We start from the raw sequence: 144,179 nt of genomic DNA, 5'->3' as shown, positions 1-144,179 counted from the left end.
ATCCCCACTCCATATTTCTACAGCGTCAGACATCACAAAGCAGTGCTTCACAGTGTACATGAGACTCAAATACCCTGCACAGACTATCTATGGACTTCCCCTCTGCATCAGAACTGTGCTAGTTTCCCTGCATTTAAGGTCTTTCAGATCTGTGGAGGGGCAGGATTTGATAATGGATAATGTGTATTATTATTATTATTATTATTACATTCCTTTAGCACCTAACAATATAGAAACTCCCTCTATACCTTATCTCTGGGTAATCTCATCTGCAAACACAAATTCAACTAGCATGTCTATGCTGGCAAATCATAGATCTGCCTCTGCTCCAGACCTGTCTTCTATCCAAACTGAAACCTCAGCCTGTCTCTCTGCCATCTCCTCATGGATGTTAGCTGTCAGTTCAAGCTTGACATGGCTAAAACAAAGTTCTTAATCTTCCCCCACAAGCCCTCCTCACTACCTCGGTTCTCAATCACTGTGGACCAAACCACCATTCTGCCTATCACCGAGGCCCGTAACTTGGGCAGCATCTTCGACTTAGGCCTCTCTCTAGGTCCTTACATCCAGGCTATGTCTAAATCTTACTAATTCTTTCTACAGAACATCTCTAAGATATGGCCTTTCCCACATAGCTGAAACTCTTGTCCCAGGTCTCATCATTTCATATCTTGATTTCTGTAACATCCTTCTTGCTGGCCTTAACAAATTCAGTCCTGCCTCACCATATCCATTTAGTGTTGCTGCAAAGATCATTCTCCTAACCCATCATTTTCACCATGTCACCCCTTTCTTTGCATCCCTCCACTGACTCCTGCTTCTCTATCACATCAAATATAAGCTACTTGTCTCTTTCTTTCAAGGCCTTACACAATGTATTCCTGCTGTACTTAACATCTTTTTCATTATTTCTCTGGTGATGCTTGCTTCTGATCAGCCCAAAATGCCAGCTTCTATGTCCCACTCATGAAATTTACAAACAAGAACCTTCATGCTGCCCCTCACGCTTGGGAGGAGCTCCCTGTAAACACCCGCAAAGCGTCTTCATTATCCATCTGCAAAATCCTCCTCAAAATACTCCTTTGCCATGATGCCTACGAAAACAAAACAAAATGAAACACTGTGATGCTCTATACCTCGGGGGAACACCCCCATGTTCATCCTTGTAAAATGATTGTGTGGTATCCAATGCAAAGTTTGTCATGTCTGGTGTCTTCAGAAGGCTCATGAAGCACTGAGCATTGTTGTTATAGGGATGTTATAGTAATTGTTACAATTATGTTATAGGTTATAATTTCATATATATAGTTACGAGGCTGAAAATGTATCCTCATGGCTTAAAATGAGCCCAGGCAAAAACTCTCCAAGAACAGAGAGGCAGTTCACACCGCATCCGGGCAGGTCTGAAACACACCCAGCCCAGTCTCACAGGAACAAAGGATGCTGGCCTGGGCAGCAACAAAATAATCTGTTTGAGTGAGTCACCCCCCTTCCTTTGGTCAGTATGGGCCTGCGATGAGGTAATGCTCACCTGACTGTGAAGGGCAGGGGAGGGCAAAGCCAAGAGGGAAGAAAGGAAGATAAAAGAGAGAGACATTTGCCATGCTCTCTCTCTTCCACCTCCATCTACAGACACCACCACACCAAGCGACTGAAGTGCTGATTAAAGGGGAGAGCCTGGCTGAAGAGCAACCGGCCAGCCTGTGGTGAGAAGCATCTCAGTTTGTAAGGACATTGAAAGTGTTAAGATCAGCTTAGAATGCGTTTTGCTTTTATTTCATTTGATCAAATCTGACTTGTTATGCTTTGACTTATAATCACTTAAAATCTATATTTATAGTTAATAAATCTGTTTGTTTATTCTACCTGAAGCAGTGCATTTGGTTGGAAGCGTGTCAGAGACTCCCCTTGGGATAACAAGCCTGGTACATATCAATTTCTTTGTTAAATTGATGAACTCATATAGGCTTGCAGCATCCAGCCGGCATAACTGGACACTGCAAGATGGAGGTTCCTAGGGTTGTGTCTGAGACTGGAGATATTGGCTAGTGTCATTTGGTTGCACAATCCAAGGAGCGGCTTACATGCCAGAGGTTGTGCGTGAACAGCCCAGGAGTGGAAGTTCTCACAGCAGAGCAGGGTAAGGCTGGCTCTCAGAGTCAAGGATTGGAGTGACCTAGCAGATCACCGGTCCAGATAACACCAGATGGGAATGTCACAAACACCTTGGCAAGTTAGGCTGCTATTGTGCTGAGACCACTCCTACCATGCTGACTAATATGATCTCATTGTTTCCTTGTACGCCCCCATCTGTCTGTCTGTATCCTTCTGTTGTCCCTTGTCTCATGGATGGATTATAAACTCCAGGGTTCTACAAAGAGAGCAAAGCTCCCCTCTACTTTCATAATCATAGACCCTTTCTTAAAGAGAACACATCCAGGTGTTGGCCTTCAGAAGAGCATTGCCTGGAGTCTCCATAATTCTTAGGAAGCAACACTTTCAGGCTAGAGAATAGAGCACGCCTAAAGCTAGTCCTGATCTCCAGTGGGAGAAAATTCCATAGCCAAGGCCCTCCACTGATTAGATATCCCTGCCTTCGTCCTGTAAATCTGATCATGGGGGACTGTCAGCCTAAGCATCCTTGCCAACTGCAGAAGTTTCATTGGATAAGCAAAGAGATAGCTGGGTTCTAGGCCAGTTAGAGCTTTAACGATAAGGACCAGGACCTTGAATTGCATCTTGAATTTAAGTGGTAGCCAGCATGGAGTGTGGAACATTGTGTAATCTGCTGTTCTTGGTCTATCCTGCCTAAAAGATGGCCTGCCACATGTTGAACAAGCGCCCGGTAGCCTTCAGCCGCAGTGTGAAGTACACATTTTGTTAATTCTTATTCCTTTAAACTAAAGTATTCATTTCTATTTATATATTATAGACCTGCCCTCTTCATAATCTGTTCCATTACAATTTTCCACCTTCAAGGTTTGTGAACACAAGATTCTAAAGGTGAATTTCCATAAAGACTTGGATTGACTTTTTATTTAATGATGTACCTGACATGTTGGATGGGTGAGGAAGTCTGCTTTTGGTAACTTCATTCTTGATAAATGTCTTAGTGTTGTTCTTACAATCATAGTCATTAGAGATGGAAAGACTATAATGTCACCTTGTTCATCTCTCTGCAGGAGTGTATTTTCTAGTGCTACAGTCAATCTAGTTTTAAAGGTTCCAGCAGATGAGGCTTCCTTCTCTTCCATCAGGAGACTATTGCATAATCTAGTGGATCTTGGGAAGTTTTCCTGATATTTCGCCTGGGACTGTATTGCTCAGTATTTGGATCTCAGTATATACAATACTATAAAGGTTTTAGCTGTAAAGAGTGGTTTGTAAGCTAGCCCCATGGTCATCATCAAGTGAACCTTCTTCCCATCAAAAAGAATTGGACATACCATACAACTATACATTACAATATAACCTGTGGAGAAAGTTTTAAGAACACTATGGCTGAGATACAGCCTCAAGACAGCTGAGGTTATGTGAGTGGCTGTGTTCCTTGTCATAAGCATCATCTTTGGATTGACAGCATGACAGCTGTGAAAGAGCAAACCAGAGTAGCTTGAGAGAACATTTTACACTACTCAGTTTATGCAAAATATTGGTGTAACATATGATGTTTTGGAGTAACTATCTGAGTAATCGCCTAAACTCTACAAATGTGGTGATATTCCTACATTGCCTGAGGCTCACAGAGCCATCTGTTTATGAAATATGAATCTGAGTGACTGTTTCATACACCAGAATTTCATGTTGTCTTAGTACAAGCTGCCTTAAAAAAGAGAAAATTGAAAGAAATATCTCTGAATTAATGAAGGCAAAAAAAAAAAAAAAATTAGATATGGCCAGGAACTTTATAAAGAAGCTTTGCTCATAAACACATGAATAATCATTTTGTAGCTATGATCATAATCATAATTAATAATACTTTATATTATATACCATTTTTCATCTGAAGATCTCCAAGTACTTTTCAAACATTAAGGACCAATCTTGTACCCCCTAAAATCAATGGGAGCTCTCTAGGGCTTTAGATGTGGCTCTGTGATGGGGTGTACAAACCCCACACTGGGCGACAAGGGGTTAACGAATTACTGTGGGCCCAGAAAGCCCTGCCCCATCACACCTGCAGCAAATGCTCTATCTGGTGGAGGTATTAAAAGACAAGGAAACGGCTCATTTTGGGGCAGACCTGGAAGACAGCAGACCTGCAGCAAATGCTCTATCTGGTGGAGGAATTAAAAGACAAGGAAACGGCTCATTTTGGGGCAGACCTGGAAGACAGCAGACCTGTGGCACCAGCAGCACAGAACAAAGGGAAGGCTGAAATCTCTAAGATAATTGCCCCCAAAGGCCCTCCCTAAGGGAAGAGAGGCCCCAACTCTGTAACAGTCAGAGAGGGAAGCATTCCCCTCTCCCCCGCATATGGACATTAGTAATCCTTTTTTTATTTTCTTGGTTTGGACTAACCCAATAGGGGAAAATCTTGGCCTGAGCTGGCCGGGGGGAGATAGGCAGTGGCCTGGGGAGGGCAGCCGTATGCAGCCTTAGTTGCCAGATCACTGATAGCCCCAAAAGGCCTTGGGTCAGATCCCAGTGGAGTGGGAGGGCCTGGGCTCCCCTACTAGTCATGGGTTGTAGCTCTGACCACTAGGCCATGCTTCCTGACCAGTGAGGACTGTTAAAGGCCCTAAGTGCCTGAGGGTGACCAACAATTTATTACAGTTAATGCATTTCTTGGTGAATGTTGCATCCCAATTGTTGTTATAAAGCAGAAGTCTGAAGAAAAAGTGACTTTCACCCAAAGTGCCCTGTCTGCATACTGTCCTGTTACTATGAAATAGAATGTATACATAGGATTGTAAAGCATTGGATCCATCCCAGCACCTTTGTAAGCACCACTTTTGCCATACAGAGATATTGCCTGATAGAGTAGAATCTTATTCCAAGAGGCACAAAGAGAAAGCATTTTGAAAATTTAATTGCAGCAATAACTGAGATAAGGACTGGAAACTATTTTTTTCTTTTGTTCACAGAAAAAAAAGTACTTTAAGTTGCAGATTGTTTTGTGTCTTAAAACTTCATAAGAAAAGGACTCCCTTTGTGTTTTTCCCTCATATTATTAAAAGCTCCCATGTAATTTGAAGAGCACTTGATATCACCTGAATAGTTAACAATAATGACAGAGATAGGAAGGGGAGCCTTTATAAATAGATATTAAGGAAAAGTAATTTGTAAGCATGATAGACACGGGCATGAGACCACTGACTGACAATTACTGTATGCCTGAAGTCCTAAAGTTATTTCATAGGCATAATAGGCCTTTAAAGTACCATGAGTGACATCCTTGCCGCATTGTAGCCAGTGGGAGTTGTGCCATTTGACTTCCTCAGTGGATCCAGGATTTCACACCATTTAATTAGAAATAAACCCAAGCCAAGTCTGAACACCCTTTTCAACTCTGAATTCAAGAATTGAATTTTGCAGCTCATCTCTGTTTGTAATTGACCCAAGACACTGGCCATCACCTAGAACCATGGTTCTCAAACTTATTTGATCGTGCCTCCTTTCTTTGTGTCTATAGTAGTTTACATACCCTCCCCCCGCCACACAAGTACATATACCAATTAAAAAAAAAATCAACAGGCAACTTTCACTAACTATTAAAAACAGTAAGACTGATTCAAACGGCGCCAATGATCCATTATAATAAGAGCAAAAGCAAAGCTGCGACTATGGTTGATGCTTACAATTAAATGTGCACACTGCATCATAGCAAACAGATTAATGTACAGATGTCAATGACTTTGTATAATGCTATGGAAGCTTAACAGAAATCCGCCAAACTGTACAGCCCCATCTAGAGTCAAATGCACTGTGCCATCTGAGGACCTGATATGTCTGGAGGAATCAGATTTGCTAGTTATTCATTGCTGTGGGTAAGTTGTTCCCTCCCCCCCCAAAGCATCTCACACCCACCCCAGAATACATTCCGTGCCCCGCCCTCCAAGGGGGGCCCGCTCCCTAGTTTGAGAACCTCTGACCTAGAGAACTATATCTGTATGTGGACTAATCCTGGAGAAAACTTTGGGAGAAAAGAAAAATACATACAACAGTGTATTTTGTAAAAAGAAGAACAGGAGTACTTACAGACTAACACGGCTGTTACTCTGAAACAGTGTATGTTGTGTGTTTGTCTTGCTATTGTAAGTAGTTGTATATGAGTAGATGCTCTCAGCCTGGCTCCCTCACAGATAAATGGGGGGAGGGCACTGTTTGTGTTTGGGGTATTTTTGCTTGGTCTTGAAGTAAAGCGTTTGAGGTACTGCAGTCTATTGCCACAGACATCACTGCTGATGTCCCAAATTAAACTGTATGGCTTTGCTACAGAATCAAGTAGGAAGCTGCATGATCTTGTTCAGAAATAAGTATGTTTTGTACTATCACTGTAGTATATAGCAGGGGTTCCCAAAGTTTTGTCCCTCAGGCCCATTACACATCTGTCAGGGAGAGGGACCCACTGGGGCTTGCACAGCCTCTTGCCTCACTTGGGACCAGGGCCAGCAAGAGGGTGAAGGGGCCAGGCAGGTGCCACAGCCAGCCCCCGCCAACACTCTCTGCCTCAGCAGCCCACTGAGTGACTTGAGCTGGTCACCTGGCAGCCCTGCCCCAGTCAACCACTCAGCACCCTGGTGCACCCCACAGGCACCCCCTGCCGGGGAATGGGAGAAGGGCTTGGGGGCTGCCAGTGCCGGGAAAAGGCAGGTGTTTGGGCCGGTCCCAATCATGGCATTGTAGACTCCAGGCAGAAATAGAGCAGCATGATACTCCAGGGGGCCCAACAGCCATAGATAGCGGAGTGTGGTGGCTCAGAGTGGGAATGGCTGTAGGGTTACCATATTTCAAGTTCCCAAATAGAGGAAAATTGGGGGGGAGGGGTACAGCTGTGGAGTTTTTGAGGTGTGTGTGTGTGTGTACTGGGAGAGGGTATTTGGGCAGGTGTTGGAGGGGGATATTTGGGAGGTGCTGGAGGGGGTACCTGTGGCCCCACACTCGAGGTGGGGGCAGTGTTGCGCTCCCTATCACGGTGGTAGGGCAGCTGGCACAGGCCTGGGATGCAGTGCCTGCCCATCAGTCAGTGCCTCCCTGTGGGCCTCTCCCCATCCCGGAGCCCTATCACCCCTCCCGGTCAGGCTCTGAGGCCTCACGGCAGGACAGGCAGCCCAGCAGCCTGGCCAAGAAGTGCTTGGCGACTCTGCTTACGGCCATGAACCCTCCAGCTTCCCTCGGAGCTGCCACTCTCTGGGCTGGCCCCATCTCCTCACTTACCACCCAGCGTCTCTGCTTCACCTTCTGCTGCTCTGGCCCTGGGGAGAGGCCATCACTGGCTGCTACTCTGTCAACATATGCAGTTTTGGGGGGGGGGGCAACACCCCCATCCTAAGTCCCCTCAACTCTGCTTATGATGGACCACACAGGACTGTGTCATGGCCTACCTGTGGGCTGTGGCCCATGGTTTGAGAACCCCTGGTATATAGTAATACTCTGCACAGAAATTTCCTACCTCCAAGGCCACAGCTCATGAAGGAGAGATTCCCCCATCCATGATTCTATAACAGTGTACTGCTCTCTATAACTTCAGTTTATACGGTAGTATTTTTAGACTAGGCATTAAGGCCATCCTTACTGCTCTCTTCTCAGCTCTAACATTATGCTGCTCTCTCTTACATGTGAGGATCTTTCATTGACCTGAGTGGAACTTACACTCAAATAGAAAGCAGAGTAGTGGAGTTACAATATACTGGGTAGAACTGAGAAAAATGTTGCCTTTTGGGGACTAGCCTACCTCCCATCTCCATGACTGCTGCTGCCCGGGCCAGCTTTAGGCCGATTCCACCAATTCCCTGGAATTGGGCCCCGCTCCCCTGGCCGGAGCGCCGGCCCGAGCCCTGCAAGCCCCATGGCCCCGCTCCCCCGGCCGGAGTGCCGGCCCTCCCCGGTCAGAGCGCCCGCCAGAGCCCAGCAACCCCGTGGCCCCGCAACCCCGGCCGGAGCACGGCAATCTGAAGTGCCGCTGCCGCTGAAGACTAGGAGCGCCGCCTGGTGAGTACAAGCCCCACGAATCAGGCTCCGCACTTGCTAAAGCCAGCCCTGGCTGCTGCTGTTTTCTTGACAGTAAAACCAGTGTGGGCCCACTATGTGAGTGGAGGTTGGATTTGGGTGCTATTACAGGGAGGGCCTGCCCCTTTCCCCCTTGCACTGAGACATGGCCAGTACCATGTTGGATCTCTGCACCGAAGTACAAAGGATGAGTGGAAATAGATCAGTGACAACCAGGCAAGAGTGATGCCAGAGGAGTGGCCACTGCCTGAAACCTGTCTGATCTCTCTAGGTTTTTATACCATGTTTATCATCATGAGATCTCAGCATCTGAATCCTCCAGTCTTTCATGAAGGAGAATTGAGGCCTCAGAGGGATACTTGAGCTGTGTGCTGGGTCCCTGGATTTGATCCTTAAGGGAGAGTATTGAAAAATAAAGATTTAGTCTGGGGAATAAATATTGCCAAAAGACTTTTAATATGAGTAGTTGCTAGAAGCTAGGAAAACTTGTTACACTGAGGCCTTCACAGGAGGGTAAATGGACTGGGCAGTGGTGTGAATTTTTTTCAAATGTATAATGAAATGTCATTGAGTTAACTAGTCACAGCCCTCAATCACTAAAAAGAGAAACTTTCACCTAAACATCATCTATCGCTTTTTAACAGCTGTTACGTTATGTTCCAAATTCTCTCTGTATTCTATTAGAATTTCAGTGATGAAAGCACACAACAGAACTTTATTATGTACTGTACAGCCTGCAAATTTTTTTTTGCAACACAACAGAAATGTAAATGAGGCTTTTAATGAAGGCATATAACTGTATCCTGAATGAGAGTAAGGTCCATTTTACCTGTATCAAGAAGCAATGTCACGCCACAAAATGCGTGTGTTACCATGAGATAACACAGGCCTTGTGGGAATTAGGAAACACTTAGCTTTGTCCTGCGCCTTCAACAAACCAGGAGGGATTATCTCATAATAAAGTAGCCCAGAATGTCTTATTCCTCTGACAAAATGGAAGTCAAAAATAAACAACTGCTTAATTATTATAAAAGATCACATACCCTCCCACTGAAAAGGATGCCAGTAACTGACAATGTCTTTGTAAAGTATCTGAAATATCTATTTGTCCGTATATAATTCACCTATACATATACAGTATAGTAATGAATATTAACATATACATTGCTTTCATATATGTGTGTGCATACAGACTTAAGGTTATAAATATAAATATTTCAACAAAGATTTCTATTTAATTGAACTTCTGAATTGCTTTTAACATATGGCACCATTGGACTTTAAAAACACTGTAAATGTTAATGCTGCAAGATTTAAAAAAAATAGCTTTTAGCTATGTTTTATTCAAAATGTTATATTTCTGCCTCCGAAGCTTTTAAAAGTATTTTGTTTTCCAAACAGTTTTGCATACTTGGGTTTAACAGTGGGATAATACAAATTATAGTGCAAAAGGCAAATGTTATTTTCTAGGCTGTTATACTGAGGCAGATTTCATCCACAATATAATCCCTTATGTCCAAATACTTTAGTTTCCTAGTATACATTTTCTTAGTTATTATGGACTCATACCTGCAATGCGCAGACCACTCTGGCTCCAATCCAGTGAAGCATGTAAGCACATCATTGACTTCAAAGGGACTAGTCACATGCTTAAAGTTAAGCACGTGTGTCTGTGCTTTGCTGGACTGGAGCCAGAGTGCTCAGCACCTTGCAGGATTGAGTCCTCAGTGGCAAAAGCCTCTTCACAGGTAAAAATAGCCGAGCATACTTTTGCCATTGACCCTGCCCTGAAGAACTTGCAATCCAACGAGAGAACCTGTTTTAGGGGGAAGGGAAGCAAAACTCAGGTGGTTGAGCAGTGAAGTCAGGTACATGTCCGTTCCATTATTTTTGTTGTTAATGGGCTGTATCCTTTGGCCCTCAGTTTTGGCTTCCATAGAAGTTTGCCATAGAAAAAAACTGATTAAAAAACAGAGTGAAGACATCAGGATTTGACCCATTGTTGTTTGTTTTAGTATTTATGTCGTTTAATATTTGTAGCATGTTCCTTGAGATTGCTTAGAGAAGATTCTAAGGGAAAATGATGATGGCTTTTCTCTTGATTAGAGTTGAGCAAACTATTCATAGCAAACAATTTATTCCTTGAAGATACACCCTTGTGCTGTCTGTAAGTCATGAAGGAAAAGATTTGTATTTTTATAAGCTTGGACTCCAAAGTGCAGTTCGCTGCCTGGATGTGCAGGATGGATCCATTTGTAGAATCTAGCCCTTGTTTATCATTCAGGTTTATTTGGCATATAGCTAATGCAGGCATATTTCAGTCTATGCTTTGCTCATGAACTATTCACCCGGACTGTTGCTTTGAATATTTGTCATTTGTAATTTGTTAATGTGAGATTGGCTCTCTCAGTCACATGGTGTTGTTTTTGCTCCCTAACTGCATGATTCTCAAACCCACAAGGAGGTTTCAAGATGACCATGTCACACAAATATTCTTGTGAATTGCATGAGAATTTGCCCAGGTATTTACAAAACTTTCTCTTTGCCTGAATATATTTGCAAACAAAATTCTGTTCATTCAAATGACCCCTGAAACAAATAAGTGTTTTTATTTCAATGTTAGAGAATTATTTTTTGCAGTATTTTGCCCAGCTCTACTCCTGAATATTCCAATTGTTGATGGAGGGATAGTGCCATTAAAAAAAGAAAAAGGGAGTGACCCAGAACAACGTATAGGAAATCCTTCTCTCAAGGACGCTATAGTGGTGAGGGCAGTAGCCTAGGACTTGGGAAACTTGGGTTCAGATTCCTGCTCTACCACAGACTTCCTTTGTGATTCCTTGTAAGTCATTTAGGGTATGTCTATACTTACGCGCTGGTTCGGCAGCAGGCAATTGAACTTCTGGGTTCGATTTATCGTGTCTTGTCTGGACGCGATAAATCGAACCCAGAAGTGCTCCCCGTCGACTCCGGTAATCCTGCTCGGCGAGAGGAGTACGCGGAGTCGACGGGGGAGCCTGCCTGCCGTGTCTGGACCGCGGTAAATTCGAACTAAGGTACGTCAACTTCAGCTACGTTATTCACGTAGCTGAAGTTGCGTACCTTAGTTCGAATTGGGGGGTTAGTGTAGACCAGGCCTTAGTCTCTCTGTGCTTCAGTCACCCATCTAGTAAGGAAAATTCCATATTCAGTGCCTGATACCACAAAGTCTTCAAGTCTGTAAAAAAGATGCAATGAACATACCTTTTGTGTCCACTTAAAATAATTGTATTACTAGTAACTAGAATTATTGAACAGTAATTATACTAGTATTTTAATAATAGTAGCCAATGATAATTATTATTACATACTTTTTACTTAACCATCTGGAAGTGTATATGCCTAAACCGAATAATCTTATTCTTCAGACCTTTGTCCTTCTGTAGTCCAACTTTTTCCTGGTGTTTGCTTCTCCTTTACATAATACATATTATTGTATGATATCTAGCTCTTTAAGGCCTAGGCTTTGTCTATCTATTTGTCCTGCAAAGTGCTTAGCACACTTTTGGGTGCTTTAATAATAGCAATAAACGTAATAATAATATTAATGATCAGGATCCATATTCTGATGTCTTTTACAGCAGTATACATTTGAACCCACTCCATTGACCTCAGCAGAGTTCAATTAGTAAGTTCTTTGAGACAAGAATGATGCCAGTCTCTATGGCTGTGGTCCTGCAGTTCCTTGGGTGCAGGGTTCCATCTGACCAGTCCTCAATGCAGGATCAGGACATATGTTTGTACAGTGCCTAGTACAATAGGATCAAATCTCACTCGGGGCACATAAGCAATACTATAAGATAAACAATAAGTAATAATAGTAATTAGTGTCAATGAGAACAAAATCGGGCTCCAGGGATGATTATGATATTGTTGCTAGATATTAGGTATAACCTCTGAACATAAATGGTCTCTCACTGAGGCTTGATCCTGTTCCCATTGAAGACAATGGGGGCCAAATGGTCTGCTGGTGTAAACTGGCACAGATCCACTGTGATTTATTGAGCTGCTCTGGTTTACAACAGCAGAGAATATGGGCCTGGGAATTTTGCCCAATGGGAGCAGAATCAGCTTCCATATGTATTTTCTCTTAAAATGTATAATGAAACAAAATGCAGGAGAGGGAAATACTTGCATGAATGTGGGGATTGCACAGTGATTCCTATTTACAATAAGTGCTGCATCTAAACGAATCTCTGCAATTAATTTTTTCTTGGGGGAAGGGAGGTTTTTCTGAACTCCTACATGCTTGTTAAAAGCTTAAAACAGCATAATTAGGTTGTGCAAGGATCTTGCTGAGGCTGATTAGGGAGGAAAATATGCTGTGACCACTCCTATCCAGAAACAAAAGGCCAAATCCTGAAGTTCAGCCTTACCATGGCTTGATCCTGCTCCCACTTAAGTTAATGTCAGAAATACCATTGATTTCAGTGGGAGCAGAAGCAGGTCTTCAGTCATTACTCAGCCAAAATTCCCAGTGAAGTCAATGGGAGCTTCAGTGCTGTAGTGCTCAGCACCTGTCAGGATTTGGACCAAAGTGAGTTTTTTCTTTAGTAAGGACTGAGGTCCACAGCCACAAAGATATTTCCATAGATTTTAAAATGACATTAGAAGCCTAAATACCTTTCAGGATCTGGCCTCAGTGAAAACTGATTAAGGATTTCAAAATTTGGCTCAGTGCTTTTTAAATGTATTACACTGCAGAGCCTATGTTGACAATGTGATATGTGCTGAGAAACTGTACCAAGGATTACCTTGAGCGATTAATCTAATCTAAGGGGTTTGATACATTTTTAGCAACTAAAAAACTTTTGCACTCTTGTCCTTCTCAAAGCTGGTGTGGCAAATCTTACCAGAAAATGCTTTGTAAAGTTCTCTGATGAGGTAGTCTCATGTACTTCACTACGAGTGTGTTGAGCTCCCCGAGAGGTCGATTTCTACCCACCGATTCAGGCGGGTAGTGTAGACCTAGCCTTAGGCTAGCTTTTTAAAAAAAAATGGTGTCAAAATAATGTCCAGAATGAGCTAAAACTTTGTTTTCAGATGTACCAGACTGTACAATAACAGCTCAGGTTGCTGTAATGTAGGAGCCAGATTTTGATCTTGGTTATAGCAATACTCCATTTACTTTAGTGATAGTCTAGATTTACACTAGCGTACACATGATCACAGTTTGGCCATAGATCTGTTGCTTGAGGTGATGCACTTATGCATGAATATTAAAGGAAAAATCATGAAGAAAATGGGAATATACGTATGTACCTCACCGGCATACTGTGAAGATTAACTGATGTTAAGCACTTCGAAGATGAAGAGTGCTATATAAATGCTAAGTATTATTAAGTGTTTACATAAATAAATATTAAGCATGCTGTTTTCATCCTTCCCTCTGCATGAAAGTGATGCATTTTTTAGAGTATGACCATGCAAAAAATATGTAAGACAACTTTAGTTTTCTCTTATTAATGACATTATTTTATATTGTTATGTGATTTGGAGCTTTTTACCTCTAGGTCACAGTTCAAATCTATCTGAGGTTAGTAGTGAGCAAAAGTCGTTACCATCTGATAGCTGGTATATATCCACTTCCTATAGGAAAATTGTTCACATTGCAAAACCACTAACAGTTTGGTTCATCGTGGAAGTCTCTGCAGAGATGCCAATGACTGAATGGGCACGGGGACTGACTTCCAGTCTCAGCCCTAGAAGTACTCACTCAAAACAGAGCTGAGGCATTTTGGTGGTGAGGTGTGGAGAAACTTGTACTTTTTCTACCCCTGCTATACACGTGTTCAGTGAATAAAGGACATAAGTCTAAGATTGTCAAGTTCAGCACTTTTGTGAGCACTAAAGTACAAATTTTTAGTGCTCACAAAAGTGGGCCTGATTCTTCATAGTCTTGTGTAGTCATTCACATATATACAAAATAGGTGCAAACTTCTAACATTCCAAGCTTGGGGTCTTTTACATTCATTTTGCACAGCTGTAAATGGCTACACAAACCAGTGAGGAATCTAGAGCAAGTGTTAGTAAAGGCGATCCATAGCTCTCAGCCCCTTGGTCCTCTGCTGTATCATCCCCTGGAGACCAGAGGCATAATGGGATGGGATGGAGGAGGGCAACCATCTCTCACAGCCCTTCTGTGAAGGCAGTGCTGGATGTGAACAACAAGGCAAGTTGCATTGGATCTTGGTCTCATTGCACTCCCCTGGGGCTAAAAGCAGCACTGAAATAGTATATACTGTATTCTTCACTGAAAATACCAGTTTAGTACTTTTGAAACAACACAGATGCAGCTGTCTTGTTAAGATAGCTCTTCACATGCAGGCATCTTATTGACTTTAATGGGAGTTCTGCTTACCCAAAGGGCTTGCAGGATCAGGCCTATAATAAGTATCTGGTAGCAAAAATACTTAGGAAGACTGTTTCAATTCCAGCAGTGTATTTGTCTGCAATGTTGTAAGCTCTCTAGAGGAGACCTTTTGATTCTTTCCTCTTTTAAATTCTTCATTCAGGCTCTTATACTCAAGGTTACTAGCTCAGTCGTTATTACAGGAAGTCAGATAGCCTTTCCCTACTCACTGATAACCTTAGTGAAGTCTGTACCAATTTTAGTTTAGACTTCAGTTTGCTGTAAGATACAGACAGTACAATTCATAGCAGTAACCCGTTCGTTGCCTGCTTTTTCTACATACATTCCTTGCAGGGGATCAAATTTACTTCAGGCCATGTCTAGCACTAGCACTTAGTCTAACACTAACAAGGTTATGTCTACAATAGCACTTAGTGAGAAAAAAAAACACTCCCCCGAGTGTTTTGCCAGCATAAGCACTTGTGTGCACAGTGCTATGTCGGCAGGAGATGCTTTCCCGCAGACATAGCTGCAGCCACTCATTGAGCTGGTTTTATTATGTTGATGGGAGAGCCCTCTCCTGTCGGAATAACGTGGCTACACGAGTGATCTTACAGTGGTACAGCTATATTGGTACAGCTATGTCGTGGCAAGCTTGTAAATGTAGACATGGCCTTAGCTTGTGGGGCTACTTCATTCATTTGAATAGTTCAATGCAGTTGAAGAGTTACAAAGCCCATGAATGTGTTTGCCAAATCTTTCCTTCCAACTTCTTACTCTGTCCTGTCATTTCTTCAACCGCCTTTAAGATTATCCTGCCAACCTGATACAGTCAGGGACAAAAAGGGGAATTTTTTTCTTTCTTTTAAATAAATTTTAGTGGAAAAAATAACAACTTTCCAACAAATCAACAGAAGCCTGTGGAATGACTCAGCGGAAAAAAAATACAATTAAATCAGCAAAGTATCTTCAGTAAAAATAATGTTTATAACAAGAAATCAAAATGAGCTAACAAATATTTTTAACCTCTCCAGAAAACAGAAAATGTCCCATGCTGGGGTTTAACTTAGTCCTAAATGACCTTGCCCCAGAGCTTAATCTTCCTAAAAGCATTCTCCATATTCTATCTTTCAAACGGGCAGTCTTATATATACCTTCCCCTGAGCACCTGTGCAAGGTGAAAGGACGGTGTTGCTGGAATTAACCCTTTGCTCACTGAGGACTCACTATGCACCTTGTCACAGAACCTTACACTGGCTTAACCAAAACAACTGAAATTAACCTACAGGCTAAAAGCTGCTGCAATTTGGGCCTGAATAGCTGAAGTTAGTTCAGAGAAATATACTGTACTTTTATCTTCCTTTTGTGCTGCAGTGGGATATACCATAAGAAAAAGAAATTCCCCCTGAGGAGAGCAGCTGTACACTGACATCTGCTTCAATCAAAGGGCACGTCTAGACTGGCACAGTTCAACACCAGCAGTTACAGCGCCGCTCAGAGAGCGCTGAAGGGAAACTGCTGTTGTGTGTTCACACTGTCAGCTGCCTGCACCTCTTCCTCTTCTGCCGCTAAGACTTGTGGGAAGATGGAGGGGATTGAGGGGCATCCTGGGTCCTGTCCCAGTGCCCCGTGATGCATTGCTTTGCATCCCAGCAATCCCCGTGCTTCCGTCTGCATTTGGCGCCATCTTTCAATGGTTTGTATATTGCGCGCCATGCCACATTCCTTTGGGCTGAATGGATCCCGAACTGATGACCAATATTCTGCTTGCTCTGACCAACACATCACTAGTGGCAGTGGAGTTATTCCTTAAACTACAAAGGCAAGAGGAGTGCGACATTGATCTCACCAGCGTAGTAGCTACAACACAAGATTGCTTGTGGTATTCATGGAGGTGCTGACCACAGTGGAACACCACTTTTGGGCTCAGGAAACAAGCACTGAGTGATGGGATCACATCGTCATGCACGTCTGGGATGACAAGCAGTGGCTGCAGAACTTTTGGATGAGGAAAGCCACATTCATGGGACTGTGTGATGAGCTCGCCCCAGCCCTGCAGTGCAAGGACATGAGAATGAGAGCTGCCCTGTCATTGGAGAAGCATGTGGCTATTGCCCTGTGGAAGCTGGCTACTCCAGACTGTTACCAGTTCGGAGTGGGAAAGTCGACCGTTGGACTCGTGTTGATGGAAGTGGGCCATTAATTGTGTCCTGCTCTGAAAGACCATGACTTTTGGCAATGTGCGTGACATTGTGGATGGCTTTGCACAAATGGGCTTCCCTAACTGCGGAGGGGTGACAGATGGCATGCATATTCCAATTCTGGCACCAGACCACATAGCCACCGAGTACATTAATCACAAGGGGGATTTCGCAATGGTTCTCCAGGTGCTTGTGTATCATCGTGGGCATTTCACAGACATTAACGCAAGCTGGATCGGAAAGGTGCATGACACACGTATCTTTCAGAACACTGGCCTGTTCAGGAAGCTGCAAGCAGAGACTTTCTTCCTGGACCAGAAGATCACTGTAAGGGAAGTCAAAATGCCCATTGTGTCCTGGGAGACCCCGCCTACCTCTTAATGCCATGGCTTATGAAGCCATACATGGGGCAACTTGACAGCAGCAAGGAGCGGTTTAACAACAAGCTGAGCAAGGGCAGAATGACTGTTGGGTGTGCTTTTGGCCGTTTAAAAGCCCGCTGGCAGTGCCTCTATGGGAAGATGGACCTGGCCAATGACAATATTCCTATGCTTACAGCTGCGTGCTGTACACTCAATAATATTTGTGAAGGGAAGGGTGAAAGCTTCACTCAGGGCTGGACTGCAGAGGCTCAGCGCCTGGAGGCTGAGTTTGAACAGCTGGAGACCAGGGCTATTAGAGGGGCACAGAACGGGCCATAAGGATCAGGGATGCCTTGAGGCAGCAATTTGAAGCTGAAAGCCACTAATATTTGTTGCTGTGCTCGGGATTGCAGTGCTTGTAATGCTAGGAGGTGATTGGTGCACATGATGCAATAAGGGGGTTTAACATAATTGTATGTTGCTTTGCAGTGCTCTTTGTGCTTTCAATAGACTAAAGATTGCTTTCAAACCAACACAATTCTTTTATTAAAAAACAACAACTGGAGAAGTCAAACAAACAAACAAAAAACATCAGCAAGGACGGGTGTGGGGAGAGGAAGGTACCAGGAGTCCCGGGATGGCTAAAGATTTGTGTATGTCCAGGGATCATATCCAACCTTCTCCTTTGGAGTACAAGCGGATTGTACTGTACTTCAACAAGGCCAAACTGAAGAGGGATAGGTGAGTGCAGTGGGTAGTGGAAGTCCACAGTGCTGGACTGTGAGGGGAGAGGAGTGGAATGCTGTGGGTATAGACTGGAGCCAGGAGGTTGATAACAGTGTGTTGGCAGTGTCTGGGAGGCGCATGGGAAAGAGTTTTGCGACAGCAGCTGCAAGGGAGGGCGGGCGCGGAGCTGCTTGGTTTGAAGAGCTAGTATTGCCTAGCTCTAGAGCACGTCTGCTTGGGGCTCCATAACCTTTAAGAGCTGCTCCGTGGCTTCATTCTGGCATGCCTCATTCTCCTTTCGGTCCCTCTTCTCGCTGTCCCACTACTCCTTCAATTCCTGTTTCTCAGTAGCGGAGTGCATCATAACATCACACAGAAAGTCCTCCTTAGTTCTTCTTGGATGCTTTCTAATTCTGCACAGCCGTTCAGCCGCCGATAACAAAGAGGGAGGCTGGGCTCCCAAGGTCATCTCTGTGAAGTTTAAGCAACATTTTACAGAAGCAGTATTGTCTGCAACACAGACAACACGATTCAGTGCTTTAAAACACAGCCATTACTCACACACCTGTCACTAACTGGCTGACCCCAGGCAAGCACACATGAACCACAAGACCCCACAAACACAGGGGCAGGGTAAATCACTGTTCCTGGACCCTGCTGTATACTGGGCATGTGGCTCTTGTGGAGAGCCAGCACTGTAGGGGAGCCTCATAATTATTCCTGTCCCCACACTTTCCTTGTGGCATCATTATGGAAGATATTTCACTGCTGAGGATGAGCAGGGATTCAAGGGAGGGTCTTTTCCAAGCCTGCAGCTTCTGCCCTGGCCCCTATGTGGCTCGCCTGTGTGCAGCAATGGTCCCCCCACCAAACCCCCATGACAGCACAGTGGCACGGGGAAGTTACCATTAATGGGCCAAGAAACAAAGCAACTCTGCTGAAGAACCTGTGACAGTGGATTGCCCAGTATCACCACAAGAGTTTCCTGGAGATCTGAGGGAGATTCCTGTGAAGTGAGGGAGTCAATATCAATAGCCTGTTCTGCCACTCAGACTAGGCATGCGGTGGGAGACAAGCCTGCTTTCTGCAACCCTCCTGCCCCCAACAACTCGCTTCAGCAATTCCCAAAATCAGATTCACTTACCAGGGGCCTCCTCTTCTGTTTGCGTTTCATCACGATCCGACTGCTGTGACTGGCTAGCCTCCTCCAGGGTAGAAAAGAGCTTCTGGCTGCATGCATCTCTGGCCTCTGAGACATTCTCTGCCTCTGGGTCCCCCTCCTCACCCAAGAGTTCCTCCTCATGGCTCGGTCCACTCTCGACTGGCACGCGAGCCACTGAAGTATCCAAAGTGGTCTTCGCAGTGGAGGTGGGGGGTCGCAGCTGAGTATTGCGTTCAGCTCTTTGTAGAACCGGCAGCTCGTGGGCGCAGCACCGGAGCGGCAGTTTGCCTCTCGCGCCCTGTGGTAGGCATTCTGCAGCTCCTTCACTTTGACCCTGTACTGCAGTGTGTCCCGGTCATGACCCCTTTCTGTTATGTATCGTGAAATCTGTCCGTAGGTATCATAATTCCTACGGCTGGAGCACAGCTGGGACTGGACAGCCTCCTCTCCCCAGATGCAGATGAGGACCAGCAGCTTGGCATTGCTCCAAGCGGGGGATCGCCTTGTGCGTGGAGCTGGCATAGCCACCTGGAAAGATGCGCTGAGACCACTGCACACATCACCGAGCAAACAGGAAGGGGACTTTCAAATTTCTAAACGAATTTACAGGGTGGGTATGACGGTTGGTCACCTGAGGGCAGGGCAGTAGAGTTCAAACCAATGACCAGAGAGGTGAGAACAGGCATTGTCGGACAGCTCCCGGAGGCCAATCAAAGCACAGTAATCACCACGGTGTCTACACTGGCACCGCAGCGCTGTAGCCCCAGCGCAGAAAACTGTACGCCTCTCGTTGGGGTGGTTTTTTTTAAAGTGCTGCAACTGCGCCGTTTCTGTGCACTAAGTGGCTTGGCAGTGTCTTGAGTTAGTGTGTGAAGCTTCTCTGCAGAAGCCACACCAACAGACGCTGATGAGGGGATGTGCCGAATCAGTGCATCCTCTCCCTAGCTACCTTGGACAGTCCCCCTTTCTTGTCAGCACCCGCACTTTTCCCACAATCTTGTCCCACATCAGGTATTAAACTTATACCATTTCAGTATCAAATTGTTGCTTGCAGCTCAGCCACCACAATGAATATTCTTAAATAAAAGAGACAACAACCAAAAACCACAACAAACAATGCCCCCAAACAAACACAAACAGCAACAACACATCACTGATGCATAAACATCTCAAAACTTTACACTCTCTATATTAAACATACAATGTATTTCCATTAATTTCTGATATGTACCATAATGTTTTATAAAGTTGATCATGCTTCCAGAATAAACAGTTCCTCTTCAGCAATGTCAGTGCATGAAAGTGATACTGAACTTTACATACTGCAGAAATATAATCAATGTAAATTCAAGTTATATTATGTACTTTGAAATAGTACAAGTTATATTAGGTACAAGAAAGAATTGTAAAAATGAAACTTTCAAGACGCAGGTAACAAACCACTGCTGAAAGCCACAGCAGCCCAAACACAGACAGCAACAAAGAAAACCAGGTGCCAAAATGCATGCTATTACCACTGCCCCAGTTTCACTATGGCTCCACCACAGCCCTCTGGCGCCTTGTCGGTTTCCTTTTTGAAATGCTTTAGAAGTGGGGAGAAGGAGGATATGGTTGTGAAGAGAGGGAGCAGATGGAAAGGAGGACCAGATATCAAAGTACAGACTGGGAAATGTCAATTGAAACTGGTTATTTTTAGCTATGAATTACATAAAGGCCAACAGGGGAATCCTCCTGTGCTGTAGAAGTGCATAGTGGTTCCTACATCATTGTTCCTCCTGGTTTGGCATAAGTGGTATAGCCAGGGAGAGAGAGAGATCCCTTGTGATCTCCAGCTACTGTATCAGCTTCTTGGAGCCATTGGCAACCAGCATAATTTAGAGGAGCCTTTGGGGTCACTCCTGAAAGGTGCAGCACAAAACCTAGCCCTATTTCTGTAAATGGGTATAATGATATTTACCACCTTTGTAAAGCCCTGTGAGAGCTGCTAATGAAAAAAAAGCTATATAAGCATTTATATAATAAAGTATTGTTATTAAATACATTTGTTTACACTCCTTTTAGGGATCCAGATTGACCACTGAAAAATTGTATAGGATAGTAAAGAAGAATAACAATGTTCCTTCGTGCTGTGAGAATGGCCAGTAATCTGGGAAATTTGGAGAAACACGTTAGCTACACTTTGGTAAAGGAGACATTGGGACAAATTCTGGCCTCTGTTACACACATGCAAACTTATGCTCCAAACTTGATCACTCTTTCCTCAAACAATGCACTGTTCCTATTAAAAAGAAAAAAAAGTAAAGGTTATTTGGGGCACAAAACAACTCCCTTTGACATGTTTTAGTTTAGTCTTTTCCTTTTGACCATTTCACCTTGACCACATTTCCTAATTGTTGCCATGTCAGAATCATAACCTTCGTTGTAGCCAATAGTATACTTCTAAAGTCTACATAAATTCAGAGCTATAATCATAATTGGGACTCTGATGAAATTAAATAACCAATTGAGCCCTGTCTCTGTGGTTTATGATGGCCCCAGAGAACCCCCTAATGGTATTGCGTCTTATTATGTACAGTGGGAGATACATTATTCCTTGCATTTCTGCCAGCTGTGACACAGTTCAAATTTAATTTTCCACAATAAGGGTGAAATTGTGGCCTGACTGAAGTCAATGGTTTTGACTTTGATTCCAGTGGGACTAGGATTTCACCCTATATTTTGGTCACATTTAAATGATCATATTTTCTGTGCAATTTTAGTGTCTGCCACTATTACATCATTGTGAATTAAATTTGAAAATTGTGGAAGAGATTTCATTCAGGTTAGCATTTGAAATTTGCCACTGGGACTGTTTAACTTGTAGATCACTATTAAAATAATGGACTATCAACCCTTCTGTCACTGAAGGTAAAACTGATCCTTTAATGAAAACTAGAATGTGCCTAGCTACTCCAAATATCTGCAAGAAGCAGTCCCTATGCAGAGACTGGACACAATTGCAGTCCCATTGCTCCTGACTGCAGAGATTGCTTCTGTCTAGTGCACCTCCAAGTGGGAAGGGGAAGAGTAGAGCCCACGGCTCTGCCTAAGCACCAGCCAGCTGGCTTTAGGTACACAAAAGAATGTCCTGGACTCCACAAGAGGCACAACAGTGAATCCACTTTGCCTGCATGCCTAGAAGCTAAAGCAGAATCACTCCTGGAGCTCCCCCTTGGATAGATGGGCCATTGCCTACAAGGCACAACTGAGCCTGTAGTTTCTTCATGGAACAGGGTATTGTGGTATCTGTTAACAAATACAAGATCCATGGGTCCTATGCATGCATATCATAGTAAGTGTTGTACCTCATTCAGTGCACCAAATGCCCCAACAACAATTATGTGGGTGAAACCAGATAATCACTATACTCTTGAATGAACTCACTCAGAAAAATAATAAAAGAGAAAAATACCCTATCAGTGTGGGAAAACTCTGCTGGAGACTAAAAACCATGGTCTTAAAAGAGACACTGGTTTTATGGCTCAGTGCAACAATTTGTAACACACCCTACTGCCTGCTCACCCTTAATTGCCCTCTTTATTTTAAATGGTCTTCTACAGCATGTGTGAACCCCTTATGCTTAACAATATGTCCCACCTTATATTTAGCTTGGACACTCTGGTTACCTTCTCCAGACCTGAGAAAGAGCTCTGGGAAGCTCAAAAGCTTGTTATTTCCACAGAAATAACAGAAGTTGGGTCCAATAAAAGATATTACCTCATCAGCCTTGTCTCTCCCATATCCTGGGACCAACAGGACTACAATAACATTGCAAACAACAAATACATGTGTGACATTTCTGGCAAAAATGCAGAAGGAACAAAAATGTAAAAAAAAAAAAAAATAACTTCATGGTTGTAGCCTAGTACTCTGCATCTCCTCTACTGGCCTCCAAGATTAGTTAGAGATAGAGTGGATAGGGATTTAAAGGACCCGAAATCCAGCCACTATTCTCGCTGTATGCTGATCCCCAAGTCCCGCCCAGCTACAGCAGAGCAGCTGAGCTAGTAGCCACTGCGCTTCTGAGATCTGGCTATCCTCTGGGACTCTTACAGAGCACAAGGTGGGACTTAATACTGCATGAAGCAGCAATAACTTTCTACATATTTTACTGCAGATCTTTGATGGTTCTGGGAGGGAGGGAGGAGCATACAGCTTGGTACAGTTCCTCCCTCCATCCTGGCCCTGCCCTTTTTTTGCACAACCCATTGCCCACGGGGGGGCATCACTGTAATAATTTTCCTGTTCCACATAGCCCATCAGTTGCTTTCTCTGTGATATCGTGCCTCTCTATACCACTCGGCATGGGGTAGCAGAGGTGTCTGTATTAATTAATAACAAAATATATTTGAGCTACTAAAACAACAGGTAACAAGCATGGATGAGACAAATGCAAAATAGCACTTTCAATTACACAAATTGTAAGGCAGTATTATACATTTTTCTGGCGAAGACTCTTATGTATTATTAGCCGGCTCATGCTCAAATGCTATTACAGGAAGTCAGACAGCCTATCCTGACTCACTGGTGACATTGAATACATTTATACACATTTTAGTTTTCTGCTGTGTGGCCACAAATCCATGAACAAATCCATACTGCGATGGGCCTGATCTTGCAGTCAGCAGGAGTTTTGCCTAAGTAAGGGCCCTAAGCAGATATCTGGGTTTATCTCCACAAGGTTCTAATTTGGAATAAAACAATGCATTTTGACATGAACTGAGTAACCAAAATGGGTTAATAACCCAAGCAGGCCACAAACTTATTTTGGCATAGTGGTTAGATCACAGTTGTTTGCCCTGTGTTAGATTCTTTTGTTTTTAGAGACACAGGACCCACCCAGCAGATTCCAGGGCATTTGAGAATGACAGTTATGTGAGTAGCTAGCAGGTGGTAAGCATGCATCCAATACTTCCTGTATCATCTACCTACAAGTGAGAAGTACCAAAGAGGTACCTACCTGTGAACCCACTAATTGCATCACAGTGCATGGGGACTGCTTCGTGGGGAAACCTAGAAGGGCACTCACATACATAGTCTATCGGCACATTTCAGAAGTACAAACTTTGCTCATCAGGAGGCTGCTTTGGAGGAAGAACAGTATTTAGAGATTTTATTTATTTATTAAAATTCAGGTTTAAAATCTAGTGAAACGTAACAGCATACTGGGTAAGGTTTTTTGTATTTTTTTTTTTTAATTTTGTTTCCTGGAAGGGAAGGTTGTTTTTTTTCCTTTTAGTTTAGAATGTTCATTTTTAGAATTTGCGGAGGGAGGAAGACTGGATCCACAAGGTTTGGTTTTGTATCAAGAACTGATGTTATGTAGAAGCTGATAATTTCTCAAAGAACAAAATAAAATGTTTCTAACTTCAACAACATGAAATTCATTGTCACTTTCAGGTTCAAAATCCACACAATTGGCCTCTGTCCAGCAATGTGCGCTGCATGGCAGCATCTGTGCCTACGCAATGTCTCAGTGACTTCTGTTTAGGTGCCTAAATTAGACTGGCATATTTGGGCTCATAAATAAATAGCCTAATTTGCAGAGATGCTGATCCAGGATTTCCCAGTCTCCATAAAGTCTGGGTGTGCAAGCTACATAAACTCCATAAGAAATAGGGAAATCTGCCTGCTCTTCAATGCTAATAATGAGTATTGGTAAAAATTAAGGTAAAAATGTCTGTGCAAGCTTAACTTTAGGCATGCTATCATGCCCAAAGAACCAGGACCTTAAATATGCACTGCAAACATCCTACGCCGCAAGTCTTGCCTGGGGAAACATTAATGAGTCTGCAGTAAAAGGGTGTTCATCTGGATCCCTTAAATCCAAAATTCTTTCTTTCCACATGTGTTTATGTCCCCCGGAAATCTCCCTCCTTACCTAGCCACGTTAGTGTGGACTCCTAACAGCGGTGAAGCCCATCCAAGAGTGCAGATTCCCGCTTAGTTGTGCCCCCTACAGAAGGGGGTACCCGAACCTCGGTTTATCCACATCAGTGTCTGTACCCCGGGCATAAATCGCTTCCCCAACCCCTATTTACCCGACCTCAATCGTGCCCTAGGGCATAGTTTACCCTCTTAATAGTTACTGCCTCTCCCCCCCCCGTTATCCGAACTCCTGATTATCCGAACCAGCGATTACCCGTGCGGGCCCTGAGTCACTCCCAACTCCGCTTATCCGACCCCCAGGGCCTTGCCAGCTCCCCCAGCACCCGAACCTCGGCTCTGCCCCCGGGTGTGAACGGCCCCCTTCGGATCGGGGGAGAGGAGAGAGAGAATTAATCCCTCCGCTCCCAACCCCGAACTCCCCCCGCTGGCCCGGGAGCGCAAGGCCCGTCCGCCGAAGCGCTGCCACGGCTCGGCCCAGGCGGGACCCCGAGCGGCCGCCCCGGGCAGGGGCCCTGCAAAGACTGAGGGAGCGCGGCCCCCGCCCTGCCATCAGCACTGCTCTGCGCCCGCCCACCCGGCGCTGCTGAGGCGCCCCTGTTTGCTGCGCCCGCCTGCGCTGGAAGCAGCCGCTGGCTTCTCTCCCCGCAAAAGCAGCGGCGGCCGGATCGAGCGAGCCGGTGCCTTGGGCCGGGCCCCGCGGCGCGGGCTGGGAGGGGCAGAGCCGCGGGGGGAGGAGCCGCCGTCGCCGGATGCTGTGAGGAGGCAGCTCCGGCTCCCCTGCGCTGCCGGCCACTCACCTGGGCGGGCAGCGGCAGCAGGAGGAGGCGCAGCCGGTCGGGCTGCCCCGATCCCGGCCCGGGCGCGCAGAAGGCCATGGCCCCGGGAACCTAGCGGGGCCGGCGCCGCGGCACGTCTCAGGGTCCCCTCCCGCTGGGGAAGCCGGTCTCCCCGCAGCCCCCGCACCGCCGCGGCCTAGGACTCCCGGGCGGCCCGTCCCCGGCGCGGGGCCCGCCCGCCCGCCGCCCGCAAGATGTCCACGCGGACGCCGCTGCCCACCGTGAACGAGCGGGACACGGAGAACGTGAGTCCGGGCGGGCCGGGCCCCTGGGCGCGCTGCGCTCCCCTCCGGCACCCCCGGGCGCGCGAGCCTCCTCCGGCTCCCGCGCTGCCCCCGCCGGACACCCCCGCCCCGGCCTCCTTCTCCGGGCTCGCCCAGCCCAGGTACCAGCGCCCGTTTAGGCCGCCGCCGCCTCCCCCCAAGCCCAGCTGGGCTGCTGCCCGTATGCACGTTCCGGGCGGGCCAGGCACCCTTCTTCTGCCCTTCCTCCCTGGGCCGTGCTGGCCCGGATCGCCTAGTCCTCCGGCTCCTCTTGTCCCCTAGGCCAGGCACCACTCTCTGCCTGGGCTTCTCCCTCCCTCCTGCATTCTCTGCGTGAGTCAGGCCCCCTCCCATGTGCCCCCTTTTCTCCCCCCCCTGCCCACACCTCTGAGCCAGACTGAGCTCCTCTCTCCCATCTACACCCACCCCCTAGGCTAGGCAACCACCTCTGACATACCCAAGCTGGACAGTTACTCTTATGCATTATCTGTTCAGGTTGGTTTGGACTATCCTTGTGCATAAGGATATTCGGGTAGAGTCTGCATCTCCCCACACCGGCAATCAGGTTTGGTTATGTCCTTCACCCAGGGCAGGTCTACACTAAGTCAATCTAACTTGTGTCGCTCTGGGATGCGGAAAAGAATCCCCCTCTCCGAGCGACGCAAGTTAAGCGACCGAAGCGCTGTCCACACTGCCGTTGTGTTGGTGGGAGACGTTCTCCCGCCGACATAGCTTCTGTCTCTTAGGGAGGTGGGCTAATTATGCTGACGGAAGAGTGCTCTCCTGTCGGCATAGAGTGTCTTCACCAGACGTGCTACATCGGCACAGCTGCACTGATGTAGGGCTTCTAGTGTAGACCAGCCCTCAGGCTTGGCCTAGCTGCACGTTTCCTCTCAAGAGAAGCTGGTTTGCATCTTTTCTATATTCTCCAGCCCCTCCATACACCAGAGGCAGGAAACCTTTTATGCTCTTTCTGCCTGGGCTGGGCACGCTACCCCATCTTGCGTCCCTTAGGTTGAGCTGCTCTCACTCTGTAGCCCTTTGGGGATGGGATATTCTTTGCATTCCCCTTTCTGTACTTCCTCTGATGCATCTTGTTCCTCTGAGAGGCTGTACCCCCTTGACTAGTACTCCACTGGGCTACTTAGCTGTGTCTCCATTTGTGCTCTTCTTAAACATCCCATGACCCTTGCCTCCTTGCTCTGCCACCGAAGTGGTGCCTTACAGATAGGGCCCTACCAATTTCACGACCCTCCCCACAATCCCCTTTTGTGTCAGGACCACCACAGTTACAACACTGTGACATTTCAGATCTAAACAGCTGAAAATGTGAAATTTACCAATTTTCAAATCCTATGGCTGTGAAATTGACCATAATGGACTATGAATTTGGTAGGGTCCTACTTACAGAGCAGAGGCCTAAAATAATACTGGCCACCATAAAGGGGGTGGATATTTTCAATGTTAAGCTTGTTATGTGGGAGAGCAGGGTAAATGAGAAGTTTTAAAATATTTGACTTTATGTATATACGTATCTTTTATGTTCCTTTCCAGTGGTGACATTTTATAGATATACACAGTGGTGGTATACGAGATATGAAACTTTTTTTGTCGGAGTACGGAATAGAGGGATGCAAACCTAAAACAAATATGTCTAGAAAGTGTCTATCATTAATAGTTATTAGGAAAGTAATGGAAGGGGTAGGAGGAAGAATGGAGACAATAGACAAGATCTGGCCTTATGTCTAGATATACTGTTTCTAGTGGGCAAATATGGTTATTAGGAAACTGGAGGGGATGTGAGAGGGAACAAGATATATTTTTATTTATATTGCAGTAGTATACAAAGTCCCTAACTAAGATTTGGGCCTCATTGTGCTTTGCAGTGTATAAACACATAGGCAGCTATAGTGCCTATTCCAAAGAGTTCAGTCTAATATGAAATAAGAGACAGGCACTAGAAAAGGGAGGACAAAGGTAACAGGAATAAGATCATGTGGTTACATAAATTAGCATAACTTAATTGTTCTGTATCTGAATATTTTAATGTACATAATTCAGTAAAACTTAACTGGCATAACAAGCCATACTAGCTGTAGCCCAAGTGTAAAAATATACATGACTATAATTAATCTATCCCTTACTGTTGAACAGCCGATCTGTAACAGATGTCAAAAGAGAAGTGAGCCCCTTCATGTCATGTCACATCACGTGGTATAGTTGGAAAATGGTTTAGTTGAGGTAAAGGCAAAAGAGGAGAAATAAGTTTGTAATTATAAATACCATTCCTTATTTATTGTAAAGTTCCAGGTCTGTTGGTTCTCTTTGTCCTGCAGAAGACAATATTGGTTGATGGTGGAGGTTAGGCTTTTCTTGCTTGCTTTGGTAAAGGTAGTAATGGCTTTAGCCATCTTCCTGACATAAAGGCCACTTAGCCTCCCAGTCTGGGAACGCTTTGGAATTCCATAGTCAACTTCAGCTGAACTTTTTTGGATCTTTTTAGTGTTTTTTGTGTTATGGTAGCACCTAGGAAATGCAACCAAGGATCAGGGCCCCATTGTGCAGTGTACTAAAGAGACAAATAACAAAGATATCAGTCCCTGCCCGAGAGAGCTTGCATTGTAGGTGTCAAGCAGCATGTAACAAGTGCATAAAATCATGTGGGGATGGGGTGGGGTGGAAGGATGAGATAAGAAAATTAACAGAGTTGAGAAGAGAAATAGAAGTTGCAGCTTGCCCCTTGTCTAACTAATGCCAGGTGGAAAAAATTGCAGACCTAATGGTAGGTTGATTGCAGAGAGGTGTTTTAAGAAGAGATATAGAGGAGAAGAAAGTGGCTTTATGAATTTTGATAGATTCCCCTAAAGCTTGGCGGCTGAATGAGAGAACACGGTAGTTGGAGAGGTGGGTGGGATGCCTTTTTGATGACAGTGAAGGCTTGAGTATTACTCCTGGGGGAATGCTGTGCAACTGCACATGCACAGAATTTATGTCCCCTGCATAGTTCTTTGCTTTCCTGTAGAAAAATGACTTTCTGGCAGGGAAGCAAAGGGAAGCCCCAAGAACAGTCATGTGACCCTCCCCAGCAGTATGTTTCGGGTTCCCAGGGTAGCTGGCAGAGAGGTAAATCACTGTGGGGCAAGAGGCAGGACTGGGGAAGACCCGGCTGTTGGCTCCTTCCCTGCGCCGGTCTCAGCTTCTAGTCCCGGCTGGGCTGGGGAGGATAGGACTTCCTCTTCCCCTGCACAGCATCCAGGGCCAGGTCAGACCCACCCCCAGATTTCTCTCCCAGCAGCAGGAAGCTCTGCAAACCACCCCGCCCCTGCTTCCTGCACCCATTGCTCCTCAGCTGCAGGGGGAGGGATTCCTGTACAGGGAGCTGCTCCCATATCCGCCCAACCCCCGTGCATCCAGACCTTCCCACTGAGCCTCCCCCCCTCTCCCCCCGATGAACCCCATTCCCCCTGCACCTGGACCACCCTGATGAGCCTTGTGCAACCAGATTCCCCACCCCACTGAGCGCCGGCCAGCTACAATGGATCTCCACCGCACTGAGCCCCACTCCCCTAGCATCTGAACCCCCCCACTGATCTCCCCACAACCAGACCCCCCTGCCAAGCTCTATCCCCCCACACCTAATCCCCGCCCCGCCGCTGAGCCCCAACCACCTTCACCTGGACTCCCCTGCAGCGTTCCATTATCGTTGCACCCAGAACCACCCAAAAAGCCCCTGTGCATCCAGATTCCCCCACACCCCCATACCCGGATCCCCCACTGAGCCACCTACACCCAGATTACCCCACACAGAACCCTCTCAACCCACACCTGGCTCCCCCCACATTAAGCCCCTCCAAAGTTGGATCCTGCCTTGCTGAGCCTGCCTGCCCAGACAGAAGGGCAGGACCCTGGGGTGTTTCTGGGGCAGGCCGGGTCCTTGTGCGGTGTGAGGGTTGGGTGCAGCCTCACGCTGAGTCCATGTCCCTGGGGGGTGGGGAGGGGGGAGGGGAGCTCCACAGTGATCTCCAGCCTCTGTGCAGCCAGTGGCCTGTACTCCCCAGTACCATGCTGGAGCTTCCACAGTCATTTGGCAAATAAAATTAGCAGAATTTTAAAATATTGTGTGCAGAGTTTTAAAGTTTTTGGCGCAGAATGCCCTCAAGAGTAGAGTATGTAGCTTGATGGGAAAATTTGTGTTTGTATTATTGGATTGGAAAAGATTGTGTGGCAGGAAAAGTATACTCAAAGGCCACCTGTACAACAGTGTATGTGCAATGTGACAATATTATGACCCCCTCACCATGACTTACTATTTTCTGTTTCATGAAGATAAGGATATTAACCTATTAGATACTGATAATGCCCTGAGTTTTAATTTCTCTTTGGGGGTTAATTGGACCACCTCGTACAAATGGCTAGCAGGGAATAAGCAGGTTAGTCAATTAACTGCAGCAACCCGGACAAAAGTACTAACATGAAGTCTGGCTATTTTGCACCATGGGAACTGAAATTCTCCTGAGGAGAAGGATAAAACTGTGAAAGTGGGCTTGAGGGAGATAAGGGGACAGCATGGGATGGGTTAATTGGGGTAGTATTAACTATGCTATAGTTAGAATATTTGTATTGCCTGGATTTGCTTTACATGATAAGAACATATGGTTTTGGTTTGGGGAGAGGGGTCGTGGGAGAAAATATCCTGACAAGAATTCTTTCTTTCAGTGCCTTAAGCAACAGCATGGCCTGGTTTCTGAACCTTGCAGGTTCAAAAGTACACTGCATCTTTTTTTCTAAACAATTTGATGGAGTGGTGTGAATATTGGCCATATCATCTCCATGTCAGATTATTTTTCCCTGTATGTAAGTGTGCCACTAGATTGTACATGGCTTAGGTGGTGGGAACATAAAATGTTGTCATATCCTTCCGTTGGAGATGATTTTTGCTTCTGTCAAAGTTGTACAGTATTATTGCATCTACAGAGTGGGTTTTCATGCTCTGGGGAAAAACCAGTTGTCCAAACATAGTATTGTAGAAGAAGAATATAGATGAAATGTGTAATACCTTTTTAAATGTAGGTCAGCATCTTTGTTTTTTACAAAACTGTCAACCAGTTTGAATTTAACTTTTCATTTAAAATGTATATGGCTACTAATGGGACATATGGAATAAATGTTTAATTTCTGACCTCTCTGTTAAAGGAATTCATCTCATAATTCTGTTCTTGAGTTCATGTTTTTTCAGGCAATTCTTGTGTCAAACCATATTTTGATTTCTTATTAAGTAGAAGAAAATGTTTACAGCAAAGCAAGTTGAAAAAAATCTCCATACATGACTAACTTTATTTCCTGACTCTGTGGGTTTTAAGGTTCATATGTAACAGTAACATTAATTTGCTTGTGTTCCACATCCTGAAAATTGTAATTTTACAACCAATCCTAATTGGTTACACATTTAACCAGAAAAACAAGAAAAATACTAAATATGTGCAATGTTGCCAAATTATCATTGCTGTTGAGACCTTCACTTTTTCTTACATTGTGATTTTAATTCTGCAGACCTAATTTGCATGAATGCAGCTTTTTGAATTTAATACCTTTTTGTCTTTTTTTTTAAAAGGGGAAAACTAATTTGCCTTTTCAAAGAATAAATCGGGAGCCTTGAAATGGTTAAATTATTAGAAGTTAACCCATTCACAGCCAAGTGTTAAGTTCCTCCCTGGGCTGCTGCTGTTTGGATGGAGTCAGTTTTCTATACGTTTTTAATGGTGATAGAAAACAGAAAAGATTGAGCTTTAACGTTCCCTTTAAATGAAAATACAGCATTTGTAAAATATTGTAAAATCTGGCAAAATTAGGCTGATCCGTTTGTATTTGCATTTATGATTTTTTTTTCTGGCCCTGAAGTTAAGGAAGTTGTCTTTTTGAAGAGTTTGAAGTTTCAGTAAAACTTAAGGGAGTGTTTATGCTATAAGAAGTTAGAAGTGTTTTTTTTTGTTTTGCGCTGGTTGATGTCTGCAAGCAGAAGCTATTGTGTGGACAGGGCAAAAGCGATTTTACTGCTGACCTCTCTGAGAGCTGTTCAATTAGAGTGAAAATGTGTAAGCCTGGTTTTCGCTACAGTTTCCACCACTGGTAATACTGAAGGAGCTTCACTGGTGCAAGCACAATTCCTCGCTCTCCCCTCCAATTTTCCAAGTGCAAACAAAGCCCCAAAATATCCTTCATGCGGATTTAAGTTACTGCTGGGACAGAGTATCAGTTTGGTGATCAGGGCAAGCAGGTAGAATGTGCCATGATGTCCCAAAGAGAGTATGGTTTCTTTGGCAATGTTCAGAAGTGATCTTTCAATTCATAGCATGTATTTCCTCCACCTCCCTTCACCAAAAAACTGGGCTCCTCAATGCAGCCAATGCCAAGTTTCAAACTCTGGCCCTTATCCTTTACCCATATTTTAAAATGTGTGTCTATAATTTAACAGTACAGATTTTTTGTTTTTCTTCTCCAAAATTTCAGAATCACTGGAGGGATTTTGCTAAAACTCTTAAAATTGCTCTGGTGTCTTCTGCTCTATATAATATACACTTTTGGGCAGTGGCAAAGCATGAAAAGATTCAGAGCAATAGGTGAATGTTTTGGAATGTTATGGGCATGTGAAAACAAGAGGTTTAAAATGGAAACTATTCTATAACCTTCACTATAGTGGAAGTTGAAGTACATGCTTTAAAATAGCTTAATAGTTTTTCTTCAATTTTAACTACAGAATCAATTTTGATTCTTTTCCCCATATCTTCCTTCTCCCCAAAAAAGTTTACTGCCAGATACAGTTAATTTATAGCGTTGTTTTCACTTCCTGAGTTTGTAAATGAACTTTTTTGGTAGTCTCTCAGTCCAATGTTAAAGTAAAACTTTCAATTTTAACTGTAGGTGGTTTTCCTGTAATTAAATGCCATGAAGAATAATACTGTGTGATGTCTTCTCAGGCTAGATAATTAGTCTCAGTATTTAGAAGACCTTTTTGCTATCTCAAGGTCAGTTTTGAGTTTTGTAACGGGATAGGATATTGCACATTAGGCAGAATTTTGGCAGGTATCCCAGGGAAACCAAGGTAAGAAACTGCAAATTGTTAAAATAGAACTTTTTGCAAGGCAGGTTTCCTGACCTGCTATTTTCAACTTAATTTACATAAATATGACCAAACATATGCAGTAAATGTAAAATAATTCTGAGGTTGCTTAATTGAAAGGTATATGTCATATGTAGATTAATTTTGCATCCTTGTGAAGCTAAGAGGACAGATGAGGAATTTTTTTTCTTTTAGATGAGTCTTAGGGTTTTGTGTGTGCAAACTTTAAAAGAAAATATTTACTTTTGTCAAAGGACACATGCTCACATTCATTGTAATAGGCTTCTGCCCAGTTAAATTCAGCCGGGCTACAATTAACCTTTAAGGCAATGAACCAGACACAATCAAGTAGGAATGGCATGGTTCATACTATAGTGGCAAATCAATAGAAGGCTGTTTACACGTAAAATATTGAGTAGATTTTCTATGCATCAGCTTGTAAATCCTACAGTGATATGCAGTGTTCTAAAATTATTTGTCCTATCAAGACCGATGATTTGCCTTTAGTTTGATGTGCACTTGTATCATGGTGATTGTGAGAAGCAGTAGATAATAGTAGAACAGATTAATATTTTTGTTGAAGTAAATACATTTTCTTTACCAGCTTTCGAGTGTTATGGCTTGCTCTTGTTCAGTTTGAAAACTTCCACCCTGTTCCGGAGTGTTGACCACTCTAAACTCGTATTGAAGTCAACAGGATTGGTAATTCCTCAGTACTAGACAGGAACAAAGCCCTTTGTGTGGAAAAATGGTTGAGATTTGAGTTATTTTATAAATTCAAAACAAATCAGTTTTATTATGTAAGTGGAAACATTTATGTTTACATCTAAGTGTTCCCTTGCACTGTTTAGAACTCGAGCTTTGCAGTGCTGTGGTAATGTGTGAGGACCAAAAAGTTTCACTTCTGTTGTGGTAAATTTCTAGTTATTTTCACTGTCTTCAGTAAAGATGTATACAAAACCCTAAACAAACTTTTTCAAAAAGCAAGTAGTATAAGTTTGAGATATAACTTGAATTAAAAAAAAGTCTGCCTGAATAGTATGGGAAGTCTCTCTGAAAATCTTCAGGTATCTATTTAACCCACTAAATGAATGAATAATAAATAATTTCATAGTACTTCATATGGGAAATCTTAAGATTGATAACGTTGATTGAAATACTGTAGAAAGCTTATTACGCAAGCGTATTTAATTTACTCATAAGTGCGGACAAATACCAACACTGATCAATACAGAACTGTCAACAGCATTTTCTGCTTAGGTGGTTGAGTGGTATTGCAGAATCCACTTCTGTTCTATATTTTCTTTGTATGCTATATGTGAGAGTTACAAAATGAAGGATGTTAATGAAAAGAGAAAGTAGCATTCAAACTTAAAATAACGTTAAAATAATGTAATATGTTCCAGTTAATCCATAGAAATGAACCTAAAATAATATTTCTTTCTACACCGGTCTTTTAAACTAATAAGACTGTAGATATGAAACTAGTGTTATAAGAAAGGACCTTATTTCAACTCTGGTACTAAGAATTCATGCAGCACATATAGTGGAACATCTGTCACCACCTAAGATCTTGTGGTTCTGTTTTGCAAGAGTAAGAGATGTTAATAGTGGTGACAAATTCTTATTTATTATTACAGTAGAGCATAGAGGCCCAACAGAGACTGTGCCATTATATGAGGCACCATACAAAAACATAGTAATAATGTCCATGTCCTGAAGAGCTTACAGTTTAAGCACCAGTCCCGCAAACACTTAACACAGATGAATTCTAAGCACATGAGCAGTCCCATTTAATTAATTGGGACTATTCATGCTTAGAGTTAAGATCATGCATAAGTGTTTATAGGATCAAGATGTAAACAGAGCAGGCATACAAAGGGTGAAAAAGGGATACAACATACAAACAACTGAGAGGGAACACATGCATAGAGGGTTTGTGACTTGCTCATGGTCACACAAGAAGTCTGTGGCAGAGCTGGAAATTAAACCCAGATCTCCTGAGTTCCCATCCAATATCTTAACTACAAAAAACCCCCATAATTTAAAGTAATAACTTAAAACTTGAAGATGGCATAAGAAATAGATGTATTTTAATAGCAAAATAACTATTTACTATTTTTTTGTAACCCTGATGAATACATTAAAAATACTGTTGAGATAATTCAAACAAATTTAGGCTTACAGAATGTAATTACTCATGTTCTTAATTTTGTGACTTAAACTGTTATTTTATGATGTCCTTGCGTTGTTTGAACAGCTTCCATTGTTCCTCCCCCAACAGTGATTGCATATCAGTAGTGAATGAAATGGACTGCTTCTGAAAAGCACACACAAATATGTATTTGTGCATACAGAATATAATGAGGACTGCATGGCAGTGAATATTGTGGTTTTATTGGCTTGAGTTTAGGTGACATTGTTACTCATGAGTGCCAATACCAGCACCAATAAAAACTTTATGCCACACAACAGCGTTGTGCATTCACTGTATGTCATATAGAGACAGTTTTTTAAAAATGTACTTGTCTTTAAACACTTCTGTTGGTATTACAGCATGTTACATTTCCCCCATGTAAAATGATGCTGCCTTAGTTCCAGGGAGTCCAGTTTTCAAGGCTTTAGAGGGAGAAAAGATTATAACTAATTTTAGACTTTTAATAATGCAAAATATTTTTCCATATTTAAGGTTGGACTTGTAAGATCCAATATCTCTGGACCTGTTAAGGGCAAGAGCTGTATCCAGTCCAAAAATAACCGTCTCCTGTTTCTAGCTTTGCTGGGTCCTGAGGTATTGAGCTCTAAACTGTAAGCAGTCTAAGATTCAATATTCATCATGTAATTTCAGGGGTTGAATTGGGAAAGGGGAAAAACAAATAAATAAAACAAATGTGGTATTCCCAAGCAGAGGGGATAAAAATCAATGATATTAAAAAAAATTTTTTTTGTATTTAAATTGACTTTCTTAATTAAAATTTTTTTTGTTTTAAAAATAGATTTAAAAGTAAATTTGAAAAGGATGACACCTGTGTTAAGGCCTAAACTTACTGTAATCTATTAAAATTTAAATTTAAAATGTTAGTACTAAGCAGTATATGTTTGCTGCAAAATTTTAAAGAAAGTTAAGCCACTGAACTGTTGACTGAGTGCCTGGAACCAGAATTTGTTGAAGTGCTAAGCCAGGTTTTTACAGCAGTAGCCTCTTCTGCAGACCGAGAGAGAATATTGCTTTGATTTAAATCAGTCTGCTCTGCGTTCATATCAAATCCAACCAGTTGAAAAGCTATAATGAACCAGCATTCACAGTGGGTTGTGTAGATGTTCAAAATGTGATTATGCATGCTTTGGTCTGTTTGGCAGTAGTCTCTTTGGGAAGTGCTCTCTACATGAGGCTCAGGTGCTCTGCTATGCTCTTTGATCTTGTCTCCTTCTTGGATGGATGATAGAGGGAGAAGTAGTACTCTTAGAACCACCTCTTCGTGGTGCCAGAAGCGCATGTGTGCGCAGATCTTCATACTAAGGACTTCTCTCTGCTTTCTGTTGTTTGCTCAGTAAATAATAAAATCTCCTACAGTGAGATAACTTGCACATTAGGATTCTCACTGTAAAATCCTAAAAAAAAGTCTTTTTGTAATATTTACTGTGAAGTTAGCACTGTGCCTCTGCTAAAGATGGCTGATTATAGACAGGTGAGAGGAAAAACCACTTATTCCATTGTTAAAAGAGTGTAAACAAGGCAACTGTGGTTTTATTGAATGGTAAACTAAGCAGGCCTTGCTTATATAATCTATTTGAAATACGGTGATAGGATCTCAACCACCACCTCAGCTGATTCATTTGAATAGATTTATTATTACATGCTTTCTAGTATCTATCATCTTTAGACACTCATTACTTCTGCTCATTATGGTGCTACTGTAAGTTACCCTCTTCGATAGGCGCCGACTTTTGCTCCCACCAGTGGGTGCTCGATCGCCCCCCGCCCCCATTCCAACCCCTTCCCCAAAGTCCCAGTCTCAACTCCGCCCCTTCCCTGCTGCCCCTATTCTGACTCCTTCCCCAAATCCCCGCCTTCTACCCTGAGCGCGCCACGTTCCTGCTCCTCCCTCTCCCTCCAAGCACGCCGCCAAACAGCTTTTTGGCGGCGGCAAGGCAGGAAGCGCTGGTAGGTAGGTGGAGGAGCGGGGACGTAACATGCTCTGGGGAGGAGGCGGGGCACCCAGGGGAGGGCGGAGCTTGGCTACCGGTGGGTGCAGAGCACCCACTAATTTTTCCCCATGGGTGCTCCAGCCCCGGAGCACCCACGGAGTTGGCGCCTATGCCCCCTTCCAAATGCTAGTCCTGCAAACTGTTAAGTAATACTCCACTTTGTCTGTCTGTCTCTCTCTCTCTCTCTCTCTCTAAACTGTATTTTCTAAAATCCTTTGTCTCCTCTTTGGTCATCTATCCTAACTTTCTTATGTTTTCCATCCTTCCCTCTTCTATCTCCAATTGTTTTGTTTGTTAACTATGTGAACCAAATTGTACAAAATACTCAGTGTCTTTACCAGGGTTACATAGTTATTATCTTTTCTTTGTCAGGCAAGTGATAGCTGTGTGTGTGCATCCTAAATAGCATTTTAAGAGGGAAATAATCTGACTCAGAAAGTTCTGATGAAGAGACCAAAGAAACACTTTGCAGAATGTTTTGAACCTATTGGTGAAAAGGGACTATTAGACTGTAGACTATTACAATTTTAAATGCTCAGCCATATGACGAGAATGTTTTTTCCTTAATCAGTGTCTCTTCCCCCCCCCCCCCCCCCAAGTAAGTTAATCACATTTTGTTCTGTACTGGGTGATATAATAAATACATAATGAGAATTCCTCTGTATGAACTGAGATTAAAAACTTTCAGAAGTTGTTTGTTGAGAGAGAGCATATTGTTCTGTTTCTGTAAGGTAGTATATTAACTGTAACTTTCTTAGTTAAAAGTTTCTTCACAGAGGGAACTTCTGTTGATTTATCTCGTTAGACTGACCTCACACTTGGTAAAGCAACCCCCATCCTTTCATGTATTTATACCTGCTCCTGTATTTTTCACTTCATGCATCTGATGAAGTGGGTTCTAGGCTGCGAAAGCTTATGCCCAAATAAATTTGTTAGTCTCTAAGGTGCCACAAGGACTCCTCCTTGTTTTTGCTGATACAGACTAACACAGCTACCACTCTGAAACCTGATATAAAGAGTTATCTGATAGGTAGGTAATACCTTGAGGAAGAATTATGACAGAACAGAAGACTTTAGAGTATATATTACAGCTACATGTATGGCTCTCGGAAAAATACTCACATGAACTAGTGAGTTTTTCAAAAACTCCTCTATAAAGAGCACTTAACCTTTAGCATCTTCAGTTGTTTCTCACCTATGAGTTCTGACATCTTCAGGCATTCCCAGAAGAGAGCATAGAGCTCTTCAATTTACAAAGGATTACAAATTTTACAGTACAGGTATTCCTTTCATAATTAGCAATTCTCCAGGTACTCTAGAAGAAATTCTGCACAAGATGAAGAAAAGTCATCCTTGGAATTTCCTCCATTCTATTTAAAATAATCCTTATTCTTCAGGAACAGTTTATGATTGGCAGATTCACTTACACTTCAAGGTGATGGTTAAGTGGATTCTAACAATTTGGGGGAAATGGACGCTCAAAAAAATCTGGGACGTTTACTCCAGAAAAGTGAAGGCATATTAGAAAAAATTATTGTAGTTTCAGAAGTTGAAGAATATATGCAAATATACATTATAGGCTACATCTTTTCTATTTTATCTTTGAGAGAATATTCTCATCTTTTTTGCAGCACTCAATAAATTGAGAGGGTTATGAGGAGTATAGGATATGAAGACTCTAAACAGATCTGAAAGAAAATACTAGTTTCACATGAAAACACTGAAATTTCACTTCTCGGCTCTCTGAGCCGAGGGGTGAAAACATTATCTATCTTCATTTTTAATTAGATATAGAATTAGTAGAAGCATATTGCAAAGGAAGCATTATGACATATGTGTTTAGTTGTTCATGTCTGCATCAAAGTATGGTGGATTTGTTGATGTAGATGCTAGTGTGAAGCTACAAGCTCAGATGCTGAGCCTGTTCCTCCCTTTGCCAAGATCCTGCTCTTTGTCAGTGGGGAAACTCAGCCATGGAGTTGGTGACACTACCATCAGTCAGGGCCCTGCTTCTACTTCTGAGTTTAGTGGATATTGTGAGGGGAAGAGGCACATTTCTGCCCTTTGTATTAATATTGGTTTATCTTGTCCATTCTCTTCTCTCTCCCCCGCCCCCATGTCCCCACGAACACAGGGAAGGTCAGGGGAATGATCTTGAAAATAGCTTCTCCCTCTAGTGCTCCAAAAATGCTTCCCCCTCATGCCCTCACTGTCCCCCATAAGTTTGGAGTCAGTGAAACATCTGTAGTTTGTGATACTGAGAGTCTCATCCAGTGAACCACCTTGATGGTTTGCTGGATGGGACTGTTAGAAGGCTGCAGGTTGGAAGTTGTGTTTATCTCAGCCCTCCAAAAACTAAAGAGAGTAATGGCAATTTTTGTATCTTTGAATAAGTGTTTCATTTTGTTTTGAACTCTCCTTACCTGTAACTGTAATTTCTTTACTACTCTACTTCTCCTTTTCAACCTCAATTTCATCTTTAATTTTCTCAAGAGATTCCCCCCAGCCCTCCTTTCTCGCTTTCATGGACAGTAGGTCCTATTCCCACTGTCACTTATCTGTAATATATTTTCTGTGTCCCTGAGACTTTTTCTGATCTTCTCTTGCTAATAAAATAATCCAGTTCTGCTTCTTATATTTGTTAATGCTTATTCCTTGGCCTTGGCACTTCTCTTCACTCTAACTGCGTCACAAGAGTATAGTTGCCATAGCTTACTGTACATAGTTTGACTTTAAATGGCTGTGAAACTTTGTGCAATACAGTATACTTCAATATGAATGACAGTATCCAAAAAAGCTGTTATCAATGAATGAGTCCACTCTGATCATTTCTAAGACTTATGATGTGTATCATGTATTTCTCAGTTGGTGAATGTTGCTTTTGACTGAAAATATGGTCTTAGAAAGATTTAACTTTCAGAGTCTCAAATATTTTAGTGTTAAACTCAGGATAGTCTGAGCTCATGGATGGTGAGAAAATTAAAGCTCAAAGATTAAATTAGGTGAGAACATCAACTCAGGAATGCAATACTATGGGGTATTTGTAACTTAAGCTCTGATCTTGAAAAGACTTGGCACCAAGTTAAGCATGTGCCCCTGTAAGTAGTCCATGTGCCCTGTAAGTGCTCAGAGGGCATAAAGTTAAGGACATCCATACATCTTTGTGGGATTGGGGCCATGTTTGCTAAATCCTAAGGCAATGTAACATTTTTGACACACAGGTGAATTGTTCCTAAGGAGTTAGGGTAGTCTCAACTGATTAAATAGCATGCAATCTCTTATTTAAAACTGTATTAAAAATCGGGACAGAGTGCACTCCTATTGGAAGAAGGAAAGATTGTTTTCCATATAATCTGAAGATGCCTTTTCTTTTAGCTCAAATCAACACTAAGTACTGCTACATCTGACTAGTTGGATACAACATAGTTATCCTGTTTCACAGTTAAAACAGTTTTCTCTTGCAAGATAAAAAGGACCAGACTGCATAGTAACAGTGTTCCTGAACAGTGCAATACCTTTTACTTCAGCAAGTGACACAGTTAAAATGTAGTTCATTCCTATGGTAAGAGCAAACTGTTAAACATTATCAGGGAATTATTGTGTTTTAACTGAGTCCCCAACTATGGTGGTGGTTTCATTGGTGACCGTATCTTACACTTACCCTTACTTATAAAATGTCGAACAGGAAAAGGTTTCCACATTAGGGTTTATAACAAAAAGCTAGTTCCACCCTTACTGTAGCAAGACTACAGTCTCTATGAAATGTAAATCCTGAGCCCAAATTAAGAACCATACAGTGGTTTTTCCACACACTTCCTATTGATTATGTTGTTGTTTAGTATTTATAAATTCATTTTTAGCCTACATATATTTTTATCCAAATAATTACACGTGGCGTTCAATAAAACTGCATTCTCCAGACTGTCAGTCAAATGACTGTTTGAGAGAGATGTGCATGTGTCTAACCATGTGTGACATAAAATATTCTATTCGGATACAGAAATTCTAACTAACCAGCATAAACCCTTGTTTCATAGAGCACTCTGTGTAATTTTATAAATGATTTTCTTTAAAAAAAAACTATGTTTTACATGAATTATTAAAAGGTTCATGCTGCTAATAATAATGGCTCATAAGGAATTTATAAAAAATATTTAGAGCTGGAAAATTTCTCAACATAAAAATTGTTGAATTTTAACAAGTTATTTACAGAAACACATTGGGAATCCTACCTAGAAGATCATGCAGGAAACCCAAACCAAAAAAAAAAAGCTTGATAGCCATCCAATGCAAAAATAAAACATGGAACCAAGTACAGGGAAACCCCGGCATAACGCGCCTCACGATAACCCGAATTCGGATGTAACGCAGTCATAAGGTAGCTCCGGCTGCCCCAAGCAGAAAAAGGGGGGGGAAAAAAAAAAAAAAAAAAAAAAAAAAAAGGGCGGCCAGAGCACCGCCAAAGCGCCCAGGGGCAGTGGTCAACTGGGGGCCCCCCGCGCCTCCCTGACTGTTTTCCCCAGCAGAAGGTGGGGACTGGGCAGGGGAAGCCCCCAGCTCTCTAACCCATCCCCGGCAGAAGCGCGGGAGGTGGCGGGTGAAGCCTGAGCACTGGGACCCCCTCCCCACTGCGGCCCCGGGAGGCAGCCTTACAGCTTGGGGGGTTGGGGGGGCACTCACTCCCCACTGCGGCCTCAGGTTGTGATGGGGGGACAGGGCATCTCTGGTCTTGGGGCCGCAGTGGGGGGTGGGGAGGACATAAAGTAGCAAACGGGTTGAGGAGCTGCAGTTGTGGGGGCTGGAATGGGGGGACCTTGAGTGGCACCCCAGGGAAGGAGCAGAAAGGGGTGGAACCGTGGGCAGGGAGGAGCCTGGAGCTCTCTGTCCCCAGCAGGCGCAGGGCCGCGGCTTCTCTGCAAGCCAGAGAGGAGCCGCGGCCCCGCGCCTGCCCGGGACAGGGAGCACCGGTGCCTGCAGCCCTGGAGCTCTCTGTCCCTGGCGGGCGTGGGGCCGCAGCTTCTCTCCAAGCCGGAGAGAAGCCACGGCCCCGGGACAGAGAGCACCGGCGCCCGCAGCCCTGGAGCTCTCTGTCCCCGGCAGGCGCGGTGCTGCAGCTCCTCTTGAAGCCGGAGAGAAGCCGTGACCCCGCGCCTGCCGGGGACAGAGAACAGGGCTGCGGGCGCCAGTGCTCACTGTCCCTGGCAGGCGCGTGGCCGCAGCTTCTCTCCCCTGCTGGGCACTAGGCACTAGGGGCACTAGGCGGCGCACATCGATGCACCGTCTTGGGGACCGCTGACGGGCTTGAAACCCTGCTATACCGCGACCCCGCATTTAGCGCGATGTTTGGGGTCCAAAATATTACATCGCGGTATAGCGGGGTTTCACTGTACAACAATTTCACAACCAATGGAACACAACCTCCAGGAGAAACCAAGACAAATGACCCACCACATGGACACTACACAATATCCCACTATCATCAAAAACTACTTCTGATCAGAATGGAGGTTTCTGTACTCTCCAATGGAGTGAACTTCTACCCCACCATAGAATATGATAACATACTAACATGAACTAGAAGAATTCTTCCAACTCTGCATTAAGGAATTCTTTCACAGCGAAGACTACACTAACCCCAATGTCCCCACTGACTGTTGTCGTAAGAAATAATAATCTGACTGGACACCCCTCAGAGGACAAAACCATACAGTAGATCATTACGTTGATTGCGTCAGGAAAAAAATTGACTGAAATCCTCAACAAACTTTACATCCACCACAATCTCTCTACCGAGAGGATATCTATACAGTCCCTGAAATCCAACCAGCAGACAAAGGGGGTGCTATCATAGTCCTTAATTGTGATGACTACGTCAATGAGGCCAACAGACAACTCTCAGACACCATTTACTATATAGAACTCCCAGAAAATCCCACACCACAATTAACAGAGGAAGATACCTGGTTCAAATAGTCTGTATAGATTAACAATATTGTTGGGTGGGTTAAGGGAACCACTGTTGTGGCTCCTTGTGGCATGTAGTAGTTTAGGTAGTTTAGTGTCCTTTTTCCTCTGTAGAGAAGCAAAGTGTGTGTTTGTAAAGTCCAGGCACTAGGAAGTTTGTGTGGAAGTTTGTTTTTTTTATGAGAGTATCCAGTTTTGAGAGCTCATTTTTAATCTTTCCCTGTTTGCTGTATAGGATGTTGATCAGGTGGTTCCTCAGTTTCTTTGAGAGTGTGTGGCACAATCTCTCAGCATAGTCTGTCTGGTATGTAGATTGTAATGGATTTTTTTACCTTCAGTCCTTTTGGTATGATGTCCATCTGTTTGCATTTGGAAAGGAGGAGGATGTCTGTCTGTATCTGTACTTCAAGTTTTTTCATGAAGTTGATGGATTTTCACTTCATACAGCTAAATTTAGTGACAGGTTTCAGAGTGGTAGCCGTGGTGTGTGTGTGTGTGTGTGTGTGTGTGTGTTCTGACTGTTTTTTCCACACCATGCATCTGATTAAGTGGGTTTTAGCCCACGAAAGCTTATGCCCAAATAAATTTGTTAGTCTCTAAGGTGCCACAAGTACTCCTCGTTCTTTTTCCAAATAGGTTGGGAGAACCTGCATCAATATAGGAAAAAGAGCCACTGACTGCACCCCCCTTCTTTGAATCCATATAGGGTGTCATTGAACATTTACAGCCCATATTTGATGAGGAACACATCTTGACAGAAGCTTTTTTTTCTGAACCCTCTTTTCTGGGCCTTCAAACCTCCCCCCCCCCCCCAATCAAAATCTCACCAAGATCATCCGAAGTAAGCTCCCCACAGACCAGCATGCACCAATTCAAAGCGGAACCAGACCCTGCAAGAAAAACAGATGCAAAACCTGCCAATGTATCTCCAGTGCGACAATGATCAGTACCCCCACAACATATCTTTTCAAGATTCATGGTTACTTCATATGCTTATAACAATGTGTGGTGTACCTAATCCTGAGTCTAAAATGCCCTAGTAACTATGAGGGTGAAACCAGACAATCGCTATGCCCTCAAATGATCTATTCAGAAAAATAAGATAAAAACACCCTATCACCCATGGGCATATGCTTTTTGCAAAACGATCACTCCACATCTGATCTTTTAATGCATGTCCTCAAGGGAAACTGGCACAACACCTTCAAAAGGCAAACCTAGGAACTTAAATTCATAATTCTGCTAGATACCAAGAACTGTGCACTTAACAGGGACACTTGTTTTGTAACACACAACATTGGTTGTTACCCTTATTTGCCCACCTTAGATCCTTCATGGATAATAATCTAACCCCCAATTGCCTGCTTCATTTCAAGTGACTGCCTCCAATATTCAGGGGACACTGAACAATAATGCAACAACAAAACCACTTGGGTTCCTCTTTGTTCTTAGGATTATATACAATTTTTGTATGTTGCAATACAGTATTAGGTGCCCATCCATTACTGTGGGTGCCTATCCCACATATTGGTCTTTAATCGCAACTGTGAGGGTATATCATGGGAAGAGCGATGATCTCTCAGGTAACCATCCATTTAGGGCTTTATAGGTTAAAACTAGCATCTTGCATTCCATGTGGAAACTTACTGGACACCAGTGCAGATCATAGAGAAGTGGTCTAAAGTGCTCCCAGTTTGCAACTCCACTTAGGTGGGCTGTAGCGCTCTGCAGTAGCTCCAGCTTCCAAATGGTCCTAACACTCCAGCCTTACAGGGTGTAAAACCTCTCCCAGCAAAGTCTAAGGATGACTTTTGCCTCTGCTGCTGCTTGCTAAAGCACAGCTTTCTGGTAGTGTTTCTTGTTAGTTACCACAGAGATTTACTCCCTAACCCTGAAGACCTGGGGGATGCATAGGGTGACCAGATTTTTCGAAGTGAAAAATCTGTCATCTGTTACATGGGTGAGAAACAGGAAGGCTTGGCAACTGAGAAGTAAGGGTTTGTTGTGTCATGTCATATCTGACCTAGATTGCAAGCTGCTTAGGGCAACGACTGCATTTTTGTTCTCTGAAGTGCTACACTTGCCCAGTGGCACTGTAAACAACTGCTTAATAATAATTCTGGGTGGTTGTTAAATGCTTCTTTCCACATTCCTTTACTGATTTTTTTTTTTTTCCTAGTCTTAGGGTATGTCTATGCTACCCGCCGGATCGGCGGGCAGCGATCGATTCAGCAGGGGTGGGGGAGGTGTCGATTTATCGCGTCTAGACATGATAAATCGACCTGAGCGCTCTCCTATCAACTCCTGTACTCCAGCGCTGCGAGCGGTGCAAGCAGAGTCGACGGGGGAGCGGCAGCAGTCAACTCACCGCAGTGAAGACACTGCAGTGAGTAGGTCTAAGTACGGTCGACTTCAGCCGCGTTATTCACGTAGCTGAAGTTGCGTAACTTAGATCGATTCTCCCTCTCCTATATGCACCCTCCCCCCCCAGTGTAGACCAGGCCTTAGCTATGTTACCCATGTCTCTTCCACTCTCACAGCCCATTATCTTGCTCCAAACCCTATCTTATTTCTTGTTCTTCTTCCTTTGTGTCTTTGATTTCTGTTCAGAATTTTTTTTTCCCCCATCATTTTTGCTTTCTGTTGATTTTTGCCCTTCAATTATACTTCTTTTCCTCCTTCACATCTCAGTTGGTCTTTTATCCCCTCTTTTCAGTGCCCCCCGCCCCCACTTCCATATTCTCCTCAGTATACCTCTATTGTGGCTATCTGGACTGGCCACGAGCACCCTGATGACGAGGTGGTACAGTTTTTGTGTCCTGTTTCATTTTTGGATTTCTTCAGAGAGCCTAGGGTCTTTCTGATGCTTGGTAGAGAAGGTTGGCAGGGGAAGATTCTGCAAGAACAGCAAGAGACAGCCCTGTAGAGCTCTTAATTTGAGTGCTCAGTATTAAGAACCTGATTTTTTTTTTCATGTCTGTCATATTTTGTTGTTGCCTGTTACCTTTTTTTCCCATCTTTGAGGGATGTAGACAGGTATAGTAAGAACTTTAAAAAATAAGTTCTTATTTTCAGAGAAGTATCAATATAGTTTTTACTAAACACTTTTTGCAGTATTTATACAATAATTAGAATCAGATTGTATTGACTTTCTTCCTTAATCATGTATGAAAATGTTGTTACTATCATATTCATGAGAATTGAGATGTTTGCATTTTTTAATGAAAAGTTAGTGTTTAGGTTGTGTGGGTACTTTGGAGGGGAAATATTAATTATTTCACAAATAGGTAAGAGAAAAGAGGTCATTTTGAACTTGCCAATCCTGATAACATTCACATAACTCATTGGTGACATCTCAGAGGTAAGATGGCCCAATGGTATGTATTAAGATCTAATGCCTAAAGGTAGTAGTTTGTGTGTTGAATGGAATTCACCAGTGTTCTCCCTGTCCCACCCTCAAACTGTCTTCGTGTGGAGAGTTCAGTTGTTTACTATCAATGTTAAATTTTCTACCACATCATTCGCCCACTTGTCTGACCCGCTCTCCAATCACCTTTTGGGAAAGTGAATTCAGTAGAAAAATACAACTCTTGCTCACATTGAGCTAACTACAGTTTAAGAGCAGTCCTGTCTCTGGCTGTACCTCTTTCTCCAAAAAGCTGTTTGTGGCGGGCCTGGCACCTCACCGCCCCTTTGGGGCGGGGGAGGCATGGGGTGTCGGAACCTCACCACTCCCAAGTTCATGTGCTTGCCTCTCTCTCTGTGGGTGGCCTGATTCGGCCTAATGGTCTCCCTCCACACAATCACCCCTTAGTCAGAAAAATTATGTGCCCTAATGGCCAGAGTCCGTATAAATTGCTCCCAGCATCCAAGCAGTGCGGCCCAGTGGCCAGAGTCCATATATTCTCCCCTCCCCCCCTCGCAGGCAGGATAGTGCAGCCTAGTGGCTGGAGTCCATGTAACTCGCCCCAAACGTCCAGGCAGTGTGGCCCAATGGCTGTGGTCCATATAAATCACTCCCAGCATTGGAGCAGTGCAGCCTAATGGCTAGAGTCCATATAATCCCCCTGATTAGTGGGATAGTGCAACCTAGTAGCCAGAGTCCGTGTGATTCCTGTGCTGGGCAAACTTCCTCCCCCCTGCCCCACATGGGGGGGGAAAGAGGAGGTGCAGCAGGTGGCTGGGAGGGGTAGGGGTACCCAGGCCCGCCCTTTCCACCGGGTCCCCACCCAGGACCCTGGTAGTGTTAAGTTCCCCTTGCCACCGGCTCAGCAGGGATCTGCCCCAAACACACTGATCCTCTGTGTGGCTCTAACACCATTTTCCTCTAAAGTTACCCTGGGTCATTTCCTACCATAACCTCCGGGTCCTCTGTTTTGGGGGGGCCTCTGGTCTGTTCCCCTTCTGTGACGTACTGCGTCAGGGCGCATCCCAGCTTGGCTGGCTTCCGGATCCTGGAGCGCAGGCTGTCTTTCCTTGGGAGCGCGGCATGCCTCCTTCCCCTCCAGCGGTCAGCCCAGACAGAGCAGCTCTGCAGGCTTTTATACCTCTTCTCCAGTTGGAGCATGCCCAGCAGAGCCTCAGGGGTGTGGCTTCCTCTGCTAGGAAGGAGGGGTTAACCCCTGTGCAGGGCCGCTCTGCTCCTTGTCACTGTTTAAAAAGGGTTTTCAGAGTGTAGGTAGTGTTTTATCATAGCACAGCTGTTTGACAGATTGTGTATAATTCAAATTTTGTTTAAGATAGCAATGTAACCTCTGGAGATTCCAGTAATTCTTTTTCAAAAATATCTTGGTTTTCTTCAGTTTAAAAATTTCAAGCTGTGACATGCTAGCATCAAATATAGTAGTATATTGACCAGCATTTCATTATAAGTTTAGTTTTTCTGGAGTAAGGGCTTATTCCCTAAAAATAAAACTTTTAAAAAATACTTCTCTCTTTGGGTATGTCTATACTTACTTCCTGGTCCGGATGTAAGCGATCGATCTTCTGGGATCGATTTATTGCGTCTTGTCTAGACGCGATAAATCGATCCCGGAAGTGCTCGCCGTCGACGCCGGTACTCCAGCTCGGCGAGAGGAGTATGCGGCATCGACAGGGGAGCCTGCCTGCCGCGTCTGGACCCGCGGTAAGTTCGGTCTAAGGTACTTCGAATTCAGCTACGTTATTAATGTAGCTGAATTTGCGTACCTTAGTCCGAAGTGGGGGGTTAGTGTGGACCAGGCCTTACTGTCATAGAACAATTAATTCTGTTTTGTGATTATCATAACTTGACTTGACCTGTTGATTATTGGTGTGGGGGAGAGGTTAGTAACGACGATTTAGGCTGACAATAGATACCTTTTGGATCCATTTACTTACTTTGAGTCAAGTTCTTATTTGTTAAAACTGGTGTGTGTGATATTCAAATCCCTATTGTGAAGGTAGCTGGTTCAAATATTCTGTGTAGGAAAGCTGTAATGTATAGCGTGAGAGGTATATAATTTTTATTTTAGATTAATTGCAAGGTTCAAATTGATTCTGAATCTGAAGAGTCTGCTGACAAAAAGCTTTGGTGCTTTTGGGGATGTAAAGATGGACATATAGAAGTTATGTAACATTTTTAGCTACTACATATGAGAAACCAAATTTAATTGTTTTAATATCTTCCTGACTTCCGTGAATTCCTCCTACTTTCAATGAGCACAGATGGAATGTTAGCTATTGTTTTCTTCAGTTTAAATCTTTGGTTGTGTGTGTGTGTGTGTGTGTGTGTGTGTGTGGTGTTGGATTCTTTGGTAATATGGTGTCTCATGTTCTCCATCTTTTGTTCTTTCCGGTGATGGTGATCTTTGTCTCTGCCCACAAGGAATCAATTGTTGAAACAATTTTGAACAATTTGTTTGTTCAATGCCTTGTGGAAGTAAACACATTCTTAGATGTTACTTTCTGTTAATTTTGTCTCAAGGTTTTCCAATTTGTCAGCCAATTGCTTTATTTGCTCTATTTCTTCCATAGGTATTAATTCACTGTCCACTTAGAACTTTGTCCTTCCATTTCTGAAACCGCTTCCTATATTTCTGCTCTTATAATGCTCATCTCTTCTATGTTGGAGGTGTTTACATTACAGTACAGTAAAGTCTAAATGCTCTGTGAGGATTGGGGCCCCCTGGTGCTAGGTATTTTACAGATATATAGTAAGACATGGACCTTACCCAAAGAGTTTACAATCTTAATTTTAAGACAAGACAAGTTTAATTTTATTTATATACAAATATTTTAAATATTTATTCTCTGCCAGTGCTTAAACTCTCTGCTTCTCCAAATGTCTCGTTATCCTAGGTTAAAATAGAAATAGGAGAGATTTAATATTAATCTTTACAAAACATAATAAGGAAAGGAAAGGACAGTTTTTATAGTTTTCAAATTAAAAAACAAAACCCCACGATTTAAATAACAATATGACCCTGCCCATGCCCAGGTGATACCATTTTATCTGACGTTAATTGTCAAGCCCACTTAGTCAGAAAAAAGACATGCAGTTAGCGGTTGGTGATGTTATTGGGGTTCTCAAGGCATTGCATGCATGCATTCTCACTGCTGCTACCTCTTGCCTCCTTTTATTGGTTTAGTCCCCCCATACTCTCAGGGCACTAGCTGCAGCCCTGCGTGTTCATTGGTTGGGAGTGGGGAGATATGGTAGAGTGGTGTTCCCCTCTATGGTCAGATGGTATTCCCCGAACAATGTCTGTTTCATTTTTTGACTCTGGTGGGGGGGTGGGATGAAGAGGGGAGAGAGGCTATCCAGCTATGACCTCTTGTACTCTTGCTGTTTCTACCAAGTTGGAAGGAAGGAGGAAAAAAGAAAAATGGGAAAATGAGTGAAGAGAGAAAAGGAAGGATGGAAAGGAGCAAGCAGGACAAGGGAGTATGAGGCTTGAAACACTGGCGGGTGTAGGGAACTGAGATGGAGAGGGGCAGAGGATAATAAAAAAACTAAGGGAAGAACATTTTATTGATATTTCAGGTAGTTTACAATAAAACATTTCAGTTGGTGCCATGACACATAAGTACCTATCTTGTTACAAAATTAACAGTATTTAATTGTACATTTGTTATTTCATTAGCCTTTTCCTTTTTTAAAATTATTTAAACACAACCATACTTTAGTATGAATAGTTAAATATACATGTATCAACTTTTAAACAAGTCTTTTATTGGGAAGCTGATGGTTTTCTAGGGGTGGGAGAGAGAGAGTCTCAAGATAAGTACAGAAAGTTAAAAGAAGAAGGGATGTAATTTGATTGTTGTCTACGTAGGCTCTTCTTGACTATCTGTATTATAAGTACAAGATTGTGTCCATATTTACGTGTCTCAATGATTTCAATTTCTCTGTTTTATTGTGAAAGTTGTAATATTACTTTTATCCATCTTTTGTGAGCTTGTCTCTCCCTGTTCTCATAGTAAATTTTTCATTAGTAGATATTCTACTAATAGTTTATTCCTGTGAGCTACAGTATGACCTGTTACCTTGGGTCCATGGATATAGGATTTCTTCTTTTGCTGTAAAAGGCAAGAAAAAGTGTAGCTTCCTTGTTCCCTCTTTAAATCCTTTGTATAGACCAGCTCCCAATACATGTCTTTAAGTCCTGTTTGAGTTCTGTTTCAAGTATTTTTTCTTTTTTATTTCAGCCTAGATTTCCAAAATATGTTTACTATCCAGCATTTCCATATCATGTGTATGAAAGAGGATCTGGCTATCTTACATTTTATACTGTCATGTGGGACAGTATTACATGTTATAGATAGAGGTGGAGAAACATACATTCTATGAACCACATAATGCATGTGTAGTACTATCTGATTAGCATTACAATCCAATAATTACTGTCTGTATTATTCTATTCTTTTGCTGTTGCTTAATATTTACAGTCTGTACTCAATAACTTAATCTAGTTTCTTTTTAAATGATAGTAATGAAATTATACATTCTAGACCATCTTGATTGCTGAAACTTCAAATCCTTGTATGAAAATTTCTAATTCAGATAGCTTTGCTTACTTTATTAAAAAAAAAACTTCCATAAAAGAGAAGACCCAAACAATCTGTATAAACTCATTGTACTTTTTTCTTTTTTTAATATCTTGCCTACATCAATTTGTTTTAAGAGTTGTCCATCCCTGAAATTTTTTTTCCAGTTATATTTGTCCCAACATGTGAATATATTCTTATTCAGCCAAAGTGTGAAAGCACCATTATTTATTTCATATATCACCACAATCTGCTCTTTTTGCTTGATCAAGTGCCTCACATATGTTCAGTTAGTAGGAGCACGTTTAAGTAACGATGTTTTATGAATGCCAGAATTTTGGAATATGTGTCTAGCACACAATTTTGTAACGTGACTGTCTTGCCCGATTCGGTTCTGTTTGTATGCATGATGGACTCTCTCCAATAGAGACTCATTCTAATAACTAGTCTGATTTTTTCCCTAGATACATGATGCAGGATTTTTATGCGTTATTTTGATCCACTTCTAATAGTATCCCCCAAAACCACATATGGATAAAAATTGGTATTCTGCCAAATCAAAAGCCTTTTCTGCATCCAGAGAGCTCCTTGAGTGCTGTATGACGTGTAGAGGTTTTCTCATATTACGTAAGGGCTTCTTCCTCTTTATAAAGCCCATTTGGTTTTAGGGCACCAATTTAGGCATTATTGTCTCTTATCTGGATGCCTGGACTGTATTTAAGTCAGAATCTTAATATCTATATTTATTAGAGATATGTCTACAAGATGCTGGATCCTATAAATCCTTATTTCGTTTAGATCTCAATACTACTCTGATAGAAGGTGTCCTGTAAACATTCTGTTGCATCTGAAGACAAGTGCACTTGCTAATAAGCAAGAGGGAGCTTGGCACAAATGAGCATCAGCAAGCAGAAAGTAATGTCCAGAGTTAGAATTGAGGAAGTCAGTCTGATATCATCGTTGTCCAGAGGGCTGATGGTGCACTCCTATTCCCTTAAGAGCTGCTGCTTTACTTCTCTCAATTAGTATGTCTCTGGACGCGCACTATAGGGCCTGGTATCTCTGGATTAGACTCTGTAATTTTGTTCTGGGTCTGGGATGTGTATTCCTCTTCCCACTCTCTCTCCACCTTTTGATAAATTTTGACTCTAAAACTGTTTGTAAGATTAATGACTTCTGCTATAGTTCCCCTGGCCATCTGTAAATTAAGCAGTTAATCTCCAGCAGCATCTGGGCCTTTTGTCACAATTTATTTATTAAACCTTATTTCATTTCTTTTGGAGTCTTCTGCATTGTACTACTACTGTTGGTTCAAATATTGGGCACTGACCAGTTACTTCACCAGCAAAAGGTTTAAAGAGAGCAAATTGTGCACTCTAATGCCAAGCAAAAACAGATTATGTGGGAGGGAGAATTGGAGCTAGAGCTACAAGAAACTTGCTCTATCATGCATATTGTGTAACCCCAGAAAATCATGGTTTATAGCTATGAATTACTGTAGGTCAGTACTAGCATTTGACAGTATAAACTGATGTTTTATGGTACTTGTTCAGCTTGACATACGAAATGTTTTTATGCACTTTGAAGCCTTTCGAGAGTAGTCTAACAGGGACAGCAAAAAATAAATTAGTAATAGATAAAAGTATGCTAGATAAAATAGTCAGCCAAAGCACTCGTTTATCTCATGAAATATAAACAGTTTTTGTGCTTTGGTTAAAGACCAATTTTAATCCTGCAAAGTCACGGATAATTTTAAGACTAAAGTTTTTGCTGTGGGTCCTAGTTGGAGAGAGAAATAAAATTATAATAAGTACTAAGTCTTTAAGCAAGAAACAAGGGAACATCACACAGTTTTTAAAACTTTGATGAGATCTCCTGCTGAGTACTTCTGTTCCTGCTCTCTGCCTATTTTGATTTTAGTTAGCAGTTACTCAATATACAAACAGTGACCTTTTAATACAAAAATTAATACAAATATATGATGATATAATTCTCCCATAATTTTGGTATTTTACCGTTGGTGAATGGGAGATCCCATTTAATACTCTTCCCCCCCCCCCCTTAAATATGTGGAACTTCTTCTATAAATAAAGAATGCAGCAAAAACATTTTGTCCTGTATTATTGCGATGGGAATTGGCAATAGCAATTGAAGTTTATACACTGAAAACTTCTGTGTCATAGGTTTTACCAAATTAGGAAATTTTAAGTGTGATTTTTATTCTCCTATTCTCTCATCCACAACAAAATAAGGAGTTCTAGGATTTAGAGTTGTTCATTGCTATGGCAAATGATCTGTTTTAAGTCTTTGCTTTATTATGTTCTTAAGTCCTAATTATGTTTCTCAGCTGTCTTGTTTCTTTTAAATTCATAGTATTTCACTTATACTTAGACACTGAAATTTATGGGAAGTTTGGATAATTTATAAAAGTTGATCGTTATAACTTTGAGCACAAGTAAAATGCTTTTAAATCCTTTAGATTGTTCTGCTGCAATGGGCCATTGTGGTGGAATAGTGTCAGTGTTGGGGTTTCCTCATAGTCGTACATGGGGCAGTATTACAGACAAGTTTTAGCCCACAAGCCTTGCACGTCATGCAGCTTCACAATGGTTATGATTATGAAATACGTGGTGTGTTTTTTTTTGTTTTTGTTTTAATTGGGTCAGGATACCTTAACCCATCAAAGTACTGTAGATGCTATTGAAGGTTTAATTTTGTCTTAAATAACTTCATTTTATTTTGGGCACTAAAAATGAGAAATTAGATCAAAATGACTTAATTTTAACATTCAGTGCCTTGTAATGATTTTTGAATTTAATTTATAATAACTTTATGTATATGTCAAAAGGACAGGAAAAACTCTTAAATGACGGAATACTGCTGTTTTTTATTGATTCTTTTCTCCATGACACATACATCTTACACTAATTTGGTGTTACAATTAAAAGACCTGATCGTGCAAATAGATCTATACCAATCCAGATGTTTGCATTATAGTTTTTCCCAATGAGAAGTTAGAGACAAAATACTAAAGGCCTGTCCTGACATATGAGTCTAACCAGTTCTTGGCCTTTAGTTTGTCTCCAGTAAAGGGAACGCTGTCCTCTGCAGGTTGTTGCTAGAGGATATTTCTTCAGTTAACCCCTACTGCTGTTCTGTTATATAATGTTTATCAATTGAAATATTTGACCTGCTAAGAAATATACTATTTCTTAATAATTAAAGTGCATGTTTGAGTTAAAAGTAGGTATACACTATGTAGGCCTCTTACTCTATAGTCTCATCTAATAAGTTTCAGTTTTGCACAGGTTTAAGTTTTGCACAGTGTTTTTTCATATGTTGACTATTTCAGAGTATAATCAAATCTTGATGCACAGTAATATATGCAAACTTAAATGGGGATTCATCCCTTCATCTCGAAAAGACTTTCAGCAAACTTTCCAGTTTGCCTGTTGAATAACTGAATTATGCTTTGTGCAGGGCTATTGCTAATGGTTAAGACAATTGTCGATTCACGTAATACATTTCTGAGATGTAGCTTCTTCCTGTACATACATTGCATGTTCCTTCTCCTTTGGTCATTCAGCCAGGGAGCCAATTCGGATAAGGTAGAATTTTGGAGCTTGGTCCTCCTGACTTTGTTCCACAGTTGTTTCCTGCCTTCTTACAGGAAGGGAGCAAGAGTCTGGTGGTTGAGGTTTTGCTGTTTGCTCCCTTTGCCTCTGGATTCCTCAAAAAGTGGTCTAAGAGCAGGGTCCATTGTCATCTGTGTTGTTTTGTTTGGGTCTCTGGCATGCAAAAAGAAAGTTCCACTTCATAGATTCAAAAGGAAGAGGGAATGGATTCTTAGTCGTCTCCTACTATGCGCCTAGCTCCAGCTGCTCCTCCTGGGAGGTTTGGGGAGGGGCCACTCCCGGGGCTGGGTCATTCCCACCTCTGAGAACCTCCTCCGGCTGCAGGAAGCGCCACACCCCTGCCTACGTCCTGCCCCCATTCCTTCCCAGCATGGGGAGAGGGGTCAGTGCACAGGGAGTAGCTGCGGAGACTTGCAGTTTGGTGGGGGGTGTCAACACTGCCCCATTCCCAAACTATGCCTATGTTAAAAAGGTGGGGGGCATGGCTCCTAGAACCCCTGGTTCTGGAACCAGTGGTTCTCCCCCTCCCCCCCCCCGCTTTCTACAAAGGTTCCTGCGCCCTTGGCCCTCAGCCCTGCCCCTCTCTGGCTCCGGGCCCAGCACTCGGGGGTAAAAGGGGCCTTGGGCTGGCTGTGTATGTGTGTGGGGGAACCAAAGTGCCCTCCTAACCACATGGCCCTGGGTGGTCGCCCACCTGTAAGGCTGGCCCTTCCCTCCCAAAAAGTGATGACTCTTGCCCCTCCCCCATACTATCTATTTTTCACGTCTGTGCTGCCTGCTACTCTGTGGCTGCCCAGCTCTGAAAGCAGTGCCGTTGTCCGCAGCAGTGCAGAAATAAGGGTGGCAATACCGCAACCTCCTATAATAGCCTTCTGACACTGCCCCCCCATACACAACCCTCATTTGGGTCAGGACCCCCATAGTTATAACACTGTGAAATTTCAGATGTAAATAGCTGAAATCGTGAAATTGACCATTTTTAAAATCCTATGACTGTGAAATTGACCAACATGGACCATGAATTTGGTAGGGCCCTACACATAATCAAAACTCCTCATGCTCCTTATCCTGTCCATTCTAATCTTAAGATTTTGGAGATAAAGAATATCCCCATGCAGACTCAGGTTCCTGAATGAAGTCCTTTCACCAGCAAGGCACTCATTCTGTGAGTAAATCGTCTTCTTCATTGCCATCTTTATTCCATAGGGGCAAGCCTAGCTTTTCCATATGGTGGTCTCCAGTCAAGTTATAACAGCAGTCCTTTTTAAAATACAAACTTTCTTATCTTACAGTAAAGGTAAAGTTCTGACTTTTCCCCCCTCCCTCGTTGAAGTCAAGAATTAAAATTTCTGAGTTTTGCACTCCTGGTTCAGGATTATGTCAGGTGTATGGATCTTTTCAGTAGTTTGCAAAGGCTATTTCTTAATTCCTTTTTGTCCCTCCCATCCTCCACCTTTTCATCAGACCAGAGGAGAAGTGAGCTGTCCAGAATCCTTTTCCACCTCCAGTAATGGAACCATCACACCACTTCCCATCCTGCAATGTTGGTTTCATTCAGAACTAAGCTAATTTTTAAATAATAGCTACTTACAAAATGAGAGGCAAGGAGCTCTGCCATCACGAGCTCAGGTAGTTCAATTTTCATGAAAGTTATATTGGGATGTTGCTTGACTATTTTGAAGGCCTTTTATTTGCAACCCAGCTGAAGGAGCAAGTAGTTGAGTAGTGTAAATTGGGGTGAAGCCACAGAAGGTCAGCGTTTGTGAGGGAAGAGATTTGAGGGTGGTGGAGAGCTGTCAAGGGCAGATGCAGGAGGCAGACACCTTGGAAGAAGTCTGGGAAAACCCAGATGTATTGTCAGGATGTGTATACTGTGGCAAGGTGAGCTTTTGATCAAGGTTTGGTTGTGTCGTTGTCTATCTCTAAAACCCAGAGGAAGTATTTTACCAGTTGAGAGGAGGTGAGGGTGGCAATTACTGTACAGCTGCTTGTTTCTAGTCCCAAACATGCTGCTTGTCACTGGCTTACAGAACTAGAGGGGGCGCAGATTTTGGAGGCAATCGACACTCTGGTAGTACTAGACATGAAAAGAAATGTACTGCATACTGAGGATAAAATATACATGCACACATATATGCACAAAGATAGTGAACTTTTCTTAAAAAGTGTAGGAAATGCCAGCTGTTTCATATGTCTGCTAGCCCTCTGATCTGCCTGTCATGATGACATCATCAGGCTGTTTCTCCTGTTGGAATTGGCTTTCCAGTGTCAGCTCTCAGGGACTCTTCATCTGCCCGAATCTTAGCAATGAATTTTTGGAAACGCTTTAAATTTTTTTTTAAATGCAGTTTGAGTCAATTTATTTTTCTGTAGCTATCTATGGTAGTAATAATTACTGCTGATTTCCTTTGTGTGGTATGTTTTCCCTGAGCTTCAACCTTCCCTACTTTTGTTTGGTTCAGCTTGCTCTTAACACAGATTTTTGGTTTAAGATGAATTTATTTTTAATTCTTTTTAATATTTCTCTTTGCAAATTTTGATTGCATAGCAATTGCAAATCATGTTTGCAAGAACTCAGCATCTCAGGTATTCTTACTGTGTTCATCTCAATGTTCAACTTGGTACTCTGTATCTACATGTTTAAAGTTCTCTTGAATTAAACTAATTCAGACAAAACTCACTGGGTTAAATTGCTAACTGACAGAGAAGAGATGACCAATTGTTGGTATGGAGTATTTAAAAAACAAACAAACAAAAAATACCAACCAACCAACCCACCCACAACTCTTCAGGGGAAGGATTTTTTAAATGTTTCAGTGATGCTGTAGTAAGAGCAGTTTATTCTTTTTTTCCAGCTCTAAGAAAGAGACACACTGGTTTTTAACAGGACTAATCCATACTGGGTTTCTGTCATGTGGTTACTGATGTTGCAAAGCCAAAATCTTGTAGGCACCGATCCTTTAGTTTGTGTGTCAATTCCTTTTGAATCAATGGAAAGTCAGGGTGTGGAACGGCACTGTCATGTGTTATCACATTCAGTCAAAATAAAAGAAATTGAGCACCACTTAAAATGTAAATTAAAAGGCTCTCATTCTTTATTAAGTTAATATTTTAAATGAAAATCACAGTCCTAAATAACTTTTTTGTTTTTGTGTTTCAAATGTATAAATGCTTTAATGCAGTTCAGGTGACCTGATATTATAATATAATTGATGTATATAAGATACATTCAGCCTTCTGTCTCAGAGTGCCTGGGACAGAGTTGTAAACATGTCTTGTCTTGAATAGCTTGTGATTAGAAAAGCAATTCTGATAATTGCAGGGATCTGCCCTGTGAAAAGTATGAAAAATGTTAGAAATTTGAGGAGCTTAGATACCATATTAACAAGTGCAGGATAAAAACTAATCTACAACATATATGTATTCTTCTGGGGAATAATTATTATACAATACAATTATTCAATATATAAGAAATGAATTGTACTGTATCTAGAAGCAGAAATGTGTGTGGTTTTTCTTCAGAAACATCATGTATAATAAAATCTCATACCCGTCATGAAAGGGAAAGAAGGCTGTACAAAAGGGATTAGGTAGAAGGGTTATTTGTTAATCTCCAGCTTGCCAGTATATATGGACTCAATATTTAAATTTCCTTCAGCCTTCTGTAGTTAATAAATTATGCTTTTTAAATGCTTAAACATCAGTTAATGATGTAGTCCCTTCTTGTATTTTCAGTCATGCATCAGATTTGCTGTTTTCAGAATAATTTTTGTTGCTGTGATAATTCAAGTCATGATCTTTTGATGGAGCTTGAAGAGCTTACATATTATGTAAATCTGTTGTCAACATAAGGCTTGTTACCTATATGACTGACTGACTTCTAGAAAACAGTTACTTGAACAATCCTAAGTCTGTAGTCAAACTAGAAATGAAAATCTTCAGTATTTGAGAATACCCTAGACCCAGTCACTGTGGTGTCATATTTAAGATGTGCTAGTCCTTTTGCCGCTTTTGAGGACTGAGTTCAGCATTTCGATCAAACTTAGTTGAGTGAGTTGGTTGTTATGAATAAGGAAACTAATTAAATTAATATTTATTGAGTCTTTAATAGTGTTGAGATTCTGTTTCCCATATACAGTTAGTTGTAGCCAAAGACTTATGAAAAGAATCATGCACCAGACATTTTTAAAATATCAGTCTCAAAAGTACCGTATTAAAAAGTCCTACAAATAAAAGCGTAAGTGTGAATGTGAAAAATAGGGGGGAGGAGGAGGGAAATGACCATTGCTTTGCTTTCACTGAAGTCTGATGTGGCCCTGTGTAAATGGTACAGTATTCTACACTATACAAGTAGTAAGAAAGGACTGGGATTTGCGTTTGGTGAGATGGAGGAGTACTGACATTTGAAGCACATGATGGCTTTGAGCGCCATACATCTCCAGGTGGATGATTCATGGAGTTGCATTGGCACAGCTGTTGATCTCTAGACTGAGCATCATGAAGACCCTTCTAAACTTTGACTCTGTTAGCTTCAGTTTTATTTTTATCTTGGTGAAAGAAAAATCTTTGCTTGTATGGCTGACAGTAATTATCAGCAGGAGAAGAAAAAACAGTTGACAGTTGGAAATGGGCCATCCTGATTATCACTACAAAAGTGTGTTTTCCCTCCTGCTGATAATAGCCCACCTTAATTGATTTGTCTCGTTAGAGTAGGTATGGCAACGCCCATTTTTTCATGTCGTCTTTTTGTGTGTATATATCTTCCTACTGTATTTCCACTGCATGCATCCGATGAAGTGGGTTTTAGCTCACGAAAGCTTATGCTCAAATAAATTTGTTTAGTCTCTAAGGTGCCACAAGTACTCTTCGTTCTTTTTGCTGATACAGACTAACACGGCTACCACTCTGAAATCATTAACTTCACTAGCGCCAAAGAAACGGTTATATAAAATATACTAAAATAGGAGAACAAAGAACAAGACACCCAGGATGCTACCATTGATGATAAAAACAAACCACAATCCTTTATGACAAATATAACCCATTTTCTTTCTCTTGTTATAAAACACCTAATACTAAATCTGCTTTGCTGCTTATTTTGTGTCAAGTTATATATAAATATGAATACTGACATTGGTTGGATAAGAGACCGTAATACTCAATTAAATCTCTTTCATTGTAGCTGTTGACAAAGGGTATTAGAGTTCATGAGTAACACCTTAGTACAATTTATGGAATGAAACCCCAGAATAACAGATGGAATTTTTTCTTGATCTTTTAACCCATTCTTTTCTTGCTGAAGGAACTGGAAAATTAAAGTCAACTCTATTTGAAAATACAATATATGAAAGAAATAAGCAGTAGGCAAAATAATTTCTATGTTTCCTGAAATGTGTTCAGGGAGAAGTACGTGGTTTATCAGAAATGTTTCATCTTTAAATATCCATAAATTATACATATCCTCGTAGAATGTTTTGTTTAAAACCCGCTTTTTTGGCTCAAGGCATAGTTTACATAACACATCCTAATAGCCGTAAGTGGACCACATTAACTATTGTCCATATAGCCCATCAGACAAACTGAACCTATTAGCATTTCAAGGTAGTGCTTTGTGCAAGCTATGCAAATATATGTACTGCACAGTCAAATTTCTTAATTAACTGTCACAAGATAAGGTTTAAAGATGAAAGGAAGACCAAAGCTAAATTAACAAATTTGCAATGTTTTAGTCACATCAAAGCAGAGAAATTAGGAATGGTTATATACACGTTCACCTAGTCTTATGTTTTCGTATCTTCTTAGCCTTTCTGTAATATTATGATTGATTTCAATAGTTTAAATTCTGTTCAGCTTGTACTATCCCCTTCACTGTTATCAGAGTGCTTCCCAGAAGTGCATAAAGCTACATGATTTAATTTCTGTTGCATGTGGGTTCATTCTTTCTCCATGTACAGCTACGTTGCATGCCTCTCTTGGTGGCAGTTAGAGTATATACATCACAGGCCTCCCTAGCATCGGCATAAATAAAGTGTAGTAGATGGTGAGTAAGGACAGGCCTGGACCCTGTGGGAATGTACCCTATAAATAGGGCCCTACCAAATTCATGGTCCATTTTTATCAGTGTCACGGCCAGTGGGTTTTTAAATTGGTCAGTTTCATGTTTTCAGTTGTTTACCATGAAATTTCAGATGTATTGTAACGGTGGGGGTCCCAACCCAAAAGGTATCCAAAGTGGGTCTCATCTCCGCCAGGAGCTGCCATGCAAGGGCAGGATAAGTCCTGTCCCTCCCCAGCCCAGCAGGGTCTTGCAGCTAGGAGCCCCCGGCTGGGGCACTTCCAAGAGCAGGGGGAGATTGGACCCATCTCCACAAGTCTCCTTCAGCTGCAGGAGCCTCCCAGTGCTTCCTGCAGCAGGGGCACTCGGGTGGGTCTGATCTCCCCCTGAGAGGAGGAACGGCTATGCAGGGGAAGGACAAGTCCTTTCCCTTCACAGCCAAGCGGGGACTTGCAGCTAGGAGCCCCCTGGCTGGGGCATTCCCAGCAGCAAGGGGGAGATCAGATTTCACGAGGAAGGGCTTATTTCCCTGCCTGTAACATGTTTTTTACAGCCCTGAAATTGGTAGGGCACTACCTATACATCTCTCTATACACCCAAGCAGCACCTCCCCTGTCTACACTGCTAAGTCGTTTCCTACTGTCCAGCTCTGCTGGAGCCTTTCCCTGCTGCCCTCCCTTCCCCTCTGCCAGAGTCTTTCACTGACATGCGTAACTATTCACTGCCATGTGGACACTGCAGAGTGTAGCTACACAGATTTTGCACACTGCCACAAGAAGTGTGGTGTAGATGTAGCCTCTGAGCGGCATCTTTCAGACTATTGAGTATTTTGAAGATAAGGACTATGACGAAGAATTTTTAAATAATATTATACTGAAAGCCAGCATAGTGAATGGAGGATAGGCTCAATGCGTAGTCCATGTTGCTGAGGGGGTGTGCAGCCGTGTTCTGTGCTAGTTGGAGTTGGTGGAACCTGATGACTTCATGCACAGGTAGATAATATTGCTGTAGTCCAGCCAAGAAGTGTCAAAAAGGCATGTATAACTCAGGCCCGGAGTTGTCAGGATTGGGTATTGTGACATTGTTTGCAGACATTGCTATGTGACAGCTTATCACTAGCGAATATTCCAGGAGCAACTCTAAACTACAAATCGGTATGATCAGTTATGGGTGGAAGGAGATTTCAGTGTGACTGCTTAGTGTCCAAGTGTTTTCCTCCACTGGCTAGCATAACCTCCCTCTTGCCAGGGTTCAGGTTCAACCAATTACTCTACATCCGTGAGCTGATTTCGTCCAAGCCTTTGGGGAAGCTTGGTGATAGTGGTATTTGTAATGCGCCCAACGGTGACTCAAGACTGTGTGTGTGAACCTCAGGACAGACTGTTTAAAAACCAAATCCCCCTCCCTTCTCCCCCCTCTCCCTCCAAACAGAGCACAAACACCAAGTGCAAACTCCTCAGGCACTTTAACACCCTTAACACAGTCCTAGACGGTTCCTTTGGGTACTCCATTCTGTCTTGCTATCCTGGCGAGTGTATCTCTGTAATAGATGGGCCCTTACACCAAGAATCCCAGCAGTATTTAGCAAAGGACCAGTCACTTAGCCCAGGTCAGTTGCACTTTAGGTTTCACACCAAAAACAACACTTGTAACCAATACTATAGTAAATTATATGAAGATTCCTTAAAAAGGAAAAGGAAATTAGAAATTTATTTATCAGATTAAAGCAAGCAAACATAGACACACGAATGAGTTAGTCTTTGGTTTCAAAAGATAATATAATCAGCAAGCTGTGTTTGTCCTTTAGGGCTACCCAGGCTAAGGAGCTGAGGATCTCTTGTTTAAGCCTAGAAACACCTTGCTCTCCTAGAGTCCAGGCAGCATAGAGATAGCTAGTTCCTTTTGTTTGGGATTTTTATCCCGCTCCTGCCATGTGCTCTGATCTGCAAACTCAGCTGGTAGGAGAAGTCCACTCGCATGACTCAGCTTCATGGGGAGGAGAGCAGAACAACAATAAGTCTTTTTGTTGACAATTGTTGACAGTTCCTCAGTCCAGATGTAGGGAGTGTCCAGCTGTATGATTGGCACGTAGCTTGTCTGATATCAGTGGGTCTTCTCTTCGGGAGCTCTTTGCACTAATTAACATCCTTCTCCAGAATGGCAATTCATTTTCTCACACAGGCTCACAATAATAACTGCTCCAATATTATATTGTAATATGGAACATAGATATTACAATTAAGATTAATGCATGCAGCAACTCCCAAGAATTCAATAGTCTAAACACCAAACACTTTCTTATAATTGTCATACCTATTTTATCAATATTAACCCAGCTATGTGTCTCCGTGTCCAGCTGAGACATGGGGGACCTTGTCATGAGCTGGCACATGGTCTGCCAGCATCACAGTATTCTCATATGTGGTGCTGTATGTCGTTACATACTGTTGGCACTTAAGTCCATATCTCACTGGTTCTCCTAGGGATTCAAGAGGGGATTGGTGGCAGAGGTACAGTTTTCCATTACCCCTCTCTGTGTACCTTCAGCAAGGACTCAAGACAATTTTAAATCATTACTTCCCTCAAGCAAGACACTGTATCTCATGATAGACTGTCAAATGCTGTAGAGAGGACCAGCGGAGTGATAATGGATGTCTCTTCCATCAAAGAACAGCGGGGTGATGATCCAATAGGACTACTAATGCTGTTTCCATTACATGTTTTGGCTTAAAACCAAATTGTGCTGAATCTAGGATTACTGGCTTTGACTAAATGAGCTTGTAGGTATCTTTTGGCTAGCTTCTATAAGCTAGGTCAGAAATGAACAGTTTGAAACTGAGCAGTAACTGGCTAGATTCCATGCATCTAGTGTACGTTTCTTCAAGGTTGGTCACATTGTTCTGTGTTCTGAAGAAGGAAATTCCTCCACTGAATAAGTCGGTGAATGTTTTAGTTAGAAGTACCAGTTGCTTGTGACTCGCTCTTGCCTCGAAAAAAGGTTGGGATCAGGACACACCTTCAAGGTGACCAATGCTTTGTGTAGCATGAAGGTGGCGGTTTGTGGCTGGTGTAGGGGGGATTGTAACCATTCAGCTTGAGAAACCTTCCCAAATGTGTGACTTGTTTCAGCAAATCAGGAGGATCATTGTATGAGTATAGTCATCCTCTTTATCCCACGTGCCATATCAACCCTGTTTAATATTTGAAAAACTCTGGCACATATCCAGTAGACTACACACCGTCTAAAATTGTAAATACCCAATTATAAACCCAAACTCTTCAATACAAAATGTTCGTTCATCAATATTTCCAATAGGTTGGTTAATAATTTGTACATTCTAATAATAATAATTAATAATAAAAAAAAAACTAAGCAGAATTCTTCTCCTCTTCCCACCTGCCATTGTTTTTGTTCTTCTTCAGCCTCTCTTCCTAGGAAGCTCTGTCTCTCTGAATGCATAAGAAAAGGCACTCTTTGCAGTGTTCATGGAAGGTTAACAAATATGGGCTCTGGTGTATCAGGGCTAAAAGCAAATTCCAGAATTTAGGTCCCCTGCGTAGAACAGTGTCAGTTGCTGTTTTCTTTGTTATGGAAGCACTAGTTGCGACTCTATAACAGAACTCAACCTTTCTGAATTTAAAGCAACATTTCAACCTCTTTATTTTATGGAACTATACAGTTTATCATCCTAAAACTTACAGCACTTACTCTTTTGAATACGGAATAAATTTTCTAAGAATTCACAATTAAACCAGTTAATTTGAGTTAAAATTAATTAAAAATTATTTCCTTTAAGAAACGTAGAACTTTTCCTTGTTCTGAATTGTCTTAATGGAATAACAGACACTTTAAACTTTACATATAGTTTAAATTGAAATCTTATGCGCAGGCTATAATTGAAGTAAGTAGATTACAATTAATCAGTTATTAATAATTCTTACATTTAATTATGATTAGATTTTCAAGGCTCAGATTAACAGCTCAGTAAATCACAAGCAGGGTTACTGTGACATCAGAAATAAATCAACCAATCACCAACTTCTCTTTACAGCTAATTTGCATGCATCACATCTGTTGGTTGTAATGATTCAATAGCGTACCGGAGACTAGACACATGTCAAATTCTCATTGGTAAATTACTTGGCTCAACTGTCACTGCTAATTACAGATTAAGTGGCTGCATGCTGGCTTTGGCATCAGTGCTTGAAAGGCTCCGCATGGTATAACAGCTTCTGTTACATATGTACTGAGGCAGCATTGTCAATAGAATTGAAGTAGGAGTGAAGGGAAGCCCTTAATGCACAAATAAGTTGAGACTCTGCTTTCTCCTCTCCCTTTCTTATAGTCATAGTAACTAACTCAGGCCTCTAAACTTAATAGGTCAATTGCAAATTAAAGTCCAGATTCACCAGCACACTTGAGTTGTTTTGTGCTATTCTGGTGATACAAGGCAGCTGTAATCTTAACTGATCTAGATAGTATGCTTGGGCTAGTCTGATATTTTGGGGTATCAGTGATTCTTCTTCAGGTCATGTTTCTTCCAATATGGGTGCACATGTGCCCCAAGCACCTGAGAATGGAGAATTTATACTAGTGATATCTGTTGGTCTGCTCCTGTGCCGCCTCATGCTCTAAACCAATGGTATGCCACCTCAACAAAGAAGAAGGGTTTTTACTCAAGGTATTTCCTCATTCCCAAAAAGAAGGGGGTCTTGAAAGACCCATCTTGGATCTCAGACAACTAAATGTCTTCACACAGCATTTGAGATTCAGGATGACCACCCTGGCCTTTATGATTTCCTCCCTAAATGAAGGTGACTGGTTTGTAGCTCTTGATTGGATGCCTGTTTTCCATATAGACATTCATCCAGCCCACAGGAGACTCCTGTGCTTTATGGTGGACCTAGATCATTATCAATACAGAGTAATTCCCTTTGATCTATCAGTGGCCTCCAGAGCTTTCACAAAGGTGCTGTCCATGGTAGCGACATACCTGTGTTGCCAGGACAGCCCAGTATTTCCTCACCTCTATGACTGGCTGCTCATGGTATAATTCACAGCCTCCTTCAAGCCATAGGACTTAAGTGAACCTAGAAAAGTGCACTTTAGTACCAATGCAAATTAGACTTTTTTGGAGTGACTACAAACTTGATTTCAAGTAGTACATATCTACATGAGGACAGATTCCATGCTCTGAGGGACCTCCGTTTCAAAATGAGCCCTCAAATGACAGTTCGATTTGACTTGGTCCTTCTAGGCCACATAGCCTCCTGCACCCATGCAGTACATTTTTTAAAACTTAATTTCAGGCGCCTCCAGGCGTGGTTATGGACAGCCTATGGTCTGAGCAGAAACAAACTGGACAAATGAGTCTTGATCCTATCCAGTTTCCTGGCTTCATATATCTGGTGGAAGAACAAAGACCCCATATGTATAGTGGTTCCCTTCATTCTTCCACCTACCCACCCATGAAGAAGCAAGTTGAGGAAATATTGGGCTGCCTGGCCTCACAGGTATGCCTCCCTACTGGGTTGGGGAGCATACCTGGACGATCATGTGGATCAAGCCTCACGGTCCTAACATGAGTACAAGCTACGCACCAACCTCCTCAAACTGCAGTTCACAAAGCTTGCAAAATAATTCTGACCTTCATTTGTTCGCATAACGTTCTGGTCATGTTAAACAGCATGACCACACTTCATTACATAAACAGGGAAGAGTAAGTGTGATGGTTCTTGGGTCCCCCAAACTCTGAGTCACCCTGTTAGCTCCCTGCATCAGCAAGAGGGAGTCTTTCTTGTGGTAGCTGGGTGTCAGCTCCCTAGCACCACCAGCCTTTCAACCACGCAGGCACTCTCCTCTCAGTATGCCAGTTGGTGCACCCCAATCATACTTGGATCACTCTCTTATGATATTTAGCCCCTGACACTGGCTACTCACAGAATTTCCAGATCCTCTGCACCCAAAGGTGCAGTGTAACCCAGTTTATCAGTTTTACCTTAAACTGCCGCTCCTGGAAACCACATAGCACTTGTGAGCACTTATGATAAAATAAAAGTAGTAATTAAGAAAGAATAAAGATGTAACTGGAGATAAGAAAGAGTGGTGGAAACAAGTAGTTACAATACAAAAAACATAAAACGTGGGTCTACATTTATTAATAGTTACCTATACTATATTATAAAGTAGATTTTCTCCCACAAGTTCAGTTTTTTGCAGAACTGGCTGGTTGCAGAGAAACCAGGATCCAAGGGTTCATGAGTGCCCACCCTGCTCCTTAAGGAGTTTCCTCAGTGAATGGATGCAGTGTCTTTCCACACACTCGATCATTCTGAAAACAATCTCTTGTTTCTATTCACAGACAGGGTGAACCCCTGTCTTATTGTAAAGTTTCCTTTTTATGTTTAAGTGGCTTCGACTCTGTCGTGGCCTCTGCTTGTTCTTCGTTCTAAGTCTTACTAGTGTGCAAGGCTAAACAATTTAGCCTTGCATTGCATCACTGGCTAGAAGGGGTGTGGTGGCAACTTCCTCATACCCCAATGGGCCATTACTGAAATATCCTGGTGAGTAATCTTTACTTTCAATATAAATATATTGTTCCTTAAATGTTACCAAAGCATACATCTTGCAGTGATTGAGTCTTGACAAGTTACAAGCTGTCTGTAGACACTTTACATGATACCCTTTATAGAATCATAGAAATGAAGGGACCTCAAGAAGTCATCAAGTCCACCTCTCTATGCTGAGGGGGACCAGGTAAACCAAGACCATCGCAGACCAACCTGTTCTGTAAAACTTCCAGTAATGTGAGTTCCACAACCTCCCTTGGAAGTCTATTCCAGAGCTTAACTATCCTTATAGTTTAGAAGGCTTTTCCAAATAACAAACCTAAATGTCCCTTGCTGCAGATTAATTCATTACTACTTGTCCTGCCATCAGTGGACATGGAGAACAGTTGATCACAGTCCTTTTTAGCACAGCCTTTGACATCTTTGAAGACGGTTATCAGGTCCCGCCTCAGTCTTCTTTCTGAAGACTAAACATGCCCAGTTTCCCCCTCCCCCAACATTTCCTCATAGATTAGGTTTTCTAAACCATATTTCATTTTTGTTGCTTTTTCCTCTGAACTCTCTCCAATTTGTCCACATCATTCCTGAAGTGTGGTGCCCAGAATTGGACACAGGACTACAGCTGAGGCCTCAACAGTGCCAAGTAGAGCGTGACAATTGCCTCCTTTGTCTTACATATAACACTCATATACACCCCAGAATGATATAGCCATTTTCACAGCTGCATCACATTGTTGACTCATATTCAATCTGTGAATACCACCACATTCTTTTCAGCAGTACTGCTACCAATTATTCCCCACGTTGTAGTTGTGCATTTTTGATTTTTCCTTCATAAGTGAAGTACTTTGCATTTGTCTTTATTGAAATACATCTTGTTGAATTCAGACCAATTCTCTAATTTGTCACGGTCCTTTTTGAATTCTAATCCTGTTCTCCAAAGTTTTTGCAGCCCATCCCAGCTTGGTGTCATCTGCAAATTTTATAAGTATACTCTTGACTCCATTATCCAAATCATTTAATGAAGATACTGAATAATATTGGACCCAGGACTGACCCCTGCAGGACCTCAGTAGATATACCCTCGCAATTTGACAATGAACTATTGATAACTACTCTGAGTACTGTCTTTCAACTAGTTTTGCACCTGCCTTGTAGTAAATTAATCTGGATTGCATTTAGCTAATTTTCTTAAGAGAATGTCATGTGGGACATTGTCAAAAGTCTTACTAAAATGTGTCATGTATACAGCTTCCTCCCTATCCACTGATCAGGTAATCTTGTTGAAGAAAGAAATTGGGTTGGTTTGACATGATTTGTTCATGACAAATCGGTGCTGGCTATTCCTTAGAATCCTATTATCCTCCAGGTGCTTAGGAATTGCTTCTTAAATAATTTGTTCCAGTATCTTTCCAGGAATTGAAGTTAGGCTGACTGATCTATAATTTCCAGGGTATTCTTTGTTCCCCTTTTTGAAGATAGGTACTATGTCTGCCCTTCTCCAGTCCTCTAGGACCTCACCCATGGATAAATATCCTGTAAGATATGTATTTGGTGTAATGATTTTGTCCGATCCAAGGTGAGAGCTCTTTGCTAAGGGGTCTCTGTGTCATAGATAAGTCTCCCTCCTCTTTGTGCAGAAGCTATCAAGCTCTGGAATTGGTGCATCTGTCACCAGATTCCCCCTCTTGGCATTGCACCGCCTAGGAGTAATGAATACCTTGTCGGACAGCCTCAGAAGGCACTTCGACAGAGACCACAAGTGGGAACTGTGTAACTCGGTGATGTAGAACGTTTTCTAGCAGTTTTCCATTGTGGGACTTTTTTGTGTCCTAAGGCAACAAATTATGCCAGTCTACTGTTTCTGAGCAGCTTGGAGTCATGATTCCAATGGGGATGCAGTCCTAGTTCAGTGGCAGGAGCTGATGATGTATGCCTTCCCACCCATCCATCTTTTACCCTAAGTCCTGAGAAAAATCAAGCAGGACAGCATGTCTGTTATCCTGCTGGCCAAGGCAGTTTTGGTTCCCTAGCTTCCTACAGATGTCAGCACAACCATGCATACAAATTCTGCAATTTCTGAACCTGTTGACATGGGACAAAGGCAAGACCAAACATCCCAACTCAGCACCCTGACATCTGACATTCTGGTATTTGGATGGATGATGAGCTTAGAGAGGTCATATTCAGAGAAAGGAAAATCCATCCTCAATAATATTAGAAAAATCTCTTCCATTTAGGAAAACCTCTGAGATTTTCCTAGGTAGTGCCAACATAGTCATGTACCTCCGAGAGCCCTACCATCTTTGACTAACTTCTCTCCCTAAAGAAGTCAAGCCATTTCTTAGTTCACTGTGTGTGCATTTGGCAGTGACCAGCACCTTTCTTCACCCAGTAGAGAACTGTTCAGTCTTCACTCACCCTGAGACTGTAAGGTTACTGAAAGGCCCTACCAGAATCTTTTCCTTGGAATGGAAACCGACACCAACTTGGGACTCAAATTTAGTTTTGTCAGTGCTCATGAATCCTCCTTTGAACTCTTGGCCCCCTGCTTCCTTCTTTATTTGTCTATGAAGGTGACTTTCCTGACTGTTGTTGTCACCTTTGCTAGAAGACTAATTGAACTCGGGGCCCTTTTGCTGGACCCTCCCTACATGGCTTTCCGAGAAGGTTTCTTTGAGGTTATACTCCAAATTAATTCCAACGGTTCCCTCTGAATGCCACCTAAATCAGGTCATACACCTACCCAAAACCTCATGCCGCCAGAGAAGACAGGAGCCTCCATTCTATGATTGTCTCTCAGGCCATAGCTTTCTATCTGAAAAGGATGAGACCCTTCAGGAGTTCTGTGTGACTTAGTTTTTATTGGTGAACGGAGGAAAAGGGAATCAAGCAGTCTCCTCACAGACTTTCTGAATGGATTTCAAGTTGCATTATACTTTGCTGTGAGATCTTGGAGACTTTTTCACCTCAAAGTATGAGGGCCCACTTGACCAGAGCCCAGCCTGACTCAATGACTTCTTTTCAGGGTATTCCAGCTCCTGGAGTTCTGTAGAGTGGCAACATTGGGGCTCTATGCATATCTTTACTAGGCATTACACCCTGGTACAAGCTTCTTTAGCAGAAGCATCCATTGTCACAGCGATTCTGCGGTGGGTGGTGCAGCTTGATTCACTGCACCCTTTTCCTCAATGAAGACTGATTAGGACTACAGTGGAAATATGCATCGGGTGATGTGTTGTCTGTTTTAGACTGTGGTCCTACATCATTTGTATGATGCTGATGTAAGATTAATAACTGTTTTCCCTGCAAAATCTGGATGAAATGACATTTCCCATGAAGAAATCTCCACTCTGCGTATTGTCTGTTCATCTACTACTCCAGCAGGTGTCTTTAAATCCCTACTCAAGGTGCACTTATCCCATTATGCCTATGGAAATTAACTCGTAATGTCTAGCTGGATGGCCACTCGTATTTCTGACAGCTGTTTATACGTTACAGCTATAACAAACTTTTATCTGACTCTGTCTAGTTGTAGATGGTAAATGTAGAATGTAACCATACATTCAAATCACTGGTCTCCCTTTCTCCCCCAGTCTCTGTTTATACTTGCATCTCATCTTGAGTTAGTAAGAGATGATTCCAGACAAGAAAAGTTGAAAATTTGCTTGTACAGCATCTAGCACTTGGGTACAACTGTAATATAATCAGGAAAAATCTTAAAATCCTCTTTCTGCAGCCTTTTCGTGATGTGTGCATAATTTTTACCTAGGCTCTTTCTTAACTGTATGTAAAAACATCAAGAAAGACCTGCTTACCTGCATGTGCTAGAAGAAACTTTTTGAAGTTTTTGGCCTAGTATGAGAGTCTATTTCCAAGTCTAATGGAAACGTGTACTTTAAAAACATGTAATTAAATAAAAATAACATGCTATCATTTTATTAGACAAATGAACATCTTCTGTCTTGTATATGCAACCTAAACATTACAGAATTGTGTTGGCGTATGAGAACTTGAAAGTAATATTGACTATAAACAAAGTAAAAGAAATTAGTGTATTTTTACTATGCAAGTTAGTGCAAGAAATAAATGATATACTTCTAAAGCTACACCCTCAATCATTTTTAATAATTTATGGTGGTGGTAGTGACATAAGTTATTTTTCTTTTAAATGATTGACCTGGCAGCGTCCTTTTCCTTTTTCAAGGGGACTGAGGCACACACAATTAGGCTTGTTGCAATTTACTTATACTAATGAAGGGCTTGAAGTACTACTCAAAAAGCAATTTTAAATAATCCAAATTATGTAGCACTTTTACCCTTCATAGATTTTTAAGCCCAGAAGGGAATGTTATGATCTGCTTTGTGCTCCTGCGTATTATACACCTTAGAACTTCTTGCTTTAATTTTTGCATCAAGCACGTAACTTCTGCTTGAAGCTAGGGCATGTTTCTTACATATTCAGTCTTGATTTAGACTTCATGATGGATAATCCGCTGCTTTCCTTGGTAAATTGCTCCATGGTTATTTACTCTTACTGTTAAAAATGTGCACATTGTTTTCACTTTGAATTTGTCAACTTCCAGACATTGGTTTTTGTTATGCTTTTGTTTGCTAGATTAAAGAGCCCACTGCTATGAGCCCACTGCTTTTCATAGATTCTAGGACTGGAAGGGACCTCGAGAGGTCATCGAGTCCAGTCCCCTGCCCGCATGGCAGGACCAAATACTGTCTAGACCATCCCTGATAGACATTTATCTAACCTACTCTTAAATATCTCCAGAGATGGAGATTCCACAATCTTTCTCCCTGTGTAGGGACTTAGACTGTGATCAAATCACAGATTGAGCTTCTTAAAGTCCCTCGTTGTAAGGCATCTTTTCTGGAATTTGAATGATTTTTGTAGGTCTTTTTTTAGTCATTTCAGATTTTTTTAAAGTGTGGACAGCAGAACTGGACACAGGTTTCCACTAGTAGTATCACTAATGCAGTATACAGAGGTAATACCAATTCCCTACTTTCACTTAGTGCACTTGTTCAGACTTGTCATCTCTGGGATTAACAGCACCTCTGCCCCCTCTGTTATCCTCCCCAAGAGCGCCCATTTAGGTCTGAGGCCTCCAGCTGTCACCTCTCTAAGGGCTTGTCTTCACTACCCAGGAGATCGATGCTGCTGCAATCCATGTCTAGTGAAGACCCGCTAAATAGACAGCAGAGCAGTCTCTGGTCAACTCCAGTACTCCAGGCAAGTTGACCGGAGAACATCTCCCATTGACGCAGCACACTGAAGATACTGGGGTAAGTTGACCTAAGCTATGTAGTGTAACTTAGGTCGACTTAGGGCTTGTCTTCACTACCAGGGTAAGGGCAGAGACCCACATCCCTCTCCCTCTACACTGATGGATGTAGTCTTGGAGTCCCCCTTCAGTTCTTTTTGACTCTCCCAGCAGGTCTGACCTTAGTCCAGCATCTGCGGCTTGTGCTCTCTCGAAGGACAATTGACGCTGTTTACTGGTGACCAGCCAGCTTTCACAAAACATAGTACATTTTGAGGACAAAGTGGTTACAGAGAAAACATAATAAAACAGTTTGCATGTCGGTTACACTTACCAAGTGTCACCCGCCTTCCACCTGGAGATCCTGGCAGTTTCCGGTCCTTCAGATCCTTCCAGCAGGGTTTTGCCCTTTTGGTTTCAATTTCATATCCGTTTACATTGATTCTTTATATCAAAAGCCCTTTCTTTGTCCGTTGGGCATCTTGAACCTGGTTGAAATCATTATATGCAATTCTGCCCAGGAGGTGGTACTTCTCTGCAGCTGTTTACCACTCCCACTGATTTGGGCTCAGGATGGAGTTTAGTAATCCTCCCCCATACAGCTAGAATACAATCCCTAGCTCACACATGTAAACATATAACATTTACAGATGCACAAGTTGATGAATAATCCTACAGACCATATTGTCTTGTGCATCTCAGTGTAGCTGTCATTTGACATTTCCATGCTTCCAAGGTCTCACATCTGTCCCACATACATCCAAGGATCTTGCCCCTGTTAGTCACCTATCACAGTGGGAACTCGTTTCAGTTGGTTACCAACCAGGACCTGTAGATCCTCTTCAGTCTCTGCTTTACAGAATACTGGCCCACATCTTGGCTAAACTTACTACATGGGCAGAGACTATAGAAATAATGTAATGGTGTTCCTTACCTCGAACGCTGCATTCAGCTTGCTAGCACTCTGGCTTATAACACAAGAAGGGAACACAAAAGGCATAAGGGACCATATTTTCAAGTTGGGACCTCCTCAGCCCAGATGTAATTTGTGCAGATATAAATGCTTGCATGTTTTTTTTGAGGGACAGTTTGTTGTGCTTTGAGGTGGGAGGAAGTGTTGTCGTATGTGCAACACCTGGAAGTGATGTCGTATGTACAAGTGATGTAGTATGTGCAACACCTGGAAGCAGAGGTAGCCATTTGAAGGCTGAGATATGGAGACACTATAGGATCACGCTACTGATTTTCACAGTAGAACAGTGATACTGTTACTGGTGGTCAGCACAGCCTTTTTATTTCTTTGTTTTGATGACTTATTAGCAATGGACTTAATAGATGTGGGAATATTTTTTTGATAGAAAACAGTCCATTTTATTAAAACTAGGGTGCTAATAACTTCAGAATTTTTTTTCTAGAGAAAGTGTGGAAGTAAAAGTTATGAAAGTAAAAATATTCTTGGAGCAAAGTTGGCTTTTAAGATTTTATTCTCCTTCATCTCAAGTACAGTTTTACTGGAAACATTTTCAAACAAATGATAAATCCATCTTTCTTGCAATTTGCAAACATATACTTTTTATTCATAACTTCCAGGAAAATAAGGGTGACTGTTTAAAGATGAAAGTACTTTTATATTTTAAGGGCTCAAGGATACTTACATAAAGATTTGATGATTAACAAATACACACTATATCACAATTTGTTCTGTTTTAATAGCATACTTTCATATTTGAAGAAAAAACTGTGTATGCTTTAATTGTTTTTGAGGAGTCTAAATACCGCTCTTGCTTACATGTAGAAGCAGCGCTAGTGCGCCTCTGAATTTCTTTCTTGATGCCTAAATCAAACTTCACCTAGTGGCAACAAATCTACTTAAGCTACAGTTGAAAGTTATTGATCAACTTTTTTAAAAACTGGGGACTCAAATTTTTACTCTTAAAGTATTTTGTAACTGTTTAAAACCTGTGTGGTTTGGTTTTGTTTCCTTATAGCATACCTCCGTGGATGGATACGCTGAACCACATGTCCAACCCACCAAATCGAGTAGCAGACAAAACATCCCCCGGTGTAGAAACTCAATTACATCTACAAATGAAGAACACCCTCACATTGGAAATTATCGCTTACTAAAAACAATAGGAAAAGGAAATTTTGCCAAAGTGAAGCTGGCAAGACATGTTCTTACTGGAAGAGAAGTAAGCTTTTTGAGTATGGCTAATGAAGTATTTTGTATTGCCTTCATGTGTAGTCTTCTAATAAATGTTCCTAACATTGTTTCCAACTGCATCCTTGGTTGTTGAGACTTGTTTAATATTGCAAAATATAATGCAATGAAAATAGAACCAGTTGCTGTATGTGTGAAGATAGAATTTTCATTTCTGTACTGAAAATTCTTTTTTGAAAACCTTCAGGAACAAATAATATTAATAATTAATAAACAACCTAACATCTGACTTAAAACTATACAGCCTCTCCAAAAAAGAAAGTTTTCAGAAAAGAATTTTCAGTACAGAAATGAAAATTTTCTGTCCTTTTCTCTTCCCTCCTCCCTCCCAGCCTCTCCCCTCTCCCTCTCCCCACCCTGAAAAAAATTCAGGCACCTCCAAAAGAAAATGAAAATATCTTGTTGGGATTTCATCTGTTTCTCTGTGCAATGTTATATTTTCCACAGTGCTGGCAGGAGTGTAAAACTGACTGTATGCTACTGAAGCTGCAATGGAAAGTGATAAAGCACAGTTGGATTCTTATTAAAAAATTCTGCTAGATGGAGTGGAAGATAGATTGGCAAATGTTCCATTGTATGCGCACTTTTATAGTTGTTTATGCACATTAGATACGCAGTGTGTTTAGCTACTAACATGCACATTTTTGTCAGAGCTTTTCACAAGTTTAGTAATACCTGTTTTCCCCCTAGGTTGCTGTGAAAATAATAGATAAAACCCAGCTAAATCCTACCAGCCTACAAAAGGTAAGAATTGAACTTTTGTAATTTTGTAAACAATTGAACTGTGCTGCCAAGGAAAGTAAAGATGATTTTTTGACCCCTTTATATCAAAAATCAAAAATCTTTTGTTGTGCTGACTATTGCGTGTATGCTGCTGAGGCATAAAGTGGTGTCTTGCTATCCTAGTTGTATCCGGATTCCTAATTGTGCTGACAATAGTTTTTGTACATGGTTCTTACTTGCTCACTTCTCCCCTCATCTCCCTCTTCTCCCCCTTCCCTCCCCCCCCCCCCCAGCAGGTTTTGTTTTGCCGGGTCTGAAAACTGTCATTTGAAGTTTTGCTACCAATCAAACGTAGGATAATTCTATATAAAAATGTCTATCTCCTCACTTAAAATCTAGGGAACAGTAGTTTTCCCTAATTTAACTTGTCCTGTTGGATTTTCCATAATAATGAAACACATTTTGAGGAGTCAGAGTTCAAGGCTTAATTGACTTGAAGCTCTGTTTGAAATGTACACAATTTTATTAAAAATATTTGTTACTCAAGGGATTCTTGTCAATTACTTTGCTTATATATAATCTCACAGAAATTACTTAAGTGGTTACAGAAACTGCTGGTTTGTTTGTCTGGCCTCCTGTTTCTCTGGTTAGTACAAACTATTCATAAACCCCTTATAGGCCATCCATATTGTTGTGATAACTGTATTTGCCCATGCTGGGCCAACTCAGAACTTCTCTGATTTTCAGTGAAGAGTTAATTTGTTTTTTTTTAATTTTTTTTAAGTAGGTGCATGACAGATCATTTGTCCTAAATTTTGACCATTTTCCAGTGTTTCTTTAAGGTTTAAGTTCACCCAAATATGGAAAATCCATACAACAGCCCTCTATCCTTCCTAATTAAGTTCCATAGTAGATTGGAACAGCCATATGGGGAGCTTCTATACCCCCACAAAGGTAATCTTCATGCTAATGCCACTTAGGCTAGCTAAGAAGGGACCATTTGGGGTGTGCCTCACTGCCTGTTGGTGGGGTGAATTTAGCTCTCTCACCCTTCTTTAGTTCCTCATAGAAAGCTTAGTTATTTAGCCTTTGTGTTGGGATGGATGAATTTAGTGAGAAGAGGGGATAAAAAATGAGTAGAAAGCAAGAGATGCACTCTGAAAACACTTACGCTGATTAGCGAGTGTTTTGTAAAAATGCCAGCCTACTCAAAATCTTTTCCAGTTGTCTTCTCTTCCTGTCCTTTTAAATAGAATTTGTGGCTGAGGCATGTGAAAATTTGCACAATAGCTTGTTAGTTCTTACATTCTGAAATGACAGCATTTGCACAGGGTTTTAACAAAAAACAAAAAAAAGTAAGTGCTCTTTTTGACTAAAACATTTGTTGAACAATCATTTTGGAGGAAATATTTGTGTTCTTCACCGTAGTTCTACTTTTCAAGACTGTCTGTTCTATTCACATGGCCAAAAATTTTCAGAAAAAAGGGGGATGGCACCTGGACTCGAAGCAATGAATGAAGACATTTAGTTCCCTCAAGATCAGGGTGGCGGCAATCCTTGCCTCCGTAATTCCATCGTCAGCCTCACAGGGCTGCTTTGCGGCTCTTGACCTGCAAGATACTTGGTGAACAAATATTTTATCTAACACTATATCCGAAAAACTCCAGGAACTGCTATTTGGTTTCTAGAGGTAGTGATGAGCTGTAAATAATCTGTCTAATGTTAATATTAACGTAGATGAGACATGCACCCAAATAATGAAAATATATGCAGTTTATCTATGTGAGGTTGACCTCTAACTGGTTTGAGAGAGAAGGTGATGTTTTAATTTGAAACTGTTGGTCGTTGCCACAGTTGTTTTTGTCCTGCATAATTGTTGTTGCCACAATTGTTTTTTCCATTATGCTAGTGCCTAGAGGCTAGGGCCCCATTTTGCTAGTCACTGTAAAACCATATAACAGATAGTCCATGCCCTGAAGAGATCACAATCTAAGTGATATGCATCCGAAGAAGTGGGTATTCACCCACGAAAGCTCATGCTCCTATACGTCTGTTAGTCTATAAAGTGCCACAGGACTCTTTGCTGCTTTTACAGATCCAGACTAACACGGATATTTTAGTCATGATTACTTTAAACTGACAGCAGGACATCCATGAGGAGGTATCGGAAAGGCTGAGATTTTTAGTTGGGACAGGCAGAGACAGGTCCGGAGTGGAGAGTTAGATTTACCACTTAGTATAGACATGAAAGCTGAATTTGTATTTGTGGATTAGGTTGCCCAGAGATAATATGTAGAGGAAGAAGAGGAGACCAGGGATGGAGCCCTGTGAGATCCCCACAAAAGTGGAGGGGGTAGTGAGCAGGACCATCTCCGAATGACACACTAAAGTTTTAAGTGATGTATGCTGGCAGGAGACGACTGTAACTAAAGCAGAGGGATGACAAATTGTTAAAAAGAACAATATAGTGGTTGACATCAGATGCAGCCAACAGGTTAAGAAAGATGCAAATAGAGTACTTGTTCTGGGTTTTGGCTGGGAAGAAGTTGTTAAATACTTTGATAGCTAGAGCACAAGGGGTGGAAGATGGTTTGGAGAGAGTCTAGGATGGAATTGTCTTGGAGAAACGTCAGATGGCAGTTTTAGGCAGCACATTCAATGAAATTCAAGATGAAAAGAGAGGTGGGGTGGTCCATGTGGGATCAAGAGTGGGATTTTTTAGGATGGAAGAGACTAAAGTTTGGTCTGCACTACAAAGTTAAAACAACAAGGAGTCCGGTGGCACCTTAAAGACTAACAGATTTATTTGGGCATAAGCTTTGGTGGGTAAAAAACAAACAAACATGAAAGTTTATGCCCAAATAAATGTGTTAGTCTTTAGTGTGCCACCAGACTCCTTGTTGTTTTTGTGGATACAGACTAACACTGCTACCCCCCCGATACTTGACTACAAAGTTAGGTTGTGATATGGCAGCTTAAGTCGACCTCATTATGGTAGCGTACACACTATAGCCTTGCTCCCACTGATGTAAGTGCCATACTACACCGACATTATAACTCCACCTCCATAAGAGGCGTAGAGCTTATGTCGGTGTATTTAATGTGATGCGGTGTCTATATAGACACCGTGTCACACTTACATCCATTGTTGCTGTCATTCTTGTCAATTTCACGGCTCTGTGCTGGAGCCATGAAATTGACAAGAAAGCTGCACTGTCAATGGAATGGGTGGGGCTCCTGGGCTCCCTGAACCCAGTCGGGCTGCTCCCACACAGCTCCCAGCTCTCCCGGCTCCCAGGCCCACTGCTCCGGTTCCCTTCTTGGCTGCTGCCCAGAGGCTTCCCATTCCAGGCGGCGGGAACCCCAGAGCCCAGTGGGGCAGTTGGGCTCTTGGTGATGGGGAGCTACGTGGAGCTGAGAGCCCAGTGTGACAGGTTCAATCACAGAGACCCCCTTGGGACTGTCACCTGATGTGCTGAGACTACCATTGAGCCCGTTTTCTCTGCCAGTTTGGGCTCCAGAACACTGCCTTGTTGAGCCAGACACGCCATTCTGCTCCAACACAGACCCAGGGTCAGAACTGCGCGCCCCAAAGCTGCAGACTTAACTGAAAACAGCTTAAGAAGTGCTCCTGTCTCCAGCACCCAGACACCCAACTCCCAATGGGATCCAAACTCCAAATAAATCTGTTTTACCCTGTATAAAGCTTATACGCATAAATTGTCCACCCTCTCTAACACTGATAGAGAGAGATGCGCAGCTGTTTGCTTCCCCAATGTTACTTACTTACTCTGGGTCAATTAATGAGCAAAAGTGATTTTATTAAATATAAAATGTAGGATTTAAGTGGTTCCAAGTAATAACAGACAGAACAAAGTAAGTTACCAAGCAAAATAAAGCAAAATGCGCAAGTCTAAGCCTAATACATTAAGAAACTGAATACTGGTAAGTCTCACCCTCAAAGATGTTCCAATAAGGTGCTTTCACAGACTAGACTCCTTTCTAGTCTAGGCCCAATCCTTTCCCCTGGTACAGTCCTTGTTCCAGCTCAGGTGGTTGCTAGGGGATTTCTCAGGACTGCAGCCTTTGTTCTGTTCCACCCCCTTATATAGCTTTGGCACAAGGCAGGAATCTTTTGTCTCTCTGGGTCCCCACCCCTCCTTCTAAATGGAAAAGCACCAGGTTTAAGATGGATTCCAGTACCAGGTGACATGGTCACATGTCCTGGGAGAACCCCAAGCATTCATTCTTCCTGGCCTGACTCACAGGAAGGTTTGCAAGTAAACAGAGCCATTTACAGCCAATTGTCCTAGTTTATTGGAGCCATCAAGATTCTAAACCACCATTAATGTCCCACACTTTGCATAATTACTATAGGACCTCAGAGTTATATTTCATAGTTTTAGTTTTAGATACAAGAATGATACATTTATACAAATGGGATGACCACACTCAGTAGATTATAAGCTTTGTAATGATATTTTACAAGGGACCTTTTGCATGAAGCCCATTCCACTTACATTATATTCACACTTATTAGCATATTTTCATGGAATCCTGTGGAGTGCAACGTCACACCCAGGCTCTCAGCCCCCCACACTGCCCCTCTTAAGTTGGTAGAAGCACTCCTGGTGAGGACACGCATCACCAACAGAAGGAGGGTAGTGTAGATGTGAATTTGTTTCTAGTGTAGACATGCCCCAAATCATGCTTGAATTGTCATGGGAAGGAACCTGAGGAGAGGGAGAGGTTAAGGATAAGGTTAAGGGAGGGATGAGTGTAGGGTAAGAGATTAGGAGACAAGATGGAATGGGGTGAGTGGGATAGGTGGAGGAGTTAGACGAAGAGAGGAGATGAGGGTCATCTGCATCAGTGATGTGGGGAGGAGGAGAAAGTGGTAGGAGGGAAAGGGAAGGAGAGTGGGAAGATCACACCAATCTTGTCATTTTTCTCTTTGAAAAAGTCAACAAAATTTTCTACAGAAAGAAGTAGGGAGAGGATTTGAGCAAGGGGTCACATAGCAAATAGGTGGCTGGAATTGTGGGAGCCAGTCAGGGTGGAGAAGAAGTAGAGTTGCTTAGCTGGGTAAATGGCAGAAATGGAAGAAGAGAACAATTTGTAGTGGAGGAAGTCAGCATTGTCATGAGACTTCTGTCAAAAGAAATTACACAGTCTCACATTGATTTATTTTGGTTTCTGGAATTTGTTTAGCATAGCATTCCAAGAAATCTCTTGTTTTCTTGGAGCTCAATCCTGAGAGGTCCTGAATACCCTTGATTCCCTTTGAAATCTGTGGGAGTTGAGGGTGCTCAGCACTTTGCAGAATCAAGCCCTTAGAAGGTTTCACTTCTGTTGCTTTTTCGCTTAGTAAGGCCAGCTGGTAAAGTAAGACCTGATGAAGTTAAAAGAAGGTCTAAAGGTCAAACTTCAGATATTTACCAATGCCTGTTTCCCAATAAAACTTGTACTATGTCCTGCGGAAGATTAGGAAAGCTGTTTGATTAATAAAAATTATTCTGACATTCAGATTTGGTATTGGGGGATTCTGTACAAAGGAAATATTGGTACAAAAATTAGGATGTCTGAGAGAACTTTTTTTTTTTTTTAATTCTTAATTCTTGTGCTTCAAATGTGAGAACTTTGTATCTGACTTGTTTGCAGATGACTAACAAACTTGATTATTTTGCTTGGGGAAAATCATGTCTCTCTCCTAGAAGTGTACTAGCTGTGACCTACTTGAATGCAATTACTCTCTAAAAGCCTGTTTAACCAGTCATACTCCCTATCTAAGTGCCAGTACTGGAAGCTAATAAACTTCCTGTGGCTCAGATCTTAGTTCATTGGTTGTTTTTACCCTCCTGTTTTTTTTTTTTTTTTAATCCACTCTCTTTTGGGGATGGGGAGAAAGAAACTCCAATTTTTATAAAATGAAACATAAAATACATACTGAGAGATTAACTTCACAAGCATATTTATTCTTCAGACATAGACATGTTGTCCAAAATGGAAAACGTGTAGTTCTGTAGGGAAAACACACTAACACAACATTAGTCTCTCCAGTCTAGATAAACTTGACTAATTAAGGGTATATCTACACTGCAATTAGACACCCATAGCTGGCCCATGCTAGGTGGCTCGGACTTGCAGACTAAGGGGCCGCTTAATTGTGGCTGTATGGAGCCCTGGCTCTGGGACCCTCCTACCTTGCAGGGTCCTAGAGCCTGGACGCCAACTTGAGCCCAAATGTCTACGCCCAATTAAGCAACTCCTTAGCAGAGCCCCATGACCCCAAATCAGCTGGCCCAGGCAAGCCGCAGGTTTTAATTGCAGTCTAGACATACCCTGAGTTAGCATATGTGTCTGCCCTGAGATATCAATTCAGGTTTGGCAGCTTATTTATTTTTTCAGCACTTGCACTATTTCAGAGCTTTGGATATACCCAATCTGAATGTGGTGGAGCTATGGCTTGATGAGAACTGAGCTGGCTGAATAGGAATGCATGTTTTTAAAAAATTTGACAGATTTCCGAATTCAGTTGTCCCATCTTCTGTAATTTTTTATCCACAAGTTTTCAGCATTTTGAGGTAAAAAAAATTGTGTTAAAAATTTGAATTTTCAGTATCAATTGTGGGAAGGAAAAACTCAGTGTTATATTATTAGTTATCAGGGGTCGGCAGCCTTTCAGAAGAAATGTGCAGAGTCTTCATTTATTCACTCTAATTTAAGATTTCGCGTGCCAGTAATACATTTTAACCTTTTTAGAAGGTTTCTTTATATAAGCCTATAATATGTAACTAAACTAGTGTTATATGTAAAGCAAATAAGGTTTCAAAATATTTAAGAAGCTTCATTTAAAATTAAATTAAAATGCAGAGCCCCCTGGAGTGGTGGGCAGGACCTGGGCAGTGTGAGTGCCACTGAAAATCAGCTCGCGTGCTGCAGGTTGCCTACCCCTGAGCTAAGTAATGGAAAGGTTCCATAACATCTCCAAATCACTTTTCAGTTTTTTTCTTGTGTACTTCCAGCTCTTTGATAATTAGATGAAGGAAGATTTCAACTGAGAATCCAGCAGGAGTAACCTATAATATCTCAAGAACCTCCAAAACTACTTACAATTTCTTTTGTAAGCTCCCTGTAGAGTCCTGTGTAGTAAAATGTGTACTATATTTTAATCAGTCATCCTTGTGCTCAATGCAGGTTTCAAGAAGTTGGAAATATGGACATAATATTCCTGAATTGCAATGACTTTTTCTGTTAAGCAGCCATGAAGCTGCTGGTGTTTGTGGAAGAGTGCTTGACTTTTTGTGATGTGCTTTAGGAGTGTATTTACTACTTTCTGAACATCAGAAGTTTACGATGATTACACCTGAGAGAGTCTCATTTTTCAATCTGCTTTTTGTTTTTGGAGTAAATGGCGAAAAGACCTCACTGAAGGCTACATATTTTAAACTTGTATGCAAATTAGGACCCCATATATTTTGTGCTTTTTAAAAATAATTTGGACTAACCTACATATTTCACTCTTCCATACTGGCATACTTATATATTTCTGCGTGTGTGTTTCCTGTCAGGTGGTCTGACAATTGATAGAATGTTTTCTCTAGAACTTTACAAACCTATTCAAATTGTAAGAAACTTTCAACAGGGCGAACATGTTGTTGTTGTTGTTGTTGTTCCTGTTTTAGGTAATGCTCACAGTGTATTATGTGCTTTCCAAACACACAAAAATACATAGTCCTTATCCCAAAAGCCTTACCTGCACTGGGGAAACTTACGCAAAAGTTCAAGCTGCTTTTAAAACCAATTGGAGCCTGAGCAAAAACCGGATTCTATTAGCTGAAGCTGTCTTTATAACCAGTGTAGTTAAGGCCTCTGAAGATAGGTGGAGTTAAGGCTTCTGACAATAAGTGTAGCTAGACAGGATATACAAATGGTTCTGGCTACTTGAGGTTTGTCCACATTGTGGCTCCCAACTGGTTTTAAAACTGATTTTGAATTGTAGGGAACATTTTCTCCAGTGTGCACAGAGCAAAAATGCTTAAAAGCTGTTAGAGAAACAGACAAATGGGAAATGATAAAGGTGGTTAAGGTTGTAATTGTTCATTGCAATGCTTTACCTTAAGTAGGTGGCGGTCCATTTTTTATTAGCAGCAGCAGTGGAGCTGGTCGTGAAGCCTATAGTTGGACTGCCAAATGCTATCCATTATAAGATTCTATTATCGGATGCTTGTAACTTTTCCAGACTGTTTAGACGGAAATTTTCCATGCCATGTATCTACCTCAGGCTGTGCGGTGTTTTTACAAAATAATAATAATAATTTTGGCTAAATCCGTTCCAGTGTTTCCAAGAACAAAGGGGAAAGGCATTGTTTTGCTTATATTTAAATAATCTCTCTCATTCTTAAAAACAGCTAACCAGGGCTTTTTGTTGGGAAGTGTCTTGGCCAACCTTAAGGATACTGGCACTACCAGCTCTGCCTAAAATATCTCCAAGTATCTATCTCCTCCTTAGTGTAATCTGCTAGCTTCTTAGTGGAGTCACAACACAAGTGAGTAGTCCAGGGGGGATTTAAATGTGGAGGGAGGGAGCAATGGCCTACCAAATAAGCTAGGAAAAGGCATACTACACATTAGGGTTGGTATGGAAGAAGATGTTTATGTGAGAATCTGATAAACAAGCAGGCAATAATGGCCTGATTTTTGGAGTAGAAGTGATGGGAGAAGGGGCAGTGTGAAAACAGATAAGGGCAGATAAGTAAGGGTGGTCTATGTTTTATGCAGGGCCTTGAACAAATGACAAGAAGCTTGAATTTGATGTGGTAGAGATGGGGGTTCCAACGTAGGATTTAAGGATGAATGACACTGTCATTCTGATGTTTGAGACGGATGACCTTGGAGCACATTTTTTTGGGGTAGATTGGAGAGGGCAACATGGAAGGCAGAGAGACTGTTGTTAAAATAATTATTTTGTTTGTTAGCTCAGATTGTTTTGAATTAGGTTATCAAAAGTGACTACTCATAGTTAAATGTAAGTGAATGCTGTTTATCTTCAAGAAGACATTAGCCTTCTATTTTGTTTTTATGCCAAAAGAGAAGAGAGAAATACACCGCGCATTTTGGTTATGATATACCTGTAGTTTAAATCAATTTTCCTAAACTTAGATTAGTAATGTTAATACTTAAAATATTTTTCTCTTATGTTTAAATCGTATTGGCTTGGGAACTTTGTTAGAAACTCACCAAAGTGTCTCAGTAGTTCTACCTTTACAGGAACTCTTGACCAGAACTACTTGATGTGATATGATCTGAATGCTTGAAATCATTAGGCTTAGAGACATGATTTTTGGGTAGCTGATCATTCTTTCCCCACTTCCTATGCACTTTTAAGAACACCATGGAATCTTCCCATAATTAGAGAACCTTTTTTCTGCTGTAAATGCCATTATTAATATTCATGTAACTAGTACTCAATAACATTTGCTTTAATTACTGGTTTTGTATAACCTTTAATGTATCAGTGTTCTCAATGTGCCACCAGTAGCTTGCAAACATACTACCTTGTGATCTCATCAGGTCGTATAAGCTACAGTAAGCAATGTTGAGCTCTGCAGGAAGTAGTGTTGGGGATTCAGTAGGGAGCTCTTTTCCCTTTGGCTCAGTTGTGAACCAAATGTCTGAGAACAGTATGGAGATACTGTGATGCTGAAGGTGCCATGGAGGAGGGGGGGACAAAATTGAAAACTCAGATTCTGAGCTAGTTATTCTTAAAGATTGTATAGCCTTTCTTACAAGAAAAGGGGTATTAACCCCAATATTCTGGCCAAATTTCAACTTGGTTAATTTGCTTTTTGAAAAAAACTAAATATGATCTGTTGATTAAATATGCCTCTTTAAAATGTATATATGGTAGTGTGCCCAAGAGTTACATGATCGACTCGAGTGGTTGTAGCTGACATATACCTTTTTGATATTGATACCTGTGGCATAAATTATAAAATTACATAGCGGATGTCTTGGCCATTAACACTAAATATGTTCTCTCTCTCTCTGTCTGTGTCTACAGTGTGAATGAGGGATGTGATTCCCCTGCTTGTGTACACATATTCATGCTACCTCTCACTGAGCTGGGGTGAGTGTAAGTAGCAGTGTAGCTGCAGTAGCACAGCTACCGGCAGTGGAGGCAGGACTGAGCCGTGCAGAGTACAAACCTGCCTGAAACTGGTGGGCATACATCCAACACAGCTCAGCAGTGCCTCTGCTGCTGCTACTGTGGCTGTACTGCTATTTATAGTCGCATGTGGATGTGCACACAAGCAGGGGGATCGCACCCTTAGCTCGTAGTGGAGACATAGTCTCTCTCTTGCATTGTCTGTATTATTTATTTACAGCATTAAAAAATGCACCTTGCATTCCTTCTTTCAACTTGTTCACAATGCCTTAATATTGTTAGCCCATATTCGGGGTCATATGGATTGCTTCTGATGGGGAGAGAAGTTAATGATGAAATAATGATCAAATTATTTGATGCAAGCCTGTTTATTTACAAAGAATCTACATAGTGTTGTTTCCCTGAACACAGCAGAACCAAACAGCAGGCGATAGCTTGTTTGCTCACCGTTCGAAGCCTCTTTCGAGCCAGAGTGCTACTCAAAAGCTCTCTTAGCTTTTTCTCAGGGTCAGCAAGTGTTTCTGTGGCTGTCTGCTGGTCTTCCTAGCTGCCTTTCTTGTGTGCTCCTTTTGCCTTTCTGTTTCTTCTTCTCTTGTGCACACACAGTGCAATCAGATCAATCCCCTGCATTTGTTATCAAACCCCTGACAGCCTCCTAGGACCGCATGGCCCAGCCATGCCCATTTTTGCATGCTGTCTATTCCTTGGGCAGTGACTTTCCATTGTTTCAGCTACCATTAAACAAAGGGGCATTGAATTGTTCCCTTATTTAGCCAGAATGGAAGGCAAATGGTCAAGCCCAATAGCGTCAATGAGGTGGTGTGATTGCCCAATCCCCATCATAACAAAATTTTAGTACGTATGCCTGGTGTGTCTATATAACTTAACTGTTGTGAGTTAGGTTTGAAACTGAATTTCCATAGTAAGAGGAAAACATACTAGGAATGCCTACAGGCTGGGACGGAGCAAGGTACCAGCTAAAAGGCCACTTGAAATGTGGCAGAGACAAGCAGCTGCAGGCTTACAAGCTATCAGAAAAGTATGCCTGGGAAGGTTTCTATAACTGGTTGGTCCTAAACTGGGTAGTTTCAGTAGTAAACAGGCAGTTGTAAGGAGAGAAGTTTTTTAGGGAAGAGACTGAATAACCATGTTGCCGAGGCCAAGACATCTACTTAGTGTGTAGCTCCCGATTTTAGAGTTTGGAACTAGGTGTTTGAAAAGTTTCTGTAATAAAAAATGGTATGCAACTTCAGCTGTATGCAATGTACTACCCCATCAACTTGATTAACATTGGGGTATAGTAGAGTCTAATACCTGTTTTCTGTTCCCTTCTCCAAATCAGGCAGAGCAGGGGATTTGAACCCAGGTATTCTATATCCCAGGTGAGTCTCCTAATCACTGGGTTCTGGGATATTGTGGAGTGGATCTCTCAATCATTTCTGTTGAAGTTGTTCCACTTTGTATAAAATATTTAGTCAGTGGGTCAGGGAGAGTGAAAATGACTATAGTTCTGGTTAGGGCACGCATTCGGAAGACCCAGGTTCCAGTCCCTGCTCCATGACTGAGTATTTCCTAGGAAGTGGAACAGCTTCAGCAGGAGAGATTGAGAGACACCTACCCCAGAATACCTTATAGCCCAGTGGATAAGGAATTCAACTGGGATCTGGGAGACATGGCTTCAAATTCCTGCCCCACATTAGGCAGAACAGAGATTTGAACCCAAGTCTCCTACATTCTGGGTGAGTGCCCTGACCACTGGGCTATAGGGCAAAAAGGGGAAATATCATTATCACCTGCTGTTGCTGTGTACTTGTCATAACAGGCCTACCAGCTCAAGCTCACAGGTGAGAGAGGCAGAGGAATGCATAGTTTGAGGATCCTGCTGGGGCTTAGGTATGAGCTAAGTGCCAGGCATCCGGATTGAGGCAGTTTTGTGCATGACCTCTGGCTCTAATTTAGGCATCTAGGGAATATAAGTGCCTGCAGGGTTTGAGAATTTCAATTTTGGATTTATGTTTCTAAAGCAGCAGTTAGGTGCCTAAATCTCTTTATGGCTCTAGTCCAGTCTAGTGGGCAAACTACGGCCCACAGGCCACATCCGGCATGCGGGACCCTCCTGCCAGGCCCCTGAGCTCCTGGCCCGGGAGGCTAGCCCTCAGCCCCTCCCCTGGTGTTCCCCCTTCCCCTGCAGCCTCAGCTCACTGCACCACGGCGCAATGCTCTGGGCGGCAGGGCTTCGAGCTCTTGCTGGGCAGCACAGCTGCAGAGCTGCGGCCTGACCCAGTGCTCTGTGCTGCGCGGTGGCATGGCTGGCTCCAGCCAGGCAGCACTGCTGCCTGTCCTGGTGCCCTGGGCGGCATGGCTGTAGCGCCACCAGCCACCAGTACTCCAAGTAGCGCAGTAAGGGAGCGGGGGGGTTGGATAGAGGGCAGGAGAGTTCGGGGTGGTAGTCAGGGGGCGGGGGTTTGGATAATGGTCAGGGCAGTCAGAGGGCGGGGAGCAGGGGGGTTGAATGGGGGCAAGGATCCTGGGGGGGGCAGTCAGGAAGGAGGGGGGGTTGGATGGGACAGCGGGGGGCAGTCGGGGGCAGGGGTTCCGGGGGTGGTTGGATGGAGCAGGGGTCCCGGGGCGGGCAGTCAAGAATGAGAGGAGGGGTTGGATGGGGCGGTGGGGGACAGTCAGGGGCAGGAGGTTCGGGGACTGTCAGCGGACAGGAGTCCCGGGGGAGGGAGGGGGGCGGGGGAGGCGTCAGGGGACAGGGGTCCGGGGGGGGGGGGGGGTTGGATGGGACAGGAGTCCCAGGGGGGCCACCAGGGGGCGAGAAGCAGAGGGGCTCGGATAGGGGGCGGGGGCCGGGCCATGCCTGGCTGTTTGGGGAGGCACAGCCTCCATACAATTTCAGAAACCTGATGTGGCCCTTAGGCCAAAAAGTTTGCCCGCCCCTGCTCTTGTCCCTCATGACCTGGCTTTAGGAAAGCATATTTTTTTGGCCTGCTTTTTAATTTGTCTTTTTCTTGTTGTATATTTGCATATGATGTAAATTGTCAGTCACTGTGAAATCAATTTGAGTCTTAAACTAATTAGTAAACTTTTAATCCCTTTGGAATCTTTGAACAGAATAATAATATTGGCAATTACTACATGCTTCAGATTAAATGTTAAATTGTATTTCTTTGGGATTTTTCTTCCAGATTCTAAATCCTTTTATTTATAGAAGTGTAATGTTTTAATCCTGCTTTGGCAGACATGAGTTCATTAAAAGTAACTTATATTTAGACACTAATACTATTATGTTGTGCAGCCTGTCTTTGTTGTCTTCTTGTCAATATTGCAGTTTTTCAGATGTCTGCCTAGAAGTTCTTCAGAAATTTTCATGCTCTACAGGTTGCTGCTTTAGATTTGTTATCTTGCGTCCGGTCATTTCAGACAAATTTGTTTAATTGGATTGCTTTTCATAATTGTGAGCAATTCAGATGTAATGTACAAAATCAAAATACCAAAACACAAAACAGAGCCTGCCTGACATATTTGTAATGGAATAATTGAGTTCATGGAAAAGCAAAAACATTTTGTAACACAAATCCTAGCACAATATTACTATTTACCAGACAGCTGTATTTTTAGATCCAGATTAACTAATGTAAAGTGTAGGATGTTGCCTTTCATTTGATTCTTCTCCCTGCCCCCCAGACACTCGCACATACATTCTTTTTTTCTCCTTTGAAGGCAGTTGTTGAACATTTATATAAGGAGAAAGGATGGCGTCCTGCTAGAAACATTTAACCAGTGAAAATATCTACTCGTGAGACTTTTGCTTGATCAAAATCATATTAATTGTAGTTAAGAAGAGAGGAACAAGGATGTGCACTGAGTAGAAAATGTTCAATCTAGTCTAAGGAAAAGAATTGTGATTGTTTCTATTTTTAGATTGTGCTAGTTGCAGAATACAAAAAGGACAGTTAATCTTTTTGGGAGGGTTAGCAGTATTCCTCTCTGTCAGCAATGCCCTTTCTTTTGGAAATATCCCTCAGTCCCAAGTCCCCAGAGGTGTTCAGGGGTTACTGCTGTTTTTGCTCTTGAACCTCACTTGTGGATTTAGCCAGCTTTTGTCAAAGAAGGGACAGGATATAGCATTCATAGTCGCTGAGATAGTCGGACAGTTTGCCAAAGCTGTGTGAGGCTTTCTTGTATCTCAGCACAGGACTTCTGCAACACGTCCATCCTAATCATAAGGCTGGAGAGCGGTCAAGCACAGAAAATACCTTTGACAACAGAAGTACGTTCATTGTTCAGTGAAGGAAGGCTCAGGTGTTATCAGTATTGCCAAACCCCAAACATTCAAAAATCATGACTGTAAAAAAAAAAAAAAAAAAAAATCTGGAGTTCCTTTAATTTACCTTCTGGTTTTTGAGCCTTTAGGGTATGCTCACTTCACCTTTTCAAGGTTTTCTCTGCAACCATGAGTGCTAGAATTTTTGTTAAATAAAAGCTGAGACTTTCACGACATCTCTCAATTTCAGTAAAGGAGGGGAGGGGGGAGAATCATTGGAGTTGTTACTGCCGTTGCACGCCTGGCACACTTTCTATGTTCTTAAAACTAAAAAATTTGTGTAGCCCTTATGGATGTATACCCTTTCAGATGTGACGTGATGTAGGTATTGTTCAGCTCTGGTATGTGAGAATTGACTCCATTCATCTTCGTGTTGTTACCCCTGAAGCCTAATTATACTTCACAGTCCAGTTTTTTTTCCCAACACCAGAAACACAAAGTCGCGCACACACACACGGAGTTATGTACACAGACTGGGTAATTAATTGCATATGCAAATGGCCAAATAAACAAAAGGGCAGAAATAGCAATAGGTCCTGCAAATGCCCTTTGTTGTTTCAAGCCAATGGAAACTCTAAAAGCTGTTACTATACAAGAGCCTACATATCTTTTTGCATACCTTGTTTTGAAACAAGTGCAGTTTTGTTGTGCATTGAAGGTAGTAAATGGCCCTAGGTTTTTAGACCCAGCCAAATGTTATAATAAAAATGTAATACAGTGCTGTCCACAAAATGAGTTTGATGTCTATCTAGTACAGTGAATAATATAATTGTGTCTAGTACTGGATTATAACATAAAAGGCTATGTTAATATCGTCTTAAATTGCCTTTCACCTTCCATTCCCCGTATAAAGCAGCGTGTCTGAAGTAGCTCTTCCCTAGTAAACACAGTTTGAATAAAGCTGTTTTGTTTTTTCTTAACAGTTATTTCGAGAAGTACGAATAATGAAGATATTGAATCATCCCAGTATAGGTAGGAATTGGATTTGTTTTTCTGGTGACTTTAATCTACTCTTATCTATTTTGTTTAAATATATTTTAGATATTTGTTTTTATTTACCCATAAAATCTTTAAGATGGATGAATAGTGTACACTCAGAGCCAAATCCTGCTCTTGTCCTGTTTACTTCAGTGGAACTACTTGCATGAGTAAGGCAAGCAGAAATTTGGCTCGTAGAGGATAACTTGCTCAATCAGCGGAAATGGCTAACGCTCAGCAAGGAGGTGGTGTCTGCTGGCCAATAGGGGATCTGGCTCGTACTCTTACTGTTGCTCAAATGGGTTAAGAAACCTTAGAGCTAATGAGTTCTGCCACTCTCACTAAGAAACTAGGACCTAGGACCGAGAAACCTGCAAAGTGCTATCTTCAGAGAAACCAAGTTACAAAGTATGTAATTTTCCCTTTCTGCTTTAGTTCCCCCCACCTTCAGAGCCCTACTTTGTGATGACAATTCTTCTGGCTGAGGAGGGCTGGACAGTCTTGTTCCAGAGACAGTTAATGTTCCTGAATCGGCCAGAGGGCTTGTTGCATACAAGGTATACAAGTTATTACATTCTAGGTACTCCCTCGTTTCCATTCTTAGAGCTGAGTGTGTTGCATTTCCAGCATTCTGAGCTCCTACTGGTCCCCCTCCGTCCCACCTGTGACAGTAGTAGTTTTATTAGTGTTATATTCTGATTGGGAAAGCCTTTCAGATTGTAACAGTTAGAATATCTGCTCAGTTTGGCACCTAAACTTTGTGTCTTTTTAAGTTGATCAAAACTCCATAGTTTCTCTAACCTGGAGCGTTTGTAATAGAGAAGTAATTTACTTGGGATTTTTGTATGTTTTTTGGTAAGAATTTCTGTGTGGAACTAAACACTAATTTCAGCATAAATTTCATTTTTGTATAGTGTTTGTGAAATACTCCTGAGAAAGTTGTAGAAGATTTTATATAGCTATGATGTTCTTACAACTTACTTCTCCTTTTTTCAAAACTGTTTAAATCTTCTGACTTGATGGTATCACTGGTTAATAAATTATATTAATTTAAAGAATAAGTGTTTGGGCTGTATTTTTAAAATTTTGATGAATTTTTGCTGCTTGATGCAATCTTTCATTCCTTTTTCTTTCAGTAAAATTATTTGAAGTTATTGAAACAGAAAAGACACTGTATTTGGTAATGGAATATGCCAGTGGGGGTAAGTAGTTAAACTGAAAAGTGGAAAGTAAATCTTCATGCACAGATGCGCAACTGAAACCAATCTTGACATCTGGAGTTGTGTTATGTCTTTTGTATTGCATGTTGGCTGTCTGCCTCATGGAGTCCCTAACCAGAACTTTAAGGTACAGTTCTGCTGTCGATTAACAGTGTTATGCACAGTAGATTACTTTACTTTACAAATGTTTGTGTAGTTGTTGATTTTGATGATATACCAGGAGATAATCTGACTTTTTCTAGCAGAGGCTCAGGCCTTGTGCATCTCTCATCCTTATACTTACATCAGCAATAGAGAGAGCACCTGCCTCTCATCTTGACCTTGTGTCAGAGCAGTGCAACAGAGGCAAGAAGGTCTGGGAGTTGGGGATAAGAACATGGGACAGCTGGCCAGGCAGATTGAAAAGAAAGCCAGGTGAATTGTGGGAACACAATTGGTACTCATTTAGATGGGGAAATGGCTGTTTGGAAGGGAGTGGAGCTTCCACCAACTGGAGATGGCTGTTTGTCATATACCATGGAAGAGAGAGACCACTAGCAATGAGAATCTGAGAGCCATTTGGTGAAGAGCTTTTTGGTCTTAAATTTCTCACAAAATAAAACTGATGTGAAGACATGCAGTGCAAATCTGGTGTCTAAGAAGGTGCCACCCCTTACACCTAGAGCCTTATCCCTTTTACATAGTTATTCTTTATTACCCTAACTGCACTTTAAATTGGTCTTTCATTTAATGCTCGTTTTAATATAAGAATTTTAAAAAACTGAAGTCTTACTAGGAAGGAATCTGTTCTTGTAGGTCTGAACAGTGAACACAAATACAAGCAGTAAAAAGGAATCTTTCCTGACTGCTTCCCCCTCTCTCCTCCTCAAGACTGTGGGCATATTTGAAATGGTTTTAATAAACAGACTAGTTAGTTTTCTGAAACGTGCAGACAGTGTTTTTCCTTGATAAGTCCAGTCGGTAACTTGCGTGGGTGGATTTTTACACATATATATGTTGAGTTTTTTTGTACACAGAGGATCAGATCCTCTATTGAAGTTGATAGAACTACAACTGTTAACACTATCTGAGCATCTGGCCCAAATTCATAGTATATGGGTGTTTTTCTTCTTGATAGTCTGGTATAAATAATAAAACCTGAGCAAGATAACTTATGCTTCATCTTTTTTTGGTTCAGGAGAGGTGTTTGATTACTTAGTTGCACATGGAAGAATGAAAGAAAAGGAGGCACGTGCAAAATTTAGGCAGGTATGAAATTGTTTCTGTTTACAGTATTTTTAATGAACTTGAACTCAAAAATATTTGCACATTTTTTTTTAAAATGTAAAAGTTCATAGTTGTAGTGATATATGTATTAAAGCTAGAATGGAAAAATCCCTCAAGAGGAAAATACCTAGATCCTGAGCATAATTTAAAAATAGAAACAGACTGTTTAAGCTCTTGTTAAAGATATTCTTGAGAAACCAAATTTCTTTCACTATGACTCACTTCAGATTTTATTAACTCTTTGAGTCTCCTGAAATAAACAGATGTTCTTCAGTGAGGTTGTTATATGGCTATATAAACATTTAGTTTACTCATTTATAATATATCATGTATTTTATTAGGGGTACACTTTAAAATACTCTAACATCCTCACTTCTTTCCCGAGTACTAATCTTCATGTATGGTTACTGTCAAGAGGATTAGGGGAAGGTTTTACTTGTGCACTTTTGTTTATTTAGATATAATAAGCTATTTATATAACTTGGTGTTTCATTTTTTCAAAATTAAGATGCAAAATAACCATATAAAGAATCTAACTTAATACCAAATTAACTTACTTGTTGAAGTCTCCTCATACCAATCTCTTCATTTCATTATAGTTTCTGTAATAGAGAAAATTAAACTTAGTTATTTTTTGTCACATGTTCACAACTTCCTCTAAAATTCTCCATTTGGGCTGAAACTATATGCTTTCTCTCTTTCTAGAAGTAATATTTTTGGGAAACTGAGCGAAGTCCATTCAGTCATTTGAGTAACAGGAGAGTGTATGAGGAGAGAGTCTGAAAGGGGGATTGTCTATATTTATTAAAATTTTAAAAATCTTCATTACATCCATCTGTGATATACAGTCATTCAAACAGCATTTGCTAGTACTGTATTGAATAAAGTAATTCGACTAGAATGATGCCACATTCAATGGGCTAAATTAATTTAAAGTGATTCCCTTCGTATGTTGATAATTTCTGTTACTTTGAGGACTGTGTTCTGTAATGAAATCTTTTGCCCTGAAGTTTTGGATGCTTAACCCTAGAAGGATAAATAACATAAAAATACCTTTTACCGTTTTATGGAGTGTGTCCTCTGGGTTAAAAGATTAATGTCAACAAATTAGTAATTTATAATGTGGTAGCTGAATAACATAGGATATAAAAGTTATGACATATCGTTTACTAAAATAACAACATAGTGGAAAAGTTTTTAAATGGATATTTCTTCTTTGAATGATTGTCTTTAAGTATTCCATTTTAGGGTGTTTGTGCGCCCCCAACACAGGAGATTTGGACCTTTTTGGACTAGCAGAACTTGTTGGCTTGTGCTTGCAGCTCACAGCACTTGTGCAACCCCTGCCTGAGGGTAGAAAAGGTTCAATGTGGGCCAGCCACCTGTCAGTAACTTCTAACTGCAGCGTAGGCTGAGATGAAATGACTAGCGCTGTCCATTTTGTTTGTGTTTTGCATAGGATTAGTTAGTAAATATTTATGTATAATTTAGGAATTATATTTAGTATAAGTTTCATTTGGGTAACTTTGTTCTTAATTTCTTGGCTGCCTAGTACTGGGTTCTCAGTCTCCGTTGCTAAGCCAAAATCACCTGGTTTCAAATATTGCCCTTTATGTGGTATTGCTATCCTACTACTGAATGTTTATTTTGCTTAGGGGGAGGGCATATATTTAGCAAATGCTCAATTTGCTGTTCGTTTTCAAAGTGAATACGAAAGTTCAGAGAGGCCAGACTGAAAATGTACTTTTTCCATAAATGCTTGAGGCCAGCCTCAGATCTGGGCTCCCAGGATCCTTCTCTTTGTGAGCAGACCTCCTTCTCTACTAAAAAGAGCTCTGGGTGTTTCTGTGTACTAAAGTTCTGTCTCTTCTACTCCTTTGGCAAAGGCTGTAGCTCCAAAAACATCAGAGGGGGTAGAAGACTCCATCGTTATAACTCTTTTTATAACCTTGAAGAGGGGCATGAAGGTGCTGGAGCACAGACTCAGGCTGGTAAACGCTGCTTATCAAAAAAAGTCCCGATCTCCGGCACTGGGGATGCACAAACACCCAAGAGAACATCAATTACTTTAAGGATTTTTGCACTCCCTGTATGTAAAAATACTTCATTCTCCACTAATGCATACTAGGAGGCAAAATTAAGTATAAGCTATGAAAAACCCTAATTATATAGGGATTCAAATTAATTCTTATCGAAAATGTTGGTGTTTCAGATTGTATCTGCTGTGCAATACTGTCATCAAAAGTGCATTGTTCATCGTGACCTCAAGGTAGGGTGCTGCTTTTTTTTAAACGTAACTAATTGACAGTATTAGGGCAGGTTCATCTACCTCTCTTTCCATGTTGCTGCCATTGCTGTAGTATGAATGCTTCAAACACATTAATGACTTTAGCTTCATAACAGAGGTGGGAAGTACTGTTGTCTTCATTCCATACTTGGGAAAGCGAGGCACATAGAAATTAAGTGGCTTGCCCAACATCACAAGGAAGCCTGTGAAAGAGACACGAAAAGAACCTAGGTCTCCAGAATCCCTGTTTAGTGCCTTAACCACAAGACCAAAAATTATAGCTAATGATTAAGGATTCTGTCATGGAAGACTTTCCGGGACCTCTGTAACTAGCAGCCTCAGGACTGCCAAAGCAGCAGCTGGCCAGTATGTCAGCCCCTGCTGCAGGAGCAGTGGCGGGGCAGGAGTGGCTGCAAGCCCCAGCAGCGCTCTGCTTGTCCTCCCCTTCCTTCCTCTCCTTCCCCCCCACTAGGCATTTTTACTCAAAATACCTGTGACAGAATCGTAACCTTATTAATGATATACAAATATCTGCAAATTGAAAATGAAAAAGCTCATTTTAATCCATATTTATTGTACTCATAAATGCTGCCAGCTATCATGGTTTCAAGATTAAGACAATTTATAGTAAAATGCTTAAACTGACCACGTCTTTTAAAAATCTGTAAGGAATGTGGGGTTTTTCATCTGTTGTTCTTCACTCTATAAGTATCTGGTGATTCAGAGTTGGAGTCCTGCAGTGTCTGACTGCTTTCACTCACTGTGCAGCCTTTATTGCTCTTTGTAAATAGTTATTGTCAGCGAGGATAGTTAGGTTGGTGATTAGGGTAGTCTTTCCTCTTTTTGTCCTCCCTCTTTATTTTCTGTACCTGTTATAGGGAACTTGTTTTTCTCAGGATCTACCCAGCACAGCATCAGCCTGCTATGGTGAAGCAGAAATTGCCAGGGTTTCAGAATTGCCCCTCCAACAAGGCAGTAATGCCTCTTAACTTTGGAAAAAGTAGAACAGGAGTACTTGTGGCACCTTAGAGACTAACAAATTTATTAGAGCATAAGCTTTCGTGGACTACAGCCCACTTCTTCGGATGCATATGCATCTGAAGAAGTGGGCTGTAGTCCACGAAAGCTTATGCTCTAATAAATTTGTTAGTCTCTAAGGTGCCACAAGTACTCCTGTTCTACTTTTTGTGGATACAGACTAACACGGCTGCTACTCTGAAACCTGTCTTAACTTTGGACACACCAAATGTGTTTCGTGTTTGGGGAAGGACATGTTATTGACAGGTGATCAATTTGTAAATCATTCTCAATGAGGATGCAGAAAGCTAGTGATGCATATCTAAAAATGTTCTTAATGGAAAAATGCATGTATCCCTCCTAAAACCCCAGGATCCCTGGGGCAGCAGTTGTCATCTGCTGTCACCTCCTCATCAGCCTGCTCCTTTGATATGAACAGTCTTCCTTCTCAACTGGTAACACCTCTAATGACAGAGGGGCAGAGGAGCATTCTGATGTTAAAGGGAGGAGATCTAGTTCTCCTATACTGGAAACTAGCTCTAAGAAGCATAAATCTTCTGCATTTGTCTGCAAGGTCCCTTTGTGACCCATTTGGACTCCGGTCACTGAGCCCCAGTATTGGTCTCCTCAGACTGAAAAACTTCACCAGGTACTACTTGTGCAGCACTGAAGCACACAGTATTGGCATCTTTGGTATCAACCACCCTGGTACCAGTGTCATCGATTCACCTCTTCTTGGCACCTGAGTTCTCAGTACCAAGGAATTGTATGGTACTGGGAGATCTGTCTCATCTGTACCAACTAACCACTGTTAGCTAATACTAAGGTTTGTCCCCTCTGGTACCAAGTACTTCACAGACTGGTAGTGACTAGAACAGGTGACAAGAGTGTGCCTACTAGGAATCTTGCTTCAGCTCCACTACTTCAGGAGCAGCAGCCCTCAGCTTCTGATGATAGCAAAGAGCCTTCTCATTCCCGAGGGTCATTATCAATGACTTACATCTTTGAAAGAGAATCCAGGGTTTGTTATTGTTACCTTATCTCCAAAAGACGTAGGGATCCTAATTCCTGGTGTCCTCCACCACAGCTCCCCTGGTCCTTATGCTTACCAACACCTTTGGTAGTACTGGACACATGGGGTTTTCAGTCTACAAGGGGAGCAGCATTTGCATCATAACCAGATCTAAAGCTCTATCTCTGCTGTTACAGAGAGTAGCACCCAAAACTATTCAAGAACCTTCATTATTGGTGAGCATCTGGATCATGGCTCTGATGTAGAGCTTCAGACTGAGGATCTTAATGTACCATCTCCTGATAAGGTGGTTCTGCCATAAGCCTCCTCAAACTTGATGACTACAAATCCTTCCAAGAACTGCTCTGAATGGAGACAAACATGCTGGAGGTACTGGTAGAAGTGGTCCAGGAGAGGTCTCATAAGCTCCTGGACATCCTGCACGCTCCTATACCAAGTTGTCTAACGAATGCCTTTAATTGACGGCCTTTTGAATCCTGCTAAACTGCTCTGGCAAACACCAACTTTGAAAGTTCCTACATGAAAAAGTGCAGAGCATAGGTACCAGGTCCTGTCTTCTGGATTTGAGCTGCTTTACTCACATTCTACTCTAGGATCCCTTATGGTATCTGCAGTCTACAAAAGATGGACACAAGGGCCCTTTGAAAGTTATCCCCTGGGACAGGAGCCCAGAAAATTAATCAAGTATCAGAGGGGTAGCCATGTTAGTCTGGATCTGTAAAAGCAGCAAAGAGTCCTGTGGCACCTTATAGACTAACAGACGTATTGGAGCATGAGCTTTCGTGAGTGAATACCCACTTCGTCAGATGCATTAATATTTTTGGATGTAAAAATACTCATCGGCAAGCTTGCAGATGAGAATCACCAACTATCAATTGCTGTTGGCAAAATGACTTTCTGAATTATGAAAATATTGCAGCATTCACTGGCAAGATCCTGCAGGATTGCAGAGAGGAATTTAAATAGCTGATTACTGAAGTACAGCAGGTTACATGCATTTCCCTCCAAGCAGAGCTTGATGCTTTGGCTGTAGGAGCTAGGTCTATGGCAACCTCAGCTGACATGGACAGTCATCCTAGTTACAAGTGTCTGGCGTTCCTAAGGAGGTACAGGTTACCAGAGAAGACTGGCCTTTTGAAGGATGTGAGTTGAATACAAAGACTGATGCCTTAATCTTTGAAGATATTCTCATGCAATGCTAAGGTCTTTGGGAATTTATACTTGCAACATAACTTTAGTGGCGCTCCACCCTCTAGGCCTATAGAATGTGCTTTCCCATTACCTTAGGTGAAAACCTGCAAGCAATCTTGAATAGTCTGTGAAGGACTTCACATTCAAGAACTATTTTGTCAATTGGAATCAGTCTACAGATCTGTTAGCGATGTCGCACAAGAAATGTCAAAACTTCTGCTTGAGAGGAGGTCTTGATCCAGGGTCTCGAAGCATCTGATCTCTCTCTAATGTCCCTTTTTGTCTTATGATACTTTTATATCCGTTTCCTTTCTGATTGTTGATCAACAAACTACAGTTTTTGGCCTAGTAGAAGGACAGCAAATATCAGTGTATTTCTGTATCGTGGTTTCTTGAGGCATTTCCGGAAATTTTTCTTTGCTTTGAACTGCTACATAAAGTATGTTATTGCTTTGCATAGTGGAACTAAGCAGAATAAAGCAAATAGCAGTATATTGGCTTTTTATTAGGAGTACCTGATTCTGCTGAAACATAAAAAGTCCGAGGAATGAAAAACAGACTATAACAGTCCTTTGTTACAAAACAGGTTCCTCAGGGTGCATCCAGCTACAGTATGAGTAAATCAACCATGCTTTTCAGATGGTAACTCTGTGTTAAGAAAGAGCTGAATCATCCTTTCTCTTGGATGTAATATTGGACTACAATTTATGACTAATTTATAGTTTGAATGTGTTTTTTCTGAAACTTGACTCCTATTCCAAATTGTACTGTACTTCCATGACATGGGAATTGAAACTTTATAAGCCAGAGAAAAAACATCCTGAGACATGTCCTCCTCTCTAGTTATTCCTATATTTACCAAGAGCTGTTGAAGGGGGAAGAAAGAGAAGCTTTGAGCTAGGTAATAAATATGCTGCACATCATCTCCACATGTGTGAACATAGATAGTCACGATGGCAGTATGCTGCAGTATAGGACCGCAATGTGTTTGTCATTGGTTATAGGGGTGTCTCTTACTTGCGCAAAAACCAACCAACCAAACTAAAAGAAGCAGCAGCAAAGGATTAACCAATAAAGAGAAAGTTTTAAGAGTTTGTTATAACTTGAGGATATTTCCTTTTTAATGTATAATGATTATAGCCTGAGGTGAACAAACAAAGGCTGAACTGTTTATAGCCGAGGATATGTTGGTTAAAGTTAACAGGAAGCATCCTCAAGTTATAATGAAATTGTTTGACGTGTCCAGGTTTAAGGTTACAAAAATGGTCTATCAAATTGTTTAAAGATAGTTTTTAAAAACTAACATAAGCAAGAATTTTTTCTTTCCTTGTGTATTTCCTTCCCCCACTCCTGCTTTTCATCATCTTTCTTCAATCTACCTAATTACTTCCTACAGGTTAGCAAAGGTTCTTTTCTCCAAGATAACTCAGTATTATTTTTTCAATGGTTTCAAAACAAATTAGAAGGGAGAGTCAGGGATTCGCCCAGTGTGAATAATGTAAAGGCATTGTGTGCCAAGAACCTTGCTGGACTAGTTGGAAGGAATGATGAGGTAGGCCAATCTTGGTTCACTTTGATTTTTAAAAGAACTCCATGGGGTTCAGGGCAAGCGATACTGAAGTCCTGGAGAATGAATCAAAGGGGTGGGATTAACGCGAAAAAACATCCAACAACCGGTTCATTGAGAAATAACAATACAGTAATTAGGCAAATCACACTTCCAGAACTGGCACATAGGGGTGAAAGTAACTTAAAGGACTTACCAGTACTCCGGAGTCCTGAGCAGGGGGCGGGGCCTCAACGGGAAGGGGTGGGGCCTTTAGAGCCCCAAGCCCTTTAAATCGAGATTTAGAGGGCCTTGGGCTGCGGTAGTGGCGGCTGGGAGCCCTGGGCCCTTTAAATCACTGTCGGCGCTACCAGCTGCAGAGGCGGCTGGGAGCCCTGGAGCTCGGGGGACATTTAAAGAGCCAGGGGCTCTGGCCGTCATTACTGCAGCGGCGCCCCGGGCCCTTTAGATTGCCAACGGAGCACTGGGGGTCCCGGCTGCCGCCGCTATCCAAGGGCTCTGGCAGTGGGGCTCAAGAGGCCCTTTAAATTGCCAGGGGCGGGTAGCAGCGGCCGGAGCCGCAGGCCCTTTAAATTGCTACCCAAGCCCCGTTGCTGCTACCCCAGGGCTCCGGCAGTGAGGCTCAGGCGGTGATTTAAAGGGCCCAGGGCTCCGCCGCTGCTTCCGCCCCTTTAAGTCGCTGCCTGAGCCCTGCTCCCGGAGTCCTGGGGTAGCAGCAGCGGGGCTCCTGCGGTGACTTAAAGGGCCAGGGGCTCCCAACCACGGCTACTGCAGCGGAGTCCCAGGCCCTTTAAATCACCACTGGAGCCCCAGGGGTCCCGGCCACCTCCGCTATCTGGGGGCTCTGGCAGCAATTTAAAGGACCTGGGGCTCCAGCCACTACTGGGCACCCCAGGCCCTTTAAATTGCCGCCTGGGGAAGCCAGTCCAGTATGCTGTACCGGCTCTGGGGCATACCGGCTTACTTTCACTTCTGCTGGTATATTACAAGGAACTATACAACTATCAGAAATTAGTGCTGTTTCAGTTAACTGAAGAGTAACCCTGCATTGTGTCTGAGACATTCCATTTCACCAAAAAATTACTAGCATTTCTGCAGCTGTCTTCACCATATCTCACCCATTTGTTGTTTTAGCAGTTTAACTTTGCTAAATTTGAATGTGACAAAATATTTTATATGCATCTATATGTATACGGTATAATACACACATACAGGATTGCCATGTGAGAAGTTAGAGACATGCTAATTGTACTTATCATACATTTTTGATAAATGTCCCTGTCCTCTCCCCTCTAATAAGCCCAGGGCATATTCTAACATTCCAAATCCCTGAGCTGATTTAAATAATCAGCCTTCCAGAGAAGTATTTCCTCCTCCACTCAGCCTTTCCATTTCCTCCAAAGTTGCACCTGGTATGGTAGGATTCAATGCTGGGATAGTAACAGTGGCTGTAGATATTAAAATGTGACAGCCTTAAAGTCTAATGTCTTGAGCTATTCCAGGGTTAGACTTGAGAACTTTATGCCATTTGGAAGCAGGAGATTCCTGGCTTCCCAGTGGGACCCAGCACTTACTTCAAATTCCACAAAGTCACGAGACATTGGATGTTTGCTATTTTTGATTATTTATAGAGGTGTGTTTATATTAATTTTGAATTTCTCTCCTTCTGAGGTTTATACAGTTGTACTCATGGTAACCAAGGCTCCTGGCTTTGCAGAGAGATGGATACTAGAAATAGTCAAAATAAAACTGCTTGGGAACCTTTTACAGGTTTTTAAAACAGTTTTCTCCTTAACACATGGCATATCCAAAAGACGGGGGAATGCTGTGGTATGAAGATTTTCTTTAGCACTTGTTTGTGTTGACCTGCATAACTCATTGTAGCTTCACTACTCCTGAGTAATGTGACTGTCACAAACTCAAGCTGACAAAACTTTTATAGTAACTATCCTGTATTCCACCTGTGTAAATACACACAGCACATTATTGAAGTAAATGTTTCTGAGATTTGCCTGGCTGCTGCTGCTATTAAAGCATGCTGAGTAATGATGGAGGAGGGGAAACTTTGGCAAAGGATGATGAAATAAAGTACAGAAAGTATCAGGAAATATCTGTTCTCCAAACAGACACTTGTGTTTTAAAGTCCTAAATGAGGGTGGAAAAAAACTGAAGTTTTTTAAAATAAAAAAAATATTTAATTGTCTTTTTTTAAAATAAACCTGTTTAAAAATGAAGTAAGACTTAAACTTACTATAATTAATTTTAAGTAATTAAGCAATACATATTTGTTGCTGAAGTTTTTAAAGAAAGTCAAACCACTGAAATGGTGGAAGTCACTGGCTAGGCACCCAGAACTTTTGTTTGAAGTGCCAAATCAGCTTTTGATAGCAGTAACCTCTTCTCCTGGTGCAGGGACTATTTTCTTCATTTCAGTTTATCCAACTAATATAGTTCAAAGACTAGTCTGACTGAAAGTTGAAAAAACAAGGAAAGCTTGTTTTCCTCTTCCAGTCTCTAAATAAAAATGAGGGGTGAGAGGATGATCTTCTAGTTCTAAAAATCTTGAAGGACATGGTGACCAGAAACAAACAGTTACATTTACTAACTAAAGGAACCTTCTTTGTCTAATAAATCAGTTAGTTTTGCGTGCAGAACTTGTTTTGATCAACCTTTTTACTTACATATGTGGCATGTTTAAGGTAGTTCTATTTAACTGATTAAAAAAAAAATATTATAATGCTGTTTTCATGCAGTTAATTGAATTCCAATTTTCATCCAAATACATCACAACATAAATCACAAGTAAATATTAATCATCTAGTAAATAAGAAATGGATCATTCACTATTTTCTAACCCAATAAAAAAGTAAAAATAAGAATAAATATCTTAATCTATGTAACTGCTTAAATAAATGCATATAGATGTAGTGTATCCTCCTAGTTAACAAAATGTACCAAGTTTAGTGTAAAAGCTATATTTAATGGCAAATCAACATGCTTTACTAATCAATGAGAATCAACCCCTTTTCTTCCCACACCTACCCATACACATGGCAAAATGCCTGGGACTCAATTTATATCCTTTGGAAGCAAACCGGTTAAGTCTTCTAGGCCAAAGCTTTCAATTTAGAAGCACTAGATTGCTTTTGAATCCACAGTCAACTAGTTTTAACTGCTGTCTAGCTTTATACACTGTAAATTATTGTCTGAACAATAAATCCTTTGAATTTAACTTTATTTGCACCTCAAAATTGAACTCCAGATATTTTAAATAGCAATACTCTAAGTAGTGAATTCACAGGTTTTGTTTCCTTTGTTCTCTAATGTCAAACTCACTATTTTGGAAAATGTAACTTTTCTTCTCAACAAGCGATGCACACTTATATGTTGATCTTTATTGTGATGTATACATTTGGCCATTTTTCTTTCAATATTTTTCTCTTAGGCAGAAAACCTTCTACTTGACGCAGACATGAACATTAAAATTGCAGATTTTGGTTTTAGTAATGAATTTACAATTGGTAACAAACTAGACACTTTTTGTGGAAGCCCACCCTATGCTGCTCCTGAACTTTTTCAAGGAAAGAAATATGATGGCCCAGAGGTGGATGTATGGAGTCTTGGAGTTATTCTTTACACACTAGTCAGTGGCTCCTTGCCATTCGATGGTCAGAATTTAAAGGTACAGTTGAAATTTGACATCTCAATTTCAATTTGCTAACTTTTCAGCATCAAGAATATATTTTCTTTTCTATCTAGGAACTGAGGGAGCGAGTATTACGGGGGAAGTACCGTATTCCATTCTATATGTCCACAGACTGTGAAAATCTACTGAAAAAACTATTGGTACTGAATCCAATCAAACGAGGGAGCTTAGAAGTAAGTAATTTCTTTCTGAAATTATCTTCACAGCAAGAATGAGCTACTTATTCCAATAACTAGACAGGACATTGTTTCTGAAAGCGAGATCCCACTTTATTTCTGTTGTAGAGGCCTGCAGTTCCTAGGATTGTCAGGAAGCATTGCAGAGGGCAGTGCAGTTTGAATATGAGGCAAGGCTGTGGAGTCTTTTCCCTTTCTTAACTTTTGGCTGATCAAAGGACTGTCACTTTAAGAGCATTACAAAGTGCAAACTGCTTCCATTTGACTTCTTGCAAATGGTCAAACATGGAGCTAGTTCAAAAAAATGTGGAAAGCAGAATGGGGTTGTAGATGGCTGTTTTGGGGAACATTTTTTTGGTTGAGGTAAAACAAAAAGCAGTGCGAAGCAATGCCCCAAGAGTTCTTGCCATGATTTAAAATTGCCAGCCTACTGCCTAGAGAGTGGAGGCAAGATGAATAGCTCTGACTATAATTGGAAATGAGTTTTCATTTGTCTGGTATCATAAACACAAATATTGAAAGCCATTACAATGGTAAACTTGATAGTTGTTAGCTAGTTTTGCTTAATCTTGTTTCCTCTCCTAATTTCCTGGGCACTAATAATTTTATTTTTTGGTAACCAAGAAATAATACTACTAGTTCTGTCCTGTCCTTCAGCTAAAAATCTATTTTATGAGAATTCAGTGATTTGAGTCATGCGGTTTTGTCTGTAAAAATGTATGCCAGATTTACCAGGAGTGGGGAAATCTGGTTTTAAGCAGTTATTTAAGTTTTGTAAGGTGCTTCAAAATGTACAATTTAGTCAAGTAGTTTAATGTAAAATGCCGTTTCCTGTAACAGCATATGTTTGCTGATTGGCTCCGGAGATAATGTAGTATATTACACCAAATATTTTTTTATGTATAGATTTAGACCGCAAATCTAATTGCCGTTTTATATTGCTTTTGGAGATCTCTGGCAAAGAAAGATTTATTATTTGATAATGCCCATCCCGTATCTGAAATAAAAAGTACAACGGATGATAAAATGTTTGAGGTACAATGTGCATTAGTCACTAGTGACCTTTATTTTATCTTTGTGTGTTTGCTTTCCTAGCAGGGGGTGGTGTTCCAGAGAATTCATCCTATTTAAGCAGTTTTTTTTTTTTCCAGTGTAGTAGTTTGAGCTTTCTGGCACAAGTATTTTTCATTTCAGAATAACTGCTGTGTTCAACAGTTGGATGGAAGTTGGGTAATGGCGTTTTCTGATTGGTTGATTGTAATAAATTACATTATATTCCTACCTAGAGAATACATTGATAAGAGCTTAGTAACTGCAAGAAGCTGAAAGACTGACTTCAGAATGAATGGCTTCTTCCAGCCTTCCATTTATAAGTTTCTTCTTGTAAAGAGATTCAGGTCTAGCACTTCAGATTAAAGATTCTTGGAAACCCTGGAGGCATAACTGGGCTCCTCAGTGTTTGAGTATGACAATCATATACTCCTATTCTTTGAAACCCATCATTGTCCCTGTAGAGTGTTGCTGATGGCAGCCATACAGGAGCCGACTTTTCTAGGGTAGAAAATGGGTTACTGCCAAATATCTGCAAAAAGGGAGTGAATAAACAGAATCTGAGGCACTCTTGAAATGAAACATGGGGCAAGAATCCATCCTCTAATTTGAAGATGAGCACCGTCACAAAAATGCATTTTATTAATGAGATATGAAGTATTATTTGGGGTGAAAAGTTTAGCTTGGAAATAAATTGTTTATATACCTGCCTGAGTGCTGCTTCTAGTCCTCTTCAGCATGTTAACTATAGGGACAAAATCAACTTAAAATTCACATTTCCATCAGAAAATGCTGCACTTGTTACTGTTACAATTAATATATATGGTTATTGGAACTGGAAAAGATTTGAGAATATTTTTCTCTTTTTAGTTTGTGTGTTTTGACAGTATTTTGCTTAGTCAGCTTCACTCTTTTTTTGTTACTGGTCATTTGTTGTTTCTGAGCCATGCACTAGCATGACTCTCATGCTGCTCTGGTAAGAGATCCAGTGTGTGCTTTTTTGGTTTTTTTTTGTCTCCCCCCCCCCCCCCCCCCCCCCCCCCCCCAAGAGGGTGTTTACCAGTAACAACAGCAACAAAATTGGAACTGAAGAAACAGCGCCTTAAGCAGTAGGCTTAGCCCTTGGGCTGGTATGTGTTATGTAAATATTATAAACCATACGAACAGGGAAACATATTTTAAAAGTAGGAAAATGTTGTTTTACAATCACAAATGTTGCTGGGATATATAGGGCAGTGTTTCTCAAATGTGGCCACCAGGGGCTTTTCTTGCAGCCTAGCCTCCTGGGCTGTGATGGGGGGTGGTGTGGTGTGGGGAGGGCAAAGTAGAACCCTCTCCCCCTCTCTGTTGCTCCTGGATGCTGGGGCCAGCAGCAAGGGTTGTGCCCTGCTCCACTCTGGAGACACCTTGGGCACAACGCTGGAGGAGCAGGCAGCCAGTGAGTTCCCCACCTTCCCAGGGGTGATGGGGCTCAGGCTTTGGGCTTCAGCCCTGGGGTGGAGGGGCAGCAGGCTCTGGCCACATGGCTTCAGGCTCCGTCCCTGGGCTCCAGCTGTGGGGCTTTGGGCTCTGGCCCCCCACTGCCTTCCTGTCTCCCCTGGCCCCCACTGCCTCCCCCATCCCTGCATCCAGGGCTTAATTTGTTCCCAGGCTTGCCAGGGCTGAGTAAGTCTGCTGTGAAAAGTATGTTTGTTTATACCATAAACTTGTATGTATACTTGTATGTTTGTTTATACCATTTTTCACAACAGACATACTAGCTAGCAATAAATAAATTACAATGATTTGGACATGTATATGTGCATATGTATTTGGTTTTCCTAAAGCTAATCAGGTATTTTAGGGAAAAGTGTGAGAGCGGCCACCAGCAAGAGTTGATGGCTGCACTTGGAGGCCACCAAAAAAATTGTCCTGAAAACCCCTGATTTAGGGGCAGGTACAATACCAGAAACTACTTGGGACTTCTTTAAATTGACAAGATTTCAAGTTCTCTAAAAGAAATGAGAAGCAGGGAAATTGCAACAGGGCAGATTTACAGTTACGAAGAATAACAAAATGAATGTTTTTGAGGCTTAGGGTGACCAGACGTCCCGATTTTATCGGGACAGTCCCGATATTTCCTTCTTTGTCCCGCGTCCCGACCGATGTTCGGTCGGGACGCGGGACAAAGAAGGAAATTTACCCTCTGCTCCGGCGCTCACGCCCCCCCAACCCCGACTCCGCCCCCTCCTTCCCCCATTGGATCTCTCAATGGAGGGAGGAGGTTAGGAGGAGGGTCGGGCAACTACCAGGAGCCTGGGAGGGGAAGGGAAAGTTGCCGCGGCCCCGCCGGGAAGGAGCCGCTGGAGCGCAGCCGAGTGGGAGAGGCGCGGGGCTCCCATGCCGGCGGCGGGACGCGCCGCATGTGCCCACGGCGGGCTGGGGAGCGGGAGGCTCTGCAGGGCTGGGAAAAGCCCTGGCTCCTGCCCGTTGCCCAGCCTGGAGCCCCGGGGAGCCCCTCAGGAGACCGGCCGCTGCTGTGGAGGCAGCAGCCGGGGCTGGCTCTGGCCCGGGTGGGCAGCGTGGGCCGCCGGAGACACGCGGCGAAGAGAGGCTGCGGGGGCGAGACTTGTCCCAGGCAGGGAGGCCGGCGGACAGGGGCGAGGGGCCAGCCGGGGTCCCCATAAACTTCCCCGCTGCTGACAGGGAGCCCCGCGCCTCTCTTGCTTGGCTGCGCTCCAGCGGCTCGCCCCGCCTGGAAGGAGCCGCTGGAGCGCAGCCGAGCGGGAGAGGCGTGGGGCTCCCTGCCGGCGGCGGGACGCGCTGCATGTGCCCACGGCAGGCTGGGGGGCAGGAGGCTCTGAAGGGCTGGGAAAAGCCCTGGCTCCTGCCCGTTGCCCAGCCTGGAGCCCCACAGGTGACCGGCCGCTGCTGTGGCTCGGCTGTGCCAGCCCTGGCCCCTTGCACGCCCGCGCCGTGGCCAGCCCCGGACTTTGTTTCTTGTCCCCCCCCCCTGCCCTCTTTATCCCTAGCCCCTTCTGCATCGGGGCCAGCTTTTGCCCTGGGGTGGGCAGCACGTGCGCCCGGCGCGGCTGGGGCCTGCTAATGCCCCCCCCGCCCCTGCGAAACTCTTTTTTTTTTTTTTTTTGGCTCCGCCGCCATTTTTTTTTTGCTCCGCCCCCCCCCCCACACACCCCCCCACCCCCCCGCGTCACGATATTTCATCCCTGTGGTCTGGTCACCCTATTGAGGCTAGCAAGTCTCAAACCAAGGCAGAACATTACTAGATAGTCCTTCCCTAAGACTTCAGGCAAAGTGCATTGCACAGCATCTAGTCAGTTGAAATATAGTTTGGGTTGATAATCCGATTTTAAAATATCCTGACCAAAGTTGTTGCTGTACAATTAACTGACCAAAAGCCAGACTGAACTCCCTACAAATGTAATACTGATCCTTCTGAGGCTAGATCATCTCCATACGCTTTAAAAGTGCTTTACTGCAAGTGGGCTCTTTTGGATATTGAACAATAACTAGATAAGACCTCTAAATTAATGTACTTAATTGACAAAATTGAATTTTAGCTTAAAAACATACTCATCTTTAAAATATGGAGAACTAGATTAGAGAAGTTTTTGAACCATAGAACTGAATAGCAAGGAGAGGGACAAAACTAATAGCACTGCATCAAAAATGGTGTTGGTCCAGTCATGTTGCTGGAAGATCTAGTGGGGATGGAGAGGGGAGGAATGGGATGCTTCTCAGAAGGGTGGTTCCTCTTGCCAAAAATATCATTGTAGAAATAGTTTTGCATTCCTGCTCTATTTGCTGAGAATACTACTAATGAACTGAAGCATTCCAGCATCTTCTGTCTGTTGTGAACCTTGCAGTTGGATAGTAATAGTCCTAGCGACCATCATGTGATAAGACTCCTTGTAAATAATCAGAGTCAACTGTCAGCTGAGTCTGTGGCCAGAAGACAGCAGCAGTTTGTGTCCATTAGCAAAAATAATTACGAAGATTATTTCTGAGGCAGAATTTTAATCATATATCTGGTGATCTTACTGTCAGCAAAACATTAGTTGGCTAATAAGTGAACTGACTTATCTGAATAGCTGTTTTTAAGATTTTGTTCTCTGTGCTATAAATAGCATTAAGACAAAAATGGGTCTTTAGTTTGGCAGCCATGTAGTAGTGCAAGACCCAGGTTACATCCTAGGAAAATTGAGCCTTTCTCTCTTAGAGGGATTCAACTGAAGTGTTTTCTGGAGGTGACATTTTTGGAGTTTGTGGGGGGAGGATAGATTAGTGGTCACGTCTCTCTTTTGGCAACCTGGTGAACGGCATTTGTGTCGATCTCTAAAGAGGCTTTGCTACCTGTCATCGTAGCTGAAGGATAAGTATTGTTTCTAGCTATTCAGCAGGAGGTAAGTATGTGTTTAAGGAGCAAATTTGGTGGAGTTTTGGGATTTCCTCTGAATAATTGTTCAGGAATGGCAAGGTGTATCAGGAAGAAATCTCCCAAAAATGTATAGATACAATCTATAATATTAAAGATGGTTGCATGGCATGGAAATAGTTAAATGCAAAGTTCTTTCTTGAGATGAACTGTGAATATGTTTTAAAGAGAGACAACCCACAGGAAAAGATGAATGGTCATAGCCAGTGTTTATTGTCCTAGCTTGCAAAGGACAACAGTCATTTGGGAACATAGTGGCATTCCTACACAGGCTCTTAAATTATGTAAAGAAATTGTTGTTATAAAAATTGTTTTGGAATAAATGATTTGTTTTGCAGTAGCACATAGAAGTCTCAACCAAACTCAGGGTCCCGTTGTACTAGGTAATGTCCAAGCAGAGAGTGTGAGAGAGACAAATAGGGGAGGCAGAGACAGGGTTTCAGCATCCAATCATACTGCTGATTGGCAAATGTACTGTGTTAGGATTTTTTTTTTAATCTGATTTTTTGGAGGGGGGGTGTTTTTGTTTTGTTTTTGGTTTTGGTTTTTTATTTATTTATTTTTTTAATGCATGTTAAATATTTTAAGGGGTGAGGGAGAAAGTAAGGAGGGATGAATGAATTGGAACAAAGGAGTTCAGAAGACCAGGACATGGAAGAAGAGATGGGAAAGCAAAGGGTATAGAAGAGTATTGAGGGCACAAGGAGTTAAGAAGAGAGTGGGAGGAGGTCAGAATAAACAGCTCATCAGAAAACAATATAATGCTCAGAGTCTAAACTGGAAACCTCAATCTGACGTCACCAGAGATACACTAGTGCAGCTCCAGCTGCACACGCTGAAGGGAGTCTGTCTTTGCTCCTGAGCAGGGTTAGGCAGCCACTGAGCCTTTTTTAGATGCTGCTGCTTGACCCTTTTTGCTTTAGACAACTATGACATGCAAGTCAGCCTGTGTAACCAGTGTGTGTAAAGATGTACGGTAATAGAATATTCTAAAGAGATAATGACAGCGCATAATCGTTTCATTTTTTTTCTTTGAAAAGCCTTGTACAAAATTATAGAGATAGAAAGAACCTATTAAGCTAGCAGGGCTCCATCTCAAGTTATAAGTTTCAGATAATTTCCTAAAAATTTCCTTAAATGTCTCTCCTAATAGCAATCACTATGGTTTATTATTATGGTAACTACATAAAAGGGCAACTTATGTCCAGCTTTTCACCATGCAGATAATGGTAGCTTTTGAGCTCTGATACAAGATCTCCTTTTATAAAGGTCCTATTCCTGGTTAGTTAATTGGCCAAGCAGTTTTGTTGTCGTTCACATAAATATGTATTGGTTGATGCTGAAACATCTTGTTTTCTAAACCGGCGCTTACAGGGGCTGATTCAATTCCCATTAAAATCAATGGGAGGCTTTCAATTTACTTTAAAGCCCTAATTGAATAAACAGTGTAATGCTTTAGCTGAGATTTGTTTAATTTCCTAGCAAATTATGAAGGATCGGTGGATGAATGTTGGCCATGACGAGGAAGAATTAAAGCCATATACTGAGCCAGAACCAGATTTTAATGACACCAAAAGAATAGGTAAGGATTTTCCTATTATGTGGAAATAGATGATAAATGTTTTATTGCAAATAAAACAATTTGATAGAAAGTGCCACAAAGGGAATTGGTTTATTACAAAAGTAAAATGTATTTGCTGTTTATTTAAAAGAGAAACTTTAACTTAGTCGCGGTGCCCTTTCTAGAACTACTTTGTGTTTGCCAGGTTACGTATGGTTTAGTTTATTCATTTAAATAGCATAGGCACAAAGTTTTCAAGAAAGTAGTAACAATGAAAACAATGGGGCTGTAGTCTGTTCATTACTGAACAATAAATACAATGTAGATTCATTTGAATCATCAGTTATCTTCTAATTTTATGTTTTCAATTTTCAGTGTATAGAAATTGCCAAGAATCTCTAGGGCACCTGTCCTGCTAAGAATAAACTATGCTTTTTATTTTTTTATTTTTAGACATAATGGTCACTATGGGGTTTTCAAGAGAGGAGATCCATGAGTCTTTAGTAAAGCAAAAGTATGATGAAGTCATGGCTACTTACCTGCTTCTAGGCAGAAAACCACCTGAAGTAAGTTTTATCTAATTTATATCTGCCAGTTTGAGTTCTAAATCTAGTTGTACTGAACATGCTATATTTGTTTTTTTTATTTTATATTCACCTTGCATAAGACTTTCAGAAATTAGTTTAGCTTGGGTTGGGTGACAGTTTATTTATGCTCTGCCCTTGCTTTGCAGACCTGGATTAAGTGTGTTTTTAACGAACAAATAAAATGTAATTGTCTCCATTTTTCCACATTACAAGACAGTTAGCCATTGTACGTGATTTGATGGTATTCAGGAGAGGTCCAAGAATGTAACAGTGGTGGCATTAATTATTAGGATTGAGTTCCATTGGCAGTGGTGATGGTGTATGTGGAAAATTACACAGCACTTGGAAATTTAGCTCTATTCACTGTTGTCCATTGTGTACGTTAAAATTATGGAATTGGAGAGAGGTGAGAAATCCACTACTCAAAGTGAAGAGACTTACTGAGGTCCTGATCCAAAACCCGTTAAGTTCCCAAGAGTCTTTCTGTAGACTTCAATGGGCTTTGGATCTCGTTCTAAGTGTTTTATGGAAATAACAGACATCAGTTAGAAAAAATCATTACCAATAAAATGGTTTTTGAAATATTCACTGGGCAAAGTGATGAATCCTGGGCAACCTGTTTAATTGTAAATCAGCATCATCTACGCTTGGCTTCTCTTGGCCTCCTAAGAGCACTATAGGATGAAAGAGGCTGAATAAAACTCTTCTGCAGTACTTCCTCAGCCACACCAAGAATTAATGGACATGAGATGACTATTCCAACCTATTTAATTTAAAAGCCTTAACGACCAAATTAAATGCTTTATATAGGAATCCTTCACTATTTAATGATGTGGTAGTGCTGATAATGTTAATTTGTCTACGTTTCAAAAATATTTAAAATGCTTACTTATGCTTGTAGTTTGAAGGAAGTGAATCCCTGTCCAGTAGTAACCTGAGTCAAAGGTCTCGACCCAGCAGTGACCTCAACAACAGCTCTATGCAGTCTCCTGCTCACCTGAAAGTCCAGCGGAGTATATCGACCAATCAGAAACAACGACGGTTCAGTGATCATGGTGGGGATGACATTCAAACAAGTAAAGTAACCCATACAATTTAAATCTGAGTGTGCAGTGTTTTGTGAGCCTGGCACTCCACCTCTCTGTGCATTTCTTGTGTGCCTCATCACGCCACACCATGATGCTTCTTATCCGTACGAGCGCTTCTGTGGTAAATGTGGGCCAGCTTAATAGAATTGACCCTTTGGGGTTTGTTACTTTGGTGTAGCTATCACCTTCTAAATTCTGTATGCAATTAAATACAAGTTCTAATTTTCTGTTATATTCAAAACTATACTTTTTTTTAAAAAACACTGTATTGCAAATTCATAGTTCAGGGAAGAGTTCGTTAACTCCTGATCTGAATAAACTCCAAGACTGCAGGCTATTGTGTTTTAGGCATTCTGAGACCGAAGGCCAAATTGTTGGGTTAACCAGGGATAATCATTTTACTGAGTTATTGGGAAGCATCTTCAGGTGGTAGTAGGTATACAAAATGGAGTAAATATTCACATTTTAAATATGAAAAGTTTAAAAAAAAAAAAAAAAAAAAAAAAAACCAGGCAGTCAAATGCTAAAACTTTTTTTATTGAGAAACTCTTGACCCTTTCCTCCTCCTACTTTGACTTCCACCTCTCACCAATCCTGTTCCCCCCCTGTACAGGTCAGTAGTGGGGTTTTTTTTCACAGAAGTAAATAATACATTGGGGCAGATCCTCAGCTAGTGCAAACTGTCAAACTCCATTGAAATAAATGGAGTTGTATATTTTACACCAGCTGAGGATCTGCCCAGAAAGAACTGAGAGGGGAGAGCTGTGATTCTCCCACATAAGCATAAAGTAAATAAAATAGTTTTAATTTATTCTGTGGACAAAAGCTTTACTCATGAGTTAAGGAGAGTGAGGATGGGGTAGACAGGCCATATGTCCACTTTTAAGTGAAGCAGTCCTGCTTTTGTCCAGTTTGTCCCGTCTGACACTAATGTAAAACCAGATGTGACGTTATCCAGTCTCACGCATGGAGGACACCATTTTGAAGAGCGTGCTGCTCTGGTCTTGTCTGTGTGTGACCCCCAGCCCTTTTGTCCCAGTGGATACAGGGATCCTGCATGCAACATGACCTCGCACAGATGGTGATTGCAAGGTCACGCTGATGGAGATGAGGTCACACAGGCGGGAATGGGCCCATGCCATTCCCAAAAGTATTGGATTGTTCAGTATTCAGGAGACGCGTTAGTGGCCACCCTAAAGTAGGGAAAGGTTTTAAAAAATAAAAATATTTTGGAACAGTTTCCCTTTCATCATTTTGCCCATCCCATTTTCTGTGCTTTGTTTTTTAGCAAATTGATGGTTAAAATCGGTTAAAATTAGAACTAAAATATAAGTAGAAACTTATAAATCAATACTAAGATGTAACACGAAGTACTGAACATACACTACATGTCTTCAAATTTGAGACAGGTGGTTCAAATTTATTTAAAGATAACAATGTATGTAACGATCACATTTTACAGGTAGCATATACAGCAGCCTTGCAGTCTTACAGTCATTCCAAAGGTTTTTTTCCACATGTAGAGAATCATACTTCAGAGTATATTGACTGAGGGAGAAGCAATGATTGTTTTTAGATAGTATAATTTTGTTTTTATTTGACAGTTGGTCCATCAATTCCTCCTGCTGTATCATACACAAAAAGGGCTCAGGCAAATAGTGTGGAAAGTGAACAGAAAGAGGAATGGGACAAAGATGTGTCACGTAAACTTAGCAGCACTACAGTTGGATCCAAAGGAGAAATGGCAGCAAGTCCACTTGTAGGTCCAGAAAGAAAGAAAGCGCCTGCAATTCCAAGTGTGAGTGTTTTTAAATCGGCTGGGGCAATATCTGCTGTATACTTGGCATCTTATATAAGCATTAGCCTTATATTAGTTAGTGAATATTCTGTTAACTGTGTATTTTGGTAGCTTATTCCTGTGTACCAATAAGAAGCTATGCTGTATATGCTTTTTAAAAATAAATTATCTTCTAAGTTTTATATCTGTTCTTATCAGTTTAATATCTGATATGTCCTTCATTTGAGGACTGTATATTAAATTTATTTTTGAAACAGGGATGGAATAGCAGCTTGCTCTGTCCACCCCAGGCATCGACCTGATATTGTGTTGTCTCTGGAAACAGTGCATCTCCTTTTGGGGAGAATAAAAAAAAAAAAAAAAAGCTTCCAGACAGCTGTTGGACTAGTTATTGGAAGCATTTTTTCTTATACTTTAATATTTTAACCTAAAAATGTTGGCAGGCTTGTGCAGTATCATTGGTCTTCGGGGCATACCGTCAAATTTTTTTGCTTGTTACCTTTACAGGAATTTATGATACTTCATTTAAAAGCATGAACTCGTAATAAGAAAAATTTATTTGTAGTACAGAAGTCTGATTTTGTAATACGACTCAAACCTGTGCTAATTTTTTCAAGAGAAGACAAAAACTGGTTAAGTATCAAGATAGTAGTGCTTGTACAGTGCAGTCAGGGAAAAAGTATCCATGTGATAGACTGTAAGAATTTGCTTTTTCCATTGGGATTTAGTACACTGTGACCTCCATGTTGGATTCCAAGGATGGAATCCATGCCGCTGCTAAAGAAATTCTCTCTTCAGACAAAATCAACTTTTAAATCTGCTAAATTATAAGGATTCCTTCCTCTCACAGACCGTGTCTGCAATACGTCACACAGCTGCTTTTAAGCCTTCATTTTGTTTAAAAATCTCTCCCTGGGGGGACTCGAAGTGGTGGCTGTGTGGAACATTTACTGGAACTTTTTGTCCTGTTAGATTAGATTTCATTGGATTGTAAATCTTCCATGCTTTCCCAAAACTGTGTCTCCCAAAAACTGATTATGCTGATGTGTGTTGTAGGCTGATATGTCAAAAACATTTCTTTGCTTACGGTGAACTAATTAAATGAAGTATCTTAGTGGTAGAGTGAGAAATTGATTTACTTGCTAATAAGCACTACAGTAATTGTTCACTGTAAATCTGTTACTATTTTAGAGCACTTGTGAAAGAGGTTTCATGATGAGCAAGACTAAGATGTAGTGGCATCTGATATTACAGCTGTAGTTAAGGTTGAACAACCATTTCCTTTATAAATTCCCTCTTTCTATATAGCTTGTTGGTTAAAAAAAAAAAAAAAAAAAAAAATGTAATTTGCCAAAGAGGGATGGGGTGAAAAAAATTCACCCATTTCTGAATCATTTTAAGGCTAACATGGTGGTGGGAAAGACTAGATTTGTTAGAAAATGTTTATTGTCCCTAACACACATTGATTCCTATTATGTAACAGTTTAGTTTAAAACCAAATGTTACAGTTGGTTAATCTATATTCTAAAATAACATCAGATGAGGAAACTGTATTTCTCAGATTACTCAGTAGTTCTTTGCAGTTTTTGTTCTATGGTGTGAGGGGGGGATAAAGGAGACAGATGTACTGTATTCAAAACAGCATAGCTTCAGTTTCTTTCAAGAGCAGCTTCAGCTTACTTTTAAAAGAGCATCAAAAACCGCAGTGGATTGACTTGAAAATTCAAACTCCTGTACAACAATCCATACTTCAGGATTGTCTGGGTCTAAAGGCCCCCTTGTTTGTAATTTTAAAAAAAGCACACTTCAAATGTATCATTAAAAGGGTAAAAAATACATAAGCCTGAAAGCATTTTTAAAAGAATAAGCAAAACCTTTGAAACCTTCAAGAGAGAAGAACTTGCCCTCTTCTTGGCTGTAAGGAGCTATGCAGGCAATGGCACTGTTCACATAAATATGCCTGTTTTTGTGTCTTTAACATATTGACACATAAGCATAACAGTCGTACTTGGAGATTTTTAAGAGCAGGTTGGACAAACACCTGTCATGGATGGTCTAGATAATACTTAATCCTGCCTTGAGTGCAGGAGACTGGGCTAGAAGACCTCTCAAGGTCCCTTCCAGTCCTATGATTCTATGATTCTACTATACACACTATTTAAAATACATAGCAGCTATCCCAAATTTCCCATTGTGTACGAGAGATTTTTGTAATTTTAGAATGAATGAAAGTATGGATCCAAGTGTTCGTGTGCCTTGTCCTTGCTGAAGTAACTGTCTGTCTTATGACCACAGCCTATTCCACACGCTTTCTTGCATTTACATAGATTGTGGAGTATTTTAATCGGCCATGCTGAAATATAATGATCTGTATTAATGTAGTATATTTTCCAAAACACTTTATAAGATGTACTGCATGTTTACAAACTTCATTCTGTCTTACAGTACACTAATTATTTTAACATGTAATTATGAATTAATGTCAACTTGTCAACTACACAAACATTTTGAAAAATCAAAATTCAATTAATCCCATCTAAAAATTGAGAATTTTACTTTACATTTTTATATTATAATTAGCTCTTTAAGAGATAATTAGCTGTCAGAAACATTTTAAAAATAGGTTTTAGGTAGGGGAGCACATTTAACTAGCAAAAAAAAATCAATGAGAATGTTTTTCTTACTATTAATATTACACATATTTATTTGGCACCAGTCACTATGGTGGCTAAGGACAAAATCCTCCTTAGTTCTTGTTAATACCTGACTTTAGCTGAATACTGACATTGAATACTGCAGTGCAGATTGAAAGATTTTTGTCATTATCAACAAAGGACAACAAATTGTAGGATTGAAGCTGTGAGGGCAATTAAATCTACACAGGGAAGCCCTTAAACTTGCATGGAGTCCTGTTGACTTCAGTGTGACTTCTGTGTGGGTGTCCCCGTCGCACTGGATGATCAAGGCCTATAGGACTTATTTATTGTGTGCAGGAATTGGATGTTAATAAAGCAAGTTTTCTCCTTAACTACACGTTTCCTTGCTTTTATTCAGTGAATTCCAGTGGAGCCTACACAGCATGGTGATGGGAGCATTAGAAATGGATAGATGATCAAATAAGTACCTTGTGTCAACAGGTTTAATTAAGTTGTTCTGTACATTTAATGTCTTCTCTCACACAGTCTAGAGCAGTGGTTTTCAACTTGTGGTCCACGGACCCTGGGGGTCCGTAGACTATGTCTGCGAAAGATTGTTGTTACCATAGAGCAGTGGTTTTCAACTTGTGATCTGTGGACCTGTGGGGGTCCACAGATAATGTCTAAGATTTCCAAAGGGAACCACATCACCATTCGAAATCTTTTAGGGATCTGCGAATGAAAAAAGATTGAAAACCACTGGTCTGGAATTTAGATGCCACACTTTAAAATCAAATATATTCTTATATGCTGATTTGTGTTTTTCTGGATAACTTCATTTAAATTGTGTATATATTAATTAACTGTATCTGTCTTCACTCATTTTTATTCTCCTTCTAGAACAACGTATTTCCTGTTGGTGGAATGACCAGAAGGAACACGTATGTTTGTGAGCGCTCTTCAGATCGCTATTCTGCAATACAGAATGGGAAAGATAACAGGTACTCAGTTGACTTAGCCAAAAATCTGAGAGTTTGTGCTGAGGTATGAGACAGAAGTTAAAACAAACATTTAGCCAATATGCTTATGAAAGATGCTATGGTGTGGAGCAAGTTAAACTTTACACGTGTTTGTTTTATCTTGCTGAAAAATTTGTGCCTAAATATTTGTCATAGATAGACAAATTATGACAAAATTAGACAAATATTGTGATTCTGCCTTTAACCCTCTCCATGCAATAATATTGTCAGGAGTTGCCTCCATCACTGTACAAAGAGTACAAGAGAAAAACAATTCAGACATAAAATATTCTGGATGATCCAGAGGATGGTTCTTTCTTACAGTATAGCTAAGTTTTTGTGTGTGGTTTTTTATTAATTTTTTTAAGTTCCCTAATAACTACTGAATAAGATGTAACTATTTAATTGGCATAAAAGGGCTTTGTGAGTCTTGCTTATCTCATTTGTCCCAAATATTTCTGTAGTTGACTCTGCCCTTTTACTGTATTTGGTAGTTGGGGTGATTACTGTGTATTAAATATTTTTTATTTTTTTAACAAAACATCTTTCACGTTAATGGACACAGACCATTAAAATTACTTTTAGCTTACAAAATATTCACAAAATAGGAGTTGTAATTTGCAGTGTCTGACTTGAGTGCAAAGTATATCTATAAAATTTATATCGAGATTTATTTGAAGGAGCATACAAATTCTTTTGTATTTTTAAAGCACCAACCTACATGCCTATGAGTGCTGTACTTAAATGTAAAACCGTAAAGTTGAAAAGGATGGAAAAGCCCCATCAGAGTAAAGCCAGTAAACTACTATGTTTCCATTATCCACTCTTATGGTATCAATAGTGTTGGAAGTTTCATATCGATCAATTTTACTGCACAGGCAGTATTTTTCTCTGAATTCCCGAAGAATAGGGTTGTTAATTTGCATATATAAAGGACCATGTAACATATGAAAGGGGGAGAAGTGATTGTTTAAAATATTTTTTATGACACTTAGAACATTCTAACACTACTATATAATTAACACAGCAGCACAGAAGGATGGGTTAGAAATATGTTTTTGAACTCTTGGGGTATAATAGTGTAACCAGTTGATCCACATTTCCATCTGAATCTATAGAGGACTAGACATCCATTATTTCCATGGTAAGAATTATATTTTGGTTACTGATGGGCTTCCTTGCTGCATATTAGAACTGAGGTGGTAGTTAAAAATAGGGTAAAATAGTTTTAAGTTTAAAATATCTAATAGATCATAAGTTTCTGATTGCACAAAATATTGATATTTTCTTTTAAATAGATTTAACTATATATAGTACAGTATACAGGCAACTTATTATTTTTTACAATTTATTATTCTTAATTGCCCATGATTTTGAAGAGATACTGGATTTACTTTGGTCTCTATGATCCATTTTTGACCTCTTCAAAGTTAATATCCCAGACTCACCCTGCCAATGTATATCCCTTAATGCCAGAGCTCTTCTACAAGAGTCACTGCAGGACCCAGGTACTAGTTCGCTGATCCTCAAAGTCGCAGAAAATGCTACCAGAAATGCTGCCCTGAACAAGGCTGCCTCTTGTCCAAATTGATGTATGGGCTCTAGGATCTGCACCAGATCCCTAAGTGTATTAACAGTGATGGAACAATGTGTATCCTCCCTACGACCAGTGCTTTGAGACCACCCTGCTAGAAACCTCCAACTAAAAACCAAAAGGATCTTGGTAACTATTCAGCATATTGACAAACGTAAGGGCCGACAGATGGGTGGAAATGGTTGATGATGTCACTTGCCCAGTTGCTAACTGCACCGTGTACTGCTGCACCTGTTCCTCCATACTGGGCCATGTTGGTGACAGGCCCTCCCTGCTTCTGAAATTGCACAAAATTTATAGAACTTCTCACATAGCTATGGTCACACTTGTCCCTGCCAGCTGCGTTGCTCTCATGTCCTGCCGTCTGTTCGTTCAAATATCCTGGATCTGGGTGACCCATTATCTTGTAAGCCTTGTAGTGCTGCAGAAACAATTTCAGAAGTAACTGCTCAGACTACTTGAATCAATTCTCTCTTGGCTTCTCCATCTCCAAATGCAGCAGGTTTGCTACTGGGAGTGTTTGCTTCCCCAGGATCCACATTACTTCTCTGTACAGGGAATCCATTTGGTAGGCAGACCACCCTGGGTGACTTATTATTTTTTACAGTTTATTATTAATTTTCTGTGATTTTCTTTTTAAGAGAAGGCTGGCTTTTTGTCATGTGCTTGGTTTCTTATGAAACTGAATTTTGAAACTAGCTGAACAAGATTTTTTTCCTTTCACCTTTTATGTGTGTGTGTTTTTTGGCTTTTCTACAACACATTATTATAACAATTTCTATCTGGTGTTATTTAGCTTTGGGACTATTGTTTCTACTGCATTTTTGATGGATTTCATTCCTGCTTTGGTGAAGCTAAACATTTTACGTTAAGGGTCTAAAAATTCTTGGACACACAGTAGTTGTTCAGTTTTGACAACTTGAATTTGGTTTACAAAATTCATAACACCATAGTTCTCCGTCCAGAGACACCCCGAGCCTAAATTTTTGGGGAAACATTATAATTTTCATTAGGTGCACATATGTAGGAGAGTATCAAAGGGGTAGCCGTGTTAGTCTGGATCTGTAAAAGCAGCAAAGAGTCCTGTGGCACCTTATAGACTAACAGACGTTTTGGAGCATGAGCTTTCGTGGGTGAATACATGCATCCGAAGAAGTGGTTATTCACCCACGAAAGCTCATGCTCCAAAACCTCTGTTAGTCTATAACGTGCCACAGGACTCTTTGCCATATGTAGGAGAGTTTTATCAGTAACTCCTGGTGCTCTTCAGTATGGCTAGCAGATTATTCAGTGAAGTCCTGCTGCTGCTTCAGTCTGCTTAGTATACAGAAGGCACTAAAGCACTAGCACAGATTCCCATGCATGACTATATCGTGAAGGGGCATGTTTAATTGAACAGCTAGGAATGATGTATGGAAGAGAAGTAAAGGAAACTTTATTTCTCTAATTAAAAAAAAAAAAAGAAAAAAGAATGGTGTGGTGCCCCAGCTGACCTAAGGGCAAAACCACCACTGTGTCTGTTCTAGGAAGTTCGGGAAAGAATGTTCTCTTGTTGAATGTACAGTGTCGTCATTTTAAGTACTGTGGCCTCATGGGACAGGACACGGGTTCTTGTGGGGGTCATGTGAAAACTTTGAAACCCTGTCTGCGATATTAGACTCCTTCTGTCTGAGAAGTATCTCCCCCTGGCTTGCTTTTATAGCTGTTAGAGCTTTTTTCAGTTTCAAAGCTCATTTGAAAATTCTTATATTCAATTTTTTTTTTCTTAAGTTGTAAAATTTTCCTACAGGGACTTCATCTCATGGAGTCTATGTAGCACAGCAGCCAGGAGTTCTGATGCTGTGGTATTTTTCAAGTAATAGAATGTCTCTTAAAACTACAGTGCTTTCTGCCTTATTGTTGTATGCTTTACATAGTGAACATGGTCTCTTTTAAAGAACTAATGTATAACTTTGTGATGGTTAAGGGTTACAGTAAAGCATTGTATAGCAAAAAGGTTGAAGTAATTTGTAGGGTGCTCAGACAGCATTGTGATAACTGCCTTAGAAATACCCAAGTATTCAAAAATTCAAATCCAAAATATGGTAAACCTCATAAGACTACTTACGTCTTGCAATTTTCGTTTCTTCTTTCAGGTAGATTTAACTTTTAATTTTTTTATGTAACAAAGCTAACTAGTTGATATTTGGAAAATTTAATTAGAAGTAGTCAAAAATGTTTCTTCTTACTGTAGAAATTTTTGATTTTTAGTGGAAATTTGAATACCAACAAATTTTGGCCAAATACAGAAACATTTCAATTTTGAAATGCTGTCGCATTACCTCACTGAAATTGTAATATGAGTACCTTAAATTCTCCTTCTCCTCTACAAACCAGGCTCCTTGGTCTAACTATATCACCATCAAGGCAATATTTAGGTGTTTTTTAAATGACAATTCTAAATTTTCTGCAAAAAGCAAACACTTTCCCCCAAATCCTTGTTTTATTGAAAATCCAATTTTCTGTCAAAGAACAGCTTTTTGACTAGTATCAGAGGGGTAGCCGTGTTAGTCTGGATCTGTAAAAAGCAACAGAGTCCTGTGGCACCTTCTAGACTAACGTATTGGAGCAGAAGCTTTCATGGGTGAATACCCACTTCGTCAGATGTCACATGCGTCTGACAAAGTGGATATTCACCCACGAAAGCTTATGTTCCAATATGTCTGTTAGTCTATAAGGTGCCACAGGACTCTTTATAGCTTTTTGACTGGAAGTCTTTCTTGAGCAATTGGAGCCTGTATAATTTGTATAGGTTCTAGATCTCAGGAAGCATGGAAGAAACCCATTTATGTAGCAACAATTACTAAATGATAAGCGTGTGGAGTAGTATTTGATAACTACAACCATGTCACCAAGTACAATAGGGACTAGAGAACTAAGTTTTCTCTACTGCTCTGTACTGAGTCCAGTAGTCCTTTGGTTATCTGTGAAATGCAATCATCTGGACAGATAGTGGGTCCATAAATAGCACTTCTTGCAATCTATCTTAACTATCTTTTTAAAGTATTATTGTCACCACATTTTTCTGAATAAGCAAAGTATTTAAATAGTCCGCTTTCTTCCACATCTGTCAGAATTCCAAGCTGTGTTTAACATTTGATCTCTTTTTGGAAGATTGATCGCTGTGAAGGCATTTAATAGCAAATATGTAACACTGTCAAACTTAGCAAGCAAACAAATTGAAGTAAAGTACTTCTAAATGCAATAGCTATCTTCATTTTCTTGGGAATAATTCTGTTTGCAGAATATGCACTACATCAGTGTGAAACATTCAAACAGGCAGCAAGAAGGAGCACAATATTGTTAAAATACTTATATACAGAAATTTAAATCTGGGGAAAATATAGAAATTGGGAGGTCTCCGCTTGCTAAATATTTACTGTGTGAGCTCTGAGTTTGACAGTAGTTGATTTTCTCTAGATTACCTTGTCTCATTGCTCTTTTCTCTACAATTCAAAATAATTGGAGAAGGATTTACTTAAAATATTAACAATAGTTTTTGAATCAGCATGCTTGATTACAGTGATCGTACATCAGTATATTCCACCTCTGAAGTGTTTAAACCCTCCCTTCTCTCCCCCCCCCCTTTATAATTTAGTTTCCTCAGTTATTTTTATTGGTGACTAAGCCTGGACTGTCCACTCAGTTTATGCCAGTAGAGACACTCTCATAAGATCCCCACTCTCCAGGGCCGGCTCCAGGCACCAGCGCAGCAAACTGGTGCTTGGGGCAGCCCATGGAAGGGGGCAGCATGTCTGAGTCTTCGGCGGCAATCCGTCAGCGGTTACCTCAGTCCCTCTCGGAGGGAAGGACTGGCCGCCGAAGAATGAAGCGGTGCGGGAGATCAGCCGCCGAAGTGCCGCTGATTGCGGCTCCTCCCCCCACCACCACCACCCCCCCGCGCTGCTTGGGGTGGCAAAAAAGTTAGAGCCGGCCCTGCCACTCTCCAAGTATGCACAAGGGTGCTTCCTTTGTGAAATTATCCTTTTGCCCTTCCAAGGAATCCCTCTGCTGATGCTCCATGGTGCTTCCCTCTAAAGAGTTTTGGGGAACCTGCCACTCTCTGATACTGGTCCGCTGGTTACTCCTGAATGTGTGTGGAATACCAACACCTTATGTGGAGTCTCTTCTGTGGCTATAGTTGCAGGGGTCCATGCCACATGAGCAACGTTGCCAGAGGCCAGGAGTGCCATCTTATTTATGCAGAGGGGCTGCTATCCATTCGTGATGGCTCCTGCCTTATGATTCTTTCGCTGTCTTCCCGGTGGATACCTTGGATCTGTAGGGTTAGGAGGCCTTGCTCCTATGCCCTCTGAGACCTTCAAAACTCTTTCCATTAAAGGGGAGTGTAAAAGTGTGGGACTCACCCCTGTGGTGCCTCCTGCTGGTTGTTGGGAATTAGCTCTTTTCCAGCCTCCAGAGCACCCTCTGCAGGGCTGGTGTCCCGCTTGTAGCTGGCCCCGTGTCCCTCCCGAACCCCGGTGCTCCTTTACCCTGGGGCTGACCCCTGGCAATATCCCCACCAGTCTCTATGGGTCTCCCCTCTCTGGGAAACCCCTAACCCTCTAATCCCCACCTTGCCTCAGTCTGGGCTACTGCCAGTCATCACCAAGCCCCTGCTCCCTGGGGCAGACTGCAGTGTAAAAGCCACTCATCATAGGCAAGGGGGTTCGGACCTGCTGCCTTCCTCTGCCTCCCAGTACCTCTGTGGGCCTTGGACCAGGCCCTGCAGCCTGGGGAGTTGCCAGCGTGGAGCTCCCCTGCTCCTCTGGCTCTCCCCAGCCCTGCTTCACTCCCAGTACCCTTTCTGCAGGCAGCCAGGCCCGGCTCTCTCCCAGCCTAGAGAGGAACTCCTCTTGGGCCTCTGGCTCACAGCCTTTTTATACAGGCCAGCTGTGGCCTGATTGGGGCATGGCCCAGCTTAGCAGCTCTCAGCCACAACCTTCTCCCAGGGCTGACTTTAACTCTTTTTCTGCTGGAGTGGGGGAGCCGCCCCACTACAGGGAAATTTCCTAAAAACATCATGAGGAGAATTCAATAGAGTTTTTAACTTACTGCAGTCTACTCCTATGAGCTTCTTTGTAGGAGTCTTTTTATGTGTTGGTTACCATCCATTAATTTAGGAACCTGCAATATAAAAAGTGAGAATTTCCTAACTGTTAATGTAGATTGTCAGTGCTTGTAAGAAGTGGTTGATTTAGGGAAATTGCAATTATTAGCTATACATATTTGATGTTCAGTTTGTATTTAGTGTTTCAATTGGATGCATGAAAGTGAGTCAATCCTGAAGTTAGTTATCTTTGGTAACTGTAGTAAGCATCTTCTCCGTACACCTCTGCCCAATACCCTGTACTCCAGTCCTAACTTGCAGTGGTTTTGCTTATTTCAGTCCTGTGACAAATTAAGCAGAGGCTATGAATTATGAAAAATTGTGTGGTCACTTTGACAGGTGGACAAATGTCCACTAGTGACTAAAAACACAATAACTATTTGAGCCTATGGCTCCAGAGATGCACGGTTGAGGCAGTAATGTGATACATAAGGCACATTCTCAGGATGATCAACTTCTGATGGAAACATTCTGTATGGGAATGTGTGTGTGAGAGAGACAGAGATACTGAAGAAAAACTGCATTAAAAGAGGATGTAAGATGCAACGTCAAGCACTAAAAAGCTAGGCAATGACAGAATTGTCTGTACAGCCTTAATTTGGCCCCTCTGTGCACATGTATTATGATATAGTCTTTAATTACATGATCACATACTATCTTTGGAGGTTTTAGGTGCTAAACTCTAACAGGTCTCTAATGAGTGTGTGTGAACGGAGATATTTCAAAGGCTGTTAACTTGGCCAAATTTGGGCAGATTTTCACCAGAATTGTAGAAGGCACATCTCTGACCAATTTCAAGTCCCTGCCGGAAAGCATGAAGGTACTAGGGTTTTCATTTAAAAAAAAATAATAATAATTTTAAAGTGGTGGCAGACTGTTTCTAAATTAGAGAAGGTATTTTTCCCTAGTGTCATTCTGAGAAACAATGAACTGTGTTTTGGCTGAAGTTTTCCCCACTAAAAAATCAGGCTGAGGCAGATACCTAGCATGGAAAATTTAAGCCCAAACAGGTAAAGTTAGGCAAAGTTATAATGGAAAATATGCTGGCAATCTTACTGAAAAAAGTTATTGTTTAGCTTCTTGTATATTTAAAGGAAAATAGTCTTATCTATATGAATGTAAGCAATAAAAAAACATCCTGCAGTATCCTTGAATGAGATTTTTTCCATGGAAATTGATTATAAAAATGTGCATTTTTACCAAAAATAACATTGTTTTTATGACTAATCATTGTAAGTCTGTTTTGTTGTTTGGTTTTTTTTAATTTTATTGCAGAGTTTTTTATCTAGTTGCAGGGTTTGACATGAACTTTTCTGTTGTTGGAATTGACTTTTAAGCACATCTAATGTGTTTTTTCTTATTGTTGTGGCCCTCCTTCCTTTCTTGTGATAAAAGCCTAACAGAAATGTCTGCGAGTAGCACATCTTCTGCAGGCTCCGCTGTTGCTCCTGCTGTATCAACACGACCTCGACACCAGAAATCTATGTCTGCCTCTGGTCATCCTATAAAAGTTACGCTACCAACCATCAAAGATGGCACTGAAGCTTATCGACCAAGGTAATATAATACATAGCGTCTGCATAGTGTTTTACATCTTCAAAATTCTGTACAAACTATTGTTAACATAAATTATATTAATATAGTATATATATTCTTAATGTATTGCGTCATACAGTACTCCAATATAGTTTTAAAATTCATTCGTTTGAGTAACAATGCTACATGTGGTTTAGGTTCAGTTTTGTTCAGGACACATCATATTTTGCTCATATCACACAATAAACATATCTCTGAACTAGATCTCAGTCATCAGATAATTCCTGGAAAACAGCAATAGCTACATGTTTATCTGATGCAGACTCAATCCATAGAATATATATGCTGACATATTTAAACTGAATTATAAATTGTAAACCTGTTAGCACTGAAGATTACTTTGCACCTATTGGTGTCAGGAAAAGCACTATAAAATTTCCTCTTTCAGTTTCAAGAGCTTAAAACTGGTATCACAATATCATATATATATATATATTCATATATATTTGTGGAAGGGCGGTGTATATGGTTTTTTTTCAACTGTGTTCCTCAAGGAGAATGCTGGAAAGATTTCAGCTCTCATACACGCAAGTCAGGTGGTCAGAGTTTGAAATCAGTCAGCATTTTTTTTTTCATAGGAGGAGTGAACAGTCTCCCAAATATATAAATAAAAATAACATGGGAGGTTGTCTTGTGTTAAGCATTCTTCTGTTTTCCCAGCAGTGCAACTCAGAGAGTGCCTGCTGCTTCCCCATCAGCTCATAGTATTAGCACTACTACTCCAGACCGAACCCGCTTTCCTCGTGGGAGTTCAAGTCGAAGCACTTTCCACGGTGAGCAGTTACGGGAGCGGCGCAATGCCACTTACAATGGACCACCTGCCTCACCTTCACATGAAACTGGTGCATTTACACACGCTAGAAGGGGCACTTCAACTGGTATTATAAGCAAGATAACTTCCAAGTTTGTTCGCAGGTTAGTACCAGACTTCTGTGAATTTTTTGTGTTTGCTTTATTTCCTGGATATTTTTCACAAATTAATCACATGATTAAACCATAATAGAATACCATTTATTTAAATATTTTTGGGTGTTTTCTACATTTTTCAAATATATTGATTTCAATTACAACACAGAATACAAAGTGTGCAATGCTCACTTATACTTTTGATTTACAAATATTTTCACTGTAAAAAACAAAAGAAATAGAAATTTTTCAGTTCACCTAATACAAGTACTGTAGTACAATCTCTTTATCATAAAAGTTGAATTCACAAATGTAGAATTGTGTACAAAAAAAACTGCATTCAAAAGTAAAACAATGTAAAACTTTAGAGCCTATAAGCCCACTCAGTCCTATTTCTTGTTCAGCCAATTGCTCAGACAAACAAGTTTGATTAAAATTTGCAGAAGATAACACTGCCCGCTTTTTGTTTACAATGTCACCTGAAAGTAAGAACAGGCATTCACATGGCACTGTTGTAGCCGGCGTCACAAGATATTTACATGCAGATGCACTAAAGATTCATATGTCACTTCATGCTTCAACCACTACTCCAGAGGCCATGTGTCCATGCTGATGACTGGTTCTGCTCAATAACGATCCAAAGCACTGCGTGCTGACGCATGTTCATCTTCATCATCCGAGTCCGATGCCACCAGCAGAAGGTTGATTTTCTTCTTTGTTGGTTTGGGTTCTGTAGTTTCAACACTGGAGTGTTGCTTTTTTAAGACTTTGAAAGCATGTTTCACACCTCATCCCTCTCAGATCTTGGACAGCACTTCAGATTCTTAAATCTTCGGTCGAGTGCTATAACTATTTTTAGAAATCTTACATTGGTACCTTTGCTTTTTGTCAAATCTGCTGTGAAAGTGTTCTTAAAATGAACATGTGCTGGGTCATCATCCGAGACTGCTATAACATGAAATATATGGCAGAATGTGGGTAAAACAGAACAGGAGACATACAATTATCTCCCAAGGAGTTCAGTCACAAATTTAATTAACGCATTATTTTTTTGACAAGCATCATCAGCGTGGAAGTATGTCCTCTAGAATGGTGGTCAAAGCATGAAAGGGCATATGAGTGTTTAGCGCATCTGGCACATAAATACCTTGCAACACCGGCTACAAAAGTGCCATGCGAATGCCTGTTTTCACTTTCAGGTGACATTGTAAATAAGAAGCAGGCAGCAGTATCTCCCATAAATGTAAACAAACTTGTTTCTCTTAGTGATTGGCTGAACAAGAAGTAGGACTGAATGACTTGTAGGCTCTAAAGTTTTACATTGTTTTGTTTTTGAGTTCAGTTATGTAACAAAAAAAAATCTACGTTTGTAAGTTACACTTTCACGCTAAAGAGATTGCACTACCGTACTTTCATGAGGTGAATTGAAAAATACTATTTTTTTAATCATTTTTACAGTGCAAATATTTGTAAATCAAAAATATATATATAAAGTGAGCACTGTACACTTTGTATTCTGTGTTGTAATAGAAATCAATACATTTGAGAATGTAGAAAAACATCCAAAAATATTTAATAAATTTGAATTGGTATTGTAGTGTTTAACAGTGCAATTAATCACAATTAATTTTTTTAATTGCAATTTAATGTTTTGAGGTAATCGCCTGAGCTAACTGTGATTAATCAACAGTCCTAAACAAAATAGTCACACATTTCATGCAATAACTACAATGTTTTCCTATTTACATCACTATGAGGAAAAAAAATAAAAATGGGGTTTGGTTTGCACAACTGAAAGGGTAGTTTGATATATACATGAAAAATTTAATATCTCAATCTGCAAAATTGATATGCTCTCATTAAACAAATGATCATGTAACATTAAAGAGAACATTTACATTTTAATGATGAATTGTAATCAAGTGATATAGATGTAATTAATTACAAAGCCCATTCCTACAATAGCAAGATTATTAATCACTAGAGAACTTTCTCTATTCAAACAAAATCAGTGTTTTCCCTATTCACAGGTTATTGTAGAGAATTTTGGTTTCTCATTGAGGACAGTAAAAATGACATGTAAAAGTGTACACTAACTGCTAGCATCTGGAAATCCTCATTTGTGTCAACATTAAGTAACCTTTTTTCTTTCATTTAAACTTATTTTTGAAGCAATTGATAAAGAATCTGAAAGTCAAGGAAGCACAGCAATGTTTACATATAACCATGATGGATGCCACAGAAAAACATAAGCTATATAGATACATTATTTGATCTTAAGTGACTGTTTACACGATTACCTTAAAAGCTTTCTTACAGAAAACTTAATTTTCACATTTCACTTATGTCTGGCAGTAGCTGATCAATTGATTTTCATTTGAAACCGCTGCAGGGATTTACCTACAATTTTCAGAAAGTAGTAGGCAAGTTACAGAGGTTACAAATAGCACTCTACTGCACAACTGTCAATTTCACAACAGAATTAAATCCCATAGATCTTTGCTTTCTTTGGAGAATCATAATATCTTATATTAAATTCCACAGATATGCTTTCTAGTCTTAAATCCCTTCCTAAGTGAAACTTGCCATTTTAGTATAAGAATAGTTACAAGGTGACAAGAATAGTTTCTTGCAATGTACAAGCTGATCTCATGAACAAAATGTGAAGGGGGAGATGGAATTAAATAGCATGACAGGTTCAGAATAAAAATCAGTCTGATCCTCTTAAAATAAGATTAATCTAAGATGCTGACAATGTGTGGTTAATTATCTAATTAAGATGTATTATCTACCTTTGCCAGAATTTCTTCCAAACTTGAGGATACAGAACTTTGAACCTACATTAATGGCATTAGCAGCATATATATATAGTGGAAACATTTTCATTTTCTGTTCCCTTTCTGAACATTACAACCCGCTACTAAGTGCTCTGTCATTCTATTTGTGCAACAAAATTCCAAATGGGGTGAAGTGCATTTTCTACTAAGTAATTAATCATTTCAGGAGGATACGTTAATTGTTAGTCGTTATAAATGTCATTCTGAGACTGTATTAAATAAAATGGTATGCATATAACATTGCGAAGCATGGTGATTTTTTTTTTTTTTTAATAGCCAGTTTTAGACTTCTGCTTTTTCATCATATGCAGTTGATAGATTTATATAGGACACACTGACAGTGTTGTCTCCTAATTAAATCAAACTGTAACACAAAATTACTTCTATGCATGATGGAGGATTGTTTTTGTTTTAGATCTGATTATTAATTATAGCTTTTTCTTAGAATTTTAGCACTAACTTCTGGTGTTTTCTTGGTGTCCGTGACTACAAGTCCTAAATTTCAAACCTCAGAGACTTTTGCTGTTAACCCTTTTTTAAAAAAATTAAACACTCCCGAAACAGGTAGTTAGAATTGTTTCTCAGCAGTGTTAATAATTTCATCAAACTAAAAAAGCTTGACATTCCCTGCCTCTCAGATGAGTGATTGGGGGGCGGGGGGCTTGCCTCAAAGATATTTTGTTATATTCTACCAATCTTAAATTAACTGTTTTGACTGTGTTTGGATTGTCTCAGTCTTGATGTTAATAATTTATTTCTTAATGTCTTTGATAATATGAAACATTACCCTAGTGAGCAATAGCTTTATATGTATATTGTTTACAAAGGTATCCAGAAGGATTGTTTTTATTTTATTTTATTTTATTTTATTTCTGGCAATTGCATGTGTTTTTCTGGTAAGTATGTAGGGTATTTATATACAATAAATGCTTTTATACATTAGTTAAAATGCATCTTGCTTAGGGTACAGAGTATTGAGGCATTTTGTTGAAATGTGTATTAATAATTTGTGCCAAACGATATCTAGATGGTCAGTTAATTAGGTGTTCATATAGAATAATTTTGAAGGGTGTTATGTGCTGGATTAAATAAATCTTTTAAAATATTTACTAAAATGCTTGTAATGCAGCACTGGGAATGTACCCACTTATCAGATTTTGATATCTTGGCTTACATACTATGCATTGTGCATATCTTTTTTTTTTTTTTTTCCCCAAACAGCCAGAGGCTACTAAAGCATATTGTTAAGCAATTATTTTACAAATCATGATGCCAATTCAGCAAGGGACCTAAGCACCTGCCTAACTTAAAGCCCATCAGTAGTGCTGTTGAATTCAATTGGATAATTTGTTCGCTTAAAGTTAAACAGATGCATACGTAACCTTTTGAATTAGGGTCTCGGGTTGATCCAAGAAACTCATGGGCAGATGCTTAGCTCTAAATATGTGACCATGCTTAAAGCTAAGCAGATGCCTAATGTTTCCAGGATTAGAGCCCAAGGGCCTGACCCAGAGAGGAGCTGAGCACTGCAGCTGGCTATATTTGGTTTCAATAGTAGTTGAGGGCTCATAGCACCTCTCTGGTTCATGTCCTCATTGACTAAAGTGCTATAACTATACTTTTTGGAATCGTATATGGCCATTTTTCAGTCTGCATTAGGCCAGAACGCTGTAACTTAGAGGGGAGGGATAGCTCAGTGGTTTGAGCATTGGCCTACTAAACCCAGGGTTGTGAGTTCAATCCTTGAGGGGGCCACTTGGGGATCTGGGGCAAAATCAGTACTTGGTCCTGCTAGTGAAGGCAGGGGGCTGGACTCGATGACCTTTCAAGGTCCCTTCCAGTTCTAGGAGATAGAATATCTCCATTATTTTATTTTATTTAATTTAATTTAACTTATGCTAATCTTACCAAGAGTTTAAAAAAAAAATTACATATCAGGGTTGCAATAAATTGGGGTATCCTAAAGGGAAGTCAAATTTGCAGCTGTGAAAAATAGTACTTAACAAAAATTAGTAAATATGACATTTTTATGCTGAATCTTTGCTCGGTAGTTACTTTAACTCTGTTATAGATATGGGTTCTCTTGACTTTTATTTTTTCGTCTTTATCATTGAATCTCAACCTTAACTTTGTTTTGAGGGATCCAAGTGAAGGCGAAGCCAGTGGCAGAACTGACACCTCAAGGTGAGGAGCCACGATTAATACTTCGCTGCTAGGTCCTTTGTGTTAAAAGTTTAAGTGATTTCTGAAAGATTTTTAACCAGGATTTAAAATAGAATAGTGCCTAAATAACTTGTATTTTTAAAATGTTATGTTTTGCTGTGGGTCCCTGCCCATCCCTCTTAATTCCCTGGAAATTCACTTTTTGATTTTTAAATACTTGTAGATATATGTTCAAAACTGTGTTTTGTATTGTACATTTTGTAAAGAAGCAAACTTGATAAGTTAACACAGTACTATGAAAGCAATCCCAGCTACAAGATTAAACCAAATCATAGGGCTCTTCTTTAAACATATTCTTATGTTTAATGTTGTTTAATATAATATAGGTTTAAGTAGCAAATATATAGATTAATACTTAATGTGTACATGTAGAGTAAAAATATTAATATAGTCACATATTGTATTCATCATTTAAAAGTCACTGTTCACCAACAGTGAGCACCCTGTAATGTCTGAGGTATCAGTGTTTCTTTACACTTAAAAATAACAGTGGTATTCAGATATTGTTGGGTGGTAATTGTAAATATTGACTTTGTGCGGCAACCACTACACACACAAACAAAACTGTAGCTGTAACATAAGCAATAACATACTCTTCAGTGTGTTTGCCTTTCAGTATATGTTCTCTTCTAGCATGTCTCAGCATGTTGACTCTGCCTTTTTAATGTGCTTGGTAAAGCAGGTGTATATTCATGAAGCATCTAATGAATAAACAGTGAACACACACTGCAGTTATTGTTATACTCTAAAATGGTTAAATATAAAAAAGAATGGCTTATTTCTGAGAACATTTAATAAGCATCTGTATTTAAAAGAGCAGCAGCTCTTTAAACAGTATACATTCCTTAGTATAACTAATATACTGTGTGTTTAATTACCTCTTTCAGCATTTTTTCCCCTATGTCCTTAAGCTGCTGACACTATAGTATAGTCAAGTCTGTTAATTTAATTAATCATGGCAGTGGATTTCAGCTCTGATCTCACCACTCATTCCTGTTCTCTAACTTTCTCTGCTGCCTCCTGGTTATCCTGCAGCCTACTATGTCTTGGGCATCAGGCCACTTCCTGAAATGCTACATGAGTCCAAATCTCGACTGTGCTGCTGTGCCAAGTCTTCTAATACTGATGTGGTGGCAGCAATGAAAATAAACCATCAATTTTTAATGTTTAAAAAGCATGCTTTTTTAAAAGCTATCTAGAGTGGTTCTGCTCCTCTCTGAATAGTGAAAAGTTTATTAAATGAAGTGGCAGGTTATTGTTTGGGGGTGGGGGGAGAGAACCTCATTGTTGAATATAGCACTTTAAATATAGGGGAAGAGACTGTTTTCCTATGTGTTTGTGTAACAACTGGCACATTTTAAGTAAAAATAATACCAGTAACGACTGTCGTGGAGGGCTTTGCCCAGCAGTGGTGGCCTTAGCGTGATTGAGTAAGGCAGTGTTTTGAGAACTAAGTTGCTTGCCCAAGAAGTACAAGTGGGCAGGAGGTGGGGAATGAAGGGAGAACAGCAGAGATGCAAGGAAAGGAAATGGGGAAAATGAGGGTGAGGAAAATCTGGTCTGAAATTGACCTCCACTCTTCATTTAACAGCCCATGCCAATGAAACACCTTCTCCTCATTAGTGGGTGGTAGCATCAGCAGCTCTCGGGCATCTGGGAAAAGAAATAGCAGAATCTGGAACTCTTTTTAAATTTAAAATGAGTACTATTTTACAAAACTGCGTTCCAAACTTACCTATGCTGAGTGAGCTGATGGGTAAAGAAGCTTTATAGTCCCACTGTTTGTGTTCATTAAAAGAGAATTACTTGGGATTTTATCTGTCATTTTATCAACTAAAATTACATTTTTGTCTCTCTCCCTCATTATTCCATTACGTGTCTTCTGACTTTGTATTGTTATGAGAGACAAAGAAGCTGTTTGCCCACCCAGTTGAGTAATTGTAATATAAAATTCTATTGCATCAGTTAAAATAGGATGTTGCCAAAATATAAGGTCACTTTAAAAAAGAAGAGAAAGAGGGGTCAAAAGTCCCTAAAGAATCTGTAAAAACAAATTGGGTTAATTGTGAGCATAATGCTCCCCAATTTGTAAATATAGGAAATGAGTTTCTCTTCATGCACAAGCATGAAAGCAAAAACTTCTGTGTGGAATGCAGGGTGGGTTTCCTTCCTTTGCTGCTTTTACAGTATGTTTACACATCCAGACCATGTGTCCCACAAATTAATACCTTTTGTTGCTGTATGGTATGCTCCAAATCATGAGCTCAATAGAAATCAAAAGATATTTCTTAAAATGTAGATTCCACTGTCTCCTGCTACAGCAGTGCAAAGGGATGTGTATCTATCTGTGGTTACCATTGCATATACTAATAAAAGCTTTGTTATCCGGCATGTTGGGGGAATGGGGGGGTGCCGGTAAGTCAAAAATTCCGGTTAACTAAGAGGGAGGGAGTTTGGGTGTGTGTGAGAGCTCAGAGCTGGGGGTTGGGGAGTGGGCTCTGGGCGAGAGTTTGGGTGCAGGAGGGGGATTGGGGCAGGGGGTTGGGGCACGGGAGGGGGTGCGGGTTGCCGGATCCGGGCGGTGCTCACCTCGGGCGGCTTCCTGGAAGTGGCAACATGTCCTTCCTGCTCCTAGGCAGATGCGCAGGCAGGCGGCTCTGCGCGCTGCCTCCACTTGCAGGTACCGCCCCCGCAGCTCCCATTGGCCACGGTCCCTGGCCAATGGGTGCAGCGGAGCCAGCACTCAGGATGGGGTAGGGACAATGCACCGAGCCCCCATGGCCACGCCTCCATGTAGGAACAGCAGGGACAGGTTGCCGCTTGCAGAGAGCTGCCCAAGGTGAGCGCCGCCTGGATCTGGCATCCCAAAACACTTCCCATGCCCCAACCCTCTGCCCCAAGCTCCCTCGCACATCCAAACTCCCTCACAGAGCCCACACCCCTAACCCCCTCCTGAAATGCCAGTTTCTAGAGCTTTCTGGTTGGTAAAGTGCCGGATAACACAGCTTTACTGTATTACAGTTAGGATTTTCTTAAACTTTATTATTTTCTAGCACTTAAATCTATTTTCTGGATTTTACTTTTGAGTGTGCAACATGTTTCTCTCTCCAGGAGTGCTTCTGGGGAACCAAAAGACCGAGAAAAGGAGGATAGCAAAGATTCCAAACCACGTTCTTTGCGATTCACATGGAGTATGAAGACCACTAGCTCCATGGACCCGAATGATATGATGAGAGAGATTCGAAAAGTGTTAGATGCTAATAACTGTGACTATGAACAAAAAGAGAGGTTTTTGCTCTTCTGTGTTCATGGTGATGCACGACAGGATAGTCTTGTTCAATGGGAGATGGAAGTCTGCAAATTGCCACGATTGTCACTCAATGGAGTCCGCTTCAAGAGAATATCTGGGACTTCGATTGCATTTAAGAACATTGCATCCAAAATTGCAAATGAGCTTAAGCTGTAAAGAGAAACTAAGTTTATGGGATCAGGGAAAATTCATACGTGAACTACACTTACGTTTTGAATGTACTGGTTACGCCTAGTGTGATTGGCCTGTGAAACTCCCCATGTAGAAATTGTCCCTATTGCAATAAGGTTATACATAGTTATTCTGAATTGTAAAATTAAATTCAGTATGACCTATACTAAATAACTGTAGCTAAAGAAGTTATGTTCACATGTACAGGTAAGTATATAGAGCATTCTGTTCATTTTATGTTCATAGAGTTGTATAATAAAAAAGATGATTGCTTAAATACAGATCTTGTATAGTTGTCTAGATTTCTGCACAAAAGTGTATGTTTGATGCTTTGAGTTAAAAAAGTTCTTCCCTATCACTATTTACATTTTTGGTGGTTTTAATAATTCTATCATGCATTTTTTTTAAAACTGTGTCCAGAGTCAAAATGCACAAAAATAGTTTTCACAACTGTAGCATGACCATTTTTAGTTATTTAAAAATCATATGTGAATTTGAATCAGAAGTCGATAAATCGGCTTTTGTGGTACACAAGACTGTTCCTGCTTATGTTTGGTTCTTCTCCTTGGTATTGGACAGTATTTAGCTGAAAAATACAAACATGTTTACAGTGTTGGCACTTACAGATTTAAAAAGATTTTGCCTTGGGCCAGCTGAGAGCTGCTTGGGAACAGAAATCACATCTAGGTAATGTTTTTTGTGTGCAAATTATAATGCTTACTCTACTCTTGAAAATGTAGCATCAAAATGGAGAAGAGCAAATTATTTCATTTAAATAATATGATGTAAAATATCACTTGTTTGCTGCCTTCAATATATTGCAAATTCTAGCATATGGAAATATATTAATGTTGGGACTGTTTCATAGCACAAAATAATTTGAAGTGTTGACCAATTGTATGAGTTAATAATACCACCTCAGGAATTTACTGGCTTTTGGAATATTTGCCCCCAAAGACAACATGCAATTCCTTATGATATTTTACTGCTAAACAATAATGATTGATTTATCTTATGTGGTTGTACAATTTGTTCCCATGTAACTTGTTTGTGTTTAATATTTTACCAGATTTCTTGTATTTATACCACATCATTATGCCTGTAATGTGCAGCTTTGTAATTTAGGCATTTGCCTATGGAAAAAAAATTCCTTCCATAATTAGTAATATAAACTATGTAAAACCACTAGTAATGGTACCTTTTAATACTTGTTATTTTGTACTGAATTAACCATAGAGGTTGGTTGTGCAATGTTATTTAATGTCGTAATTACTGTAATATCCCCCCATATGCACACTCTTGTGGAGAATAGAAAGTTCATTCAAAATCTGTCACTTTAAAAAAAAAATTAAAAGCTGTGGTAAACTCTGTAACTCTAAATTAGAAGGCTGTAAGTGTAGCTAATGTGCCATTCAATAATGGCTTCTTGACAGAGGTGGATTTTACATGCTGTACTATACTGTGATGTAGCTTTCTGTAACAGTTATATTCTGAAATGAACGTGTATTGTTGCCTTAGAAAAAGGGTGGTGTTTGGAAAGAAACAACTGTAGCCCCTTTTTACCTGGTGTTTATTCAAACAAATTTTGATGCAAGTCATCTTGATTCACTTTCACTGGTGCACTCTATTAAAACTTACTTGAACAGTTCTCATACTAAAGTGGTTGTCGTTTGCCCTTAATCAAAATGAAAATCTATTCCAAGTAGATATTTTTATTATGCAACAGCGCTAAAGGTCTCTTCTTGCAGTTATGTATTTTATTTGTTCCTTTGGTTTACAAAAAAAATTCTATGTTGTGCAAAATCAGTCCCTGCATAATTTTTATGGTCTCACTCATCAAAGTGCTGAGCATCTTCTAGAAGGTGCCAGTGGGGGTTCAGGGTGCTTTGCATCTCATAGAATTGGGTCACTGGGACACATCTAGATCCATATCCCAATTTTTTGAAAGTGATCTCTTAGTTTCCCAAGGAGCTCCTTCATATGTTCACCACCAATCTGCTTCAGGAATGATTTAGATCTCTGTGCAATTTATCCATGAATCATAAGAACGACCATACTGGGTCAGACCAATGGGCCATCTAGCCCAGTATCATTTTCTGACAGTGACTGATGCCAGATGCTTCAGAGTGAACAGAACAGGACAATTTATTGAGTGATCCATTCCCTGGCATCCAATCCCAGCTTCTAGCAGTTAGAGATATAGGGACAACCAAAGCACAGGGTTTCGTCCCTGACCACCTTGGCTAATAGTCATTGATGGACCTATACTCCATAAACTTATCTAAAAAAAATTTTTGAACACAGTTATACTTTTGGCCTTCACAACATCCTCTGACAATGAGTTCCACAGGTTGACTGTGTGTTGTGTGAAGAAATACTTCCTTTTGTTTAACCCTGCAGTTTACTAATTTCATTGGGTGACCCCTGGTTCATATGATATGGGAAGGGGTAAATAAAACTTCCTTATTCACTTTTTCCACACCATTCATGTCCCCCCTCAGTTCTCTCTTTTCCAAGCTGAACAGTCTTTTTAATCTCTTCTCATATGGGAGCTGTTCCATACCCCTAATCATTTTTATTGGCCTTCTCTGTACTTTTTCCAATTCTAATGCAACTTTTTTGAGATGAGGCAACCAGAACTGCACCCAGTATTCAAGGTGTGGGTGTACCATGGAGCTGTATAGTGGTATTGTGGTATTTTCTGTCTTATCTATCCCTTTACTAGTAGTTCCTAACATTCTGTTAGATTTTTTGACTGCTGCTGCCCATTGAGCAGACGTTTTCAGAGAACTATCTGCAATGACTCCAAAATCTCTTGAGTGGTAAGCATCATTTTGTATGTATAGTCAGGATTGTTTTCCAATGTGCATAATTTTGCACTTACCAACATTGAATTTCATCTGCCGTTTTCTTGCCAAGTCATTCAGTTTTGTGAGATCTCTTCATAACTCTTTGCAGTTTGCTTTGGACTTAATTATGTTGAGTAATTTTGTATCATCTGCAAACTTTGCCACCTCACTGTTTACCCCTTTTTTCCCAGATCACTTCTGAATATGTTGAACAGCACTGGTCCCAGTACAGATCCTTTTGGGATCTCACTATTTACCTCTCTCCATTGTGAAAATTGACCATTTATTCCTATCCTTTGTTTCCTATTATTCAACCATTTACTGATCCATGGAATGATCTTCCCTCTTATCCCAGGAGTCCTTACTTTAGCTCCTTTGGTGAGCAACCTTGTCACCTTTCTGAAAGTCCAAGTACACTATATCCACTGGATCACCTTTGTCCTATTATTTGTTGTACCATCAAAGAATTCTAATAGATTGTTGAATACAATGTTGTTGTAGCCATGTTGGTACCACAATATTAGAGAGACAAGGTGGGTGAGGTAATATCTTGTATTAGACCAACTTCTGTTGGTGAGAGAGACAATCTTACACAGAGCTCTTCTTCAGGTCTGGGAACTCTGTAAGCTCATCTCTCTCACCAACAGAAGCTGGTCCAATAAAAAATATTACCTGACCCAGGTTGTGTTTCCAATAGATTTGTAAAGGGAAATCATGCCTTTGTTGATTCTTCCTGCAACATATTGTGTTCATCTATGTGTCTGATAAGTCTAGTCTTTTATATACTTTCAACCAATTTGACTGGTACTGAAGTTAGACTTACTGGCCTGTAATTGCCAGGATCACCTCTAGAGCCTTTTTTAACAATCAGTGTCACATTCTCTATCCATTAGTCATCTGGTAGAGAGGCTGATTTAAGCAATAGGTTACATACCACAATTAGTAGTTCTGCAATTTCATATTTGAGTTTCTTCAGAACTCCTGAGTGAATCCATCTGGTCCTGATGACTTACTACTGTTAAACTTATAAATTTGTTCCAAAACCTCCTCTATTGACACCTCAGTCTGGGACAGTTCCTCAAATCTGTCACCTAAAAAGCATGGCTCAGGTGTAGGAATCTCTCTCATATCTTCTGAAGTGAAGACTGAATTACATAATTCATTTAGCTTCTCCGGAATGGCCTGCCTTCCTTGAGTGCTCCTTTAGCCCCTTGGACCACCCAGTGGCTTCACTGATTGTTTGGCAGGATTCCTGCTTCTGATGTACTTAAAAATATTTGCTGCTAGTTTTTATGTCTTATGCTAGTTGCTCATCAATTTCTGTTTTGGCCTTCCTAATCATATTTTTACACTTGACTTGCCTGAGTTTATGCTCCTTTCTATTTTCCTCAGTAGGATTTGAATTACAAGTTTTAAAGGATTTCTTTTTTTTCTTTAACCACCTCTTTTACTCTGTTTAGCTATTGTGGCTGTTTTTGTTGTTCCTTTTACTGGTGTGGGGTTCCTTTTTTAAATTTTTTTTTGGGGGGGAGGAGAGGTAAAACATTCCGTTTGAACCTCTGTTATGGTGTTTTTAAATAGTTGCCATGCCGCTCACGGGCATTTCATTCTTGTGACTATTCCTTTTAATTTCCATTTAACTAGCTTCCTCATTTTTGTGTAGTTCCCCTTTTTTCAGTTAAATGCTGCTGTGATGGGCTGCTTTTGTATTTCCCCCCCAAGGATGTTAATAGTGGCCATAATGTAATTAAATTTACTGAGTGGTTTAGCTATATTCACCTCCTGAACCAGATCCTGTGTGCCACTGAGGACTAAGTCAAGAATCGCCTCTCCACTTGTGGGTTCCAGGAATACCTGCTGCAAGAAGCAGTCAGCAGTGGTGTCTAGAAATTTTATCTCTGCATCCCATCCTGTGGTGACATGTTCCCCGTCAATGGGGGGGATAGTTGAATTCCCCCCCTCCCATTTTTATTTTTTTCTGGTTTTGTACCCTCTAAACATTTCACAATTACCATCACCATCCTGGTCAGGTGGTCAGTACTCCATTCCTACAGCTACACTCTTTATTATTCAAGCATGGAATTTCTATCCATAGAAATTCTATGGTACAACTTGCTTCATTTAAGATTGTTACTATGTTTGACTCTATGCTTTCTTTCACATACAGTGCCACTCCCCCATCAGCACAACCTACTCGGTCATTCCTGTATATTTTGTACCCTAGTATTACCTTGTCCCATTGACTATCATAATTTCACAAAGTTTCTGTGATGCCTGTTATATCAATATCCTCATTTAATACCAAGCACTCAAGTTCACCCATCTTAGTATTTAGACTTCTGGGGTTTGTATACAAGCACTTATTAAAATTTGTCAATATTTACTCATATGCCTTCATGTGATGTATTTGAATGGGACTCTTTTTTGTTTAACTGTTTCTCTTCACTTCCCACCTGTACTGTATGTCCTAATAAAGAGGAGAGGATATAAGTTGATAGAGTATCCCCTTTAATAAATCCTCCCCTATGGAATGTATCTGTCTGAACCGTGTGCTCCTCCCCACTTGTCACATTTCCCCTGCTGGCTTTTATCCTCTATGACCTTTCTAATTTTACATGCCAGCAATATGGTTTTGGTTTGGTTTAGGTGGAGCCTTATCCTTCCTGTATAGGCCCTTCCTTCCCAAAAGGTCCCCAGTTCCTAATAAACCTAAACCCCTCCTCTGAATACCATACTCTCATCCACGCGTTAAAGACCCTGCAGTTCTGCCTGTCTAGGTGGCCCTGACATGGAACTGGGAGCATTTCAGAGAATGCTACCATGGTGGTCCTGGACTTTAATCTCTTACCTAGCAGGCTAAATTTGACCTCCCTCCCAGGACCTCTCCCACCTTTCCCTATGTCATTGGTACCTATGTGTACCATGACCACCAGCTCTCCCCAGCACTGCACATAAGTCTGGCTAGATGTCTGGAGAGGTCTGCAATCTTTCCACCTGGCAGACAATTCATCGTGCGGTTCTCCACTCATCACAAACCAACTAGCTATTTTTCTAATGAATCCCCCCTTGCTATTACCTGTCTCTTCCTAATAACAGGGCTCCCTTGGTATCCTCAGAAAGGTATCCTCAGTGTGAGCGGATACCATGACATCATCTGGAAGGAGGATCCCAACTATGGGATCTCGCTCCAGCTTGATGTTCTCCTTCCCTGAGCCTTTCATCCTTCTCAACAGCACAGAGGCTGTCAGACTGAGGATGGGACTGCTCTACTGGGTCCCTGAAAGTCTCACCTATGTATCTTCCTATCTTTCTTAGCTCCTTCAGTTCAACCACTCTAATCTCAAGAGCCCGTATTCAGTCTTTGAGGGCCATGAGCTACTTGCAGTGAATGAACATATATGCCACCTGCTCACAAGGCAGGTAATTGTACATGCTGTGTTCAGTGCAATAAACTGGATAGCCCCAACTCTGCTGCTGAACTTCAGCCTGTATTCTTTTTACTTCTGCAGGGTTTTGTTTTTGGGGGCGGTTTATTGGCCTAAGTTTAGAGAATGTTAGGTGTATCACACTCCCTCTCTAAACTCCCTCACAAAACTTCCCTGCTTGCTGCTCCTCTGGTCACTTACAAACTGGCTTTTCAACCCCCCCTGTTTTTCCTGGGTAAGCCCCGATCCCTTATCAAGGGATCCTAAAGGGATTAGGGGCCAAAGGATGGCAGGCTAGATTCTTGTTAAGAAGCACTCAGCCTTGCCTAGCATGCCTCTAGGCTCGGCGCACGGCCCCCCAAAAAGATCACACTATGAACTTCAACCAAGCAGACACACGCCAAGCAAGCACACAACAACAAACAGACGACAAACTCATCCCAGGGCCACGTAATTGCTGATCCGTCACCTGAAGCACTCCCTTGCAAAATGCCCAAAACTCACATATCAAGTCCATGGGGGAAAGCTTATATCTCCTCTATTACAGTGAGAGATGATGGCTGTGTGGTTTTTTTTTTTATTCGTTTGTTTGGACTGATCCCTTCCATGTGAAAATACACTACGAGAACGAATAGTAATAGTCTGAGACTATATTTGAATTTAGTAATGAAATAAAATTCTATCCTTTTTTGGAAAATTCTGCATAAAATCATGACATTGTCATGTTGATGGAATATATTAAATCCTTCTGATATTTCTGCTACCTTTCACAGATTTTGTTTTGAACAGTTAACTTTTGTCCTATATGGGGGGGAGGGATAGCTCAGTGGTTTGAGCATTGGCCTCCTAAACCCAGGGTTGTGAGTTCAATCCTTAAGGGGGCCACTTAGGAATCTGGGGAAAAATCAGTACTTGGTCCTGCTAGTAAAGGCAGGGGGCTGGACTCACTGACCTTTCAGGGTCTCTTCCAGTTCTATGAGATAGGTATATCTCCATATATTATTATGGTTACTATTTTTAATCAATTTATTTCACTGGGTTCCATATTCATTGTGTGTCTGATTTTTATATCAGACTTGATTAACTTTCAAGTAAAATCTTTCCTCTAATTGCCAGCACAGCAAACTTACCCATGTTTCCAAGTCAGGGTTTGTTCTTTCTATCTTGTGCATTGCCACCATTAATAGT

The 144,179-nt window shown here is 41.1% G+C and overlaps 2 protein-coding genes and 1 pseudogene across 14 annotated transcripts; 2 read left to right on the top strand and 1 right to left on the bottom strand.

Moving 5' to 3' along the window:
- Positions 1-17,655: 17,655 nt before the first annotated feature.
- On the bottom strand, positions 17,656-20,688 carry LOC135982482 (uncharacterized). 2 transcript variants are annotated; one of them, XM_065589412.1, is made up of 3 exons: positions 18,997-19,674; positions 18,759-18,858; positions 18,023-18,323 (listed from the first exon to the last, which is right to left on the bottom strand). In XM_065589412.1, the coding sequence occupies exons 1-3, from the start codon at positions 19,534-19,536 to the stop codon at positions 18,175-18,177; spliced, it is 789 nt and encodes a 262-aa protein (XP_065445484.1). In that variant the 5' UTR covers positions 19,537-19,674; the 3' UTR covers positions 18,023-18,174. The 2 variants fall into 2 exon arrangements, 1 of the variants encoding a protein (XP_065445484.1); XR_010599867.1 differs by lacking the exon at positions 18,759-18,858 and having other exon boundaries at positions 17,656-18,323; positions 18,997-20,688.
- A 5,137-nt stretch (positions 20,689-25,825) lies between these two features.
- MARK1 (microtubule affinity regulating kinase 1) lies at positions 25,826-138,376 on the top strand. 12 transcript variants are annotated; one of them, XM_065589405.1, is made up of 18 exons: positions 25,827-26,023; positions 74,863-75,066; positions 75,786-75,839; positions 91,240-91,288; positions 92,431-92,496; positions 93,692-93,762; positions 95,993-96,049; positions 104,321-104,557; positions 104,635-104,754; positions 111,725-111,824; positions 112,257-112,369; positions 113,292-113,466; positions 115,083-115,276; positions 118,813-118,913; positions 127,070-127,231; positions 127,934-128,185; positions 133,153-133,197; positions 136,348-138,376. In XM_065589405.1, exons 1-18 carry the CDS (start codon positions 25,973-25,975, stop codon positions 136,700-136,702), a joined length of 2,406 nt encoding a protein of 801 aa, XP_065445477.1. In that variant the 5' UTR covers positions 25,827-25,972; the 3' UTR covers positions 136,703-138,376. The 12 variants fall into 12 exon arrangements, with proteins under 12 accessions (XP_042706131.2, XP_065445479.1, XP_065445477.1 ...); XM_008179061.4 differs by having other exon boundaries at positions 127,931-128,185; XM_005306936.4 differs by having other exon boundaries at positions 25,828-26,023; positions 113,292-113,445.
- LOC112058729 (U2 spliceosomal RNA) lies at positions 115,442-115,611 on the top strand (annotated as a pseudogene).
- Positions 138,377-144,179: the final 5,803 nt, after the last annotated feature.

This window comes from Chrysemys picta, chromosome 3 (assembly GCF_011386835.1).
Source record: "Chrysemys picta bellii isolate R12L10 chromosome 3, ASM1138683v2, whole genome shotgun sequence".
Lineage (NCBI taxonomy): Eukaryota > Metazoa > Chordata > Testudines > Emydidae > Chrysemys > Chrysemys picta.
The sequence above is the reverse complement of the archived record's forward strand: the minus strand, read 5'-3'. Positions and strand labels throughout refer to the sequence as shown.

Coding starts and splice junctions, on each gene's coding strand:
- LOC135982482 (XM_065589412.1), bottom strand. CDS start 19,536: ATGCCAGCTCCACGCACAAGGCGATCCCCCGCTTGGAGCAATGCCAAG. Junction 18,859..18,996: donor AACAGAAGAGGAGGCCCCTG/GTAAGTGAATCT, acceptor CTCACTTCACAG/GAATCTCCCTCAGATCTCCA. Junction 18,324..18,758: donor TGTTTCTTGGCCCATTAATG/GTAACTTCCCCG, acceptor TAAACTTCACAG/AGATGACCTTGGGAGCCCAG.
- MARK1 (XM_008179061.4), top strand. CDS start 25,973: ATGTCCACGCGGACGCCGCTGCCCACCGTGAACGAGCGGGACACGGAG. Junction 92,497..93,691: donor AATGGAATATGCCAGTGGGG/GTAAGTAGTTAA, acceptor TTTTTGGTTCAG/GAGAGGTGTTTGATTACTTA. Junction 112,370..113,291: donor TAGGCAGAAAACCACCTGAA/GTAAGTTTTATC, acceptor TTATGCTTGTAG/TTTGAAGGAAGTGAATCCCT.